This window comes from Bemisia tabaci, chromosome 4, assembly GCF_918797505.1.
Source record: "Bemisia tabaci chromosome 4, PGI_BMITA_v3".
Lineage (NCBI taxonomy): Eukaryota > Metazoa > Arthropoda > Insecta > Hemiptera > Aleyrodidae > Bemisia > Bemisia tabaci.
The window spans coordinates 11,836,138-11,968,788 of NC_092796.1; the positions used below are offsets into that span (position 1 = coordinate 11,836,138).

The 132,651-nt window shown below is 40.4% G+C and overlaps 4 protein-coding genes across 11 annotated transcripts; all 4 read left to right on the forward strand.

Moving 5' to 3' along the window:
- Positions 1-4,427: 4,427 nt before the first annotated feature.
- LOC109033513 (maltase 2) lies at positions 4,428-26,869 on the forward strand. Of its 2 annotated transcripts, XM_019046173.2 has the most exons (10): positions 4,428-4,726; positions 6,836-7,033; positions 8,041-8,198; positions 10,524-10,661; positions 11,448-11,650; positions 12,587-12,785; positions 13,477-13,711; positions 17,877-18,084; positions 18,480-18,635; positions 26,516-26,869. In XM_019046173.2, the coding sequence occupies exons 1-10, from the start codon at positions 4,447-4,449 to the stop codon at positions 26,709-26,711; spliced, it is 1,971 nt and encodes a 656-aa protein (XP_018901718.2). In that variant the 5' UTR covers positions 4,428-4,446; the 3' UTR covers positions 26,712-26,869. The 2 variants fall into 2 exon arrangements, 1 of the variants encoding a protein (XP_018901718.2); XR_011899692.1 differs by lacking the exons at positions 4,428-4,726; positions 6,836-7,033; positions 8,041-8,198; ... (4 more) ...; positions 17,877-18,084; positions 18,480-18,635 and adding an exon at positions 22,018-25,154 and having other exon boundaries at positions 26,516-26,655.
- Positions 26,870-27,007: 138 nt separating this feature from the next.
- On the forward strand, positions 27,008-46,122 carry LOC109033421 (UDP-glucosyltransferase 2). Of its 4 annotated transcripts, none has more exons than XR_011899693.1 (8): positions 27,008-28,866; positions 30,099-30,358; positions 30,806-31,057; positions 33,524-33,861; positions 35,804-36,026; positions 37,280-37,499; positions 40,097-41,058; positions 42,604-46,122. XR_011899693.1 is itself a non-coding variant. In XM_072299337.1 (8 exons), exons 2-8 carry the CDS (start codon positions 30,100-30,102, stop codon positions 42,671-42,673), a joined length of 1,446 nt encoding a protein of 481 aa, XP_072155438.1. In that variant the 5' UTR covers positions 27,008-28,866; position 30,099; the 3' UTR covers positions 42,674-46,122. The 4 variants fall into 4 exon arrangements, 3 of the variants coding, with proteins under 3 accessions (XP_072155438.1, XP_072155439.1, XP_018901567.2); XM_072299337.1 differs by having other exon boundaries at positions 40,097-40,180; XM_072299338.1 differs by lacking the exon at positions 40,097-41,058.
- A 179-nt stretch (positions 46,123-46,301) lies between these two features.
- On the forward strand, positions 46,302-59,308 carry LOC109033534 (short-chain dehydrogenase/reductase family 16C member 6). Of its 4 annotated transcripts, none has more exons than XM_019046200.2 (7): positions 46,302-46,446; positions 49,345-49,509; positions 50,724-51,059; positions 53,625-53,754; positions 54,702-54,822; positions 57,094-57,213; positions 58,083-59,308. In XM_019046200.2, the coding sequence occupies exons 2-7, from the start codon at positions 49,375-49,377 to the stop codon at positions 58,153-58,155; spliced, it is 915 nt and encodes a 304-aa protein (XP_018901745.1). In that variant the 5' UTR covers positions 46,302-46,446; positions 49,345-49,374; the 3' UTR covers positions 58,156-59,308. The 4 variants fall into 4 exon arrangements, with proteins under 4 accessions (XP_018901745.1, XP_018901746.1, XP_018901747.1 ...); XM_019046201.2 differs by lacking the exon at positions 46,302-46,446 and adding an exon at positions 48,860-49,005; XM_019046202.2 differs by lacking the exon at positions 46,302-46,446 and adding an exon at positions 48,967-49,103.
- Positions 59,309-77,777: 18,469 nt separating this feature from the next.
- On the forward strand, positions 77,778-102,499 carry LOC140224427 (E3 SUMO-protein ligase ZBED1-like). The gene is made up of 8 exons (XM_072299335.1): positions 77,778-80,071; positions 91,043-91,288; positions 92,596-93,053; positions 94,369-94,739; positions 95,719-95,781; positions 96,827-97,013; positions 98,512-98,622; positions 100,993-102,499. Exons 1-8 carry the CDS (start codon positions 79,806-79,808, stop codon positions 101,331-101,333), a joined length of 2,043 nt encoding a protein of 680 aa, XP_072155436.1. The 5' UTR covers positions 77,778-79,805; the 3' UTR covers positions 101,334-102,499.
- The last annotated feature ends 30,152 nt before the right edge of the window (positions 102,500-132,651 follow it).

Consider the following 132,651-nt stretch of genomic DNA (forward strand, 5'->3'; position numbering starts at 1 on the left):
CAATGCGAGAAGTATTCATGCAGTCTTCCAGGCGCTAATATGGGCTGGGTGCCGACCGCACTGTTCAGCGCAGTCTTGCAGGCGCTAATATGAGTTTGACGCCGGCCGCACCGATTATTCTAACTCGCGTTAGAATAATCGCGGCATTGAATAAGTGCTGAAAGTCCTATGCTGCGTTTCGACGCCGTATGTGCATTCCAACGTTGCCTCGTTACTCCCAAATAAATATTTTTTCCGAGAAAAGTTAGGAAAGTTCCTTTCAACCCACGGCTATTATTCAATCTTTTCACTTCATTTATCATCAGAAGGTAAGACATCGACGACTTGTCAAAAATCTAACCTAAACTAGCGGTAAAATAAAAATGCGTTTATTTCCCAACTGTTTCCTGTTTTGCCAAACCTCTACATTAAATTAACTTCATTTTACATTCGCGCTTTTCTGTAATCGATGTTAAGGTTTCTATTCGCGCAATCCTTTTGCTTTTTTCATGGAATCTTCATATATTTTCTATGACCTTTTGCGCAATCCTGGATTACTGGCCGATAGCCGTAGTCTGACACGGTTATCATAACGAAAATGACAATTAGGGGTCGATTCGAATCATTATCAAAATGCACGCGTTTATTGCCTTTTATCCCTCTTTTTTGAGTTTATAGTATTCAATAAATAATAGTTTTAAGGTCTTAATTTTGATTATTTTTTTTAAAGTTCCATGAATATACAGCAATTTTGAGGGTATACATCCAGCATAGTTATTCATTGTTGCAATTTTTATGACCCTGCGTGGTGCCTAGTACTGTAGATATTTACATTGTTTTGTCTTTTAGATGGGAAATTTTAAGAAAAAAGTGAGAAAAACTTATGTTTTAAAAGGAACAACGACATACATGCATATCTTCCTCGGCTTCAGAGCTATAAAGGATCTTTAAAAGGGGAATTTCTCTATTACGAAGCTCTCATTGTTTTGCAATAATGAGGGTTTCTATAGTTCACCTGCCAAGCCACAGGAATCTGAAACTATTCAGAGTAAAAAAAAGACTATTTTTTACAACCATTATGCTACCATTTTTTTGCTTTATTTACACACTGAAGATTCCATGCAACTATTCCGTGTAATAAAATCTGCTTCTCATTATTTTAATTTTTATTTTTATATTTGCTGCATCTCCAAGCATGTTTAAATATTTTCAGGCTCACCAGGCAAAAGTTCCATGGAATCTTCATAGTGTTTATAAAGCAAAAAAAAAAAAAAAAAAAAAAAAAATGGCAGCAAAATGGTTGCAAGAAATCTTCTCTCTGTCATTTTTATTTTATACTTGCTGCTTCTCCAAGCATGTTTAAATAATATTTAGAGAATTATACATATATTTTTAGTAAGCACCGGGATCAATTTGACACCTGTTTGACAGACTAGCTGGACTAAAATTAGCATTACTGCATTATGCGTTGCCTATTCTTCTATCCCATGTATTGGTTCTACCTTTTTCTCTTAAAAAAAAGCTGAGCACCATATTGCCTGGAAATTTTTTTGCAAATTTTCCCTTGAATATATAAAAATATACTCACAAAATGTTAAGGCAGAGTGTTGTTTGGTTTTCTGGAAGAAAAATCAAACACGAGGGGAAATCAAATAACATTATTGATGTATGCTGATTCTTGGTGATGCGTCCAATGTGATGCTGAAGCACACAACTCAATGTACAATAGTCCAGGCGCCTGGTAGCTAAAAATGAGGCTACCTGGAATTTTGGGTACACAGCGATTTTTTTGGCTTACTTTATGTTTTTTGGGTCGCTGAATCCGAATCTGAAGTTTCCGCACGCGTATCTGGTGAGCATTTTCCGCTATTTTGAAAAAATGGCCTAAAAAGGCCTTTTTTTGCGGTTTTTTTGATATAGCGGCTACGGATGAGGAAAAGTCCCGGATTTAGCTAATGTTTTGAATAGCTGACAAAATTTGGAAGAAAATGGTATATGAATATGCTAGGTTTGCTCAAAAATTGAGGAACCTCGGATTTCGGAACTTTAGAACGCTTCGGAACTTGGCTGACCGCGGCGAGCCGGATCGCGCGTTGACGGGTGCGCCGCGAAAACGTGAATAGGCGCGATGTTCACGATGCTGTATCTTCCTCAATTTTTAAGCAAACCTAACATATGTATACACCATTTTCTTCCAAATTATGTCAGCTATTCAAAACATTAGCTAAATCCGGGACTTTTCCTCATCCGTAGCCGCTATATCAAAAAAACCGCAAAAAAAGGCCTTTTTAGGTCATTTTTTCAAAATAGCGGAAAATGCTCACCAGATACGCGTGCGGAAACTTCAGATTCGGATTCAGCGACCTAAAAAACATAAAGTAGGCCAAAAAAATCGCTGTGTACCCAAAATTCCAGGTAGACTTACCAGGCGCCTGGACTACAATCCGTATCGTCATCAGTTTTGTGCATGATTAACTTTTTGCATCTTCGAATTTTGAAGGCGCTTCATTTGCAACTTATCTACATCACACAAGGCAAGGCGAGTGTGAATATGTAATCGATTGAACTGCTATATGTATGCCCCTGGTGACAAATTGCTTTCGTACTGCTGAATAACTTATGCCACTGAACTCATGCCACTGAGTTCGTGTTATACTTCCTTGATGTAACTGTTTCTGTTGAATTGTTGAAATTGTAACTCGGCAATGATGCTAGTAAACTTCTCCAGCTGCACTTGAACTTTTGCCGAAAAATAGGAAGATTTGGTGAGCACCAGTGGCGCGGCATGCATTGCGATACATAGATCGATCTGTCATTCAAACCTGCGGAAAAGGATCGATAAACATGAGGTTCGCAACGAGCACCTCAGTAATCGATTCTTTCAGATGGCTCGAGGTTCATATGAAGAAATATTGATAATCTATCATTCACGCCTCGCCACTGGTGAGCACATGCGACATCAAACATGTGTCATGTTCAATACGCACAGGTGTGTTGCGGCGCTGAACACCGGCACAACGCACGGATCATTACGCAAAGCAGCACGCTTCGCTACGTTGTTGATCTAGGTCAGGTCGCAATGAAGAGATCCTCCTAACTTTTTGGTAAAAAGTAGGGACAGAGACATACAATAGAGATCCTCCATTGGTAAAGTGACGCAATAAAGGAATAAGCTCTTACTTTCGAGACTCCAACAATAATCTATATCATATTCAATTGTTTACCTTCTTCGCAGCAAAGAACTGCTGTTTCTAGCTCATCTGTAAAAGCACTATTTGCAAGGGGAAACATGCTGAAACCAGTAACATTATTCGGTAGTGGCAAGGGGGGCAAATGTCCCCTCCCTGCGTTGGCATAGAAAAACGAAAACAAATTGATCAAATTACTGAAAACTTGGTTTTTTTCTATACTTATGTATCACGTTAGGGGTAATATTAGGTCACCCCCCTCCTCGACAGGTTTTGGTGAAATGGCGTTACAGAGTACATGTTTGTTCGAAAATGACAAAAAGCAGTAGTTCCTTGTTTCAAACTATAGTCTATTGGTGACAGTCTGTGCGTTGATTTTGGCAAGATTTGACAGACAGCCTAACTGAATTTTACGGTGCTAGATATGGTAATTTATTACAGAAAAATGAAGGGGCAAAACGCTTGAAAACTCTCTGATGATTCTATCAATGGCGTAAAGAATATATCCTTCTCAAGACAGAATATTCGCCGATTTTTTTTTTTTTTTTTTTTTTTTTTCTTTTTTTTCACGAGAGTAACAGATAGATAGAAATAATACAACGCGTGATATTGTTAGTCTGATTCTGCTTAGTACTGTCCGTTTGATGATTTACACGTCCAGTATAATGATTGATGACTGGGCTGATCCATATTCGTGAGATCACGTAAAGGCGATCACTTACAGGCGATGCTAGACTTTCAAACCTTTGGTTGCCGACAAAATCAATACAGATTAACAGGAACCAAACACAGAGCACGCCAGAACGGCCACTTTCCGCCGTTAAACCTTTTTCTTTGATCACGATCCGGTATTTCGTCCTGCTCAGTTAAACAGTTAGAGCTCAACATTTAAGAACTCAAATGTCGCATGAAGACAGGTTTGCGTTGCGTCAGACTTTCATTTCTGAGAGAGTAAGTTCAGGTTTTAAAGTAAATGTCTTTTTGGAATAATAATCTGGGAGCTAGAACTGCGGAAAAAGTCTGGAACTGGAAAAGAGTCCCCGGGAACGCGGAACGTTTGATAAAAAGTATGCGTACAGAATATTGAGGAGTGAATTTAGTTCATATTGTCAGCGTGATTGGCTGTGCCCCTTCCGCGCACCAAAGTTATTACTTTTCGCTATGATGGGGCTTGATTTTCAGAATTGTTTTTTGTCGCAAGCACGATTCAAATTTTTCTGCGAACCCGCGCGGTCGCCTTTTATAAAATGCGGAGCTGCGATGAGTCTCGTTCAATCACATGTCGGGCCACGGGCGCGGGATCTGGCGCAGATCCGTTCGTAGCTTTTGCGCGGACGCGGAAAGTTATGTTGGTGACATGAAGCTTTTGACAGGGATCACGAAAAGTTCTCTCATCACCGTGGGACTTCTTGCGGTCATCGCGGTGGGACTTCCCGGGTGCGATGGATACGGCATCCGAGACAAGGAAGACCCCAAGTGGTGGCAAAACATGGTCATGTACCAGATCTACCCGCAGTCCTTCTACGACACTGATGGAGACGGATTTGGCGACCTAGAAGGTAAGGAGTCGCTTATAAAATACGTCACGGTAAAACTTTTAAGTTTTGAATCCCGCACTACCCCCATGGCGCGATTCTACACTATCCCTTGAAAATACATAACGCCGACCCCCCCCCCCCCCCAAAGAAATCTCTGACAAAATGCAGTTTTCCCTTTCTTTTTTCCATCGTGTTCCTTCGTCACAACGAAAGTTTCGACAGGAAAACATATAGTAGACATTAATTCTTTACTAAACGAGGAACCAACGAAAATCAATGCTTTCTTAAAATAGATGAATTGGATTGCATTTTGCAAAAAGGAACGAGGAGCAATGCAATGTTGGTAAGATTGTACAACTTCATCCATTGCAATATAACTATTTAAATCCTGAAAAAATATGAAATTTACATGATAATTTTTGTCATAAATTCACAGTTTTTAGCGATTAAAATAGAAACTGTTATACGAGGGTCATCCAAAAAGTAAGTTCACCCCTTTCATATCTCCGAAACTAAAAGGGATAAATCAAATCGGTAAAAAATCACTTCTTACTTATATCCTCAGCTCTCCATAGGTACCAAGATTTTTAAATTTGGACCACTGGTTGCCGAGTTATTCGATTTTTACGTGAACAACTCCCGGCCAGTTCCGTCCACCAAACGATGCGCTGCGATTCGGCCGTCATGCTACCTGAATTGACTGTGTTCCCCACACATCTACGTAGGAATAACCAACTCAAATATTCTAAGATTGGCTTTAAAACAATCTTACCTTATTTTTCGACGTAATTTCCGTTCCTATACATGCATTTTTCATAGCGTTTCTAAAGCCTCTTAATGCCGTTCTCAAAGAACACTTTTGGTTGACTCTTGAACCAGCCATTGACTGCTTCCATCACCTGCTGATCGTTCTCGAAGCGCTGGTCACCTAGGTGCTTCTTGAGTTGCGGAAAAATATGATAGTCACTCGGGAAAAGGGCTGGAGAGTATGGAGGATGAGGTGACACCTTCCACGCAAATTTGTCCAACAAATTTTGGGTCTCTTCCGCCGTGTGAGGTCTGGCATTATCGTGAAGGACTAGGGGACCACGAGACAAGAGACCCGGTCGCTTGTTTCTTATTGCCAATCGCAACGAATTCAATATTCCACAATACCGTGGTGCATTGATTGTACACCCTTTCTCCAAATAATGGACGAGAAGTACTCTTTGAGAGTCCCAGAAGACAAAAGCGACGCGACAGCGCGCGGTGCATCTCATATCAGCGCGTCGTTTGGTGGACGCGCGGAACTGGCCGGGAGTTGTTCACGTAAAAATCGAATATCTCGGCAACCAGTGGTCCAAATTTAAAAATCTTGGTACCTATGGAGAGCTGAGGATATAAGTAAGAATTTATTTTTTACCGATTTGATTTATCCCTTTTAGTTTTGGAGATATGAAAGGGGTGAACTTACTTTTTGGATGACCCTCGTAGATCATCGGGTTTTTCTTCGCCCAGACAAAGGAAGCTGCACAATCTTAGCAACATTGCAATGCTCTTGGTTCCTTTTTTCAAAATGCAATCCAATTTTGCCGCAAAGAAGGAATTCTGCTGAAAAATTTCCAAAATGAAGAATGTCCATACACTCGCAATAAAAAAGAAAAAAAGTATGATTTTATCTCAGCTCTACTTCGCCTATCCCTCTGCACGGAAAATAGAATGGTCGTACACAAGGTAACGTACGTACCTCGTTTTTCGCTATACATGTCGGAATATACAATCCGGTTCATCCAGAAACAGTTCAAGTTTTGTCATGACTTTTGCATTTTTGAGGATGGAGCACTAGTCACCACAGGATTACATTTTACAGTATAAGGATCCACTATTTCTGGCCCATTTTAGAAACAACATACATGCCATTGGTTACCCTATGTAGATATGTGCTTCCATGGTAGAGCCAGAGATAGTGGTTCCTTATTGCAAAATGTAATCGATTTAATAGTGAGCAAATAATGTCAGGCAGTTTCGTACCCGCTACCTGTCTATTATTTTTGTGTCTTTTTCTTTCGAATTAAGTCAGTGTCTAAATTCCTCTAGTAACTATTAGAATGCAACTTGAATCTAACACTGTGAACAATATCTCATTCGCAGGAATCAAAGTAAAAATTCCCTATCTTTGTGAGCTGAACGTGACAGCCATTTGGATAAACTCATTCTACGAGTCACCAATGAAAGACCACGGTTACGATGTCTCTGATTTCAAGAAAATTCACCGCAAGTTCGGTACCATGAGCGACTTTAAAGCTCTTATGACGAAACTTGACACGAATCCTTGCGGTGATAAAAAAGGTATTGTCATACTTTGCACATAAATCTATCGGCATGATCTGTTTGCATTTTTCTTTTTTGGATACATTTCCTTACTAATTTTAACTTGATTATTTGCAAGAATTCAATGATCCTTGTGCTTAAAAACCAAGTTTAATTGAAGAGAAGCAAGCATATCAAGATCTGAGACCGAGAGATCTATACTGAATGCCACTGGATAGCTTGAGATCATTGGCTAGTGCTTGATTCATCCATGAGACTCAATTTTAGATACATAGTCCAGTAAGGGAAATATCATAAAAAATCGAATCCCAACTCTTAATTTTTTACCGGATAAAATATGCAGCTATTGAAGCGCAATCCTTCCTAAGCTCATCTCACTTTCACCTGAAGTTTCCAAAATATTTTTCTGATCAACTTTGTCCGGGTGCATTCCGTATCAAATGAAAGGAAAATATGAAAAGTTCTATTTTCAAGGCTCTATCAAATCTGAAACATGAAAATAAATAAAACGAAAACTGAGATTTGCAACATTGCAATTGTAGATATATCTTTGTTGACAGTGGCCATGGATTTAATATGTAGGCAACCTCTAGAAATTTTGGCCAAATTGCGAAGGAAATTATTAATGACATGGAGAATTCGATTCCTTTTCAACCCTTTTCATTCAGGTTTTAATTAATCAAATTAAACTTTGCAAAGTTGCCATGAAAGTAAATGAATCCTTAGGGGCTCTAATCTCTTCATTTCGTCTTCAGAATCTTAAGGGAGAAATTTTAGGCCCTCTTCGACTCGATGACTGTATTAAAACTAGCAGTCCTCGAATGCCACTCTGTAATCTGTTAAAGCACAGAAAGCCCAATAGCGCAAATAATTTTTCTTACCGTAAGGACGACTCAATTATTTTATTACAAATCAAAAACTCTATAAGTTACCCTTGTTTTTTATTTATTTAATCCTTGGGTTTTAAAAAAGATGTATGTAAATCCTCTTAATTTGTGTCATACCCTATACCTCACGGTTTTCAGAGATGAGAGTGATCATGGATTTCGTGCCCAACCATACAAGCAAAAAACACGAGTGGTTCCAGAAGTCAATCGATCGGGTGCCTGGATACAACGATTACTACGTATGGATGGATCCTAAAGGATGGGAGAATGGAAAACCAATCCCTCCCAACAACTGGGTAAGCGTTTACCGTTCCAAATACAGACTGAATTATTACAAATGTACGTATTTTCGGGAAAAATTGTGTTTTTTTTGTCTATTAGTCACGCTGTTATTCAGTCAGCCCGTCAAAGCTGTCAAGCTGTCAAGCTGTAGTGTCATCCTCTTATGAAAAGCTCCCATCAAAAGAGCAAATTCGTGGATATATACCCGCCACCGCGCTGGGAAGTATTTTTCAATAATGGGGGCGTTAGCGTTACTCATGCATCGACTATCCTTATCAAATAATAATCTAAAGCAGCCACATTACTCGCTAATCTACGCTCTGGTTGATTTGATTTTTGAATTATGCAACTATTCGGCCTCTGAAGCAAGGCTAGGAGGTATCTTTATACAATGAAGGCGTTTCTTATGCGTCGACCCAATTCATCAAAGAATCATCTTAAGCAGCCGCAATATTCCCTAATCTACATTCTGCTGCACCGTTGATTTGATTTTTAATGATGTAACAATTCGGCCTCTGAGGCCAGGCTTAGAAGAATCTTTTAACAATGAAGGCGTTTCTCATGCGTCAATACACTTCATCAAAGAATTATCTGAAGCAGCCGCATTACTCGCTAATCTACGCGCTGGATGATTTGATTTTTAAATGATGCAACTATTCGCTTTCTGAGGCCAGGCTGGGAAGTATCTTTTAACAATGAAGGCGTTTCTCATGCGTCGACCCACTTCATCAAAGAATCATCTGGAGCAGCCGCATTACTCGCTAATCTACGCGCTGGTTGATTTGATTTTTAAATGATGCAACTATTCGGCCTCTGAAGCAAGGCTAGGAAGTATCTTTTTACAATGAAGGCGTTTCTTATGCGTCGACACACTTCATCAAACACTTATCTGAAGCAACTTCATTACTCGCCAATCTACGTGCTACTACACAATTTTTGAATGATGCGACTATTAAACTTCTGAGGCCGCACGCTGGGCGGTATATTCTCAAAATGAAGATCAAAGAATCGTCTGTAGCAGCCGCATTACTCGCTAATCTTTGCTGCCACAATTTATTGAGTGGTTAATGGAATGATGCAATTATTCCGCCTTTGAGATCGCGCCAATAAGTATCTTAGCACGATTAAATCGTTTCTTATTTGTCGTCACTTTCCATCGATGAATGATGCCAAGCAAACGTATTATTCACCAGTTTCCGCCGCTACACTCTGTTGATTGGGGTTCGAAATGATACATCTATTTGGCCATTGAGGCCATGCCGTGCCGCGTGCCGTCCACATAGGAAGAGGCGCCAACAACGGCTCTTCCTTTTCAAAGGAAGACGCGAGACGCCACGCCAATGAGAATAGCTTTCTCATTGAATATTTAGCTTCAAAGGATGATTTCCTTTCCAAAGAGGCGCCTGTTCATCTTCATTCTTACACGGAAAGAAAAACACGCTTATTCGACGGTTACCACGGTAATAATGTCACACGGGATTCCACGGTGGTGGAACCGTGAATTTTGGTAATATTATTGATGAGCACAGTAGCATAACCATGCTCATGATAGTATGTCTGTGCCCACAGTAATATTACGGTGAACACGGTCATATCACCGTGCTCATCGTTACAAAAATCAAAATCCACGGTTTTACAACCGTGGAATCCCGTGTGACATTACCACCGTTGTAACGGTAGAATGACTGTGTTTTTTTCGCGGTGTATTTTTCCAACCCTTATCTCCTCTCTTGTTTCTCTTCTTCCCTTCTTTTTCTTCCTATACTGTTTTCTCCTCCCTCTTTTCAATTTTCCTTGTTCTCTTTCTTCCTTTCTCGCTTTCTTCCTCTTTCTTATTTCCTCCCCCCCTTTTTTTAATTTTGGTACCTTTGGCAATACGGCTCTTGGTTCCGTCGCTTTCATCGCTGCATCCTCGCTATGACACTGATAACACTCTCACATTGCACATTTGCACTACATTTTGCAAAAAGGAACCACTATTTTTAGCCCGTTCATAGCAGTATCTATCTGTATCAAAAACACATACGCTGTTTTTAAAATGAGCCAGAAATTGTAGTTCCTTATTGCAAAATCTGGTCTATTTGTGTAATCGAAAACAGTGACCTTTTCCATCACTGCATGACTTATAATCATTTTTGTGGCTGAATCAGAGCTCCTTTCCTGCATACAATATTGTGCTCCTCTAATTTTGTGTTATTTTCTAGTTTCTTTTTTCAAACCAAAAACTTATGGAGAGAAATTTTCTCGTGCCTATGAATTGTATAAATTACATATAATTTATTTAAGCACATATTTTTTTTAAATCAATAATTTCTTCCATTCCTACATTTATTTGTCAGGCATCGGTCTACAGTCCCAGAGACAAAGGGTCCGCATGGGAGTGGAATGAGGGGCGACGACAATTTTACCTACACACTTTCACGAAGGCTCAGCCGGACCTAAACCTTCGTTTTTCTGAAGTCAGAGATGCGTTAAAGGTTCGTTGGAATTTAATATTGATTATAGTAACAACTGCCGTTATCATACAAAGGCCTAGACATTTAAAAAATACATGATAAAGGAATTAGTAAGAAAGGAGGTTTTTGATAATCGTGCGATCACGGATATTTGACTTGTAAGAAAAGGTGGAGTTAAAAAAAAAAGAAAAAAATTTGCAAGACACAAAGTTCAAAGAAAGAAAAAAAACCAGTTCGATGTCTAAAATGTCAATTTTTAATTTTCATTGCTGAATCTTTTCTAATACTCTAAAGAGCTTTTCGTCAAAATTTCAACTCTTAATTTGCATTATTAATGGCGTCCAAGTATATTCACCATCAAATTTGAGAAAATACATACTTAGGTGCATTACTCTTTTTAGTGGCCCATTAGGTCTCGATACACGATCAAATTCCGAACCAATTTTGATCAGAGTAGACCAGTTGATGATTGATGGTCACCATTTAACAGTCCTGATTTCAATTGATCAACATTGAACTGCGTCGTCAAATTTTTATGAGAATGGAGTGCCACCATTCATCATTTTTTGCCACACGAAACATTTCTGCCAGGTTTTCATTTGAAAATTAGGCGAAGTAAAGATTTTAAAACTGATGACTTTCCACACTTTGATGGTAATTGGTTCGCCGGGAATTCGATCATGTATCGAAGCCTATTGATCGTTACGATAAGGTATGAAGCAATGTGACCTCAGGCTCTCAATTAGTCTTGTCAAAATCACCAATTCCGATCTCCATTAGTTTGCGACGTGTTTCGGATATTTGCAGGATATCATGAAGTTTTGGTTGGATATGGGAGTAGACGGCTTCCGAATGGGCGCCGTGGCGCACCTCATCGAGGATCCACAATTCCGGGACGAAAACCCTTGGTGGGATCACAGACACACGCAAAACCTACCACAGAACTACGCAGTGATCAAGGAGTTCCGACGATTCTTCGATGAATACGACAAAGTAAACCACCGAGTCACGTAAGTACTCATGACATGCACCATTTAATCAACGTGTAATCAAAATAAGTTGGACGCACTGATTTAGCAAGTTTATCATCAACAGGAACAGAAATCCACTAGATGTTAAGTTCCCTGAGGATCATACATTGTATAATCAGGACTCCTAAGATCACTTGTGTATGTCGCAGAAAAACTTTTAGAGGTTTTAGAAACTTACAGAAACTTGTAGAAAATGCCGAAAAGCTTCGACCAAAAAACTAAATCAATAAAACCATTTTATAAAAGTAAGCTCTTGCACATTTTTTTTTTAGCAATTTGGCTACATTTCTACCTAGCAAGAAACTTTTCCCTCCGTAAAAACATGGTAGTAACAGACTTACTCAGGAAGGCGTGTAAAGGGATCCTCAGTTGGATTTAGATCGGACAAGCAACTAACTCTATGACAAAGCGTGGATTATCACAAAAACTGAAGGCGCTCCAAGCCTAGATCGATGTGCTTGAATGGCATTACCCATCAAAATTTCATTTTACCGATGCGCATTATTGCGGTTTATTGAAAAAACACGTGAACCAATTGCAGATTGCCGGCGATTGCTAATTGCCTACGACATATCCACGGTATAAGAGTGTGAAATCACATTATCTCGTTTGCGGTGTCTGAAAATCTCCGCCTCTATGTTATTTTTTTAAAGGAGAAAAAATTGACTTCATTCCTTGAAGTTTTTGCAGAATTGTTTTCGTACAGAGAAGGAAAATCACGGCAGTTTTAAAGAATTACCGTTGAGTAGTTTGCCTTTTAAAACATTAAGTATGACAGGAAATCTGCGACGTCGCAAACCGAGTTATGTGATTGACGGCTTACACAGTCGATATACCAATCTCTTCCTGGAGCAACCTTGACACCGTGTCATTATTATACTGTTTTATATTTTTCTTTTGATACTTTATCGACAGATTCATGGCGGTGGATGCATACGCATCGCAAAGAGACGCCAGACGGTACTACGGCACATTTAAAGCACCTGGTGCCCACTATCCACTCAACTATCTTCTCCTCACAGATTTCAACGCAGACACGGACGCTGTCAGACTGAAAAGCTCCATTGACGATTACTTACGTCACCTCAACGATTTCCAGCTTCCCAACTGGTTGGTGAGGGCTCCGATTTTTCTTACTCTCGTTGAAAACAATATACCAATGACTGAAGTCAAAAACATCCCCAGCTCTTTTTGGACCCCGTTTGGCAGAAAAGAACCAAGCCACATCAGCTATTGCCAAGGTTAACTGAGCAGTTTAATTTTTTCAAGAGAATATGCAGAAAATTCACTGAAAGAACAAAAAACCGCACAACCGTTTTCATGTAAAAAAGTCACCTAATTGCCCGATTGCATTTGACAGTAGCTGATGTGGCTGGGTTTACTTCTGCTTAACGTGGTCTGATAGATGTGACTTCGCCGATTTCTGATCATAATTACATATATTTCTTATTTATAAAAAAATTCTTCATTTGTCCGAAAATGTATTCTAAAAATTTCAAGGAGGAATTTCGGTCAGTTTCCTTTTAAAAAATAAAACATAAGAGGAAATGTTTTAATGTTGTCCACGGAGATGTGCATTTTCTGACTTTGGCCATCAATACGACCGCCTATGGAAGAAAGAACTTTACAAAGAGGAAAGAGTTGGTGACCTACACCAGCAGTATGGCTGATTTCATCCCACTTAATCCAGTCGATGCAGCCCACCAAAATTGTTTGTTCTGTTCACCAACTATGTTTGGCACTACTTTAATCACATTTTAACACGCATCGTTTGCTTTATGGATCGGTGACCATTTTTTTTTCAGTCAGGAAACCACGACTGGTCACGAATCCCATCCAGGCTGGAGGCCTCCACTTCAGTGGATTTGGTCAACATGTTGAACTTGCTTCTGCCTGGCTCAAGCTGCGTGTACATGGGAGACGAGATAGGCATGGACAGCTATTGGAACATCGACAAGGACAAGCGCCGATCCGAGCATGTCGACGACTATCGTATGCCCAGCAGAACACCCTTCCACTGGAACAAAAGTCAAAACGCAGGTTTGCTACTGCTTAAACCAAAAGTATGACGGAGGAAGACAAAACACTGGGAAAAAAACACATTGGATCTAGAGTCCAGACTCTTGAAAACATTGACAAGAAAAAATACTTTTAAATCAATCGAATTTTTGCTTAAATCAATACAAAATCCGCTCTAATTAAGAGGCTTTGGTTCTTGATTTAAGCTAGATTCTGATTGAATCAAGAGTACTTTTTCTGGTCGATATTTTTAAGAGTCTGGACTCTAGGTCCAATGTGCTTTTTTCCAGTGAAGGAGAAATAAAATATAAAGAGAGATCCAAAAGTCCAGTACCTCCAGCACCAGCATCAACCCTCTTGTCACACATGAACAAATTGAGATAGAGACTTGAATTTGTGTGATGCTCTCTAGGACGAAGGAAACGACTTTTAGGACCCCCAAAGCTCAATGGGGATTCCTCTGCAAAGGGACAAGATCTATAAGGGTAATAGGGATGGTGCGAGACTTTTTGATCACCCTGTGCATCACATATAGATATATTTATAGATACAAATTTTTATAGAGTAGCCCGAGACAATGGTAACTGTAGAAAAACAAAGGGGGAAAAACGGGAAACAAGGCTGACTCACACACTTAAAAAAAAAAAAAAAAAAAAAAAAAAAAAAAAAAAAAAAAACCGAGGCGTTTCGACTCAAAACTGAGTCATTTCAGTCAAAAAAATTACAATAAAAATTTAAAAAAACGATGAAAAACATGAGCACGGCGTGGTGGTGGTTCTCAAATCCCGGCCACCACCATGTAGGGCTCAGGTTTTTCATCGTTTTTTTTGGTTTTTTTTGGTTTTTTTTTTGTTGGCGCGTATACGTAGTATACCGCCTTTGCGATCGTTTCGAACCCTGCTCGATACAATAACCGAGTCCCTTAGTTCCTTACCGAAAAGTGACTACCGCGAACTTCTGAGATTTTCCAAAGCGTGTAAAAAGTTTATTTATCCATCAATAATTATGATTTAAAGTTGTTTCTCATTCTGGGGCTCATTAGTTTATGTGCAGTGAATACCAAGAGTCTACGTTACTTGGTTTTTTCAAAAAAAGCCTAAGAATGCGACGCGCTGATTTAAATTATGCATATATAAGCAGAATCAAGCGAATTGATTCGAGGATGGCTGAGCAGGTCGGCACTCTCGAAATGAGAATTTAACTCCTCCGTTTTGTTCAAAACGTTGCTTTGACAGATCTATAACCTCGATTATACTTTTCAAAAGTTGGTACCCGTGCTCTGATAGTGCTGTTCATCTGACAACATTGTCAGTGTCAGCTGATAAAATGTATATTTTCACAGTGCAATCTGTGTAAGTGCAATCTGTGATGAGCCTCGAGACTCATTAGACCATTAGCTAAACGTGGCTCATACAGGAATCCACTTACCCCTCTCTTTCCCACGCTCCTGCTCACTGCGTCGGCGTCTCGACGAACAATAGCTAATGACGGTTGCCAAGCGATGCCGGGATCCTCAGCCCCTCGCCCAATTACTTACGCTTCATTAACCATTTCACCGTCACGCTAGGATTCGTCCAATTTTCAAAAAAAATTGTTTCGCGAGTTTTTAGCAATTTTTTCCTTACTCTCCGTTAAAACACGAATTAAAAGAGGTCTCATTCATAAAAATCGGCCAAATAGAAGAGAAGTTACAGTATTCGAAATCCGAAGAAATCAACAAAACTTCTCCAAACAAAAAATAAAATGAAGGGGAGGGGGGGAATGTATAAATTACAATTTCATATGATTGACCTCAGAATGTGACAAGCAATTCAATTATAAAAAGGAGAAAAAATTGAGTGAAATTACAAAAAATTAGCCTCTTGCAAGGGGCTTCCTTGTATGAGTTTTGACCTGAAGACAAGTAAATCCCGTTATATTATTAAAACGAAATTGACTCCATAGTTTAATGCCTTAGTTTCTTGAATACGATTATTTTAAGCACTCGATTTATATCAGCAATTTTACCCATGAGGTGATTTCCTGAGAGCTGATAATATCACGAATTTCTCATAGAGCCCTTCAAAAATGGCTTGCTTTTTGGGCAGCCGATTCGGCCATCAAACCGAGGTTTAAATGGAAGCTGATAATAACACAAAGCTCTGAGAACAATTTTAAGATGAGAATAGGAACGGTTTGTAAATAACGAGGAGAGGCGGGCATTCTGTTCAGCATATCGATACATAAGTATTTTCACACGTAGAATTCAATTTTCACGTCAGGGAGTCGACATATTTTGATTTTTTCGATTTTATACGGGAAATTTATGGTTTTTCGGGATTGAAATTACTTACAATTGTTTCATGAAAAATGAATGCACCCAAAATGACTATAGCATTTTGACTTTCACATACCTACGTGCACTCACTAAATTGATTGGTAAATTCAAAGAGTGGGTACATCGACCTGGTATATCAAGTTTCTGCGATTTTTTACGGCAAATCGGTAGATTTTCGGGATGTTGGATTGCTTACTTTCAATTCATGAATGAATAAAGCATGGACATGGTTGAGCTTCTTTGCATGAAAAGACGTTTAAAATAACAAAATCAAGACATATTTAATACAATTGCATTTATATCGAGTCAATTTCTTTTCAATAATATAACGGGATTTATAATACCGGTGATTTGGGTATTTTAGCCCCAAAATACCTTTAAATCGACTTTATCTTCTAGGAATTCGACAGAATTTTTCCTTTCTTCGCTTAAATTTTTCCGTACCACTTTTCTTCAAGAATCTGATAAGATTTTGCTTGAGGCGGATCAAAAAACTTAAATTTGTTCGAATAGCTTTCTAGATTCACAATACACGGTCTCGTCAAGGTGCGTCGTTGACCTTGCAGTGTTGGATCGTGAATTCTCTTGTTGTGCTGCTTGCCTTTTTTGAAATCTCTGTAAATGAAAACTAAAGGGGTTGATATGTGCGAGTTAATGACGCGCCTTATCAACACATTGTGTTGGAGTTCACTGCTTGTTTTTTTTTTGTTTTTTTGTTTTTTTTTTTTTAAATTTTCATTGTAACATTTCCGACTGAAAATGATTGAGTTATGTGTCGGAACGTCTCGGTCTTTTGAAATTGTGTATTTTAGCCTTGTTTCCCGTTTTTCCCTCGTTTTTCTACTGATATTTTTATAACCGTCCATTCCTTTAAGGGATTAATGTTTCCGATGCAAACTTTTGCCAGAGCAAAAAAAGAGTTGTGCATGAAGAAAAATGACTGAAAAATCACGATTGACGTATTACCCTGGTAATAATGAGCGTCAGGCTGAGGATAGCTGCTTAATGAATCATTTTGACGTCAGCTTGAAACCGCCTGACGTCAGTCCGAAGTTAGCTAAAGTCAGTCAGGTAGGAGGTGTTTCATAAAGCACCCTAAACTTAGCCGGATCTGATGCAGTGGCGTGACGTGAATTGCGATACATCAATTGTTATGCCGTTTAAACCTATGGTAAAGAATCGATTATAAAGGTGTTTGCTGCGAAAACCATTTTTATCGATCCTTTTCCATAGGTTTAGCTGACAGATCAATCGATATATTGCAAAGCACGCCACGCCACTGATCTGATCCGGATTAGTCCGGTCTAAACCGGCACATTTTCATTAGAGGAAAGTCTTGAGTTTACTCCTAACTTCACAATTCACGCAATAAATTGGCTCAGTTTTGACTTCCCTACTACAAACATAATTTCTTTAAACTGATAGAGCCTTCACGCGAAACTAAATGGCCGCCGTCATGTGACACATGTCCTCAAATAAAAACATGCAGGCAGTAAAAAAGTTGAAAATACATCTGCTGAGGCATTCGTGTATTAAGAAAATGTCTATTTAACTAATGAAAACTTGGATATTGAAGATGATTTGACAGCATCAACGAATTTTACTGTGACGTCACCAAAAGGTGCTCTGATGGCACAATGGTCGCTATTACAATTGAAATATGATGGCGTTAACGCCATCATATTTTGCCTGGTGATGTCATCACCAGTTACCCCGATGACAGAATGAGCATGTGTCAATATTGTTAACAGAAGTTTGAACGTTACCAAAATTAGTTAGTCGCGTAAAAATGTTGATTTCTTTTTGAACATTTTTGATAGATATATCGTATCTGATTTTGGTTAATGAGTTATTTTATGTTGAGTACAGGTTTTACAACGAACAAAAAACCGTGGCTTCCTGTTAATCCCGAGTTTTACAGGTTGAATGTAGAGGTAGAACGCAACCCACCTTGCGAGGAATGTTCTACCCATTTGAGAAATTTCAAGGAACTAGTCCAGCTTAAAAAGAAAGATGCTTTTGTTTATGGACCTTTACATACCTACGCTCTCACCGATTTTGTTTTCTGTTTTACCAGGTGAGCAGGTAGTCAATAGTCCTATACAATTCGTGATCAAAAATGGCGATCGATTGTTTCCGGTAATTGTTATTGTCTTCCAAGATTTTTGAATGGGCATCCTGAATGCCTTCAGCGTCTGTTTGAAACTTGATCCAATATTTGAAATTCCTAAAAAGTCACACAAGAGGGAGTTCATACAAAGCATTTTTGGAAGAAAAATAATCATGATTTTCTCGATAGATCCAAATCTAAAAGTAATTCGACCGATTTTTCTTAATTGGGCAGAAGTATCTTTATTCCCTGATGAAAAAACCAATAAATTCATACTTTGTGCCTAGAAGATATGGCTTCCATTTATGACTGCATGCTAGTCAACTTTCAAGCTAAATTGCTTTCTCGATTCTTCGTTTCAGGGAAAACTCCAAAAAGATATATGTCACATTGATGAACTTGGATAAAGAGTGGAGCGAATCTTTTGACATCATGGATGCAATTCCAGAATTGACACATGCCATCAGCGACAACGTTGAAGTTTGGACCCCGAACTTGAACGAATGCAAAAAGAACACGTATGTATCAGTCTAAATATTCCCCAATTATAAGATACACATCGACGGGTTTTATCAAAGAACCGAAGCATACTTAAGATCGTCAGCAGCAACGGTTGCAGTCAGAAGTCCCCAAAAATCTATTTTTGCGACACGGAAACTGTTCCCGCCACAGCGGATCCACCAGGTATTTGGAAACTCGGAAGTTTCCCCCGCAATACGCACACGGACAACACGCTTTGCACCGCGGCGTATTGTCTCTCTCCGCGGCGTTTGTTCCTAGCGAACTTCGCCCGACCGCCGCCTGAGGGCGCTCCGCGCACCACGCTTTCTCGCGATCAGCTGACTGTACCGGTCTCTCTGTCCTCTATGTAGGTCACTAGTGCTTCTGTGCTTGTCTGGTTTGTCACGTCCTGCTTGTACGTCGAAGCTGCTTGGAGTTTAGCTGTTCCGCATCCTGAGGATTTCTTTATTAGCATTCTGATTCTTTCGCTTTCTTATTAGCACTTTCTTCCTTTATTAGCTGTACTGCACGGTAAGCCGCATTTTTCTTTTGTCACTACCGCCTCCTTTGCCACCACATGTGGAGACCTCGGCCTTGGAGCCCACCGCTGTTCATCACCGCCGCACCGCCGCATGGCCTCATCTTCCCAAACAAAAAGGGTTTTGGGAAGATGATCGGCTGAGCGCCATCACGTTTAGGTTCGGGGGGATTCAGTTTTCGGAGAGAGAGGTGACCGCCTATATACAGTCCACTCATATTTTTTAGCTCAGCCCTGACGCTACATTTTGGTCCCTCGGGCCTTTGATTGAGACAGCATTTTGATCATCGGCATTAATTTTAAGGCAGCATTCCTTTTCCATTGAGCATGTTAAGCCATCATTTTGAGTTCCATCGTGTCTGAGTTTCACCTCTTAGAAGGCTGCACCTTCTTCGAGGCCACGTTCCCCCGCAGCTCAGCACGGCCTCAGATGACCTCAGTCGTACATGTGTGAGGTTAAAGTTGATTTTATTACCTAGGATATTACTAGTCTTCTTCAAGATTAACGAGTTCACCCGCATTCTAGTAAAAATCAGCTCACCGCAACCGCAAACCGCATTTTTAGTTCTCTCAATTTGGCTCAATGTATAACCTCACTGTCTCTGCACATGGCTGTGAGCAGCTTGTGAGAATTTTTTTGTCATTGTGGGTGCTTGTAGCTCTCTCACCCTCTACTTTCTCACCTGCTTATGCAGCGCTAGGATAATTTTCATCATTCATTGCAGTGAGGTCAGTTATTTTATGCTCCGTTCTCGCCTCGCCTCCTCTCCGAACGTTCCTCTCCGAACCTAAATATCTCCGCATATCATCGTAACTTACCAGTTATCATTTTGTAGTGAGTGCTATCATTAGTATACTTGCTTATCCTGTGTGCTTGTTTTGCATTTTGGGTGTGCTTAAGCTTAGTATTTTCAACTTGGGCATCCCTTATCAGTGCACATAGTATTTCATTGTTTTTCTCTGCATGGACAAACATTCCATAGGGTTACACCGCACGCATTAGTTCCTCAGCTCGCCGCAGTGTTTTTGAAGTGCGCCACTGTCTCTTGTTTGGTTTTCTATGCACTTTTTCCTCAAGCTATTAGTATTTTAGCAATCTTAGTGTACATTTTCTTAGCTCAAGCGCTCCGTTATCTCAATTTCATTTGGTTTGTCGCACCTGATCAGAACCATGGCAACGTTAGATTTGGAGCTAGAACAAAGGTTGCAAGCAAATATTGCTGAAGGGCAATGTGTTTTACGCACGCTAACTTCTTTGCATGAAGAGGCATTTGCGCTCTCTGTAAAAACTGTCCAAGGTTTCCAGGGACAGATTAATAGGTTAGCAGCTATAGAAGCTGAGGCTACTATTGTCAGAAAGCAAGCAGTAGCAGTTAATGTGGCTATTCCTGATGAGTGCGAATCAAAGCGCATTAATATTACTAAATTTACTGATGATGTTGATACTTTCTTACGAGCGATAAATCACAAGTTTTATTCATTGCTCGCACAAGTGCGCACACCTGGGGCGGCCACACCAGCCCCCCAAATAGCGCAACCGCCTGGCCAGAAAAACCAAGTTAGGTTACCCAAACTTGAACTGCCCAAGTTTTCAGGTACTCTCACTGAATGGTCATCTTTTTATAGTATGTTTAAAGTGTCAGTTCATGAAAATGCTTCTCTAACCCCAATTGAGAAGTTCACTTATTTGCTTTCCTCTTTATCTGGTGAAGCGCTCTCGCTTGTAAAAACGCTTGATCCTACTGCTGAAAATTATGGTGTTGCTTGGGACCTTTTGGAGAGCCGCTATAAGTCGGAAAAACGACATATCTATCATCATTTCGGTGGATTACTAGACTTACCGGAGATAAAGAATAGCGCTCAGATACCGCACTTACTCACAAAAGTGCAGGAACATAAAAACGCGCTCACCTCGTTAAAAATTGAGGACGCAACGTATGGTCCTTTGTTAGTTACTGTACTCACGCGAAAATTATCGCCCTTCTGGCAGCGCAAATTAGATGAGTCCCGTGCGGATCCTCGCGCGTATCCAACGTTAGAGGAGTTCATTGACTTTTTGAAAGATGAGTGTTCTCAAGCTCTAGACAACCCTGTAAGTCCTAAGCCTCAGTCTAGTCAAAGCGGCTCTCAGAAGTCCCCCAAGGTTTTGTTAGCTAAAAACGACCAAACCCAGTCTCCTGCTAATGGTAAACAACGTAAGCGTTCGCATGGTAGTGGTACTAATTCTGCTCGGCAATCGCATGCTTTTGATTCTTCCCGTGTAAATACTTCTCCTGCTGCTTCGCCTTCGTCGGCCCCGCACATCTCAGCTAACGCATCGACCACTACGGACTCCTACGCTGGAAAACATCTCTGTGGATGGTGCGAACGAGGTCATCAAGCGTTCCGCTGCCCTCAAATATTGAACATGTCGCCTTCAGAACGGATGAACGCAGCACGCAAGAATCAACTATGTTTCAACTGCCTCGGAAATCACGACGTTGGAAAATGTGAATCGCGCCACAACTGTTTCCGTTGCGGAAAACGGCACCACACCATCTTATGCGAGAAGCAGGACCCCCAAGGACAGGCTGACCAGACCAAGGACACCAAGAAGGTTTTCATCGCACGAATTCCAGAGCAGACGGTAGTTCTACCGACCGCCCGAGTACTCCTATCCGCTAACGGACACGTCATCATTGCCAGGGCGCTGTTGGACTCTTGCGCAGACGTGTCCATCGTCACTACTCGTTGCGCTCAGCTGCTTCATCTCAAGCTCGCTCGCCATGCCGCCCCTGTTGCCGGATTGGACGACACCGGCATTCAGGTCAGGGGTTCCGTGGAGGTGGACGTCAGCACTCTGGACAAGCAACTCGTCGCCTGCGACCACAGGATGCTCGTGTCGACAAAGATTACTGGTCACACCCCCTCAGTCGCGCTTTCCAGGACCATCCGTGCTCGTTGCCGCAGCTTGCCGCTCGCCGACCCGACTTTGACTGGCCTGGTCCCGTGGATATGCTGATAGGAGCTGATCTCCTGCCACTGGCGCTGACTGGCGACTCCATCAAGCTGGGTTCCCCGGCCCCCGTCGCCTGGGGTACTCTCTTTGGTTACGTCGTCCTTGGACCCGCACCCCGCCGCACCGCTTCGGAGGATACCGCCGTGAGTCGCAAGGTGCTGCTCACTCGGGAACCGCCGAATATCTCGAAGCTGTTCGAAGATTTTTGCGCCATTGAAGACGTCGCTCCCGCAGCAAGGCAGGACCCGACCGACGAATACGTGGAAAACTTCTACACCGCTACGACTACACAAGGAGCAGACGGACGATACTGCGTCCGACTTCCGTTCAAGCCAGAACACCCGCCGCTGGGAACGTCACTCGCACGAGCTGAAGTTCGTTTTCGAGCCCTGGAACGCCGCTTCGAGAAGGAGCCGGAGTTTCACGCGGCCTACAAGAAGTTTATGCAAGAGTACGAGAACAACGGATTCATGTCTCCTGCCGCCATACCGTCCGCAACCGCACCGCACTACTTCATTCCGCATCACGCAGTTGTGAAGGAGTCTAGCAGCACGACCAAGCTACGCGTCGTTTTTGACGCCTCCGCACCGACCTCCACCAAGGTCTCGTTGAATCAAGTCCTGCTTCCTGGTCCCAAGTTACAGACGGACATACGCGACTTGATCATCAACTTCCGCAAGCATCCAATCACCCTGACCGCAGACATTCAGCAGATGTACTTATACATCAACATTCATCCGAGCGACGCCAAGTTCCAGATGATCCTCTGGCGCCCGGACAAAACCGCGCCTGTTCGAGCCTACACGCTGAACACCGTAACCTTCGGCGTCAACTGTAGCCCGTTTTTGGCCATCCGCACCACGCAACAAACCGCGACCGATTACGATCCCGCCTCTAGAGGAATCCCACCCTCTGAGCTTCCCGCGCACCCGCTCTGGTGGGAAGGCCCACCATGGCTGACCCTCCCAGAGAGCGAGTGGCCACCGCACCCGGATCTTATCCCAGAAAAGGATTTACCCGGGGTCTTACCCGCAGCCACAGTCCTGCTAGCGACCGTGGCTCCACAGAACTTAGGCATCCCGCTATTTTCTACGTGGACTAAAACTGTGCGCGTCATGGCGTACGTTTTCCGCTTCTTTTCCGCGACACGTCTCCGAACGCGTCCCACGGGGATTTTACAGCCAGCAGAACTTGCAGGCGCAGAATCCTGGATCCTTAAAGCCACCCAAGAAGTTTACTTTGCCGAGGACTTCAAATTGTTGGGCGCTGACAAACCCGCTACGCAACGTCTTCGTCAACTCCACCCGTTCATCGACTCTCGTGGTCTGCTTCGAGTGGGGGGACGACTTCGCCACTCAGCCCTGAGTGACGACGCCAGAATGCCCATAGTCATTCCTGGAGAAGCGCACATCGCCCGCCTCATCGTGACGTTTTATCACAGGGAAAACCTGCACGCCGGACCGCAACTCCTTCAATCTTTGATTTGCAGGAAATTCTGGATCCTCAACGCCCGCAGACTCTGTCGCCAAGTCGTGCATCAGTGTCTACCCTGTTTCAAGGCCAGACCTCGACAAGTCAACCCGTTGATGGGGGATTTGCCTCCAGAACGCGTGCTCCCAAACCCGCCATTCCTGAAGACTGGCATGGATTATGCTGGGCCATTCAAAGTGAAGATCCATCAGCTCCGCTCTGCGCGCGTTGTAAATGTCTATCTATGCATCTTCGTCTGTTTGTGTGTGAAGGCTGTTCACATTGAAGTCGTCCACGATCTCACGACGGTTGCGTTCCTCGCAGCGCTTAGCCGCTTCATCGCCCGACGTGGATGTCCGAGTGACCTTTTCAGCGATTGTGGAACTCAATTCGTAGGAGCCAAGAACGCCTTGTACCGCCTCATGCATCCGAAGAACCCGCAGCTGCTACAGTACGCGTATGACGCAGGTATAAACTTTCATTTCAATCCGCCCGCCGCGCCCCATCAAGGAGGCATATGGGAAAGCGCTGTCAAGAGCGCGAAGTTTCACCTAGCTCGCGCCGCGCAGTCCACCACGCTAGTCTTGGAGGAATTCCAAACGCTGAGTCAACGCATCGAAGCCATGCTCAACTCACGTCCGCTTACCCCGCTATCCTCGGACCCGTTGGATTTAGCTGCCCTTACGCCAGGGCACTTCCTGATCGGAAGACCGCTCGCCGCACCGCCAGAGACCGCTATGAAGACAAGGATCTCACTTATCTGCACCGTTGGAACCTCACGCAGGCCCTCGCCCAGCAGATATGGAGACGCTGGAGCACCGAGTACCTGTGTTCTCTGCAACCGCGGAAGAAGTGGACCGACGTAACCCTTCCTTGGAAGTCGGATCCTTGGTCTTAATCCATGATCCACACGCGCCGCCATTAGCCTGGCGACTGGGTCGGGTCTCCGCAGTATTCCCAGGTGCCGACAACCATGTCCGTGTGGCTGAGGTCACCACCGCCACCGGGGAGTACAAACGACCGGTACACAAGCTGTACCCGTTGCCGGTCGCTATGTAAGGTTTTTAACATAGTTTCTACCGCCGCTCCTTGAGCGCTTTTCCGCAGCTTTTCAAGCTCCCGCTACGTACTTGCACCTTTTTCCGCCCGGGGAGTATGTTCCCGCCACAGCGGATCCACCAGGTATTTGGAAACTCGGAAGTTTCCCCCGCAATACGCACACGGACAACACGCTTTGCACCGCGGCGTATTGTCTCTCTCCGCGGCGTTTGTTCCTAGCGAACTTCGCCCGACCGCCGCCTGAGGGCGCTCCGCGCACCACGCTTTCTCGCGATCAGCTGACTGTACCGGTCTCTCTGTCCTCTATGTAGGTCACTAGTGCTTCTGTGCTTGTCTGGTTTGTCACGTCCTGCTTGTACGTCGAAGCTGCTTGGAGTTTAGCTGTTCCGCATCCTGAGGATTTCTTTATTAGCATTCTGATTCTTTCGCTTTCTTATTAGCACTTTCTTCCTTTATTAGCTGTACTGCACGGTAAGCCGCATTTTTCTTTTGTCACTACCGCCTCCTTTGCCACCACATGTGGAGACCTCGGCCTTGGAGCCCACCGCTGTTCATCACCGCCGCACCGCCGCATGGCCTCATCTTCCCAAACAAAAAGGGTTTTGGGAAGATGATCGGCTGAGCGCCATCACGTTTAGGTTCGGGGGGATTCAGTTTTCGGAGAGAGAGGTGACCGCCTATATACAGTCCACTCATATTTTTTAGCTCAGCCCTGACGCTACAGAAACCTTATATGATGATTTGATACTTTATTTTGATTGAGTTTTTTTTTTTTTTTTTTTTTTTTTTTTTTAAGGGAGCCATATTTTGTTTTCATGTATATGCAAGGGAAACTATTGAACAGAGGAATACAAAACCGTGGAGAAGTACCAACGCATTGTTGGATGGAGTCAAAAAACCAGGACAAATCTCTATGGAGAGTCTTGGGGAAAGGCTGAAAGGGAATTCTTTCGGCTCGCTAATATATTTACGGTGAAATTACTAAACGGTGGACTTCAATTGCGGTGTCTGAAGATTTTTGCCCATAATAATTTATTCAAGAGCATTTTAGCGCATATCTCAGAGAATGTTGTTCAAAGAACAAAGTAAAATCGAAAAAAAATCTGTGCAAAACCGAAAGTACGACTTTCTTCAAAAGCGTACAATTTCCGAGTAGATTTGCAAGATCGCAAGTCGAGGTACATGGTTTAACACATTCATCCTCGATTTTTTCAGTTGGGAATACATGTAACCAAAAAAATATTAATTTCTAATTGTGAAAAATACGTAAATCAATTGCGACGTTTAAAAATCACCAATTACGTGTGAGGCACACTATAATAGCTACCACTAGACAAGGTATGAATCAAAGCACTACGAAATATGAGCCCTCTTCAAAACAAGTTGCATTTTAAATGACGTTATTTGTATAATTCTAAAAAATTCAATGGGAGTTGTTGATTGTTTTTTTTTTTTTAAAGAAAATAAAACACGAGCAGAACCTTAAAACGTTGGAATCTAAGATGCGCGTTTTTCGACTTTGGCCATCGATATTGATCATTGCATCATGTCGTTCATAAAATCATATATTGCGTTAGATACGCACCGTCAGAATTTTACATAGCATTGGCTGCTGAATGTACTTGGTAGTACAAGATTAGAGAAATATTTGAAACCCGAGTTTCAAAATCTTAGAGAAATTAACAACTACTGTCAAAATGAAAATTTTTAGGATCAGAAAAAAAACCATAGGTAATTTTCTGAATGCGCGGTATATATTTGATTATGAGTTAACCTCGCTTTTATTGTAAAAGATCCTCTATCACTTTGTGTTTTATTGTTGCTTTTTTTAGGACCGTGTCTTTGTGTTTCGATCGACTGCGATCAAACAACTGGAGTATGCCTCCGAAGTCTGGCCTCGTTCTCTCCTATATTAAAAACGATCCACCAGAAAACTCGAAAGAAGATGATGACGACGAATTACAAACATATGAAGACGATGATTACGAAATTCTAAAGAGTTATGAATATGAAACGGATGAGAACTGAATGGCAAACACAAATTCACCTGCAGGAGGCGTAGAAATCAACTTCAAGGAAAAACCTGTTAGATATCAACGTTTTCCGTTGATTTTTCTACTCGAATAGACGCTTCATGTTGATTCATCACTATTTTTTCCAATAAATGATCTAAATAATGAAACAAATCATTTAATTTCATCTCAAGCTTCCAAAACATTTCGCAGTAGCCACAAATGGATCATGCCTTTTTCAAGATTTAAAACTTAATTTCCACGGAGAGACTGAACACTTTGTTTATAAATATAGAACATGTTTTTAACTACAACATCGGCGATGAGAAAATGCGTAACTGCGCACACGCTATAGGGTGTAATTTCAGCGGACATCGTCATCTTCCGCCAACAAGCGGAAGCTATACCGTAGAAGGCGCTCCAAGCAACTATTCCGCCATGGAAGTATTGCACTGTATCGGATGAAAATGAAGGCGCGCTGCCGTATGTAAATTGACTGGTATCATCTACCACTGTGTAGAGACCCACTGATCCTACGACATAAGGCCCCTGTTCGATCGACATTTGTGAAACTTGGTGCCAGGAGTTACATTCATACATCAAGTTACTTCTTTGCGAGTTTTCCACTCTGTGTGCATTAACCAATGTGAACACTTTAAAATCTGCCGTGATAATCCCGACATAAGATGAGAACAAAATATTATTTTAATGTTTCATTCAAGTCTATTGGTATGCTTTCGTTAAACGAAGAAAAAGAGATATGAGAAGGAACCGTTGAAGGAGCCAAAGTGGATCCGAATGGAAAGCCTCGAAGTTTGAGGGCCGAGGGTTTAAGAAGCGCAAGAGCAAAGCGACTTACGCGACTGAGTGTTATTACCAGCTCGCTTTTGCGCTTTTAAGTCTATGACGTAAAGATTAGAGATGACTCCCAGAAATATGAGTTTCATCATTTCGAATAGCCTCTTCGGTTCTCTTTGGAAAGAAAAACAGGAGGGAGTCCAAAACATAGGAAATTGGGCACCCGTCACAATTTCAAAACTATTTAAGCAACAGCATAAAAGAAGACAAATTTTGACCTAAATATAAACCAAAAAGTCTAAAAGTTGCTCATCATTTGTCAGAAATTTTGATTTCAGAGGTTTGGGACAGAGCCCTCTTCGAAAAAATGGTTTTTTCGAAAACCTAACTCGAGGTCAATAAATTGAAGCAGAGGCCCGGGCGAAATACTGCTGTGCTAAGGAAAAACGCCGTATGAGCCTTCAGACGTTGCCATATTTTCTTCAGTAAAAAATATAATTTGCTGGGAGAATTTCGAATATTTTGCCTCCAATTTTTCAGACAATTTTGTTCACAATTTAACCTAAAACATCTGAAAATTTCAATGAGAGATATCCATGACTTCCCTCATAAAGTAATATTTTATCGGAGGAAATTTGGCAACAGCAGAATGGTCATACGGTGTTCTTCCTTAGCACGGCAGAGTTGGTAATCTACCCCAAAGAATCCGATCCTGGTGGTCCCGTACTCCTTGGAGCCCCGTTGACAGGGAGCAGCGAGCAGCAAATACAGTAGGCGAGCCGAGCGTCATCCTGTGTGTGCAAAAGTGTTCGACTATGTGTGACTTGTCGTATCGTCTGATTTCGAAGGCACTCCATTCGCAATTAATTTGTATCACAAGGTGAAGTGTAGTTTTGTTCCTGCTCAAGCTGCTAAACAATCTTGGTGATGAACTCGTGCCACTGATATACTGATGAGATTGTAATGGAAAATCTTGCCACTTCTTGCTTTGAGATTGATACTCGTAAATGAATGCTTTTACGTCAGCTGATCCCACTTGATCCTACGCACATTGATACCAAAATGCCCAAATTTCATTTGGTACACAGTCGTGAATGTCTGAAATTCCTTTTTTTCCGTCATTAATTAATATGACTTGAGCGAATTTGAGAGTTGAAGTGAACTTTTTCGTACGTCCATCAACTGGTATAGTTAGAAGTAGATTTTAAGAGGCAAGTTAGCAGGTTATATCGAAATGCGATTGGAGGCGCTCAAATCTAACCTCAGCGAAACATCCTACCCCAATTTCATGGGATTTGGATGTCCTAATGATGTGAGCTTTTCTCGCGAGTACAAGGAGAAAGGTTGACCAATTCATCCATGAAAAAATAAATGTAAGTAGAAAATTCAGATTGAGCTTTCTTGTTTGAATAAAATTACTTGCGCACTTGTGGTTCGATATGGTGTTACATAACCTAATGGCGTTTCACCCGATGATGAGTATCAAATGGACGTATTTCTATCAAACGGAACTATGTGCATTATGACGTGAGCCCTGTTATGCACAAATGCTTATGGGTCTCAGGGATCATGTCTTAATGCACATAGTTCCGTTTGACAGAAATATGTTATAACTCTCTCTGAGCCAATATCCGAATTATGTACAAGTTCTTTGCTGAATATGATAAGATTTATTTATTTATTCGTTGTGGTTTTCATTTATTGAATTCTACTTATTTTAAATTATAAGTATACAAGTTTCTGGCTGCATGCGTAAAAACAAATATAAAGTTATACGTATCGAGCGTATAAAATCAAAAGAAATTTTCGTTTGTTGTCCAGTAACTATACGAAACTGCTATCAAACGTTCATTAGTAATATGCTGCCGTACCTACAAAGTCCGTATGAATATGTGCATGTTGCCAAAATTCTCTTTATGAAATATTATTTTTTTAGAAAAATCAAGTACACATTTTATCTTGAATTATTCATATACTTTAAAGTAGATTGCGAATCATATTTTCTGAAAAATTAGAAAATAAATATTCCCTGGCAATTATTTTGGTTTATCACGGGAAAGTTAATAACGTCAGAAGGCTCAAAGACGTTCTTCCATAACCCCTCCGTGCGCCGCCTATAAATCTCATGGTATGTAAATATACTAGGTTTTTCGAAGTTCGTCAGAAATATTGACTAAAGCCGCACAGAGCACGTATTTGCGATTGCGTCGTTGCAAATCATTATTCAGGCTGTTTCTTCCTTCCTTTATGGAAAACTAATCAAAAAATGTTCTTGTATGTGGATATTCTGTAATTATTCATGAATATTCACATCATAAGCTATGGAGATATGTTGGTTCGTCTATCCCGAAAACAATACATATCTGGTGATTTTGAAAAATTGCAATGGAAATAAATATGTATTTTTCAACTTAAGCTATCATAGTTTTACTACAATTGGACATCATTCGCCCTATGATAATCATAATGAGTATAGCTACTTGCATTCAGACAGGTCAATATTGTTGTATAAATAATACAAAAATGAAGCTGCATGCATATTAATAGTTCAGTTCTTAGCCAATAACTCTGATTTATTCTTCCTCCTTCGTTTTTACTATTCCAGCATGATTAAGAGGCATGTCTTCTTTTGGGCGTGCTTCTGGGCTGCGGTCTTTTTTCAGTTCCCCTGCGATGGCGAGGCCTACAGTTTCCTGTTTGCTCTTCCCATGCCAACCAAAAGCCATTTTACAACCAACGTCGTACTGGCTGAAGAACTTGTCCGCAGGGGTCACAAAGTCACCGTCCTCTCTCCCTATCCAAAAGAGATCCCCATTTTCCAGGAGATCATCATCGATATTAACATATTCAATGATACACCAGAAGGTAGACGATCACTAAATCTGATTAACAGCTTATTACACCAAACTTTCTGTCCTGAATAAGTACATGGATAATTGAATTTGAATTTAGAGCAAATGTGACCATTCAACTTTATATCTACCAAATCTCATGCCAAAATCGGCGATATTTTGGACAAATATTGTAGAAGTAGTACATTCATATAGAAAATTTAATTATTTGCGTAAATTTTGCAACCCTGAAATGGAGTTACATCCTTTCGTCAGGGGAGGGACGAATTGTTGGATGAAAAAAGGTGTGTAAGGAAGTCCGAAATCTTATAGCAGTCAGGACAAAGGCAAATGAAAAAAAAAATTGAATAATAACTTTGTATGAGTTATGATTAGAATATATCTAGTATTAATAAGTAACTACTAACTGAAATATAAGATTGTTAAGCCTCTAACGTATTTATTTCGATGATTGTCTCAGAACGGAACCTGGCAGATCATGGTGGCATGAATGCGTTTCAATACTCCTACCGCAGATGGAATAATATGCTTGAAAAATTGGACAGAGCCTTAGCCACAAGAGAAGTACAAGAGTTGATGATGTCAGATTCACATTATGACGTTGTCTTAGCTGATTTGAGCTTCTTTCAGACTTGTCTCCTAGCTTTGGGGAGCAGATTTAACGCATCTGTAATAGATCTTAGTGCGACAGCGCCTTCTACATTCACTGCAAGTAATTGAACGTTTTTTAAAGATTTAAATAAAAATTCATTAGTAATCCCTTATTTAGTAGCAGTACCTTTCTGTTTGTAAGCACTTTATTATACATCCTCAGCTGGCAAGAAATGTAACGTTCAGATTGTGAAAGTATAAAATCACATTATAATCCGGCAATATTTTGTCCAAAACAGAGCAGATTATTCTTTTAAAAATAGCTTTTCATGGAAAAAATTGATTGAACAAATTTGAAAACACCAAAACACCTGTTTGGTTTGCAACTTTCTGGCCTTGATTACCCCAAAAGTTCAAAAGAAGTATTTCTCTTGTGTTTTGAGATCAGTTACTTACCTTTAAGTAACAGGATGGTAGAAAATTGCTTTGTGTACGAGGAAATCAATACCAAAATTCCAGAATCATATCAATACCGTCTAGAATTTGGACTCACTGACGGGTGTGATCTATTACTGATGAGGTCTTATATCGTTGAAATTGGTAGATTAAGTGATAGACAAAAAGACAATAGAGGTATGGAGGGATCCTCTTGGTGAAATCGGGTGGTTGCAATGGACAAAGGAAGAGGGTAATAGACTACGTATCGAAAACCCATGCACGGGAGACCCGACAATTATAGTCCATCATTTTCTCCCTTAGTCAACAGGAACCATCCATTTCAACCAAAAGAATAGCTTAATACTCCCTATGTCTTCTTTGTCTATTGCTTTGTCTAGCGATTTCAAAAATCAGCCCGCAACTTAGTATTCCAATGCATACTTGAGCAGAACACTCTGCATGCCCCTCGAAGTCTTGCACTGAAATGCATCAGAGATCATAATAACATTTGGAATTTTTGGCCATGATTCCCCGCAGATAAACAGTACTCGGCCAATTTTTTTGCTTTTTCCTTATTTTAACTTAGAATTTCTATTTATTTTGGTCCTCTTTCCCTTAGACAGTCAGAAAATTAAATGACGTTCCGCAAAGCAAATCCCGGAGAGTATGACGCGCCACTCTCGGAGGTTTAGTCATGTGGCAGTCAGGGGACCTAGTTTTTTATATTTGAGTACCTTTATAGGGAGAGTTGGGACAACACGGCTCATAAATGTCACAAAAGAGAATAAAGATTACACAAATTGAACGTTTTTTGCAATCTTTGATCAACTCATTCCCAAATTCCTGTCTCCGTTCCCTCATTCATTCCGTTTGTTCCTTGCCGCGCCCCTAATTCTCCGGTCCATTCCAGTTTATAATCTTTGCAATTCGTGAAAATGTAATCTTTATTCCCGTTTGCAACACCGTGGAGGCCTAAAATACGGGACCCAATCAGAATAAATTCGCATTGTCTTTACTCTCAGTATAAAGGGACTCGACGTTTGACGCGATGCGAGAGGTATTCACGCAGACTTGTAGGCGCTGATATGCGCTCGACGCCGACCGCACTGTTTGACGCAATGCGTGAAATATTCCTGCAGTCTTGCAGGCGCTGATATGCGTTTAAAGCCGCTCCTGTCGCACGGTTTTTCGCGCGATTATTTGAACTCGCGGAAGAATAATCGCGGTATCAAATAGAATCTAATCAGAAATGGATTCGTACCGTCTTTAAACTCAGTATATAAGATATAATAGACGCTCCGCAGCCCGTGAAAAGATATACAATAAATCTCAATTTAAAAAGTGGTTAACGAGGCTAAAATTACACGAATAAAACCAGAACGTTTCGGCTGAAAACTCAGCCATTCTTCGTTGTATAAATGAAGAGAAAAATTGTAAACAATCTAAAATAGCACCTGGCTGTACCTTTCAAAGTGAGAAAGCACTGAAAGCCTTTCAAAGCTAGGTAATAACAACATCCAGGTATTATTTTAGATTTTTTACCATTTTTATTTTTATTTATCCAACTGAGGATATCTGAGTATTCAGCCGAAACGTTTTGGTTTCATTCGTGAAATTGTAGCCTTGTTACCCACTTTTGAAATTGAGATTTATCGTATATATTGTCACGGGCTGCGGAGCGTCTACTACATCTCATATGCCGAGTTTAAAGACAGTACGACTCCATTTCTGATTAGATTCTATTTGATACCGCGATTATTCTTCCGCGAGTTCGAATAATCGCGCAAAAAGTAGTGAGACCGGCGCGCGCGGCCTTAAACGCATATCAGCGCCTGCAAGACTGTAGGAATACTGCACGCATTGCGCCAAACAGTGCGGTCGCAATTTTAGCCTTGTTACCCGCTTTTTTGATATGTGTTTAATTGTAAACTCAGTATATCAGTGGCGTGGCGTGCTTTGCGATATATCGATTGATATGCCATTCAAACCTATGAAAAAAGATCGATTTCCAGGGTGTTCGCACCGAACACCTTAGTAATCGATTCTTTACCATATCTTCAAATGGCGAGATATTGATAATCGATCATTCAAGCCACGCTCTGGAGTAGGGACTCTATTTACATCCATGGATCACTGGTATGATTTACAGGCCTGACAGGGAACCCGTTCCCTTTTTCGACGATGATCTCGACGCTGCTACCGTTATCGAGCAAGATGAGCTTCTGGGGCCGGCTCCAGAACACGCTGCTCTGCTCGTGGAATCTCATCGGCGAGTACCTCTACCAGGTCCCGCGGCAGGACGCCCTCATGCGCCGACACCTCTGTCAACCCCCTTGCGAGCACCTGCCCCCGCTCCGCAAGCTCCTCACCAACGTCTCCCTCGTCCTCGTCAACACCCATTTTTCCATGAACCGAGCCCGACCGATGGCACCTAACATGATCGAGGTCGGCGGCTTCCATCTCAAACCCCCCAAACCGCTGCCTACAGTGAGTCTTATAGATTTTTTCTCTGTATTGGAAAAAAAACTCCAGCCCCGGAAGCCGTTGGCGCCGAACGCGCATTGGCGCCTACAAACCTAAGCGGATACTTCAAGCATTGTGCAATGCGTGAAGTATCCACTTAGGTTTGTAGGCGCCAGTGAGCCTCTCGCGCTGACAACACGCCGCTCCGCTCTGTTCGGCTTTAATACTTATACTCGCATGGTCAGCGTTTTTTAACTCATGATTTTAAAATGTTCGCACACTCTGCATTGATTATTCTCATTTAAATTGATGGGGAAAAAATATGTATCAATTTATCAAAGGAGAATAATAATATGATGTGTGTTTTTTAAATAATGGTGGTTCCGTGTCAAATTTAATGATTTCCAAAGCACTTTAATTTTTTCTTTTACATTTTGTGCTTTTATTGTGCTGCAACGAGGTGCACGCGCAACGAAACGCTCAAAATTTGACGTATTTGACTCTAAAGGATCGATGTAAAAATGGGTTAAAACTAAAGATTGCGCGCTTCTTCGTTTTTTCCCCTCTTTTATTCATTTTTGCAGTTTCTGTCGGCACAACTGCGGCTCATTGAGATTAATGTCGCTTGGAAAAGGTTTTACAAATATTTGTCACGTTTTAAAAATATAAATGTTTTCAAAATGTAGTAATAATTTCGTAAAGAAAAAATATAAAAACAGTACCTATACATATACAAGGTATATTGTACATTCAATATTTTAAGGATAGAAATAAAACCAAATATTCACCAACGACAATTTTAAAAGATGATTCAAAAAGAGAAAGTAATGACAAATCATTTAGAAAATGAGCAACCATAACAACACCTCTTTCTCTCTCAATTTCTCATTTCCATATTGTCAATATAATTTTACATACCGACTAAAATATAACGCTTGGACCAAGTCACTGTTGCTTATTTTACGTGTAGGCGTAAACTACTGGACAAGAAGGGTGCGCGGACAAAAAATCGTTGACAAAATGTCCTGAAACCATCTTGCAGGGTACGTAAAAATCCACCCAACTCATGCCCTATCTAATAGTTCATTATGGGATTTAGACATACCATCCGTTCTGGGCCCAAAAAACAATAGTTTCGACCACTGAACTCGGAGCAGTCGAAGCTACATACAGCCCCAGCACCCAGAACTTCCAGTTTTAGAGCCCGGAGCGTACTACCTATCTCATAAGTCCATTATTACAGAGCTCACAGTCTAAGTTTTCTTTTTACTATGACAGAGCTGTGATTATAACACCAATTCGTAACTTTTCGGCCAAAATATCACAAGCACCAAGCGACGTTTAAAAATTTCCGCCGCAATTTTATATTTTTACAAAGAAATTATTCAACAAAACTGTCCGAAAATTTCACTAAATTTTCTTTGCGTTGCCGATTAAAAGGAATTTTCGTGAAAATTTCAAACACATTCAACCAACGATTTCTCAATGAAAAATTAAATGGCGGCGGAAATTTTGAAACGTAGCATGGCGCTTGTGATACTACGGCTGAAAGGTGACGAATTATTAGTACTTTTTGAGCCGCTTCCAAATAAATAAAAACAATTTGGTAGAAATTCAAATGATGCAATTTTTCCGTTTCTCTTGAATCAAATTTTAGCTGAGAAAAAGGCTCACAAAGTTGCTAAAAATCCCACCGAAAGCGGATGAGCAGTCGAGCGTATCTGATGAACGGTGTTTTTGGCCGCCACGCCACTTGAAACCACCCGAACTCTATCGATCCAATCTTGCGGTCGTGATGCTGCTTGCTTGCGCGCGCTGCGAGCCGTTTAGCTGTGATGGACGCAACACTCATCACAATTAAATGTCAGGGCAAAGGACGATATCAATTTGTCTTCCCGCGCCCCTGACTTAGAGCACAATTTTGCTCGCAGACTGGACGACATGAACCGGATTTTTTGGATTTCAGAGCCTACAAAGATTCATGGACGAGGCAAATCATGGAGTTATTTACTTCTATCTAGGCTCAATGGTGGACGATGAAACTTTAGGAGCCAGGAGATTTCAGTCCATTATCACTGCGCTGGGGCGTTTAAAGCAGCGGGTTGTGTTCAACTGGAAAGAATCAACCTCCTTCAAACCGGCTGCAAACGTGCTGGTGCACCCTTGGGCGCCTCAACAGGACATTTTAGGTAATAGCAATTAATCTCAGCCCCCCTCCAAGAAAGAAGAAAAATGAAAAAAAAAACCAGAAAAAAAAAACAGTCAAGCGGAACGTGAAAGAAAAACAAAATTATCGTATCGAGCAACGTCAAGTGATGGTTATATATCAATCGATTAACGGAGATGTTGCATGTGTGAGGGATTTGCGATTTGACAATTGATTCTTATGTAAAAGTTCGGGAAAAACACGATGGTGCCACTGGTTTTCTCTGAAATTAACTCCCAGGCTCAAAAAAGCTCTCAAGTTGAGGCCAAAATGGAGTGGATATCCCACACTATCCTGAGAGTCCACCTCTACATCAAGACAAACTCTCCATGCAAAGATAGGGAGCAAATACATTGACAGGGCTGCCACTTTATTTGGGGACTCTAAAACTGAAAACACGGCATCACTGCTAATGTATTTGCTCCCTACCTTTGCATGGAGAGTTCGTTTTGATGGAGAGGTAGACTCTCAGGATAGCGTGGGATATCCCCTCCATTTTGACCTCAACTTGAGAGCTTTTTTTAAGCTTGGAAGTTGATTTAAGAGAAAACCAGTGGCACCATCTTGTTTCTCGCAAACTTTTACACACGAATCAATAGTCAAATCGCAAATTCCTCACACATGTAACACCTCCATTTTGATCGGATGATTCCTCAGCATCTCTGCTTTTGTGGGAAGCCAAAAAAGCTGATTTCGCATATTTTCCTTTACAATTTGATCATTTGGACGTATTTCTGGCAAACAGAACCACAGACGAGTGGAAAAGATTGGGGATGATCTTCAAAGCTGCATAAGAAACGGTGTCGTTGCCGCTGACGTCACTGGCGCTTTAAAGTTCCCATTTGGATTGCATTTTGTAAAAAGGAACCACTAGCATTGCAATGATGCTAAGATTATGCAACTTCATCTTTTGCGATAAAATTGCGGAAATCGTGAAAAACTATGAAATTTAGATGGTAATTTTTGTTTTAAATTTACAGTTTTTAGCGAGTAAAATAGAAACTATTAACGGATAATCGGATTTTTCCTCCAAGACAAAAGAAGTTGCACAATCTTAGCAACATTGCAATGCTAGTGGTTCCTTTTTGCAAAATGCAATCCATTTACTCTTATGACCCTCGACTAACGAGCATACCCCTCTGGTTCCGTTCTGCAGGAATACGGCCATTTGTTTTAACACCTTTCCGACATGCATGAGAACTATTGAGAATGTGATTCGTTTTCGAACTGATGCAGGGCACCGGAACTGTGTGCTGTTGGTGACACACGGTGGTCAGAGGAGCCTGATTGAGGTGACGTGGGCGGGGGTGCCGGTGCTGTGCATCCCGGTGTTCTCCGAACAGTTCCAGAACGTCCGCTTCTACGAGGAGAGCGGCATCGGCAAGCGCCTCGACCTGGAGCTCCTCACCTGCGACACTCTCGTCAATTCCATCAACACAATCATCGATACGCCGTCGTAAGCCGCCAAGCAATTAAAATACATGAAAAAAAAAAAACAAGGGGGAAAAACGGGAACAAGGCTAAAATACAACACTGAGAGCCAGAAAAGTTTCGATTCAAAACTGCGTCATTATTCAATCGAAAAATAAATTTAACATTAAAAATCATCGATCAGTAAACCTGAGACATACATGTTGGTTGGTGGCCAAGATCAAGATCCGAGAAAAAATTGGTGCGTTTTTTCTCGGATCTTGGCCACCAACTTATAGGTCTCAGGTTTTCCATCGACGATTTTTAATTTCTTTTCTGAAGGGCTGGACACACGTTCAAAGTGGAGCTTCAAAGTGGTAAACGTTTAGCCAAGAGTTGACTGGTGACGTGGCCCTTGATGTGTTCACTTTGTAGCGGTGTTTACACGACTTTGAAGACTTAACCCTAAAATTTCATGTAAACAAACATTAAAAGTAAACAAAGATCGTGCTGAAGCAGTTTGATTTTATTAAAATGGATATAAACCGTGATAATTTTGTTAAAAAAGCTGTAGTGGTTGACAAGTTTCAGAGCCGAAACAGCAGGACCTTTTGCGATGACCTGATTTACTTTGGAAACAGCAGGATTTGTACCTTGTGCGATAACCTGTCCTGGTGATGGATTGGTTGTTGCAGGAGCAAGTGAGGCTGGGTTTTCAACTAGGTTGACAATTTTCAGAGTCGAAACGGCAGGACCTTTTGCGATGACCTGATTAAATTCCATAATTTTTCACTACGCAAACGCACTTAAATTATTATTGTAATAGCCGCGCGCTTGGAGAGGTTAGATGGACGTTGAGATCCCCAGAGCATCGATGACCTTCAAAGGAGAGCGGGCCGCTCTCCTTTGAAGGTCATCAATCAACACTTGACTAAACGTTTACCACTTTGAAGCTCCACTTTGAACGTGTGTCCAGCTTAAGTGACTTAAAATGACTCTTTTGAGTCGAAACGTCTCGGGTTTATAGTGCTATATTTTAGCCTTGTCCCGCTCATTTTTCCTCCTTGTTTTTTTTACTTTCCTTTTTATTCAATCCCTCGGAAAGTACTTACTCATAAGGTGAAAGCTGAAGTTAGCTTTGATGTAGCAGGTCGTTTTGCATACCTTGCAGTTTGAAGGCGCTTTTAGTCCGAAAGAAAATAACAGAGCACGGAATTCCGACCCCTTATCCAAAGAGGCTTATCGTTTTGTATTGAACTTTGTATTGACATTACTTTGTATTCCTCGCTCTTCTTAAAAATTGTGTAAACTTGACCACATAATTCTTAGGGCATGTAACTCTATGGAATTTATTTTTATTTTATAATTTTTAAACGCGAGTCAAATTGGCCCTTAAAATGAAACCCAACCAATAACAAGAGTTTTGGTCACAGAGATATTGAGAGATATTCGATTTTGATACCCAGTAATTTTATGTCCATCAAGAAGAATGTAGCAAACTAAAATACAATTTCATCGGAAAGTATGCGTCTAATTTGACCGACTTTTCTTTCTTTCTTTCGGTTTTTTTTTTTTTTTTTTTTTTTTTTTTTTTTTTGCCAGCTCGGGAAGTTTCCACTAACGAGCATAAAAGAATGCTAATTTCTCATCTCACTAATGAATTGAATACAGTGGCGATTCTTGAGAGTCGGCAATACTGTTTTTCTTCCATTGAAATGCATGTAAGACAATCGATTCTTGGTGAGGCAGCTTGCCTCACCTTAAATCGATATTTTTAATGAATTTAAATGGAGAGAAAACTGTGCTGCCAATTTTCAAAGTCGCAACTGATTGAATGTAGGTATTTTTGTTGTGGAGAGACGGGTGAACCCTTTGACTCCTGACTTTAAAACCACTCTCAGATTTGAGTTGGAAATGTTGGTATGACGCAATAGTATAGTCAACGACGATATTTTTCGTATGCCCGTTGTAGTATTTGGCGTGAAATCGCAAAGGAAAAATTTACACCGAAGAGTTCAATTGTTTACCATGTTTAGTCATCCATTAAAATAATGGATCACTAGACAAGGTACGAATTTCAGCAATCTGATATATGTTTCTTAACAAAAATTTCACGCACAACAAAAATGCGCACAACAAAAATTACCGAAATCAACTCTTTACGAAGATATTTAATGATTCTTGATGCTTGAGTTCAAACCACCTGCTCATTAAAACTCAATGCTCTACTTAATTCACATCGCGCGCTAAACATGATCATGACAGTCTCTGCGATATAAAAATGTGGCAACCTCACTCTTGACGCTTTGGCTCAGCTATAGCAAATCACTTATTTTTTGAACAACACGCGGTGGGAAATGACCATTGCTTGATTGAGAAGCTTGCTGAAACCGTCGTAGTGCGTGATTTGACCCACGTAGAACTTTGAGTTTCTTGTGAGCGGGCACTTCAAATTCCAGCTCGTAATCAATGTGAAATAAAAACGTTAATATCTTCGTTAGGAGTTGGTTTCAGTAATGTTCGTTGTGCGAATCGTGTTTTACGTAAAATTCTGGTTAAGATACTTAAATCAGATTGCTTAAATTCGTACCTTGTCTAGTGGTCCATTATCTTATATTGTAACCTCTTACCCTCCCTTTCCAGTTTTGCAACAAAAGCAAAGGAGCTAGCAAGAAGGGTGCGAGATAGACCGATGCCTCCTTTGGAAACGGCGATATTTTGGATTGAGTACGTGGCCCGTCATGGGGGGGCCCATCACTTGAAACCGAGTTCCGTCTACATGTCTTACCACGAATATCTACTCCTCGACGTCATTTTCTCTGCAATCCTTGTCCCGCTCATCAGCCTCCTTGCTTGGAAATTCACTCATGACAGAAAACTTACCGTCGACTTACCTTTCGTCCAGAAACTAGTTAAAAAAGTTTGGCAAGAGTTCCGAGTGAAACTTCACCTTTAGAGACATCATTGGCAGATCCAGCGAATTGGCAACATTGTCTTTTTTCCATTTAAATCTATGGAAATTTATCGATTCTTGGAGAGGCCAGGTGCTTCGAAAAGAATCGATTATTTAGCATACGTTTAAATGGAGGAAATCCGTTGTTGCCAAATTGCTGGATCTGCCTCTGAGAGACAGGCCTACCTATGGCCGCTGTGATGACGATGTTTTCCATCATGGGACCCGAACTTTGACCTAAGTAACCGAGAATAGAAGTCCTGGGTGATTCTCAGTGAAGTGACCCAAAACTTTTGTTACCTTAACCGAATTTAGGGTTTAATACTGGAAAATTCAGTGACTTAAATTGATTGTGAGAGGTTAGATGTGCAATGCGTCTAGAAGTTCGGTAGTTTTAATCGAAGTTTTTATCTCCGTATATGACAGAAAATAATAAAGAGTCTCACATAAATGCAAAAAGTAGTAACTAACCGTTTGCGTTCAGCATCAGCATACCAAAAACGAATACCCTCTCTTCTTTGAAAAACACATTGAATAGTGACGTAATCCATCGCTTTGGCGATTAGTATGGTGTCTTAGAATTTGATTCCATTTGTAATTTAAGCAAATCGACGGGTAAAGAGTCACAAATGGATGCTACTTTTTCACAAATGTTCGTTGTTTTTTGCAGATTTTCTTCTTCATTTTTCAATTATGTGTTCATTTATTCCACAGTATGCCTGGTGCGATATGTTTTTTTTCACGGTGTACCATGTCCGAATTGGGAATAAACTTTTAAAAAGATCTCTTTTCTAATCTTTCTCATCTATGGATAAATCGTAGCAATAGTTGTAAAATGTGTTTATTTCACAGAGGTTGCCTTAGCAACTTTGGTTATTCACACATCTGCAATTGAAGTATACTCATTTTGTCACAAAATAGGTAAATTGTTACGAAAAAAACAAGTGCTTAAAATTAAAGGATGTAGGAAAAAACAGGCTAAATGAAATCGGCATTATAATGTTTTATAGTGGGGAATAGTCCATCAGCAGAAAAAGGGGGGAGAGGGGTAGATGTCGAGTAAACTTAGTTGAGTTGTTATGAAATTCAGGAAAGGACGTTGAGAACATGAAAGAATCATAGTTGTAAAAATGAATTGTTTTATTTTACATTCATAACAAGTAGACTTAAAATACAACTTAAAAATATACAAACGCGCAAATACATAGGTAACTAAAGTATAATTAACAAAAACATGAACTGCCAGGAGGAAAATTGAAGGAGAAAAGTAGCAGGTTTCATCAAATTGGGCAATAAAAAAAGAAACATCTTGTTGCTTCCAAGTGAAAAAAATCTCGGAGAATATTCGCCGAGCTAATTACTAAAATGACCCTCAATTAGCTTTTTCAACTCAAAAATACCCGGAAAAATTATGTTTTCCTAACAAAAATGGACTTCGTCGGAAAACTGGTGCACAATAAAAAAATCAGGGTCATTTTTGGAATTTACTCCAAAATTACCTGTAACGAGATGTGTGTGAACCATTGTTATCAATACTTTTGATACTATTGCAATTTATATTTTTTCATCCATTTTGATTGTCACTCACCAAATAGTTTTCAGATCAAATCAAAAGTAATATTTCACTGCGGATTCTTTATTTTCACATTTATTTTAAAAAATGCACATTTTGCCTGTGCATGGTTCTAAAATATTTTTTGCAAAGCTTGCAAGGTTATGACGACATTTCCACTTTTTAGAACTCATTTCAAAGGCAAACATGCGTATAGCAAATGTTAAAAATTAGGTACTTGAAAAGGCCAGGACGATTTTATCAGCTGGTTGCTACGGTGAGCTAGGCCGCCATTTTCATTATAGCTAGCATACTTGATGTTTGATTTGGAGACAGTAGTTATTTTTAATGGCAGGTTTGAAAATATGACATTATGTTCAATTTTTTCGAACGGAGAGAAAGATAGAGCTATTTTTATGACTTAAAAAACGTCAATGAACAGATATGACTGGAAAAACTAATCTACATAAGCTGAACGTTGGTCTCAAAAAGGTAACTTCAGGTTCATTGCGGGTAACTATCTCACACATGCAGATGCTCAACTGTGTTCGTAAAACTACGGTCAAGTTTACTTACATGAACTAAGGCTTAAACATTATCGATTTTTTTTGGTTTTTGCTGTTAGGATGACTTTGATTGTTTTAGATCAGCTGAAGAGCCTGACAAGTTTAAGCATCTGGTTGGCGGTGAAGTGGCATTTTCTGAAGGTTTTTAAGCAAACGAACTCAGAGCGTTTTTTTCGGCCCAGTGCTGCTGCAGCTTTGAACTGGTCTCGAGCAGGGTCTGGACCGAATCCGTCCTCGGCGCTGAAAAAGCAGACCACATCGATTAGGATAAAAACTTCTTTCAACGAGTTACTTGAGGAGCATAGCCTGTAGTTATGTACAAAAACTCATTTTTTGCACGCAAGTGCAAGCATCAATGCATTGTTGCCAGAGTGTGCTGAAAAATCAGAATTATCCCCCATTAAATCCCATGTTAAATATGTCACTTTAATGGTATAACCTGGCAACTTTGCATTGATGCCAGGTTGGTTGAATTTGATTATTGTACTGCTCTGGGCTACTAAAGAAGTACACAGTGCCAGAGAAATAACGTCTTATGAATATTCAGATGTTGCCCAATTTTTCCAATAAAATAATTTATTTTTGAGAGCAGTTATGAATTCCAGCCCTCGTTGAAATTTTTTGATACGTAACATAGAATGACGGATGTAATTCTTTGAAAAATATCAGGAACAAATTCGCAAGTTTTCTCGCTAATTCGAATTTCATCAGAGAAAATTTTGCAGTCATTTCATGCTCATACAGCGTTTTAATAGCTAGCGAAGAGAAAGGACAGAAAAAATCGTAAACCGAGCCCCTATTTTCTATGTAGTTTTCCCTCTACAATTAGCTTTTAACTCGGTCTATTAATAATTAATGTAATTATATTTGGTGCTAGTACACGGTGCTGTGGGAGATAAGGCGATTTTCCCTTTCAATTTTCCCCAGAAAAAGATCATTAGAGAGTAAGAGTTGCCGTGCAAGCAAAGGAGGCTAATTTATTTTAAACACCAGAAATTGTAAACCCTTGTCGAATAATGCATTGATGCGTAGTTTCATCTCTATCTCTCTTTATCTTTACCCCCCTCATTATGCGGATTCGGGCTCATGCACCTCTATCCAAGTGCATGTTGTCAACAGCAATGTAAAATTTTGATCTCTTATTCACTATTTTCTTCAAAAATAATATTCAAATAAGTTACAAATCGATGGCCGAAGTGCGAAACCACGTATTTCCGTTTGCGACGTTGTAGACTTCCTGACATACTAGGAAACTGACATACTAGTTTTTTCCTAGGAAAACTAGTCGAATTAATTTCTTGAAAACTTCATTGATTTCTTTTATCTGTCAGGAGAATTTTCTGTATGCATTTCAAGCTATAAAGGTAACTTGATCCTTTTCGAAAAAATAAACTAGGAGCAGAGATTTTGAAACGCTGCAATGAAGATACGTGGTGTCACACTGTAGCTAGCGATAAGGGTATCAGTTATTTGATGCTACTGATGTTGACCGCAATCTGAAGATTTTGTACCAAAGCACCACTATACTATACAAGAGCGTTAAAACAAGTCCATGTTTATTCTGCCGTCCCTGGTAAAAATTGGCGGTAGAATGTGTGTTCCAAAATACTATAGACCTAAAGCCGGCTGTAAGATTTCCAATAGCTTCTGTATAGCCGGCTGTACAATTTCTTATAGCCTTTTATAGCCGATGGCGATCAAGCAACAGCCAGACGATAAAGTTTATGCTAAACGTTACTAAATGATACTAGGACTTAGTTAGTTTTTGGACTACCGCTCTTTTTTTGTGCCGTAGTATCTTGATTTATTTTGCGAGGAAAGCTCCGTACTTTAGAAGAATGCCTGTCATTCTTAATACGTTGGAGCGCCTTCAATTTCGTATGATACTGTGCAATACCCCTGGTGTGAAATAGTTGCTTCAGACGCCGTGGCACGCTGCGGAGCGGCGGGCGGGCAGACTGGCGCCTACAAACCTAACAAGGATACTTCACGCATTGCGCAATGCGTGAAGTATCCCTGTTAGGTTTGTAGGCGCCAGTGCGTCGCCGCGCGCCGCTCCGTTTTGTGTTAGGCTCTAATATTTAATCTCGCGGAGTCAGCGTTTTTCAACTCATGATTTTGAAATGTTTGCACACTCTGTATGGACTATTCTCATTTTAATTGATGAAAAAAATGTTTTAAAGGAAAATATAATGCGTGTTTTGTAAATATTAAGGTAGTTCCGTTATCAAACTTAATGATTACCAAAGCAAATGAATTTCTACACAATTTCTTATAGCCTTTTATAGCAAATGGCGATAAAGTGTAAAGCCTGGCGATAGGAACTATGGCCCGACTGTATACTTTTTTATAGCTTCGTGTAGCCCGGCTATATGATTTGCTCCGCTTTCTACAGCCAGCTATATGATTTTCAATAGCCTTCTTTAGTCGGCTATAAGAACTTCTATGGTATTTTGAAACGTAGCTCCTATCGCCAATTTTTACCAGGGGTGCTAAGGAAAAACGCCGCATAGGCATTTGTATATTGCCATATTTTTTTTTAAAAAAATATTTATTTTTGAAGAAAGTTACGAATATTTTCCTTCGACATTTTCAGACTATTCGGATCAAATCACGAACGAAATTCTCCGCAAAATCGGAAGAAATAAGTTTATAAATATTCCCGAAAATTCGTGATTTATTAAAGGAAATTTTGCAACGCCTAAAGGCTCATACGTTGTTTTTACTTAGCACGGCACAATTGGGTTTCATATCGTACCCAAAAATTTCCGAGCATCTGGTGAGATCTACTTAAAGCCCTCCCTTTGAGATGAGAACAATACTTAAGAGGGGCGAAATAAACGTCTTCTTTCTCAAACTTTGGGCTTTTATCTTGGAGGATGCATTCAACCATGTTGATGACCTCTCAAATATCTAGCCTTAATCCATCGCTTCTGTCATTTTCTTATTTTGCTCTTACATTGCTTAATTTAAATCATTTCTTAGAAGCATTTTTGTTAAATTTTTATTGGTTGTTAGAAACAATTGTTAACTTGTAATACTATCATCTTGTAATCCGACTTGTACTATCCCTTAAAGGTAATATATGGATTGCATTTTGCAAAAAGGAACCACTAGCATTGCAATGATGCTAAGATTGTGCAACTTCATCCTTTGCAATAAAATTGCGGAAATCGTGAAAAACTATGAAATTTAGATGGTAATTTTAGTCTTATATTCACAGTTTTTAGCGAGTAAAATAGAAACTATTAATGGATAATCGAGTTTTTCCTCCAAGACAAAAGAAGTTGCACAATCTTAGCAACATTGCAATGCTAGTGGTTCCTTTTTGCAAAATGCAATCCATATGTGCCAACTGTAAAATAAATAAATAAATAAATTTCAATCCCTGTATAGGAACTCACTGGAATTATAGTAAGTAAAGTATGCTTATGTCAGAACAGTTACACGAACTTTAAGCGTATGATGATCTCCCAAAATACCTAAACCAGATCACTGCTGGATCGCGGCTGTCGGCCCGGAAAAAGGTAAAAAAATCATCGGTGACCGCATTGTTTTGACAGTTTGCCGGAAAACAAAACCGGGTGAGGCACTGGCAAGTGATGACTGGTTAGGCCGCGGAAACTAGTTCTGGGCCCCGGCCTTGGCGCGTGGTAATTATAGTAATATAATAAATAATAAAATCAACTCTGAACTTTGAGAGACAAGTGGACTGGAGGAAGCGCCCGGCGGAACAACAGATGTATCCTTGGCGCCCGGAGCCGGTTCTAGTTTTTTTATGGTATTCGCATGCTTCCCACCTCGAGTCGCGCACTGACCACCGCCGCCGGTCGAGTTGCGCTCTGATCTGATTTTTAATTGAACGTTTACGTTAAGTGTACTTGGGATTCTCTCAGACGGATTATTTTTATAGGATTATAACGTAAGTACCTTTATTTTCACTTTTTCCGAGGATACGAGGGTTAGTATACTTGGTAGATGTCAGTGCTCTTATGAACTTCAGTAACAAAGTCATGAGATCGATTCTTTTTTCATAAAAATGCATTAAATTTGGGTCATCATGGACATTTATAGACTCATTTTGTTTTTTTGTTTTTTGTATTTTTTTTCTATTATTTAGAGAAGTAAGATTATTTTTTTATAAGTATAGGTAATTAAGGTATTGGAAGTTAAGAGCTAAACATATTGTTTTGAGGGATGTATTTTAAGAAGTTTTAAGTCATGGAAATTTGGGGCCTTAAAGACTAAGGGGCCAAGCATCAGAGAACCTTGAAGATGTCTATCGTTTCTTCTTCTTCTTTTTTTTTATTGAAAGCGTAATTCTGAGGCTGTTGATGAGTAAAATGGTTCATATATATCAATTGACATTGTTAATTACACCGACTATCTTTTTTCGATAGTTCCAGTTTGAAATGTAGTTAAACACAACAGTAGGCTTTTTGGATAAGATGATTGCTCCCCCCACCACACTCCAAGGAGGTTGAATTTTTTTTTTTAAATCAGTACTTTTTTTAACTACAGTTTTGAAATGGCATGAACAGAGAATATTTTAAGAGGCACAAATCTAAAATCATCAGCAGCAGTTAAGGACTAGACTGCCGTGCTAAGGAAGAACGCCGTATGAACATTCAAGAGTTGCCAAATTTCCGTCGATAAAATGTTTATTTTTGAAGAAAGATATGGATATTTTTCCTTGAAATTTTCAGGAACTTTAGATGAAATTGCGAATAAAATGATCTGAAAAATTGGAAGAAAAATGTTCACAAGTGTACCAGGAAATTCGTGTTTTATCAATCGAAATTTGGCAACGCCTGAAGCTTCATACGGCGTTTTTCCTTAGCACGGCAGTAGAAGACAAGCGCATCATTTACACAAAAAACTATGCAGGCCGATTTAACTCGGTGTGCTTAAAAAAATATCAAGACTGCTATTGGTGCAGTTGTCCGTCTAGCTTATTATGAGGCTGCTCGGGCTGAAAGCTCTCCAACTTGAAGTTCTGAAAAATTCTCGCTAATAATGAGTCGCGGTTATGGTCATTAACCCGCTCGAGCGCTAATTTTAATGTCAGGAGATCGAACTTGCTCTCTGATATTTTAATACATTCTTTTCATTAATCATTCAAGATAGAATTAAATTACATGGTACTGCACCTTGCACATTTTTATCCACTCACAGATTAGATAATGGTGACCTCTAAAATACTTTCCAGTGCTATCACGACACCTCCTTTGTTTGATGCTCACCCATTACCGTAAATCCATATTATCTTGGGAAATTGTTCACGGAAAATCCTTGAGAGAAAAGGTTCTTCTGCGTGGATATTTTTCAAATCTCTCGAATCTCCCTGATGTCAATACAATTTTGGCCTGGTCGAAAAAAGTATGGATATCTTCCTGAATATAGACGATGGAATATCGGGACTGTGCAAATTTTAGCGGGAGATTACGTTTGAGTTGTTCGATGATGATGCATTGCAAACCTTCGTTGAATCATCTATATCCCATCGATTGGAATTTAGAAGCCTAGAAAAATGGGCAAGAAGCTTATAAACCTTCATATAAGCAAATCAATCTATAATGACTGAATAGGCAAATTATTTTGGCTTCCTATTACCCGGGTAATTTTTTCAAGTCCCAATAAGAACAGTTTCATGCATCGAAATAATGATCGCCTATCAGTATCGAACAACTTTTCTCAAAATATCACCATTTTTAGAGGTCCATGGGATCGCATTGACAGTAATAACACGTAAGTTCATAAGTAATTTTGAAACGAAAACTGTCAACTTTCAATTTAAAAATCATCACTTATTAGGTGGATGAGGAAGGGTCGGTAAAAGAGACCAAATGTGACGGGGGCCCGGGGGGGGGGGGGGACAACAATCGGAAAAAATGTCCAACGTAATTTACACATGCTGAAATTAAGGCCTGAATCAGGTCCTGTAATTTGTGTTGGCTCCAAAATTTGTTCCGCCTACCCAGTGAGTCAAGTTGCGGCTTTAAAGAGCGCAAGTTGAGTGCCACTGCGCTGAGGAAAAACGCCGTATGAGCCCTCAAACGTCGCCAAGTTACTTTTAAAATAACACAAATTTCCTGGTAACTTTAACGTATCAATATTTTTCCTTTCATTTTGTAGGTAGTTTTTTTCGCAATTTAACCTGAAGTTTCTGAAAAGTTCAAGGAATAATATCCGTAACTTTCCTTAAAAATAAATATTTCTTCGAAGAAATTTGGCAGCATTCGAATATTCATACGGCGTTCTTCCCTAGCAAGGCAGATCGGCACGCTTCGGAACTCACCTTTAATAGAGTAGTTGTTGCTACTACGTGCACGTCATGACGTAAGCGAATTTTACTTACGTCACGTAGGGAGCTCATCTCAACTTTTACCTCCTAGTCCAATCGGGAGATTCTTGTAGTATGCGTACCGACACGTTTGTTCCGCTTTTTTATTTCTTACCGGCTTTATATGTTTTTATTTCAGTAGGTTGATTGTTCACGTCAGCTTCCTCCTGTGGTATTTTTTTTATCAGATGGTGGCCTTCCTTCCCATCCTACAATTATCATAGTTTACAAATGCTGTGGGTTCACAATAGTTGCTCAACAATTTTTAAAGATTTTTATTTACTTCAAAGGTCTAATTGTATTTTCAAGTAAGAAAGATTGCCTTCTAAAGTTGAATATTCTCATTTTCGCACTGCAAGGAAGATACGACGGCTTGAAATGCCATTTCTTTTATTAATTTTCATTTTTCGGTTAGAGCTCCCCCCCCCCTCCTTCTAAAAAAACCATGCTAACCCATATTTTTTTCAAATTTCACAGATTTTCCGAATTCATTTGACCTGAGCCACGATGAACTATCCCGTTTTATTTGTCAAATCAATCATTGGATTTTTCTACTCAGTGTATTCCTTCTTGGTGTATATCTTTCAATTACTTGGCTTCCTGCGAGTGCCAAAGAAATCACTGAAAGGTCAGCTTGCTCTGGTAAGTAATTGCAACAAAAACGATCAATTTCTCCGATACAAAATAACTTCATTCAGTTTATGTTCCTTCTGAAGCACATTTGTTTACTTATAACCTCGAGTTAGGTTCAAATCGCCGGCGGGTGTTACATTTGCATTGACTCATTCAGCTAATCAAACTAAACTTCCGATTCGTCAAACTCAGCGTCCGGTTTGTAAGATTGAGCTTTCAAACTTCACCAAACTGAAAAAAAGTTTCTGTCTTATGATTTGAACGCTTGGTATCACGAACCGAAAATTCCCTTTGACATGTTCGATCAAAATGGAGTACTGAATGTTTGGCTTAAACAAACGATAATTATTTCCAAGGTACACGGAATACTGCGGCTTCCGGGTCCCAGAATAGCATCAATGGTCTTTTTGGAGCGAATTTTACTCAGATTTCTGCACATTCTTGCGAAGTTCTGTCCAGTTCTGTCTCATCAATTATCAACATTGATGGACACCGTTGCCAACTGATTCATCATTCGGACCCGTTGGTTTTCGGTAGGTCGAACCTACTTTAGGACCACCTCGCGAAGCGGTATTAAAATCATAAACCAACGTTGGGATTCGTCGGTCACCGAATCGGAAGTTCCGACCTCAAATAAAGCGGTGCGAGGTTTGAGCGCAAAAGTAGTTCCAAACACCTCAAAATAAAATTCGCTTCAGGTAAAACAGCCACCTCCCCTTGCAGGACTGAACACTGATTATGGAGAGGCTGGTAACTACCTAAAACGTGGCACTACCAAGGTAGCACAGTGCAACGAAAATATTGAAATTAACTCGCAATTTGATTTCATAAAATTGTAATTTTTTACCATTACATTGCAAAAATTTTACATCATTTAGTTGATTTATGCCGATTTTAAACGATCAACAAAATGAGTTCTATGTGTCAGAAAGATAGGAAATATGTAAGACAGTGAAACATTGCAACTTATTTCAATAAGTTTCAATGGGCCCCTTCAAATAAGAGCTAGGCAATATACACAACACTCAGTAGAATTGCACTATTTTTACTGTACAATTGCTACTTATTGCAATCTGTGCTACTTGGGTATCAGATCTACCTCTGCAAGCTGGATCACCAAACCGCTATTCCCGTGTAAATTGAATAAATCAACATACCGATTTCAACGATATTCTCAAGGTAAAATTAGATAATTCATGTTATGATCATTCTCGGAATTTCAGGTAACGGGGGCTGGCAGAGGCTTGGGACGGGAGATATCAATTCTACTGGCGAAGAAAGGTTGCACAGTAGCATGCGTGGATATCAACGAGGAGGGCTGCCAGGAGACGGTGTCCATAATCAACCGGGACTTCAAGCTCGAGGCGGCCAAGGCTTACAAGGCCGACGTGGCCAGCCGGGAGGCCTGGACGGAGCTGGCCAAGCAGATCGCCGCCCAGCAGGGTGAAGTCGACATCCTCGTCAACAACGCTGGCATCGTCGCCAGCCACAGCATCCTCGAGGCCTCCGACGATCTCATCGAGAAAATGTTCGACGTCAACCTCAAAAGTCATTTCTGGGTAAGTTCACTCACTACAAATTAACTCAGGTTTGAGAGCAGAGGCGCCTTTTGGCGGCAAATTTGGTCAATTTTAATAGACCAGGGGGCAGACCCTGACCCCCCTAACCGCTTTGCGGTCACAGCCTTGAAGCGTTACGCGTCTCTTATGCACGTGCACCTCTAATACAGTCGTGCTAAGGAAGAACGCCGTATGAACATTCGAGAGTTGCCACATTTCTCCGAATTAAACATGTATTTTTTAGGAAAGTAATGCATACTTTTCTGTGAAATTTTTAGATGTTTTAGATCGAATTGCGAACAAATTATCTGAAAAATTTGACAAAAATATTAACAATTTTTCCAGTGAATTTGGTTTTTATTAAAGGAGATCTGGCAACGTTTAAAGGTTCATACGGCGTTTTTCCGTAGTCCGGCAGTATATCCGCATGAGTTTCAGCAGTATGAAGGATGGAACGTGGGTTGAGAATTGGCGAGGGTAGGGGATTGCCCAAGCGTTTTGCTTTATGCGTTACTTTTCTGTTTTAAAGTTATAGAGCGAAATAATTTTTTTTTTTAAAATCTTAGGTTTAGATGTAGCTATATAGTGCCCCTACCTTGGCGCCTAGAAAATAAGGGGCGACAGTCAAACATTGAGCCTAAAAAAATAATCGCAACTTTGATTTCGTTTCCCTCTCTTTTCCTTTCAACATTATTTGCTGCAATGTCTAAAAATCAACAAAAAATTGAAAAAATTGAGATGTTGCGTAAAATCAGGTTTCTTGGCGAAGTGAATTCGTATCCTCTACGTTTGTGAATATGAAAAACCGTGTCGGATTGTCATCCTTGGATTTTGAAAAATTTGAAAAATCAAAATTGGGGAAATATCACGGGATATACAAAAAATCTCATTCAGAATTTAAAACTGAATTACCTAAAAAAGAAAATTAACTTCCGTCTCTGTATATCACCATGGAACTAAAAGCAGCCAGAGTAGTAAAAGTCTGTATCGTTTTTGAGTGCTCTCGAAGACAAAAAAAATTATGGCTTTGGTCAACTTCCACCGAGGAGGAAACTTCAAAGCCAAGGCAATCAAGAACTCATGAGTTCACGACAGTGTTTTATGCGACTGCATTCTGGACCCAAGAACGAAAAAAATCGGCGACGCGGTTACTTAGACCACTTAAATTAAATTGCTCCTATGAAGGTCCATTGAGCACGATTCAACGTCCACGTGTACGTATTATTGAACGTATTCATGTTAAAAGGAACTATGTAGCATGGAAAGCCTATGATCATAGTTTCTTTTAGCATAAATACGTTCTATTGTCGAATAGCTGGTGGAGTTTGGCGTGCGGTGCATGAGTAATTTTCATCATTGCCATCACTGCGGATTTGAATTCTTTATGCTCAGTTGTGGGTTCTTTACCTATTTTATTACCTTAGACAGTATTCTTCTCTTTGAATGCCTCTAAGAAACGAAATAGTAACAGTTTTTTTACAAGTAGTCAGTTGTGCTAGTCGCAGAATCGCGTTTTGATGGTTAAGCTATAGTAGATCAGCGATAAATAATAATACCCGTCTAAACGCTAAATTTCTAATATCAACGGAGCTATCGCCCTGTAAGAAACGAGATGTATGACGTCATCCGTATGGAGATGGGAAGCACATCCTATGGTCTCTCTACATTGGATTCATTATAATTAGTGATGCACGCATCCGCCTTAATTGCTCGACTTAAAAGCGCTTCGTTAAAATTGGACGTAAGAAACTTGATGTTTCGTTTCAAGAAACGCGAGGTTTTCAATGTGTTATCAATGGTATAACATTTTAAACATGACTTTTGACTTAATTTTTAGGACGAAAAAATCCTTAATGATAGAGCTAGGGAATAACATTTCGAGTATTTCGAAACACATGGGTCATACTCAGAATTCTTTGCGCTAGACGTGAGAATCCATCTTCAACTGCGAAGTTAGGAGAGATTATTGATGATTACCACGAGACATTGACGCGGATCAAACTCAAAGACTACTCATTTTCGGTTGATTATTTACTGTTTTGATAATAAAATTAAAGTTAGAGGCAGCCGAACTTTTTTTCCAATGGAAAGACTGATTATGAAGAATAATAAAAGACAGCAAAGGCGATCTCAAATGAAGTGGGTTATCAGATGTGCCCGTTTCATACATATTATTTTTAGCCGAAATCCAGCAAGGTTTTGACAAACGTTACCAAAGTGACCTTGTGCACACACGTGTTTAACGATCGTGAAAGTCGCAAAGCTTATACTTATCTCGATTGCAACGTTTCGACATCTCCAATGTTTTTCTTTAATTTATTTTAATTTAGAAGGTCAATGAATAATATTGCCAGATAATATCATAGAATATTCTGTACAGGATGAGTAAAGATCCATAAAATCTCCAAAAAAATATGTTCGTTGGTCTTCGTTGTAAAGATTCGCCTGTTCCCATGAGGAGGTGAAAAAGGAAAAAATAAAATACGACAAGAAATTTAAAAATCAAGAAATACCTCGTCGCAAATCGAGATACATATTTTACGACTCTTACTTTTTGATTTGCAGAGTATACGCACTTTCTTGCCAAAAATGCTAAAACGGAATCAAGGACACATCTGCGCTATTTCTTCGATAGCTGCCCACACAAAAGCGGCTAACATGACCACATACGCAGCTACAAAATACGGCGTGACAGGTAATAATTTTTACGACGATTAGTCATAGTTTTAAGAACGATTATAGAGAGGAAAAATAGGAGCAATTTTTTTCCCAACTCATTCGACGGAAGAAATGTCATTACTTTTCTTGACTTTGACAACGAATGCTGAACTTTTCAATGTCCCTTATGATTACACAGGTGTTTGTAAACAGCATAAACTTCGGCAAGGAATCATTTTCAAATTTTAAAAAAATAGTATATGTGACGGTATCTACATACAGTTGAAAATGTGTACCGCCTCAGTTGCATTCGTCGTGTGTAAAAATTAAGTAAGCTTTTAAATCACTTAAATTTCTTCATAGGCACACGTACCAAATTTTGAAGAGTAAAGATGATGATGAGTTTTCAATTAGGTAAACTCAAGTAAACTTAACAAGAAATTGTACCTCAGGTTTTCGGATTTTTTATTTAACAGATATTGCGTTGGTGTAACTTCTAAATTGCAAGTGATAAATATTCATCTACAATTGCTACGTGGATTTGCATAACCGCTAATTTGAAGGGGATTTTTGCTCATGCCAGAAATTATATCTTTACTGAGATTATGTTTCCCACAGCCACAGATACAGTTCCAAAAGTTTGTAAACGGACTCAAACAGAGGAGAAGACGCCATAATTAGTCAGTAAAAATTTCCTCCCAATAATTTTTTATGACCGCACCAACGACTGACCTAATGATGGTCCAGGAAAATTAAAGGGTTATTAAAAAAGAGGAGTGTAGTTGGAGACTGACTTTAGTCAAAACAGAAACACACATGCTCAACTCAACTCTTCAGATTGATTTTTTTCATAGTTTTAATGTTGGGGAGTGAAAATGAGCACTAAGCTGTCATTTATTAAAAAAGTAAGAAGAAAAGAGAAGAAAAAAGGAGGTTTTAACAAAGCTGACTTTTACTATAATCTCCTTTTTTTATCTTTTAAAGGATTGATGGAGAACTTACGAATAGAACTGAAACAAATGCCGAACAACAACGTCAAAACCACAGTCGTCCATCCGTACTTTATTGACTCAAGTCCTATCAATGTCAAGCACTGGGAAGTCAAGTAAGCCTCTCAAATTATCTTTTAAACGAGTACTCAATGACTCATTCATAATGAAAAGGTTCCATTCATAACTATACTAAGGATAAATTTCAGTACCCTCAGCCTATGTTTTTTTCAACAAAATGTTTCGCATAAGTGATGAGCAAGCTACATATCGACGGTGAAAGTCGGCAATCACATAACTCGTTTGCGGTGTTGAAAATCTCCGCCTCTACGTCATTTTTTTAAAGGAGAACAAATTGATATTATTTCTTGAAGTTTTTGCAGAATTTTCTTCGCATTGAGAAGAAAAATCATGACTAGTTTTAAAGAATTGCCGTTGAGTAGTTCTCCATTTAAAAAATAAAGTATGACAAGAAGTCTGCGACGTCGCAAACCGAGTTATGTGATTGCCGACTTTCACCGTCGATATATTAAATGTCCAAGATCAACTCAAAGATACAATATTAGTATTTATAATTGTTATTTAAATCAATAAAATCTAACTGCTTCCTTAAAAAAAAACTCACGCACCATCGATAAGTGACAACATAATTATTCGTATGACCTATATCTATGGTTTGATTTAAAAACATTTATTTATTCTTACTTCACACACAAAACCTTTCAAGGTGTGAGAAAGAAATTAGGCGCTTTGAGAAGAGAACAAAGTACACTCAAATTACTGCTAACCCTGATAAAAATTGGCGATAAGAGCTGCGTTTCAAAATACCATAGGAATTCTTATAGCTGGCTAAAGAAGGTTGGCTACAGAAAATCATATAGCTGGCTGTAGAATGCGGAGAAAATCATACGGCCGGGCTATACGAAGCGATAAAAAAGTATGCAGCCGGGCTATAGTTCTTATCGCCGGGCTTTACACATTATCTCCTGGCTGTTGCTTTTTCGCCATCGATTATAAAAGGCTATTAGAAATTGTACAGAAATTCGTGTGCTTTGGAAATTCTTAAGTTTGTACGGAGCCACCTTAATATTTACGTAACACACATTATATTTTCCTTTAATACATATTTTTTTCATCAATTAAAATGAGAATAATCCACACAGGATGTGCAAACATTTCAAAATCATGAGTTGAATGACGCTGACTCCGCCAAATTAAATATTAGAGCCTAACACAAAGCGGGGCGGCGACGCACTAGCGCCTACAAACCTAACAGGGATACTTCACGCATTGCGCAACGCGTGAAGTATCCCTGTTAGGTTTGTAGGCGCCGATGCGCGTTTTGCGCTGGCTGCCCGCCTCCCGCGCCGCAGCGTGCCACGGCGCGGCGCTTGAAGCAACTATTTCACGCCAGAGGTATTGCACAGTATCATACGAAACTGAAGGCGCTTCAATATATTAGGAATGGCAGGCATGTGCATCCATCAAAAGTACGGAGCATTCCTCGCAAAATAAATCAAGATACTACGGCCCAAAACGATAGCAGTAGTCCAAAAACTCACTAAGTCCTAGCATTCGTAATTAGTAACAATTAGCATACACTTTATCGCCTGGCTGTTGCTTAATCGCCATCGGCTATGAAAGGCTATAAGAGATTGGGCATCCGGCTATAGAAGCTATTGGCATCTTACAGCCGGCTGTAGGTCTATGGTATTTTGGAACACAGATTCTACTGCCAATTTTTACCAGGGAAAGGTTTCCAATCTTATTCAAGAAGACTTTAATATTTTAGCAAGTGGGAAATTGATTCCGTCGAACGCAAATCAACATAATATCTCACTTATAACTGAAATTTGAAGATTGGTCCACGAGTCCATCCTTTACTTGATATTTTGTTGATAGACCGCCTGCTTAAGGTTTTTACAATTTTTCACTCTGTCTGGTGGTTCATTGAGATAAATCACTGTATGTGAACGTGCCCTAACCGAGTACGATAAAACCAAGTGCAAGACTTATTTTTTAAAGAAAAATAGAGATTACATAAAGCAGCTCGCGATGAAACGACTCATATTTTCGCCCCTTGGTGCAACGTGTGACTAATCTTCCATTTGTGGTACCTGTGTTGCATGCACCAAAAATGAAGGCGCAACAGTTTTCATTACGCTCTCACGGTGAGCACATAAAATGCGTGCCCACCTCACACAGTTTTACTTTCTCGTTCCCCTTGTTTATTCATGATCGCTCCTTGTTACAACAACAATTTTCTTTCCGCAGCAGACGTGGAAGTATTCTTGTTGCAACGAATGTTCCCTTGTTACAATGAGTTCCTAACAATGTTCTGTTTTATTTGATTTATTTCATTGTCTTGATATTTTTATTTCTTCTAGAACTGATTTGCCATCAGTGTCATTACAAGACGTGGCGCGCGCAACTGTCAGTGGGATTCAGAAGAACCAACACACCGTTGCATATCCCTTCTATGTTTATGCGCTGTGCCTTGCTGTAAAGTAAGTACCGAGCAACGATCAATTTTAAAACGGAAAAATACCTATATTTTAAATTTTGCATTCCAGGTGTAAGAGGAAGTGCTTGCGAAGCTTTCTACCATGAAGCGTGATATAGACATAACACTGCACAGAGTTCAGTGAACTTTTCAAGAGAAATAGGGCGAAAATTAGCAACTGAAGTCATCTTTTTTAAGTGTTAAAGCCGGTCAATCTTTATTTCGCGAATGAGTCCAAATCTATATTCCTACACGTATATGCAGTGACATACAGACAGATATACTCCCAAATACATACAGTGCCGTCTTTTAGTGGGGGCAGAGGGGCGATTGCCCCCCTTGCCCCTCCTTGCGTTTCAAAAAGCCTTAGGTAAACGAGAAAAATTGATCAAATTGCTGAAAACTTGATTTAGTTCTTTACTTAGGTATCCTGTTCGGGGTCATGTTAGGTCACCTGCCACCCCCCTCCCCCGTTAATGTTTTGTTGAAATGACGTTACTGGTCATAAATAAAATTAATGGGCTCCAAAATATATGAAGGCTGTAAGGTACCTAGAATTCGTCAGCTGACAGTAAGAGATAAAGAGGTAAAATATTTTACTTTAATTTGGAAATAGGAGGGCAGTAGTTGGAAATGGTAAAGACATACAATTTTGGTATTGATGAGATATAGTAAGTAATTTAAATTTTAAACCTCAATTATATAAGAAAATGAGAATTGCTGATTGAAAATTTTACTTCACATGAAAAATAAGTCGCAAAGAAAAATATTTTAAATCCTGGCAACTGATTTTAAAAAGAAATTAACTCATTTCATTAATCTTACAACGATGTCTCGACAATCTAACGATATAACATCTCCTCTTGTTTTCAGGTGTATTCCGCAACCTGCATCAGACTATTGGTACGAATCATTCCAAGTTGAGCTATCCGACAAAAAGGACTAGAAAGACACGGAAATCTCATGAATGAATCAGACCATATGTACTCAATGTGAAATATTTCGAGGACGGCTCGTCTCTCTCAGAACTCTGCAGCAGCTTTTAGATTCAACACTGAAGAATTTCCTAAGAGCAAAAATTCAAGGCTAATAACTTAAAAAGGCTAAACTTTGTGATATTATGAGCCTAACTGTCAGTTCACGAGACCCAGGTTTTCATAATATTCCCTCCATTTGATATCGCAACTCTAGCCTTTTTAAATTTCATTTATTAGCCATGATGTCGCTATATTTTCAAAGGTTTTCATCGTCATACGAGCAAATCACCCCATACGTTTAGTTGCACAGCGTGCATGGACTTGATTAAAATACGGAAGTGCCGAAACAATTACGTTCCTTAAAGGGTATCCGGGGTGTCAATGACCCTTAATAAGTATCTGCCTTAAGTCGCCCACAACTTAAAACCAGTGGCGAGGCATGAATGATCGATTATCGAAGTTTCCCCATTTGAAGCTATGGTAAAGAATCGATTATTCAGGTGTTAGTTGCGAACACCCTGTTCTTCAGTGGAGTGGCGTGCTTTGCGATTTATTGATTGATCTGCCATTTAAACGTATGGAAAAGGATCAATAAAGAGGGTGTTCGCAACGAGCACCCTCATAATCGATTTCCTACCATAGCTTTAAATGGGGAAATATCGATAATCGATCAATCACGCCTCGCCACTGCTATTTATTGATCCTTTCCCATAGGTTTAAATGGCATAAGTTGTGCAAATGGGGGTTTAAGTACTTTATAGTTTCAATCCTTAAACTTTAATGTTGATACACGTGTATTTAAAACTGACTAAAATTTTAATTTAAATAAAACTGTGATCATAATTTTTCACCATGGATCATTACTCCACAATTACCACCTCGATGTAAGTGATTAATGTATTTCAGACTTATTAAAATTTTGCGTGTCTCCCTCTTGGAGCAATCTATCACCGGATAAATGTTATTTTTTTAAGGGAGTGTAAATAGTTCAATAATAAGTTATTGTAGGTAGTCAATGTTCTGCAATGTAAAATGATTGTTTCTGTTACTGCTTATTTAATTTTAAGGTTATATTTGCTCTTATTTAATGATTGAATAAAGTTTAATTTATTTGGTGCGTAACTCATTGTCGGCTTCATTTCTAGATTTCCCTTCAAAATTTTAAATGCGTAGTTATGGAATTGAAATCAATGAAATATAAATTATATAAAAATCATAAAAAACTGATAAAACATGATATTAATGAACAGTATAATGTACTTGAATGTCAAATATACTCATTCAAACTGAAAAATGTGTATATTTTGAATACAAACTTTTATGAAGTAGGACCGTGAGTTGCAGGAGATTACACTGAAGATTTTAGCGTTAGAAAAGAAGTGTTCTTTTTTTGCATTGAATTGTCGCTGGCTCAAAAGTTCATTTAAAAACAAGTACCCGCAGCCCGTCGCACAGTTCAAAAAATGACGAAGAATGGGGAAGAAAATCGAAAAAATATAGTGTGTACGTAATAACGCGGACTAAGCATCCGTCCAAAAAAACAAATGGAGGTGGAAATTCCGAATTATTCGTACTTTCTATTATAAAAAGTTGATATTTTTCCAGTTTTATGTTTACATCCGCTAGCGCCGCTGTAAAAAATATTCTAGTCGACTGTTCGCTTTCACATAGAGAAAAAAGAGGGTTAAAATCCAACTTGGGCATTTCCAATTAGTTGTGGTTGTACCCCAATTAATTAGGCTAATAACCCAACTGTTGGAGTGCTATACCCCCATTTTGAGTTGCGGCACCACCGCAATTGATTGGAAATGCCCATATAATCTAACAAAATGAGGCAGTACCACAATTTTAGGGAATTAGCCCTACCTCTTTTCAGTGAATCAGGAATACTGTACTTAATTATGAATGATCGTGTTAAAGGCGGCAATGCTTACCTGAGAACACTGAGGATTTGTTTTTCGTCAGGCTGCAGGTCTTTAGTTGGTTTAGCTGCAATTTGGCACACCAGCCGACGTGCACAACCCATTGGGTCTTGACTTAGAATTGACTCGAATGTTGGTAGGTGGTCGAAGGAGTCATCAACCATTTGATCCAGCTCCTGAAAAAAAGAAATGCATTCCAATTTGATAATTCCAACATATGTTAAAATGCCTCCTCTGTGGATTATATCCAGATGATATAATTATGGTTAATATCCAGAAGTGATAATTATATATTTAGAAAACGCGACGAGTAACCCCGGAAGATAATGAATCGATAACGTGGAACAAACGAGTAATGATAAAATAATTATTTTGGATGATCGCATAATTTCCCTAAATACTGTCAGGTTTGACAATGCTATTTAACTTGTATCAAAATGTAATTTAAAATAATTATTTCCATTTTTTTAAACCAAAAAATATATAATTTTCCAGTGTAACCGGACACGATTATCTAGTGCTGTAACCATCTCATTGACTTCATTTCACGTTGCCCTGGTAATTTTCAGTTGCACTCTTTTTTTTCTTATTTTTCTTTTTTAAGAATAAAAAAAGTGTACAAACGAAAATTACCGGGGCAAGGTGAAATACAATTAATGTGATCGTGGGTGAAGACCCACACTAAACATAACCAAACACAGTCACGCTGATTTGGTTAAATGCGTCTAAATCACCTACAGATGTTCAATCATAGTGAAAAAGTTTTCGTAATTTGAATGAAAGTAAATAAAAATATAATCAATTAATCAATAAACAAAACTGGAATGAACAAAACATTGAACCATGGAAAGAGGGACGCCCTGGTAAAAATAAGCAGTAGAATCTGTGTTCCAAAATACCATAGACCTACAACCGGCTGTAAGATTTCCAATAGATTCTATAGCCGGCAACACAATTTCTTCTAGCCTTTTATAGCCGATGGCGATTAAGCAACAGCCTGGCGATGAAGTGTACCTATGCTAAACGTTACTAATTACGGATGCTAGGACTTAGTGAGTTTTCGGACTACCGCTCTCTTTTTGGGCCGTAGTATCTTGATTTAATTTGCGAGGAAAGCTCCGTACTTTTGAAGAATGCCTGCCATTCCTAATATGTTGGAGCGCCTTCAATTTCGTAAGATACTGTGCAATACTTCTAGTGTGCAATAGTTGCTTCAAGCGTCGTGATACGCTGCGGCGGGCGGGCAGCCAGCGCGGTACTCGCATTGGCGCCTACAAACCTAACAGGGATACTTCACGCATTGCGCAATGCGTAGGTGCGCCGCCGCTCCGCTTTGTATTAGGCTCTAATATTTAATCTCGTGGAGTCAGCGTTTTTCAACTCATGACTTTGAAATGTTTGCACACTCTGCATGGATTATTCTCATTTTAATTGATGAAAAAAAATATGTAGTAAAGGAAAATATAATGTGCGTTTTGTAAATATTAAGGTGATTCCGTACAAACTTAAGGATTTACAAAGCACACGAATTTCTACACAATTTCTTATAGCCATTCATAGCCGATGGCGAAAAAACAACAGCCAGGCGATATAGTGTAAAGCCCGGCGATAGGAACTATAGCCCAGCTGTATAATTTTTTATCGCTTCGTGTAGCCGGGCCGAAAGATTTTTTCCACTTTCTACAGCCAGCTATATGATTTTCTGTCGCCTTCTTCAGTCGGCTTTAAGAATTCCTGTGCTATTTTGAAACGCAGCTCCCATCGCCAATTTTTACCAGGGCGAGGTTGATGGAAGGAATCAAAATAATAAATGTCACTTACGGTGTATTCCGGAGCGGACCTTTTGAAGAGCCCCAGGACTCTCCCCGGCCTTCCACCTCCTCCACCACCTCCACGGATTTTGTTCCAGTCCTGGGCCAATTTGTGGATGAGGTACAAGCCGATGAGACCCATGGCGGCAAGTAAGGCCAGGCGTATGAAGTGGAGGTGAGCTTTGACTACGCCGGAAAGTATTAAGATCAGGAAGGTTATCACCCCCGACCTCACCCAGAAATTCATCTGCAACACAGAGTAGTCCAAGATTTGTAGTCTATCATGTAGAATGTAGATCAAGCTTGACATGCGAGCAAAAAAATTGGGGAGAAAACTAGAGTACCTATATAGCGAGAGTATGGACAGATCGCTTCATGGAGGGCATAGGGCCCAAAAGTGCAGCCACTCTTCTAACCAACTTCTATAACGCACAAAATTTCACTGCCAGTCTGCAGATTCCACTTCTAACCAAGATGGCTAAGAATGTACATAAATGAGCGTTCTTCCGCAAAAACGAGTAAATTTATGCAAAAACTAAGTCAAATACGTGCTTTATAAACGATGGTTCTTAACAATTGTACTAGTAAAGCGCTCTGGATAATTGAGATTCATAGATTGGCTGCATTTCTGGGCCCTAACTTTATTCGCGGAGACATCGGTGAAGGCCTGATGGATTTTCGGAGATTCACATCTGTCTATACTCTCGCTGTACAGGTACTCTAGAGAAAACAAATGCGAGAAAAAATAGTATCGAAAAAAAAAACAACGATATCAGTATACCGTTATTAGATATTTGTAAAAATAATGGTTTAAATAATGGTTGGAATGGTTTTAGGGTGGAACATCCTACTTTAAATCGACGGATACGGTCAAAAAGTACGTATCTTCGATTGTGACATTTTAAATTCCGTTCAGGTTTTATTATTTTAAAAGAAAACTAACCAACAGTTTTTCTTAATATTTTTTGTGATATTTCTTGACTTATGCAGAAGAATTGAAAGACAATTCCCTGGAGGTATTTTGGTTGGTTGTTTCCTCTTTCAAACATAAAACGTAGTATGATATTTTGTAACATTGCGATGCAGATACGCAACTGTTTGACTTCAACTATCGTACATTCGGAAAACATCCCACATCAGAAAAAAATTTAGGACGATTGGTCTGTTACAGCAAACTTTTGATGGAACAAAAAAAGCGTTTCTAATAGAAAATGGTTTAGAAACCTTGGTAAAGAATCATGAGAGAGATTAAAATTCACTCTAAACTTCACAATCCTTGTTAGAAATTTGCGCATTTTTAAGTTACTTCCTCCTCTTTAGATTTATCGTATATCCTCTCCTCATAAATCTGATGAGGTAAGTATTGGCAGTGGAAGAGAGAGCCGTTTGCCAAGTTTACATAATATCCTTACAAAACTCTAGTCCTTTATGAGGTTCATTGTCACTAGAACATCATTTCATAACTGCGGAACATATTTTAATTCATATCTCATCTGCGGGAGGGCTGCTGTTTTACCACTAATTCCATATTTATACTGTCCGGGCGTACTTGGACGACCGTCTCCTTACTGAGAACCAGAGTCTTTAAAATTCCAGCAGCTTTAGCGTCGCGTTGTGTCATGTCTTGTCTCCATCTTATCCACTTATCATTTCGGTTGGCATATCCTCCTCATTTCAAAATCCACGCCAATTACGATTAGTAAGGATCCGTTATGACGCGGTAATGGTGAGCCGATGCCCCGATAACGATAGAATGTAAGGATTAGGACTTTCGGGAATCTTTCAAAAGTTGCGCAATTCGTTTTTATTTTAACTATCGTTGTTTTTTTCATCAGGGATTGGCAAAACTTTTTCCAAAATGATAAACCGATTACCTTATGATTTTGAAAGGTGTCACTATTACTTCAAATTTTTTTTAATGAATTCAACCCTTGGATTTGCATTTTTGAATATGAAAATACAGAATAAAATATACTTAAAAACGTAAAAACTCGCTGGCGCGTAAATTTTTACGTGAACGAAACGCTTTTCGCCGGTAAATATTTTACGGGCAAATGAGTTTTTAAGTTTTTTAGTTTTTAAGTATTTTTTATTGATCATTTTTTCGTGCGGGTCTCCGAAATTTCATTGATGAGAATACACATGCACTGTGTATGACATACACTTTGTAAAATGGAATAACCGGAAAAATGAAGGTGGGTGAGGTACGCACTATAGTAAATCTCTTGTCAGGCGTTGGTATGATAGAAACCGTAGGTTGTAGGTTAAATTGCTAGGGCTCTCGGCGAAAAAATTCACTGAAAGAATTGAATGCTCAAACTGTGAGCAAACCCCTCACGCAAAGTTACTCGAAAGTTTGAAAAAGCTTTGCTAGAAATTGCATACATTTTTCCGCATTGATCAGCAAAATGTAAATACATCTTGTAGAGAGATGATTAACCGAGTCCTTATTTAGAGAGAAAGCTGAGTTATACATGGTATAGAGCTTGAAAGGTAATTTATTTTATTCTGCCAAAATCTTATTACCCACGAAAACGATTTGGTATCCCGAACATGGACTCATTTCGTTTATGAGATCATTCATTGGATCTCGTGTAAGAGGGGGAAAAAGTCGAATCTCTCTTACTGTTTCAATTAAATAAGTTAGTTCCGCTTTTCGAAACTGAATCAAAATAATCAACCATCATCAATTCTTGGTTTAATGCCCCTGATGAGCGTTTTTTGTTTCATTCACGTGAAAGTGATTTTATTTTACTTTGAACGTAAATGTCAAGAGCCGCTGCCTTGTCTTCTGTGAATACCTTTTCCCACACTCAACATGTTGGGTTCACAATCCGTTAAATAAGTGCTGTCTTAATTTTACATGCTTTGTTGTAAGATATATCAGCAGTGATTCGATTTACGAGGTCTGCTCGCAAGAAACCGACTTGAACCACACTGAAAATTGCACCGCTTGGGTAGAGTGCAGAACGGAATGCTCGGGTCAGAACCGGTACGAATTTAAGGCCGTCATTAGGTCGTAAAATCACGTAAGCGGCGCTGCAGCCGAAAAACAACCGCAGTGTGTGAATCCGGGATCTCTCTCTCCGGAGAGCCAAAAATTATACCTCCTCGTTATTTACTTTATCAGGGCACTCGCTGCAACTTGGCTGGTCCGGTCGAGTTACATCATTGCTGATGAAATGAATTCAGGATGACAAGAACGATCGTTCTTACTCACATTGAAATGACTTTTTTCCTCCAAGAGGTTCGGATAGTGACTGTGTCCGTTAGAAATATAATATTTCGCCGAGTGAAAAAACTGCGTTTTTTCTTTTGTTTCCTCTTTCTGTGCAATGTTGTCATCGGTCGAATATACTCATAGGTGAATGAGAAAAAAATATAAATGCAAGTGGTTGATTCGGCTTCTTCGCACCGTAATTTATTCTCATACAGAAAGAAAATACTGCATACCTAATCTTAGCTTTTATATAAAACTTGCCAATACATAATTTCGTAAAAACAATACGTAAGAAATTTCAAGTTTTTCATAAAAATGCGCTTTCTGAACTGAAAATTTCAAATCGCGTTGAGGCAAAGTCTAAGTTTGCGGGCAGCTAAAATTCATTATAAAGTTAATTGAAGGCGTGAAGTTGCAACAAAATCTGGCATTTTTGGCAATTTGAAAACTTTCCTGGTAAAAATTGGCAGTAGAATCTGTGTTCCAAAATACCAAAGACCTACGGCCGGCTGTAAGATTTCCAATAGCTTCTATACAGCCGGCTACACAATTTCTTATAGCCTTTTATAGCCGATGGCGATCAAGTAATAGCCAGGCGATAAAAAGTATGCTAAATGTTACTAATTACGAATGCTAGGACTTAGTGAGTTTTTGGACTACTGCTATCGTTTTGGGCCGTAGTATCTTGATTTATTTTGCGAGGAATGCTCCGTACTTTTGAAGAATGCCTGCCATTCCTAATATATTGAAGCGCCTTCAGTTTTGTATGATACTGTGCAATACCTCTGGCGTGAAATAGTTGCTTCAAGCGCCGCGCCGTGGCACGCTGCGGCGCGGGAGGCGGGCAGCCAGCGCAAAACGCGCATCGGCGCCTACAAACCTAACAGGGATACTTCACGCGTTGCGCAATGCGTGAAGTATCCCTGTTAGGTTTGTAGGCGCCAGTACGTCGCCGCTCCGCTTTGTAGTCCGAGAGCCAGACGACTTTGAGTGACAAACTCGGGATACATGTTTTGACCCCCTAAATCGATAGCCTTGCATGCACTGAAACGGAAAATTTTTGTCTGCCGCCCTCTAGCCTGTGCCATCACCCTCATCTAGGCCCTCAAAGTGGTCCAAAAAACACCATCTGGTGACAAACTCCTGACGCTCGGCAGACAAGTCTATTATTAAAGATCATACCCAGGGTGACTAGAAAAACTTTGTCTGCCGCCTTCTAGCCTGTGCCATCACCCTCATCTAGGCCCTCAAAGTGGTCCAAAAAACACCATCTGGTGACAAACTCCTGACGCTCAGCAGACAAGTCTATTATTAAAGATCATACCCAGGGTGACTAGAAAAACTTTGTCTGCCGCCTTCTAGCCTGTGCCATCACCCTCATCTAGGCCCTCAAAGTGGTCCAAAAAACACCATCTGGTGACAAACTCCTGACGCCTAGTGTGGTTGCAGATGTACTCCTGTGAGCAGCTTGTGTAATAAAGTTTGAATGATACATCATTCTCTTCGTTTTTTTCGTGTAGAATCCGATTTTCGATGTTGTCAAGTCCAAAAATGATGCTGGTGCCCCCAATTCAAGATGGCGCCCAAAATGGCCGCCCCGGGGGTCAAAATTCCAAAATTTGAGAATATTGTCGAGTTTGGTATCCATTTATATGTAATTTTGGTCGTAGAATTCATATCTGGTGTCAAAAAATAATTTCAACCCCTTAGGGTCCGTCAAATCCAAGATGGCGGCCAAAATTTCAACTTTAATGATAATTACCCAAGATGCACCTTTCACTGTCGAATGACGTGTCTTCATTTATGTTAATTAGGTCAGAAAACCTACAAGGGAGGTCTACAATGCCACTGCACCCTATGGAGGGCCAGGGTTCACCCCCTCCTACCCCCAATATGGCCGCCGCGGAGGGCATAAATAGTGACATTCTCTCAGAACGTCATAGTAGGTGTCCATTCCTATGTAATTTGAGGCGTTAAATTCCAAATTTCAAGTCATAAATCGCAAATGTGAGACTTGCAATGGCTTATACCCTATATGGGGCCAGGGGAACCCCCTCAACCCCCTCTTCTTTCTAATATGGCTGCCATGGGGGGCATAAGTAGTGAAATTCTCTCAGGACGTCATGTGAGGTGTCGATTCTTATGTAAGTAGAGGCTTATATTCCGAATTCCAAGTTGAAAATCGCAAATTAGAGGTCTGGAATGCCATTTCACCCTACGCGGGGCCAGGAGCAACCCCGTACCCTCTTCAAAACGGCCGCCGGGGGGACATAGTTGCAGTGAAATTCTCTCAAAGCGGCATGTGAGGTGTCGATTCTAATGTAAATAGAGGTGTAGATTCGGAATTCCAAGTCGGAAATCGCAAATTAGAGGTCTGGAATGCCATTACCCCTACGGGGGGCCAGGAGCAACCCCGTACCCTCTTCAAAACGGCCGCCGGGGGGACATAGTTGCAGTGAAATTCTCTCAAAGCGGCATGTGAGGTGTCGATTCTCATGTAAGTTGAGGCCATTTCACCCTACGCGGGGCCAGGAGCAGCCCCGTACCCTCTTCAAAACGGCCGCCGGGGGGACATAGTTGCAGTGAAATTCTCTCAAAGCGGCATGTGAGGTGTCGATTCTCATGTAAGTTGAGGCGTAGATTCCGAATTTTAAGTCAGAAATCGTCAATATCTCAAAGTGACAAAAACACTTAAGCATGGCAATCGCTCTGGCCTTCATCTTTGAAGAAAGAATGCATCTTGGGTGGGGTTCAGTTATGTCGAAAGAGCTGGAAATGAATCGGATAATTTAATGGTGATTGACATATTTCACCGGTGTTCTTTTTCAAATGTACGCAGAGGATTCATATTGGTTTCTGGTTCTTTCATTATTAGATAACTGGATAATAGATGGTTCTTTTTGCAATCGATTTTCTTCTAGCAGGAGCGTGCGTTTTGTTGCAGATAACGCAGGAAACTGCAGGTGTCGCTTCTACTAGGAGACGAAACCCTGCGCTACAAAAAGCACTCAATCATCCAGTTGTTTTAATTGCAATTAAACTGAGTGCGTTCATAAACAATAACATAGGAACTCTGAATGCAGATACATATACTTCGTCGGCAAAAAAATTATATTTTTTGGGGAATTTTTAAAAATGAAAAAAACAGACGCCCATCTGAGTCCTTTGCGTACATAGAAAAAGAATACGCGTGAAATTTGTCAATTACCATTAAAATCACCAATTCATTTCCAGCTCTTTCGACAAAAATGAACCCAAGCAGCATTTTTAGTCCAAAATGTAGGCCAAAGCGGTTGCCATATATAAGTATTTTCGTCACTATGGGATATTTACATGTTTTGACTTGTGATTCGAAATCCACGCCTCAGATTAAAAACAAATCGACACCTACTATGCCGCTTTGAGAGAATTTCACTGTTCCTATGTGGGCGAATATTGGAATAGCGGACATTTCAGGGTGAAAAAAGTCGATAAATCAAGTTCATAATTTCCCTTGGAAGTTATGTGTTTTCTTAATTCTGGACGATTTCTGGGATCTGAAAACGTATATGGTCCCAATGTTATGAATCGACACCTCACATGACGTCCTGAGAGAATTTCACTATTTATGCCATATTAGAAAGAAGAGGGGGTTGAGGGGGTTCCCCTGGCCCCATATAGGGTATAAGCCATTGCAAGTCTCACATTTGCGATTTATGACTTGAAATTTGGAATTTACGCCTCAAATTACATAGGAATGGACACCTACTATGACGTTCTGAGAGAATGTCACTATTTATGCCCTCCGCGGCGGCCATATTGGGGGTAGGAGGGGGTGAACCCTGGCCCTCCATAGGGTGCAGTGGCATTGTAGACCTCCCTTGTAGGTTTTCTGACCTAATTAACATAAATGAAGACACGTCATTCGACAGTGAAAGGTGCATCTTGGGTAATTATCATTAAAGTTGAAATTTTGGCCGCCATCTTGGATTTGACGGACCCTAAGGGGTTGAAATTATTTTTTGACACCAGATATGAATTCTACGACCAAAATTACATATAAATGGATACCAAACTCGACAATATTCTCAAATTTTGGAATTTTGACCCCCGGGGCGGCCATTTTGGGCGCCATCTTGAATTGGGGGCACCAGCATCATTTTTGGACTTGACAACATCGAAAATCGGATTCTACACGAAAAAACGAAGAGAATGATGTATCATTCAAACTTTATTACACAAGCTGCTCACAGGAGTACATCTGCAACCACACTAGGCGTCAGGAGTTTGTCACCAGATGGTGTTTTTTGGACCACTTTGAGGGCCTAGATGAGGGTGATGGCACAGGCTAGAAGTAGGGGTGTTCAAACGAATAATTGTCGGAAGTCTACCGATAGAGACCGCTAACGGTAGGAGCGGTAGTCCCGACAGTGACGGTGTTACCGGTAAGGACATTCTTATCGGTACCTTATCGGTACCTTATCGGTGGCTGATCGGTACCTTATCGGTGGCTTATCGGTACCTTATCGGTACCTTATCGGTGGCTGATCGGTACCTTATCGGTGGCTTATCGGTACCTTATCGGTGGCTTATCGGTAGCTTAACGGTGGCTTATCGGTAGCTTAACGGTACCTTCTCGGTACCTTATCGGTAGCTTAACGGTACCTTATCGGTAGCTTAACGGTACCTTATCGGTAGCTTAACGGTACCTTATCGGTAGCTTAACGGTACCTTATCGGTACCTTATCGGTGCCTTATCGGTACCTTATCGGTGGCTTATCGGTACCTTATCGGTGGCTTAACGGTACCTTATCGGTACCTTATCGGTGGCTTATCGGTACCTTATCGGTGGCTTATCGGTACCTTATCGGTGGCTTAACGGTACCTTATCGGTAGCTTAACGGTAGCTTAACGGTAGCTTAACGGTAGCTTAACGGTAGCTTAACGGTAGCTTAACGGTAGCTTAACGGTAGCTTAACGGTAGCTTAACGGTAGCTTAACGATAGCTTAACGGTACCTCAACGGTAGCTCAACGGCAGCTCAACGGCAGCTCAACGACAGCCTAACGGTAGCTTATAGGTACCTTAACGGTATCTCGGTGTATGTTTTGCGCATTGTATATTTCACATGTCCCGTTTCTTGCAAAATGTCTTCAACATACCTAGAACTCTTCCAAGAGCTCCATAGAAATAAAAAATTGGTTGTGGGTTGAAAAAGAAGAAATACAAGAAACTTCAAGAGACATTGGTCCTTCTCAGAGGTTCTTTCAGAACTTGCATGAAAAATAAATTTCCTCCTATTTTAATAATTTTTCGATAAAAATGTTTCAAACGTCACTCCAAACCTCGAGGAACAAAACGCAATGATGGAAGATAATATACAGGTTTTTTTTTTTTTTTTTTTTTTTTTTTTTTTTTTTTTTTTTTTTTTTTAACGGACATTTAATTTTTTATATCTTGTGGTACCTATAGTATACCTATAATCATTTTCTAGGATGACTCGATAAAAAGAAGCTACAGTATATACATCTGTTTTTTTTTTTTTAATTTCTTGAATTTAAGAAAAGCAATTTGGATAGCAAATTTCTCTACCAAATTGAAATTTTATTACATTAAAGTTGGAGACTTGCATCAGGTACCTTCATTTCGTCCGTTATCCGAAGATGAATTTGACTATATTTTGTAATAAGGTATCACTATTTCTGGCTCATTTTAAAAGCAAAATGTATGCCATTGGTTTCCTTACCTATACAGAATGGTGCTTTTATTGAAGAGCCAGAGATAATATATCCTTGTTGCAAAATTTAATCCAATTGTGATTTTGCCTTTGCTCCGTTAAGCATCGAAACAGACAGCCTTGGAAGAAAATGGCCGATATCAAGACAGGATTCAAAAAAACGGCGAATAGAACGCTTTGAGCGTATACATTGTTGCTTGCCGATTTAAAAACCAAAGACATAAAAACGGAGCGCTGGAAGAAAATAGAGTCCCTTCATACCCAGAGTTAAGACAACTCACTTTTGGTTGGGCTGAAAGTGGCCTAAAAAAAATCCAATTCTGATTGGTTCTCGCTCATGGAGGCCGAAACGAGTGCACCAAGATGGCGATACCTCGAATGTGAACAAGAATAATGAAAATATTACCTAATTGTGGTTCATCAAGAGTAAATTGTTATTTCCATCGGTCCAAAATGAAAATAGATTAAGAAATTATTTACAAACCAATCCCATTTTTTTTAATTGATCAATTTGTTGATGTTGTTGTTTTTGTGTGACAGACATCGCAGGATTCCTGATCCTTATCCCTCAATATCGTTCGTTTGGGTGCACTCGTTTCGGCCTCCATGGCCAGCCAAGGCCGGCTGCCAGTCAGCTGATAATCGAGTTGTCTTAACTCTGGGTATAAAGGGACTCTAGAAGAAAAAAATGATGCAAATTCATGCAAACTCTCCGATTGGCTAGATGATTGGCGGCGAAATCGGTACAAGTTTGAAATTCAAATATAAGGCGGGAACTGAATAAAATTGCGTAAACAAAGTATTCTAGGATCATTTTTTATCAAATTCACTTACTCACGTATATTTGCTTAACTTTCGGTTATTTTTGGTCCGTCATCGACTGATTAATATCATTTGGGAGTAACAGTCTAAGTAGGACTGTAACGTCCTGTTTGAACCGGCAGGACCACCATGAGCAGAAGAAAAACTAACTCTATCTGAGATCCTTGTTAGTTACCGAGCCAAAATAGGTGTATTATACCGAGTCACCGCCCCAACATTATTTCTTTGTTCCTTTTTGTGACTTAAAACGAGTATAGAACAGGAAATGTGTGAAAATCAAGAGTGCAAGTTCAAATCAAATTTCCGTTTGCCGCCATGGATTTCCGCGTTAATTTACTCACTCGCACAAACGCAGAGGGCCAGGGCTGTATCACTTCTCCCCCGTGTCAGTAGGTAGATACGAGTGCTCCGTCTTGATGTCTTTAATAAAAACTGATAATGTACTAGGGGCATGAATGAAGTCAAAATTATTGAAATTAATACGTAAGAACTAACATTCGGTTTCAACTTTAAAAGGAAATTACAAAAAGAAAGAACCCCTCCCCCCCTCCAAAACAAGAGAATTACGTTTCAAATTGTAGATTACTCTTTTCTTTTTTATCACGCGAGCATTCACTGGCCCCTTACCTCCGCCCTGAACGAGACATACTTTATCGGTGGCCTATATACTGTAATTCAAAGGCGCTTCGATCAAGTTTGGATGACCCCTTCCTGCCCCTCCTTTTAACCTCCTTCAGGGATTTTAATGATGGTACTGCATACATTGTGTTCAAGGCATGCTCAACCGCATCTACGCCATACAGTTAGTTTGATTTCTTTAGCACGAAATATCGTCCAAAACTGGAATCTGACTCTTAATTGGACGGATTTATCCGTCAGTAGCCAAGCTACACTTCTCGGTGCCTAATTTCAACTTATTTTTTATTGTTTGGAGGGCTTAACTAGAAAGCTCCTTTAACCTCTCTTTAAATAAACTCCACATTATAAAGAATATTTTCCAAAAATTTCAAGTTTCAGTGTGGCTTTTTCTTAGTTTCCTGTCTGAAAAATAAAATAAAAAGGAAAATTAAGAAACGTCTGATAAAGGAGACTCCAGTTAAATCCGTGGGGTGGGGTTGCTGAATCTATACTCAAAAAACTCTTCGTGCGAACAGTGCGATTCGAATTTCGAACCGGACGGCACAATCCACCTGTCCGCGAATTATTCGTGTTGCCTAATTTCCCCTCGCATGTTATTTCTTACGTGTTTTTGAAAGCGTTAAACGCGATTTTGCACAAATACGAGCGCAGCCTTCATACGACTGTAATGGACAATATTAAACAATTTGAATGAGTTAACATGCGATTTTAACGAAATGCATAGTTAACGAAGAAAAACCGACGAGACTATGTGGCAATATTTGGGGGAGGACGATGAGTACGTGTAGAAAAAATCTATCGTGGGTAAATTAGCGCAGAGAGCACTCATCTCCATTGCCTACAGATTAGGTATTGCGTTTTCCTGGTGACATTCATTTGTTCGAACTGAAGGGTATTATATCTTGAAATTTTCGTGAATTATTCTTCATAATGAAACGCCATAAAATAAGAATATTACACTGAAAAGTTTTCCAAATAACGAAGGGAAACTGAGGGGAATTGTTCCAGTTTTACTTTCAGCTTAGTTTTCTAATGGAGATCTCTCAAAATTCCTTCGTGGGGATCCCTTCCTGGGAGTCTCCAAAAATAGGAATGTAAGGATACCCAAACAAAATTAAAACTTTGGGCTTTGCAACTAGCGAGCCTTCCTCTAGTTTGCGATCCTCCAATTATAGCTCGGGTTAAATCTCATCATTATGATTTTTTTACCGTAAAAATAACAAATGTCTTTTACTGATGTTCTGTGATGTGAAGTGAATTATTTCAATTTCTACGGTGAATTTCTTGATACCTGTATTTAAACACGTGCTTCAAAGAACTGCACAGGATAAAAGGAAAGTGACCGGACGAAGGCAGGCGAGAAATTGTCTCGTTTTTGCAAGGTAAGTTTTACCGGATTTTATACATTTGTAACCTTAAGCTAACATTTTCATACAGTCTTTTTGAAGGTATTAAAAAGCCTGCAATATAATCTTCTTTTGAAGAAGATATACTGAGTGACGGTTCATTGAAGTTTTTTCGTCTTTTCTCGCCTGGCGGTCAGATTTGATTTTTTCTCAGTACATATACATTTTGGATTCAAAGGTAGCTTTCAATGCTCTGCCGCTATGAGCTAAGTAGACGGATTACTTGTATCTCCACGCGTAGTTTAAGAATGAAGGTTAACGTAAGTTAATTAAGGAATGGACCTAGATACGAAGAAGACGTTTGTTTTCACCTTTTTCCCCTACCTCCCTCTCATCACTCTTCGGTACAACCTGGAATTCTACCATTAGGCAGAACCCGAACCCTGCTCGTTCAAAACGGCAACAATGCATTTCACGGATGGCATTCTTATCTTACACCGCACAGCGAGTGTGCGAGTGGCAATAAGATGAGTGCGAGTTTGTACATGAGAAGCCCTTCCCCTTCCTTCGTAAAGAAAATTCGGTGTTTCGCCTCGTGATAGCGATGAGATGCGAGGCGACAAGAGGGCCGCAGCCCAGAGGGGAACAATGAGGAGGAGGATAGAAAGAGATATGAATGATGCGATGATAACGTCGCGTCGCAGAAGTGGAGGAGTGGGAGTGAGGGGAGACGACGATATCAGCTGATTGACACCTGTCCACCTGTTACCGCCAGCGGCCAGCCGGACGCGCGGAGTTCAGAGTTCAGAGTGCATTGACCTGAGAAGCACACGAGGACAAGAGACCCGGACCTTCCCCAAGCTTGCTAAGATTGTCGTTGCTCAGTTGCTGCGGTGGCTACCACGTAACTCCTGATTTGGTAATATTTCAAACCCTCATTGACTTATTCGGCCGTGCTACGGAAAAACGCGTATGAACATTCGAGAGTTGCCAAATTGCCCCGCATGAAACTTGTATTTTTGAGAACGCTTATACGTAATTTCCTTGACATTTTCGGACATTTAAGACGAAATTGCGAACAAAATTGTCTGAAAAAATTGAAGAGAAAGTTGATCGATTTAACCTAATTCGTGAAAATTTGTGATTTATGGAAGGAAATTTGGCAACGCCTGATGGTTCATATACCGTTCTTCCTTAGCAAGATAGAAAAGCTGTGCGATTTTTAAGATGTATACTCGTAATGCTGCACGCGATAATAAGAAAGAATGCAGTTTGAGCATTTAAGCGGCCAAATTTCCCCGGATAAAATAATTATTCCTGAGGAAAATCATCCATATTTCTCCTTGAAATTTTTAGGTATTTCAGATCAGCTTGCAAACAAAATTGTCTTAAAAATTCGGAGGAAAATGATCACAATTTTTCCAGCAGCTTTGCTTTTTACCAAAGCACATTATGAGGAGCTTTCCGGAAAAGGGCACACACCGAAAAAACGCGTTGTGACAAAAACGCATTTGAAGTTTTCATTCTTACTTTCTGGCCACTGATGATGACATACATCAGAACTGGGGCACTCATATCAACGTTCACATACCCTAGAATGAATAACGACCATTCATAAAATTTACACCTCTTTCAGTGTTATGGGAGGAATTTTTTAAAATTTTCCGTTATGTGCCCTTTTTCCGGAAATGGACCGGTGGTCATAGGTTTCGGCTTTTGAAGCTGAAATTTCGAGACTTTAGCGAGTTTCTAAGCAAAAATGATTAATTCCGTTAGATTGATAAATAATAATTTCGATCGCGAACGCGTGCGTGGATCATCTTCGATCATTATTAATGAAAAGGACAGCGAAACACGCGAAAAAATCGAAAAATTTAAACTCACAAGAGACCATTAAAAATTGAATTATTAAAAATGGAATTATTAATAATTACGAAAATTCACGTGTGACGGTGCAACGCGGAGACAATCCCTGGAACCCGATGCTTTTGCGTTGATTAACAGAATCAGTGCGATGCATCTGTAGTGAGGGATCCTTATCAGTACCTATCACTTGCCTGCCTGCCTGCCTGCCTGCGCGCTATCTTCTCAACGTCGCGGCGACCGTACCCAGAGGCAAATAGATGAAATACGCCTCTGACCCCTGACTTAGCCTCACAAAACTTGGTCTCTTATTGTTAGCTCCAAAAATTGATTAATTAAGCTGAAACTCGGGAAATTGGTACATTAGACATTAGGATGCAAGGAATCCATTTCTGCCGGAAAAAGGGCACATACGCGTATGTGCCCGTTTTCTGGAATGCTCCTCATTTGGCTTAAGTCTGAAAGCTATTTTTGAAACCGAAAAATTTCATTACTGAAATTAATCGGATTCATTTCCTGTGTAGGTGCGCCCCCCCCCCCCCCCCAATTTTCGGCTAAACTCAGTAGTGTACTTGCTGCGGCGAGAAGAGAATTACTCACGCCTAGTTATACTTTTCTCGTAACAGGAAAAGTTTCTTTGATACGATAAAAATGTGGCTTTTTGCACAAATAATAATTCGTGTAACTAATCACTCAAATTATTCGTCCACACCCAACTTCGATTTAAACTCCGCCCAGCAGCCGGATTGTTGAACCTTTAACTGGCTATGTCGGCACGATAAGACAAGACATAGCCCTATCTGCGCCGTGTAATATATCGATTTTCGATTCTTGTCGTGCCGACATAAATTTCAACAATCAGGCTGCAGGAGGTTTTTTTTTTGTCACTTTTGGCGGGCAGACATCATTTATATTATCATCATTAATATAAACTTCGAAGGATTCAGACTTTCAGCGATTCTATTTTTTTCTATTTCACTCGAGAGGTTGCCAGATTGTGCGATAAATGTGAATATTTTACATGGATTTGAATTGGAAAAAGTGCTAAAAAAGCAACTTATCTGGCAACAATAGAGTCCGGGAGGGACGAGAGGCTGCCTTCCTGGGAAAACCCGTGATTTAGCCGGAAATGTCATTAAAAGAATTGATTCCGTTTGAAGCATCAATTGTATACTAGGGAAATTTAGCTATTTTAGAATTTAGCTATTTTAAAATAATAATTGTGATAGGACAAAGATGCTACAGAAAAGGGAAAAGGAAAAGGAAAGGAAATGAAATGAGGATATGATTACTAATATGCAATCAGAGAGAATAAAACAAAAAAATAGTATATTTTCTTCGGAAAATACACTAAAAACATCAGAGAAAGAGCCTCGCCAAAAAGTGGTGTTTTTTAGCCCCTTTTTGTATACCCGAGTTGATCGACCGGTCGGTGCTCAAATGAAAGCCTATGGTAAGGCAAACTTCCATGCAAAGTTTCACCTTGAAATGACCCCTCGTTTAGGCTGTACAGCGTTGCCAATTTTCCATTTTCATTTGGTAAAATCAAGGAATTCTGGACTATTAGTCCGGTGCATAAGTAGACTAGGACACCCGTGTTCGTCAACTAGACACGGCTAAAATGAAAGCTCAGGGTAAGGCAGACTTCCATGCAAAGTATCAACTTGAAGTGACTCCTCGTTTAGGCTGTACAGCGTTGCCAATTTTCCATATTTATGCGCTATACTCAAGGAATCCTGGATGATCATGGTTCAACTGACTAGTATACCCGAGTTGGTCAACGAGACAAGGCTCAAACGAAAACTTATGGTAAGGCAAACTTCCTGGAAAAGTTTCAATTTGAAGTGAAACCTCGTTTAGGCTGCACAGCGTTGCCAATTTCCCATTTTTATGTGCCAAAATCAAGGAATTCGGGACTAATAGTCTAGTGAATCATAATTGAACAGACTAGTGCATCGGTCCAAGAGCTGAATACTACCCTGAGATCGAATAGAATTGCAACTGAAGGCCATCGTGAACTTTTCGAGGCAGTGTTGCCAATTTACTATTAATTTTTTTAACAGAAAATTAGGCTTCTGTCGAGATTTTTGGCGGAAAACGTACCTTCACGGGCTATAACTTTGATGAGTACGGGCTGAACATTACGACTCGATAGTAAATGAACGCTACAGACGGAGAAACCAACGCATACGGAACGCAACATTGCGTTCGGAATTCAGTTTTCTGCGTCTGTAGCGTTCATTTACTATCGAGTCGTAATGTTCAGCCCGTACTCATCAAAGTTATAGCCCGTGAAGGTACGTTTTCCGCCAAAAATCTCGACAGAAGCCTAATTTTCTGTTAAAAAAATTAATAGTAAATTGGCAACACTGCCTCGAAAAGTTCACGATGGCCTTCAGTTGCAATTCTATTCGATCTCAGGGTAGTATTCAGCTCTTGGACCGATGCACTAGTCTGTTCAATTATGATTCACTAGACTATTAGTCCCGAATTCCTTGATTTTGGCACATAAAAATGGGAAATTGGCAACGCTGTGCAGCCTAAACGAGGTTTCACTTCAAGTTGAAACTTTTCCAGGAAGTTTGCCTTACCATAAGCTTTCGTTTGAGCCTTGTCTCGTTGACCAACTCGGGTGTACTAGTCAGTTGAACCATGATCATCCAGGATTCCTTAAGTATAGCGCATAAAAATGGAAAATTGGCGACGCTGTACAGCCTAAACGAGGTTTCACTTCAAGTTGAAACTTTTCCTGGAAGTTTGCCTTACCATAAGCTTTCGTTTGAGCATTGTCCCGTTGACCAACTCGGGTGTACTAGTCTGTTGAACCATGATGATCCAGTATTCCTTGAGTACAGCGCATAAAAATGGAAAATTGGCAACGCTGTACAGCCTAAACGAGGAGTCACTTCAAAATATGATGCGGGACGTACACAAAATAAATGTAAATTTTCGTATCGTTTATTGAATTAAATTTCAAAAATCGGCCCCCTGAGGAGCACAAGAAGACGCCATACTACTATGATTAGGAGTGCATTTCACACTTTGCCAATGCGCTCATCGTCATTTTAAAGGCATTTACTGATTGAAAAACGTCTTACTTATGCGGTAGGAAAAGTTTGCGACAGACCTATTGTAGCATCATTGGCGGAACAAGGGTTGTTTTGTGGAGGGGGGCACATAGGTACCTCATTGCTGCGGGTCTACGAGCACTAAAAGATACACCACCAAGGGGAATCAACGCCACTCCTTCAGTAGTAAAGGGGTGTCCGGGGTGCATTTCCCGGAAAATTTTGGGAAACTCAATCGTTTTTAGGAGTTATTTTATAATCGTTACTTTAGGAGTAATTTCGAACCGTTCACTCTGAAAATCGATTGAATGACCTTGTTCAGTAGTTTTTTTAAATTTGCATATTTGAGAAGTAGAATTACACACGGTTCACAGGAACTTTTCCCGATTCTTTTGAACAATTTTAACCCACGAATAAAAAGTCGAAATTGCGTCTTTTGACCTTGCGTTATAACCTACATCTCCGAGAAAGCAAAGCTAGCATCCGAAGAGATCCACCTAGCGGCCGTCACACTTTAGACCACTTGTTCCTTGTGGCGCAATTTATGGTACGTGCTTGATGACTGAAATTAAAAAAACATATCAGAATATTTCAATTTTTGATAAACATGTCAGGTATTTTATTAACGTCCAAGAAGTCATGATATTCATGAAAATTGAAACATTCCGATGTGTTTAGTTACTTTTTGTCGTCAACGATGGACCATCAATCACACCGGAGGAAACGTGCGGTTGAAAGTGTGGCCGCCGCTCAGCAGATCTTCTTGGCCGCCATCTTTGCATCCTCGGTGTTAATGAAATCTCAAAATACGTAATTTTGCACTTTTCCTTCAGGCGTTAATATGGCTCAAAAGAATCTCAGAACAATTCTTGCTAGCCATATACTCTGTTCTTTTCAAAAATGCAGTAATAAAAAAAAAAAAAAAACTCAAAACAGGGTAATTTCTATGTCAAATATGAAAGATACGTCACGCACTTCCCTAGTCAAATCCTTAACATGTCCTGGGCGGAGATGTAAGGCTTGGGGGGGGGGGGTGGGCTCTCTTGCCCCCCTCGTCCGAGCATGCACAGAATACGGTGTCTATTGTGAATGATAATATATTTACAGACGCCACGTTTTATTTGTGATCCATATACCTTTTTCTTCATTATTGGAAATTTTATTTAGGTAATTTAAGATTAATAGACAGTTTTCCAAATTTTAGATTTTGAGAATGGAGGAAAGCGAGAAATCGCGCCGGAATAGGCCGAGGAAAAAGAGATCCCTTTTATGGCAGTGTTTTGAGAAGGACGAAGATGGCCAAAAGGCCATCTGCAATATTTGCAAAGAAATAGTGCAGGCACGCAGCAGCACTTCCAGTTTGTGGGCGCATATGAAAGCGGCCCACCCTGTGGAGGAGTACAATCTTCGGTCAGTGGCCCCTGGCTGCTCTCAACGCCAAGAAGAGGACGAGATTGAACCTCTACCAACGGAGCCCGAGTAAGTCAAATTTAATTTTAAGATTTAGGTGGTGCGTGGAAGAAGGCCTTTATAGTCCGATAATGACCTTCTTAAACGTCAGTCGCAAATTTCCAATTTGTTTTTCATTTAAAATAATTAATTGTCTCCCAAAAATTATTCTACTCGTCATTTCATTTGATTGCACGATTATAATTCGCGAATGAAGAGGCTTGTTTCAGACATGAGAGGATTTTTTTATAAAATCCCGTGTCTCGAATATGTTTATCAAATTTGGTGCCAACATTCCTTTGGACATGCGAGAGATGAGGTCAGCCAAAGAAGAAGGGCTTTCTTTCACCTACTTCCTGAACCTGAGTAATTCCATCATTTATGTATAAATTGAATTTCGTTAATACCACATTCAGTCAGTATCGCATGAAATGAGCACTAAACGATTTTTTTTTTTTTTTTTTTTTTTTTTTTTTTTTTTTTTTTTTTAAAAACGGCGGATACAACTATTCGGTCTCCGCTCAACGGGTAAACGGGTATCCATGGTTCATACGCACGGAAGTGAAGGCATTTTGTCTCTTCCGACACTAATCGCTTCACCCGCGGAGGCGGGTTGAACTGAACGTCGAGGATCCAAAATGACTGAAAGCCAACAATTCTTCGTCTGTACGATGTAGATACCTCTCAGGCGAGGTGGTTGCTCTACAAAATAATCATGCCCAGCACATCGTTATGACAGGCAAAGCTGACACACAGAAGCTACTGTCATCATACATCCATGTGTGCGACAATGGATGTCTTAGTATTTAGTAGTATAAACGAAGAATTGAATGGGGTCTGTAATTTTAAATTCTCGCAGTACAATCCGCTGCCGCACCGCGGATGAAATGGTTAGTGGTGGATACCGGGTGAAGCATAACGCCTTGCCTTCCGTGCTTATGCAACAAGGACATCCGTGGAGCTTAAATAGTTGCATCCAGGCGTTGTAATAAAATTTGCTTGGTGTTCGTTGCTTTGCCCTCACATCTGAACTTAATTCTAACGCCTATTCTCTGAACTATTTACTGATATTTATCGTACCATTGCCAATTATTAGATGATGATTTAATTCTTGTAGAAGAAGTAAAAATTAGTCCTTCTAGACTGTGAGCTGCGGAACTACATTTCTTGCCTTAGGAGCACTTAAAGGAGTTTCAAGCGCGTACCGTAATAAATTTGTTCACACGAATGCGTTGAGAAGAAGAACAGTCAGAAATATACTAAAACGTATAGTCAGTTCAGAACACGGTGAGGTAGGTAAGAGCCAAAGCTTGAGGAAAAAATTTCCTTACGTCAAATCTATCTTCGCGCTCTTGAATATTACCCATAAAGTTCTACGGATAATTTTCCACCTGTGAAAGTTCTTCTTTAAAATCAAAGAAATTTCGTCTCCCTTAGTTAACCTTAGTTATTATTTTTGCTGCGGTAATAAAGAGGGAGGATCTTTTGGAAAGAATATAAGGCGATAAAATTTACGTCGGTCGAGCTTCCAAAAAACCCCTATTCAGACAACAGCATCGATCCCCCACAATTCTCGTCACGCCACGCCACTGCTTGGAATGTGACCTCACTTTTGATGGGACTTTTCGTTAAGATATGGGGTACACAAAGAGACCTCACTTCTTGGACCGGAAATCGCCTCATCTACGGCTCATGATTATGGCCCCTACAAATCTTTTAATACTTCTGAAGGCTTTTGCGCGTCTTATGGGGTCCTCATAGGAGCCGAGTGTTTTTTCAACCCGTTATACCTCGAAAACTTTACGACCAACTTCCATTTTTTTCGTCTTGTGTTAAACCTATGATCGTCGATTAGAAGTTCCGTTCATAGCTTAGGCCGTCTGATGAAGAAAATGCATTGCTATTTGAAAGAATTTGAAAAGAACCCCGCACAGAACATGGGGTCAGCGGCTCTCTATGGAAGTCGATGAAACTTTTATAGATTGATACAAAATTTAAGGGATAGCCAACAAATTAGCTCATTTTTGCGAGTAGAAGCTGAGATATTCGCAATTGAATCCGGACTATTTTCTATCATGCCGCAGCATGGCGGAAGAATTCTGAGTCCCCTCTCCTCTCGTTGCTCGGCGTTCTAGATCAGACCCCACGTCACTCACGTGAAGATAGGTGTTTACGCGCTCGGCCGGTGCGAATGCCGTAACCCCTCCCTCTCCCCGCATTTGTCAATTCTGTTTCAGCAACTACATTTCAGATTAAACCGGCCGGCGGCGCGACGCACGGAGGGCCAGCAGCCAAGTTTAGCCGGTCAAAAGTCCTCAGAGGCGCCTGAACTTACTAATATGAGAGAATGTATGTTTTAAGGGGTAATTTAGGTCGCTGAATCCATATTTTGGGTTTCTTTTAAGAAATTTTGAAGTTTTTGATGAGAATTGTTAAAAAAAAATTGCTTTATCAACGGGTAATTAATAGCAATTTTTCACTCAAATCTTCAGAGGTACCCGAGATTGTTTTGTGAGAAGAAATTGGTTTCTGAGGGTTATTTTAGTGAGTAAATTACAGTTTTGCTTTCTTTGTTCAACATTTTTCAGTTTAAAATTTAAAAAATTTGAAAAATGATGATTTATCTCTGGGTAATATATGAGAATATATGTCGCGTATTTTTCAGCAGAATTAGCATTGCATCTCATCTCGCCCAACGAAAATATTCATAGCCCAGAAAACTGCAAGCGAACCAAAGAAATTCTCAAATTTCTGAGTATGCTTTTACTTAAAATTGACAATTTGAACCCTACAGACATGTCCAGAAAATTCAGGAGTCGTCTGCATGTCGCGTATTTTTCAGCGTAATTATAGTATTGAATCTCATCTCGCCCAACGAAAATACTCATTGCTCCGAAAATTGCGAAAAATTGCGAGTAGACCAAAGAAATTCTAAAATTTCGGAGTGTGTTCTTACACAAAATTGACCATTTGAACCCTCCAGACATGTCCAGAAAATTCAGGAGTCGTCTGCTTGTCGCGTATTTTTTGGCGGAACCAATGAAAATATTTTTTTGAAGAATGCACTTCTTTTGCCAGAAATTAGAAGATAGAGAGGCAAAGCCGGAATAAAACCTTGAATTAGAAAATTTTATTCAGAATCAGTCATAATTTAACCCCAGAAGTCGGGCAGCAATTGTATGGACATCTATAATAACAATATAAGTAGATTAGCGTAGGATAGCGCCATTATACGACATGCTTGCAATTTGGCAACACTGTCTTTCATCCATATGAACACATCTACGATAGAATCGATATATATCGAAAATCCTAACCTAGAATCGATTTTCGTTAGTGTATTTACAATGAGAAAGAGCATTGATGCCAACATGCAAGAATCACCAATGCCTGGCACGTGAGTGATCTAATATAAGAAATTAGCATAAAATCCTCGATCTTGCGTCACAAAAAAATTCATAACTCACGGTAAGGCAAGAAAAGGCAAATGAACCAATGAAAATTTAGATGTTTAGGATGTACTGAACCACATGGTAGCGGTCCGTAACCTTACAGATCTTTACAGAAAATTGCAGACCACTTTAAACCTAAAAATTAGGGCATTTTCGTGCCCAGTTTTTAATTTTGTGTACCAGACTATACAATGCACAAAATTGATAAAAATACCTTAAAGTAAAATGAAAACATGTTAATCTAACTTGGTAAAACACTGGTTATGTTGGGAAACACTCGAAGGTTTGTGGAACATAACCTTTTGGATGAGCGTTGAACCAAGCCAGCATATAGGATAAATAAACACACCACGCGCGCTCGGGAAAATCTTGGCATCGCAGTCTTATTAGTGATAAGACCCCCAAACCCAGTGATGTACAGATACTCCATGATATACCTCATCGCTCAGTGGTGTCTATTTCCGAATTTTTTGGACAAGCCAAAATGGACTTTTGTCCAGCTAAATTCGATTCCTGGCCCTCTGTGCGACGCCGGCACGGGAAGGGATCGGTCTGCTGCATCTGCTATGATAATGATGAAAGGCAGCGCTCCTCATGTTATTCATAATCTCTCTCGGCCGTGTCCGTGCCATTCTTGTGTTTTTACTTCCCCATTCCCTCTTTTGCGATCTTTCAACATACATTTTCATTTAATTGATTTTGTTTTACCCTCTTTATTTTTTCTTTGAGTTATTATGTAAAAAAAAAAATTTCACGAGTTTTAAACCAAGTATGGCTGCCCGAGATGGCAACTCTCTCATAAGCGTTATTTTTCCGACATTGGTAGCTGGAATGTTCAATTTAAGGTATAAGTACTTCTTGAAGGCTACAGGATGGACCTCTGAAGCTGTCCCACTTCAGAGCACTAGAAGCATATACTTTTGTAAGGCTTTTGTGACGTATAGAATAATGATTTGAAGGAATCTGTTGGGGGGGGGGGGGGGGGCGACTAATTCAGTTCAGTGCTCAAAGTCGGGACAACGTCAGAGGCTCAGCAACTTTTCGTGATTGTCAGAATAAAATAATATGAAAAATAATCCACAAAGACCTTTTGCGAGAATATTTACCAATAACTGCATACGTTCCAACGCATTTAAAAGAAAAACGGAAAAAATCAATATTTTTAAAGGAGTATACTCTCACCATCTTTCATATCTTTAAAAAAGTGCTCCGATTCCCCAGTCCCCAGAAAAATCTTCCCCTCTCAAATGGTCGTTGAGGTGTTACACAATCAATTTTCGGCGAATTCCCCCCCCCCCTCTATCGTGAGCCTCCCGAAAGTAAACCTTTCAAAAAACTAGAATAACTTAAGGCTGAGTTAACCCCATTTTACCCAAAATTTATGAAGCAAATGTCAGAAAGTTCATCTTCAGATGAAGCCTGACAGTATCAGCGCAGTTAAAAGCATCAACAATTCATCACAAAGAAGGAATTTAATGGAGACACTCAACCCAAAACTGCTGCTGTTACCTTTCTATGGGTCTCTACGTAAATAATGTATTTCTTCTTCACACTTTTATATTTCCGAGAATGAGTTTATTAATCACGATAATCATTATTCACATTTTTTTTTCTATTAATCTATCAATTTTGTAACCTAAGTGTTCTCCTCCCCCTCCCCCCCCCCCCCCCCCCACTCTCGCCTCCATTGAATTATTCGAGCTGTATAGATGTAGTGAGATCCTTTTAGGAAGTTCATTTTCCGAAAAAACCTCAAATATTCTTCTTTTTTACTGAAAACTTCCTAATAAAATTCCGGATCTTCGTTCAAAGTATATTGGTCTGTCCTTATCAGAGTGTCCTCTTGAGTTCTCTCCCAGTTTGAATGAGGTATTCGTGTCAGTTCCGGTAAAAGAAGTAAATGGTTTCATTACGGGGCCACGATAGAAGTTCAACCATAGAGGGTCCACTGCGTATCAGCTGAGAAAATGGAATTCAGAAAATTCTAAATGATGCAGGTGAAGCGGTGCGGCGAACGCACGGGGATTCAAAGAGGGTACACGTGAGAGGTGCGAGAAGCACAGAAATCCATATAGCACAGCCCGAATGGAGCGTCCTAATGAAAGGAGTGAGTGTAAACAATGCGACATCGTAGTTACCTGGTGGGGAGAGGGGGTTTCCTCGCCGAAGTGCTCAAGCAAGGTAAAAGGGCGACGCGACCAGGGACAAGAGACCCTCAACTAGTATCTTGGCCATGGTGGAAGCTTTTGCATTCGGGACTTCAGCATTCTACTGTTGACTTACCTACATGGTTGATGTTCAACAACGTGCTGGCAGTTTCGTTTTGCAAACAAGCCGAAAATGGCCGACGTTTGGGAAAGTTGTTTGGCTCATCACGTCATCCGAAGCTCATCATCGACCATGTAGGTAAGTCAACAGCCGAAACTAGGGTGATGACTGTTGCTCCCTAATAATTGTCCATAAGAAATTGTTGAAACCCCGAAAGTCAAAGCTTCCACCTGTCGCTAGGAGGCCAGTGGAGGGTCTCTTGTCTCTGGACGCGACGGCGACGCGGAGCGCCCATTTACCTCCGCCGCACAGAAAACAGTCCGGGTTCAATCGCGAATATCTCGGCTTCTTCTCGCAAAAGTGAGCTAATTTTTTGGCTTTCCCTTAATTGGACGTATTCCTACCAAACAGACCTATGTGGAGGTGAGAAATATGGGGTGTGCTCGTCGAAGCTGCATAAGAAGCAATGTAAAAGTGTGCGTGATTCCTTTTGAAGAATTGGAAAAGCGGGATATTACATTCTATCAAACAGACCTATGTGCCGACTGAATGCGGGATTCATGAGCCGCGAGGATGGGACTAGAGCGTTGTGGGCAGGGCTCATGAGTTAAAGCAGCCCACGAGCGACAACGGCGACGGTTTCTTCGCCGCTGACGTCACTGGCGCTTCATTATTCTTATTCACTCTTATGGCCAGAGAACTAACGAGCACACACCATATTTCTTACTTGCACATAGGTCTGTTTGATAGAAATACGTCTAATTATGAACTTTATATCAATCTATTAAAGTTTCATCGACTTTCATAGTGAAGCCGCTGACCCCATGCTATGTGCAGGGTTCTTTAAAACTTTATGACCTGTTTTAATCGATAAGACTGGTGGTCGTGCGAGAATTTCAAGTTTTACCTCAATCAGTGGTGATGGAAAATTGCTTTCACGTTTAATTTGGTACCATAGCCGTTTTTGAGCCGTATACTAAAACGAGTCAATCATTTCGAAAACGTCAAAAATACCTCAATCCGGCCGTTTCTTCAATGGTGAAATTTATTAGACACCCTGTAATGACACTGGAAGTTCGAAAATCGCTGAAAAGCGAGTCCAAACCACCAGTGTGGAAGGACAAATGTCAAAAGATCCATAGATGTTTCATTGTTTGTCGCACGGTGTCTTCAGATACCTACACAAAAATCGTGAAAAATACCTTCATTTTGACAGGTCTTTCGCTATCAAAATTTAATGGACGCCCTATAATGAAAGTGGAGGTCAAAAACTTTGCTGAAGGTTTTTGTGTAGGTATCTGAAGACACCGTGCGACAAACAATGAAACATCTATGGATCTTTTTGACATTTGTCCTTCCATACTGGTGGTATGGACTTGCTTTTCAGCGATTTTCGAACTTCCAGTGTCATTACAGGGTGTCTAATAAATTTCACCACTGAAGGAACGGCCGAATTGAGGTATTTTTGACGTTTTCGAAGTGATTGCGTATACCGCACAACGAGGAATGTAAGACATAGGAACCAAGGAGATCTTACCTACTCACGAGTAAACTCATGCCGCAATCACACGCTGAACTTGGCAGCTGAGTATGGAAGTCAACAGTGATCCCTCATCAACAGCTGAAATTCTGCGAATTCGAGTTACTTTCATCCAAATGTGTATCAAATCTATTCGAATAGTTCAGACAAATCCGACATTATTCGATAGTCGCTGAGAATCGCTACTGAATTTTGCGCGACGCGCACAAAATTCAGGCATCGGGCCGATGACTTACACATTCACGCTACATTCAGCTCCCATATTCAGCGTGTGATTGCGGCTTAAGTCTGCTCTCCTCGGTCCCAGTCGTGGAGGGTATTCCATCCCCCCTAGGGTGCGCCTCATTTTCGTCATGTCGGAAAATCGACGAGGTCTGGGTTTGCATCGGTGCTATATATGAAAATAAAAGGCTGTATTAAATTTGAGCCAATTTGAAGCTTCTTTATCTGATGCTCAAAGGGATCAAAACTACGGGGCAAAATTACAGTGGTTTAAGTAGACGGAAAAACGCCTGAACTGCGAAAATGCGCTTTTTGGATCTAAAATGCGCATAAATGAAGAAAACCTGACCAGCTCTGAGAGAGGTATCTAGGGGCGCATTCGAAACGAGAAAATGACACGTTTGACCCATGAGTGGGGACAGGGGGTCACGGCGTAGCCGGTTTTGACTGTTTTGAGGCGCCGCGCCAGCAGCTAAGTGATCGCTTTTAAGACTTTCTGATCGAACTCATTAAAATAAGTGTTTCGAAGTTAAAGAGGCAAATGTATCGCACAATTTGATGAGAAATAATGTATATTAGTTGTTTTAGCCCTTGAGAAGTATACTTGGCCCTTTACAATGTTGCCTTCCAGGCTATTTCTCGAGCCTGCCACAAAATTGGTGTATATTTTTTATCTTGCACTCGTATCTCTATCGAATGATCCCCCCACTCATACCCATGGGTCAAAAGTGTGATTTTCTCGTTTCGAATGGGCTTCTAGATGCCTCTCTAAGAGCTGGTCAGATTTTCCTTCATTTAAGCGCATTTTAGATCCAAAAAACGCATTTTCGCACTTCAAACTTTTTTCCGCCCATTTAAACCACTGTAATTTTGCCCCGTAGTTTTAATCCCTTTGAGCATCAGCTAAAAAAGCTTCAAATTGGCTCAAATTTAATACAGCCTTTTATTTTCATAGATAGCACCGATTGCCACCCGGACCTCATCGATTTTCCGGCATGACTAAAATAATCCGCACCCTAATGCCCCCCCCCCTCCCCGTCAACTCTTCCAGGCGAGTCCCTGTTGAGGGCAAGGCTCTTCCTTCAGAAAAGTGGCACAAGTAAGTTTATGAAGGTGTCGGAAAAATTCCTCATTGACTACAATTGAGAGGCTAGGGGGACAAGGTGCATAAGCATAATTGCAGCTCTTTAAAAATATAAGATATCAACTGTTTGAAGTAGTCTTAAAATACATCATGTAAAACATTTATTATTACAATTACATTTTTCAACATCGTGAGGTGAGTGGAAACTTTGTGTTTGCCATAACACTTCATATATTTTTGAAACTTTGAACACGCACATCTTAAGGTGATTCGTCAAGCTCAAGTGACGTGGTCGAACTGACATTTGATATATCGCATCTTTTAGGTCAAAAATCTAGGCAGATTTTGAATTTTCAGCCGAAAAAAAGGACGATAGCCCCTGCGCATGAGCTTAAAGAATCATTCGAAACCCAAAAATCGTAAAAATTCAGAGAAATGGAAGCAGAATAGTGTTTGGAAAAAAACCTCGCATTCGACACAGAAATCGATAGCTGTTTCGAATGCGAGGTTTTTTTCCAAACACTATTCTGCTTTCATTTCTCTAAACTTTTACGATTTTTGGGTTTAGAATGATTCTTTAGGCTCATGCGCAGGGGCTATCCTCCTTTTTTTGCTGAAAATTCAAAATCTGCCGAGATTTTTGACCGAAAAGATGCGATATATCGCATGCCAGTTCGACCACTTCTTTTGAGCTTGACGAATCACCTTAAAGCAAGAAAAGCTGCACTTGTGCGTCTTTCCCTGCAAGCCCCTCGATTCTACATCCGGTTTAAAAAATCCGACGTCGGCATTTGCCTTCACTACTGACGACATCCGATAAAATGAGCCCGAATGGGCCTGTTGTAAACTGTGGCTAAAACAAAAATAAGAGTTGTTACTCATAGAGAGTGTATGAAAAACTAGGGGGCCCTGCCCCCTGACCGCTACGCGGCCCAACCCCCGGGAGGGCGCCTCGCGCCCTCAGGCCCGCTTCGCGGGCCCTATACGCATATGTATAGGCAAAAATGTTCTTCCATTTTAATACACCAGTTTGTGTTCGAGCTGCATCGATTTCAAAATTTTTGACGTAACACTCAGATTTGTAAATAATGAGGAATAGCTGGATGTACATATGAGTTAAACCTTATACCTTGGACCTTGAACCTTGAACCCTCAGCGATGCACCGTTCCTCAACTCTTCGAATGAGGAGCCCTTCACGAGCTTTTCTATTGTTTTATTGTTTATTCGAGTCACTCAGGTAGAATCCCACACCTTGACGTTTCTTGGACCTAAGTGAAATGAGCTTTAAAAGCTCTACAACATTAAAAGTTCGGGGTTTCATAATTTTTGGCACATCTACATCTACTACAGATAACATACCTACATGTAAAGATCATCCTTATCGGTCTGGCAGTTCGTCAGAAATAGTGCTTCCAAGATTTTTCTTGGAGCTGTATAATATAGATGACGATGAGGGCATCGGCAAAGTCCGAAATGCACTCTTATCTTCACCATATGCGTAATAAATTTGCGTTTTTATTAGATTCCCGCTTCAAAAGTTCAAAAACGATACTACAGCACAGTTCGTTAGTGGAGCCGTTCCATTCAATCCCTGCGCAACTAGCGCAAGTTGAGAAGAGCACGAGGTCAATCAAGGCAGATATCTAACAACGCGAGAAAATGTGAATGTAAACAAGCCGATTGTTATCAGGTGGTTAGAATCAGTGGCGTGGCGTGAAGGATCGATTATCGATATATCGCCATTTGAAGCTATGGTAAAAAATCGATTACTAAGGTGTTCGCTGCGAACGCTCTGATAATCCATCTTTTTTCATAGGTTTGAATGACGAATCAATCGATATATCACAAAGCACGCCACGCCACTGGTTAGAATCATCGTCCCGTCGAATGTATTTTGGCGGATTGGCGTCGGCTATGTTAAATATTGCGAAGTGTCCTTGTGAGCAGGGGTTGGATGGAATGACTCTTTTAACGAAATGTTCACCTGTGGTGCCGTGGTATCGTTTTCGAAGCGGGAAGCTCGAAAAAACGCAAATCTTACGCAACTTGTGAAGAAAGGAGTGCATTTCAGACATTGCCGATGCGCTAATCGTTATTTTCGAGACACTCACTATGAGTAACAACTCCTGGCAAACGTTTCCAAGAGTCCCATTCCGATGAGGGAAACCATATTTTTACTTCATTGCATCAATACCACATTTGAAGAAATACTACTGCACTGTCGCCACTGTTTTATCCGACGTTACATTGATTCAAATTGACCTTCCTTCCAACGTGCCATTATCACCAAAACTCCTTGGAGGAACGAGTTTGAGAATTCTACGAGCAACGCGCAGTTGCAATAAGCTACTTAACCGGGAGCTTCAGTCGTATTCTTATGAATTGCAGTTGCTGTTATTAAAAAGGTCGTTTCTGTTCTCTTTATTTCCCAAAGGATTCTAATCACTGCTCCCACGAAACCGTCAGTCCCTCTAATTGATCTGCGGACGCAAGAGAGGCTGACTAAGCACGTGACCCGTTATATCGTGACCTCCGGGCTGCCTTACAGCACCGTAGAAAACGACAATTTCCAAATCATGCTGAAGGGCTTCCGGCCAAACTACCAGCCGCCAGGGCGCCATGCCTTAACCAACACACATGCCCCTAAGATACTGGAGGAAACAAAAGGGGTGATAAAAAAGTAAGTAATAGCACGTTTTGCATCCTAATTTACAGGAATTCTTACTCCCTGGATCTTGGACCCTTTGAAACAGTTAAAACCGAAAGCGTCTAAGCGTCTGATGCCGCAATCACACGCTGAACTTGGCAGCTGAGTATGGAAGTCAACAGTGATCCCTCATCAACAGCTGAAATTCTGCGAATTCGAGTTACTTTCATCCAAATGTGTATCAAATCTATTCGAATAGTTCAGACAAATCCGACATTATTCGATAGTCGCTGAGAATCGCTACTGAATTTTGCGCGACGCGCACAAAATTCAGGCATCGGGCCGATGACTTACACATTCACGCTACATTCAGCTCCCATATTCAGCGTGTGATTGCGGCTTAAGTCTGCTCTCCTCGGTCCCAGTCGTGGAGGGTATTCCATCCCCCCCTAGGGTGCGCCTCATTTTCGTCATGTCGGAAAATCGACGAGGTCTGGGTTTGCATCGGTGCTATATATGAAAATAAAAGGCTGTATTAAATTTGAGCCAATTTGAAGCTTTTTTATCTGATGCTCAAAGGGATCAAAACTACGGGGCAAAATTACAGTGGTTTAAGTAGACGGAAAAACGCCTGAACTGCGAAAATGCGCTTTTTGGATCTGAAATGCGTACTTTAATTGAAGCTCTGGATTTTGTCTTGGACAGTGAAGTGAAGAATAAAAAGGGTGAAAATTTTACGCACGTTTTTAAGAATGAGAAGTTAATAATAATTACGAGCAGTAGTAATTCAAAATTTGTATGTGAATTTTGTGAAACTATTTTAGGAGATGGTACTTTCACCTTCGCAGCTTAATTTTTTCATCAGATGTACACCATCCATGGTTATAGCAAATACTTTTATTTTCCTCCAATATTTTGTTTTTTACCAGGGAAAAGTGCCCGGTGCTATACTTCAAGGATCATCAACATCTGAGCGATTATACTTATCGCGATAAAATCGCAATTTTTTCGGGCGATAAAATCGCGAAAAGATGAGGATAATCGGTCAGATGTTGGTGATCCTAGCGATTTTATCGTCGATAAAATCATAAAAAAAATGCGATTTCATTTCGAAATAACGCTTTTTTTCCGTTGGAAAATGCTACTTGGGTATTAGGGAGTCTCTACTCCTCGTTGATAAACCTCCTCCCCCCCCCCCCTCCCCCGAGAGCCGGCAACCATATTAAGTCCTGGACGGTTTTTTCGGGCCACTCGGGCACTACCTTTAGTTCTTAGGCTTGTACGGAAGGGAACCGAGAATGGAAGCTTTGATCATGTACTTTTCCTTTCCATCTTTGCAGCTTGCTGAAACAGGGGACGAGCTACAACATCACTGCGGATGGATGGACAGCGACTGAGGCGATGCCAAAAAAAGAATTTGTTACGGTAACCATACATTTTTTAACGAAGAACTTCCAATTCATCTCTGCCTGCCTTGATTGCGGAGAGTTCGTGGCAGATTCCCATACGGCTGAGAATATCGCTGACTTCATCACCGAGGTATTAGATCAATGGCAGATCCCTCTAAATGCCATATCAGCAGGCTCTTCAGACAACGGGAGCAACGTGGCAAAAGCCATGGAATTACTGCATATAAATTTCATCCCATGTTTCGGGCATACCTCAAATGTTGGGGTAAATAAATTCTTCGCCCACCCGATTATAAAGGAAATCCTGACGAAATGCCTCCGACTTCGCTTTTTCGTGTCGACCTCGACGAAAGCCGAGCTTGCTTTGGCCTCCTCCTTGAAAGAAGCAGGTAAATAATTTTGCGCGAATTATTCTGTTTTTACTCTAGCAACTGGAATACGATGCATAGTTCATTATCATGTTTTCCTCCTCTGTTGAACCGAATTTCATCACATGGATCACGTCATTTTTTTTTTATAAATGATGCGCCAGCGATTTTCATGTGTTTGCGCAAGGCGGTACAATCCCTCCTTATCGATGAAGACTCGACACAGTATAAATGTTTTAATTCGTCCTAAATAATAACGATGAGTGAATAAAAAACGTCAAAACGATCAACTGTAGAAAACCAAGAAACATACGTTGATCAATCTCCTCACTGCGTGTCCACACTGATAAAATATTCGTCCTCTTGGGTTAGTTTCGGTTAATACAGGAAGTAAAACACAAGCCAGCACACATTTCGTGTTGATTTTGGTTGAGTTTTGCGGTGAGTTTAGCGCAGAAAACAATGGAGGGCCTCGAAAAATTCGTTCCTCCGATTGCGACGTTGGTATTTACCACTAGTTTTTTAATACATTCCTTCAAGAAAACCAGCTGGCATTTCTGCTGAAATTTCCCACCGAATGCTAGAGTTACTTTGTGTTTTACTTCCCGTATTTACCAAACTTGTGTGTTAAAATTTCTCTTCGTGAGATTTCCCTTCAATTGCTGTGATGGCAATATGAGGGTCCTCAGGGCCTATATTTTGCTGAAAGCAAAAATAGTTATTCGCAGTATCTTTTTCAATTTTGCTCTGTTTCGGTGAGAAACACGCGTTGATTACTCGCCTGAATGCGTGTCTATTATCCTGTCGAGTTTTCAATGAATGCTGGAGTGGCAAAACAGTAATACATATACTGGCGTTTACTAAGTATGTGACCTTAAATCGTCCCTCAGAAGCAATTTAAATTTTATATATGAATAGGTTACCTTTTCAGACTGAAACATTCAACAACATACCTGAGGCCTTTCCTTCTTTTAGCAACCAGTAAATAAGAATTCCCATCTTTCAATTGCCTTCTTGGAAAAACTTTCCAACTACTCTTATGAGAGTTGCACGAGAATTGTTCATCCTTAGTTTCTTGAGCGATGAATCGTACTACAGGAAATAAAATTATTGTGTTTCCTTCTTTTCTCGGAGGATGGTGGAATGTCGTTCGAGGTGGCAATGGAAAAATGTAATTTTTACAGTGGTGGTTCGTTAAAAAGGAAAAAACAATGCCTTCTCGCAGAGCTACAAATATCAGATTTTCAGCCGTAGGTGTATTTGAAAACTTTCAGTTTAGTTTCATCCAGTGTTTCCCACCGATGATTCATTCGATTTTTTCCTCATGTGGTTTCAGGTATGGCAATGCTTACGCTGCCCAGCGTTTGCGATACGCGCTGGTGGAGTAAGACTAGACTTCTTCGTGGTGTCGTAAAGCAGCACGAACATATCGTGAAGGTGGTCCATGGCCACGACAAAGGGGCTAAATACTTGAACGACCTCCTGACCCCTAAAGAAATTATCGTTTCCGAGTGTGTCCTGAAGATGTTACAGCCCCTGGAAGAGATCAGTGAGCATTTGGCAGGGCAAAACTATGTTACGGCCAGTGCCATACTCAGTCTCCTCCCAAGGATCCGCAAGCTTCTCCAGAAAATAGAGATAAACGAGCCAAATAACGAGTCGTCAATGGTCGCGCAGGAGCAGGTCGTGGAGGTGGAAGAACCCATGGTGAGTAGTTAATATCCGCTCTCATCAATATATGTATAAAGAGCCAAACTGAGGTTTAAGTGATAGGAGATAGGCTAATGAAATGGGAGCAAACTTGGGAGGCAGTTGGCAAGATAGCACACACGATTGTAGGTTTTTATTCTGAACTAGGGGACTATGTCCCCTGGCCGCTACGCGGCCCAACACACAAAAGAACCAAAACGGTCCAGGTTCGGAACCAGGTCCACAAAAGAACGACCAAAAAAATGAAACTATTTTCATACCTGACCAGTGTTCGAAACTCACGGTTAAGTTTTAGGAGCCATGTGACGCATCAAGCCCGATTTTTAGGCGCCATTGAAGATTTTTTAGGGGCCAAATTTACTTTTTGCCTACATATTACGGCGCATTTAGTGAAAAGTTAGATGCAAGATGTTTGCAACAAAAGTAGTAAGTAGCTGTAACTTTGGGAAGACAAAATCACTAAGAATGAAATCGTGAAGAATAGAAAAAGCTTTCATTTGCACTGCTAAAAATTCCGAGTTTTTTTTAATTCAAATAGATTTGTGTTTCTTTTTTTATGTGACTTCCTATGATAATCCAGATTTTCAGGGGGCAATTTTTAGGGGCCACGTTGGCGCATAGCCTTCATTTTTTAGGCGCATAAGGCGCGTTGGCGCCTGTGAGTTTCAAACACTGTACCCGACTCTCATTTGTCCAATCTCCCTCTGGCCGGGAGCGATTGAAGCAATAAAAAACGAATGAAAAAATCGGCATTTATTTCAAACTTCACGCCAAGACAGAAACGAAACGGAACTAAGTGTTTCGTCGCTATTGGATGGTCTGTAGCAAAGGAGCATACCTTCAATTCACTTATTCTACTAACAGACCTAGATTCAACATTTCCCGCTAAGTTTAATTTTCCGCTAAATTTGAAATTCCCGCCATTTCTCCGAACATAACATCCCTGTTTCATTCCAATATTCTCTGTTTCTTTCAGGAAACAAATCCATCAGCTGTTGACGAGTATGAAGAATCGCCAGAGATAACAACGGAAAAACCAGTAAGTAACTGGAAGTATTCATTATTTGCACGGAATTGGCACAGGCTAACCAATATTTAAATGAACCTAAAGAACCTCATTCAAATTCAGTCTCGCTTTTTCCTTCTGCATGTCCGAAAGACGCGGAACGTCAATCGTAATCTTCGTGTTTCCAGTGACCTCCTCAAAGGAACGCCCTTTACCTTTGACTCGATTCTTCTCGCAAGAAAATATTTTGATATCGACATTGAGATAAGTTGCAAAAGTTAGAATGGAGCATCCCTCTAGTAGTCACGTCCGAATAACTCAAAACGAGAGTGAGATATCGAGTTCGCTTTCAAGTCAATGTATGCAATTTAAGCGGCTCACAAGTTGAAAATGCTGTATCAGGCATTTTAGTTTAGCTTCATGTCCGAAGGACGAGTGAATTTCGTGGTAATTTTTGTGTCCTCGATGAAAATTTCAGCGAAACATCCAGTAACATTTCCTTGCATCTCCCCCTGGGAAAATATGTTGATATGGACGTTGGACATCAGTTCCAGAAGCGAAAATATAGCCACGCTCTTACGCTAAAAGGAGCTTCACTGAAAACGGGAATAGGGGATCAAGTTCGCCTTCAAGTTAACGGATCAGGGCTTCAAGGGCCCTATGAAACCCTGGAGAAGGGAGGGAATTTGAAAATAACCCATAAATTCCGGAAAAGTCGGGAAATTTTACTCCAAGTCAGGGAAATTCTCAGGGCTACAGCTCAGCTGAACAGCTGAAACCTCCATAGCGCGCCGTTACCGCGCGACAGCGTTGCAGAGTTATGTATCGTAAATTTTTGGCCGCAAGGTGAGTGCCGTGAGTACAGAATCCGCAATGGAGAATTTGCACACAAAAATTGTATTGCTTCATCGGAGAGTGCTTAGTGAGCTGATTTTGCAGTATTTTTTATAATTTCATCGTTCATCGTTATCCAAACTAAAGAATGGAAAATCTGAGAAAATGCGCCGCGCCGCGCCGCAAATTATTGAAGTGATGAATGATTCATGTACCTAATCTGACGTTTTTCACGTTTTTTCAGTTCAGCATTAAGGAACACCTGATTGAGTGTATAATGTCGGCTTTGGAGGCCCGGTACGATCCGCCGGCCGATATGAAAAAGAAAAAAGATGGCAGCCTCACTGTCGCCGAGAAAAGAGGCCTAAAAACGCGAAACTTCTTGGCGAAGTGTGCTTTCATGGATCCGCGGTTCCGCGGCAGACTTCGTGGTAAGTCAATTCAGACAATATCAATATGAGGACGCAACACACGTCATATAACTTGTATTGCTGATTTTTAATACCTGCGGGCCGCACTCAGAGTTTATATTATTGGAAATGGATCGTGACGTCGCAAGTCACATGACAAAGTTACGAAGAAGGAAAAATCTACATTAATCTTAACGACATAATTATTACATACTAACAGAGGGAATTCACACAATATACTCATTCATAGGTACAGTCTGTGGGGGCCAAAGGCTGAGAGGTTCGGAGACGGGCCCATCTATAAAATCTGGGCACGAATTTGAAATTGCATCATTTTTATGGATACCAGCTTTCTCCAAAAATTAATTAATGACACTTCCAGCCCCTCAGAAGCATGACACTCACACTTTTACTGTTAATTAATAGATGAAAGTCTGTTACCTGAAACTTCTGATAACTAAGATGGCATTGTTAATTGATTGCTTTGCTTGGTTGAATTAAAAAGCAATGAAAACGACAAGTTTCAGGAGAATGGTTGATTTGCCCCTACCTTACGTCTAGCATCAGTAGCTGAAGTCTGGCAGTGCTAAGTTCCGTTACGAGCCTTAAATGTCCCCAATCACGCCTGATTTGTATTTGAAAAAACAATATAACTTGATCTTGAAAGAATCCCTTGGAAATGTCTTGCGGCGACCCTTTAATAATTTAAGAACAATCAAGAAGAATTTCAAGAATAGTAGTGCATTTTCATGATCTAAATCGAGCGGACACTTGAAACGCGTGAATTCGTGTGAAAATGTGTAAATGAAATCCGCATCTATTGAATATTTAGCGCTTCGCCAATTCCATTGTACTTTTCTGCTTTAAGCTCTGTAAGGATTGCTCTTCGAAAGGAATGTAGGAATGGGCTGTAGCACTATCATACGACACTTGTTTTTTCAAACTTTAAGGTGATTCGATAGACGCCATATTTGGTGTCAGAACGACATGCAATATATTGCACCAATTGGTTCCATTTTTTCAGCTGCAGATAATTTTTCTCGAATTTTGAGATCCCAATTCAGTTGTCAGGAGAGTAATGAAGAATTCACTTATCAATTTTGACGAACAAATTCAACGTAATAAATGCGTGATTTTTTTAGAGGAAAAATATCCCATTCGATACTGATGTCGAAACTACAATCGAATGGGATACTTTTCCACTAAAAAAATCACGCCTTAATAACGTTGAATTTTTTTGGTCAGAATTGGTAAGTGGATTCTTTCGTTTCCTGACAGTAAAATTCCGATCTGAAAATTCGAGAAAAATGACTAGGAGCTGAAAAAATGGTACCAATCGATGCGATATATCGCATGCCGTTCTGACCCAAGATATGGCGTCCATCGAAGCACCCTAATTATATTTCGCGTCGTTCGGTTCTTGGAACAGCGATCGATTCAAATAAGAAAAAAATGACATAGGTTATTATATTGTTCTTACATAAAACATTATTACAATGCTCATTCTATTTTTCCGCAGAGGATTTATTGGAAGACGCCCGATATGCGATTTTGGGCGAAATGCTAATGTTGGAAAACTCAGCGACGCCGGAAGAAGGAATAGAACCAAAAAGGAAGAAAAATAAGAAAGGTACGTCGTTTTCGGAGTTCATTGAATTACTATTTTTGCACTTCTTGAGGTGCCGACTGTCAGACTTACAGAAAAATCAACGAAAATCTATCGGGAGTAGGCGTCAATCCTACTATCATACGTCAAAATCGACCTCTTTCCCACATTGACTATCCCTCGTCCATATTGTTTTAATTATTCTCATGAAAGGGGCTCGTTTCATTTCGCACCCCGAGTCCGCCGGTGGAAGAATCCACTTGGATGATCACACCATTCTTGTCCGCAATTGAGGTAACTTTGTAAATATGTTAAGGTATTACCAACACAACATTTTTAGCATTTTCAGCGTCGTCCATTGAAGTGTCGTCGCTATTCTGACGTAAGGGCGTATCTCGTTTTCCACATGAGGCCCGTTTTACATGTATACTCATTCTTTTCAGAGTCCACACCGATATCGAGATACGCCCTTACGTTAGAGGAGCGACGGTATATGTAAAAAGCATAACCACGGTAAAACTCCCAAACAACGTATCTCGTTCGCGGCGTTTTAAAATTGCCGCTCCTATTGCATTCTTCTTGAAGGAAATCATATCATTTTCTCTCCTTGAATTATTTGTAGAATTTTCTCTTCAGAGAGGAGAAGAACAATTGAAGTCTGTGAGAATTGACGTTGAGTAGTTTTCAATTTATAAAATGAAATACACCAGGAAATCTGCAACATTGTAAGCCGCGATACGTGGTTTGGAAGTTTCACCGTCGATAAGTGGACACAAGTGTCAAAGGGTGTAGATATATTAGATGTATGAATCCCGTGTTTACTGCATAGATGTAAAGAATAACGGAAAAGGAAGGGGGAGGATATAGGTCTGCACTCAAATATATCTCAGTGGGAAGGAGGAAGTCAGCGTTGTGTGAATACCTATTGAATTCTTACGGCAAAATATTTCCAGGGGGGAATGGGGGGGGGGGGATCAGGTTCGTAGGAATTAAATTGCACACAATATCTTGGACATACGTCTCCTTACTTGAATCCTGTAATTTTGAAATATTCCGCTCCTGATTTCCAGCAAGCGCAAGCGTTATCTATCTCCGTTACTCAGGAAACCGTAAACAGCATGAGCCCCACTTCAAAATCCACCGGTGTGACGTATAATTTATAATTGCACCCTTACAATCCACCTCTACAGGGAATGTAACGAATTCTGTATTGCAGCACATTGTCACATTCTCCTATTTCATGCTTTTCCCATCTAAGGAGCTCTGCTTCATTTCCATAATTTAGTGTTTAATGACATTTGAATTTTTCACAGGGAAGTGGCAATCGCCGGCGAAGTGGGATCTATTTCTGTTAAGGCCCATATACACACGGCGATTAATCGCTGCGAGTGAAAGACGAAAGCCAATGGAGAGCCTTGATTTCGATCCATTGACGTCAATATATCGAAATCAAGGCTCTCCGTTGGCTTTCGTCTTTCACTCGCGGCGATTAATCGCCGTGTGTATCATCTAGGCCTTTAAAAGAAAAAAAAAACCTAAAATTCAAAACCACGGGAAAAAGATAAAAGGTGCTGATTGTTATGCTTGAAATTCAAGCAGAAGTCTTTTCCCTCTTCAATGTATGGTAAACACCGGGTTGATCATTGAAATTGATAGACAAAGCGATAGACAAAGAAAACTTAGGGAGTATGGAGGGAGCCTATTGGTTAAAATGGATGGTTGCGCTGGACAAAGGAAGTAAGTAATAGACTAACTAACAGCAACCAAGAAGAGCCCGTACACTTACTCAATCGTTTTCCCTTTGATCTGTAAGAACAACCCGTTTCAACTAATAGGATCGCTCCATACTTCCCACGTCCTCTTTGTCTATCGTTTTTTCTATCAAGCTCAATAATCATACGAAACTAGCATACTCCCGAGTGAGCGTAGTGACATCAGTGACCGTAGCCGGGCTTCTTTCGGATAGGCAACTAAACCAACTGCTCGTCAAGGTGGAGAGTATCACCGGGATTTGAAGGCGCGCCATGGCGAGGTGGTGCTTTTCATGTTGTATATCAATGAATTATTTACTACGATGCACATTATTGCGAGGTGACGAGTTGAAATACATGCCCATCGCGAATTGCCGGAAATTGCTGTCTACTATACATTGAATACATTGATTGATGACCTTCATGCATATAGCATAGAACATGGGAGACTTAAAATGCAAATGACTATCACGTATCTATTCACGAACGCGACAAGCGAGAAGTGGCATGCTTCCATGGTCCATAAAAGCGTCAATTTAGAAGGGCGATTCTCCAAAAAATTAAACGTTAACTTGTTGATTTTATATGAATATCCGTAAACGCGATCTAATTGTTACAGTTTGTATTCATTCTTTTGTTTCAGGCTTCTCAAAGATTTTCGGGTCGGATGATGAGGAGGAGGAGGAGATGCCATCATCAGAGGAGCTGGCTCGAGCAGAGCTTCATCGCTACGAAAGCATGCAAAAACTTCATACCGATGAGGATGTGTTGAAATTTTGGGCGGAGAAAAGAACTACTCTCCCAAGACTGGCAAAACTTGCTGAAAAATATCTGGCCGCTCAGGCGACTAGCGTGTCCTCTGAAAGGGTATTCAGCTGCGGCGGTAACATCCTCTCGGAGGATCGCTCCGTCCTGACCGGCTCACATGCCCGTGACTTAATATTTCTTGCCATCAACAAGAGATTCGTTCCGGTCCCACAATAAGTTAGAAATAACGGTCAATTTATCTTCTTTTTTCGTATCTGTCTTTATTAATGTCGTTTTCATACGCAAAAGTATGTTAATTCTTTAGTGTTGTTATTTGTGTTTTTTTACCTTTATTCCGGCTGTGATATTTATTTTCCTTTTTTATTTTTTTGTTCTTACTTTAATTTTGGCATCTTTGCTTCTTCATGTTTTATTTTGTTGCCTCACTTTAATTCCCCCCCCCCCCCCCCTCTTTCTCATTGGTATAAGGAATACCCTGCTAAGATATTCTTCATACCTTTGACTATGGGGAAAAAATGAAACTGAAAGAAACAAATAAAACAGGAAAAGGTGGAGATGGCAAAATTAAAGTAAAAAATCCTTATCTTGTTAGTATAAGGTATTACTTTATATCAATCAGATAAAGAGTTTCTTTAGTTTCTTGTTTGTTATTATAAAGTGCATTTTTGGTTTCATACGTGGTTTATTATTTTTCATTAATTGTCTTAAAAGTAGGGAAGTCTTTTAGGGTGGAAACTGGACTGCACCTAATTTTTTCTTCTTCTAATCCAGGAAAGTCTGTAAATATACCGTAGAGATACAGTCAACTACCTCAGTCTGAGCAGTGAGGTTCTCTGAAAGTAGGCTAGAAAACCACTCCTTCCTCATAAGCGTACCTGGTAATTGGTCAGGGGCCTTGAATTGCATGTAAAGTGCAGTAAATTTTTAAAAATTTTCCGGGGGAGGCATCCAGCAGGCCCCCGGACGACGTATCTCGACTTGCCACGTTGCAGGCTTCCTACCATACTTTATTTCCTAAGTGAAAAACAACTCAACGTCAATTTTTGAAATTTTCCTTGATTATTCCTCCCTATGCAAAAAAAACCTGTATGAAAACTCCAGCAATTACATCAGTTAGTTCTTCAAGAAAATCAAATAGGAGCGGAGATTTTCACATACCTACCGCAAACGATTAGCGTGGTCCGGTAGTTTCACCGTTAAAATGTTCCGGTCCATCCGCGAGTCCTAGTTTAGTTGCCGAAATGAAGCCACAGAAGATTCGTCATTTTTTGTGAAAACTGTAGGTCGTCTAGGCAACACAAGTTCTCATTTCCAAAAACGTTACTCCTTCTTCTTCTTCTCTTTTCTAATGACTAGGGCATAGCCCTGTTTGTCAGGCCATCAAGTAACGAGCACAAGAAACCATATATAAAACTATAACTAAGTATAAAATAATAATAAAAACTTTACAGGTTCCGTTAAAAATTATATTGAGTTGTTTCGCTTTAATTAACATTGTACTATGAACACAAATAAACGACCGTGGTGATAGATGATAGGGAGGGCTTCTACGTCGTACGCAGAAAGAACGCCGCGTCATCATATATCACGATATTTAATTTAATTTAATACAAATTCCCTGTAAAACTTGTGAATATTCTCCATCCAATTTTCCAAAGTGTTTTATCCGCAATTTCTTCCAAAAGATTTAGAAATTGTTATGGTAAAATATATACAACTTTTCTGATTAATACATACTTCATCGAGAGAAATTTGGCAATTTTCCAATGCTCACGTGGCGTCTCCTCCCTCTCCCTCCCCCTTGCGTGACACTTCTCTATCTCCAGTGGGTAACTGAGTCCTCCCTAAAATTTCAATGAGTTTCCTTTAAAGGGACGACATTATTACTTCTGGAGAATATAAAAGTTTCACGTATGTACAGGGTCCATCATGAGAGACTGCTACGCCTCTAGGTGAAAGATGACGTCGCTCACAATTTTTGTGGATAAATTCAAGCTAGAGCCAGGGGCAGACTGGCCCAGGGGCCAAGGGGTCGATTTGCCCCTAAACTTACGAGGCCCCTCATGCCTCTGTCTTAGAAATTCCACTGTGATAACTTTAAGCCCATTTTAATTACTCGGAGCAATTTATAAAGTTTAACCTATCCTCAAGATTGTAGAAATTCTGCAGGTGCCTATGATAGAGCTGACCTCTTGATGAGCCCCTTCTGATAATTTTATAAAGGCCCTGTTGCTATAAAATAAGGCTTTGATTCGTCATCTAGAGCTTTGTTCCTCTACAAGAAAAACTATACAAAGAACTGGCATGATAATTTGTATCGATCGGTGTCACTTTGAATGAGTCAAGAGATTCCTTCGATGGTCTGAATCTAGACAAGGAGAGGTGGTATAAGGCCGGGGGGGGGGGGAGGGGCTCTCCCCCGAAATCTACTCGGAGCCTCCCAAGAAATGTGAGCAGTTGAGCTAAATAAGTTTGTGACATATTTTTTTAACTTTAATTCTGTCAATTTTTTGTCGAGATCAGCTCAAAATTACTCTTCAGACGACGCAATTGTTCAAAATCTCCCGCGGGAGAGAGGGGGGAGGGAGCTTCCGTGCATGCTTCGGGACTAAAGCAATCCCGTGAGGCTCCTTGGGGAAGTGAGGAAAACTAAGGAATCTTTATTGACGGGGTGCTTTTTATTGTCCCATAAAGTTCTCTTGTAGAAGTACAGGTAGGAGGTAGGTCCCCCCCCCCCCCCGCCGAAACCAAAAGTTCCTATTTTTGCGCCCATTAGGTCGCATATAAGTTCCGAGACCTCCTAATTTTGCATAACGGGTGACGCTTAGTTCCAGCATTCCACCGGGTCGATTTTCATGATTTTTGCGGTTATCGACAGGCAATTGTCTCTAGATGAGTTTGCTTTATTCAGATTTTCAAAATATGACCCAGCTTCTTTTATTAGCCCGTTCTAATCAGATTTTGGAAATGGAACCCAGGTTTTTTTAAAATCAAGTTATAAAATTGAGTGAATTTACGGAATGCTCCGGGACTGCTACCGCTATGCGCGAGAGGATGCGCAGTGGTCGAGGAGGAAGCCTGCGCATCAGCTCTATACTTATCTACACAGGATTCACGCCGATTATCACCATACGAGCGGTGGCCGAGTCATCTAAGACGTCGCACAGTGGAGTATTATACCCGAAAAGCTGGCGAAAAGTCAAAAAAAAAAATTTAGTAAAAGTTTGGTAAAACAGGTAAATAATGATTCTCTGATATCTACTGCATGACATTGTGACAACAGAATCCGCTTAATATTACTGGATGGTCGAGGAAAAAAGGGTAAACCCAGCGGTTTCGCGCGCATCTTAGCTCTAGTTCAGTATTGTTTACGTTCAGCTTTTCAATCAAAGTGTGTATGCAGTGACAGGTACAAGCTACATTTGCAGGCTTATTGGCAGCCATTATTCATGGTCAGCAGTCTCTTTTTACACGTATATTACTATAATTAGAAATTTGATTGTGTGGCATGTATATGCTGTTGCCAAATCGTTCAGTAAAATGCGCATTTTCCATGAAGATGCTTAAATAAGATAGTTTCTGAATATGTGCCGGGCTGTGTCGGGCTGAAAATGAAGGATTTTCGTAAACTAGAACCCAACCGCAAGATTTTCCCGCAAAAATTTTTTACCCATATTCACCCTTTGAATTTCTGCGAATTTTTGAAATTGAGCTTTGTTTTCAAGCAAAAATCACGTACTTCCGAATTTTGGATCCTACATATTTTTCAGGTCAATAATGTGAGCCTCAGCATTAAAAGGAAGTCTCATGACACTCCTGGAGTTCTTTGTGTGTGATTCACACAGATTTGATATGCGACGTTGCAAAATTTACGTCAATTTTTATAGAGTGTGCCACTGTATTACGCTGGAAAATTCGTAAACGAAGTAGTTTCTGAATAAGTGCCGGGCTGTGTCGGGCTAAAAATGAAGGATTTTCGTAAACTAAAACCCAACCGCAAGATTTTCACGCAAAAATTTTTAATCCATATTCACCCTTTGAATTTCTGCGAATTTTTGAAATTGAGCTTTGTTTTCAAGCAATAATCACGTACTTCCGAATTTTGGATCCTATATATTTCTCAGGTCAATAATGTGAGCCTCAGCATTAAATGGAAGTCTTATGATACTTCTGGATGTCTTTGTATGTGATTCACACAGATTTGATTTGCGACGTTGCCAATTCTACATAACTTTTTAGAGTGTGCCACTGTACTACATTGAAAAATTTGTCCGTAATTTAGGCTCTTTTCAGACTAAATATGGATCCTTCCTTACACTATGAACCCTTCAGAAACCCTTCCCCACTCCAGAAGTGTCATAAGACTTCCATTTAATGCTGAGGCTCACATTATTGACCTGAAAAACATATAGGATCCAAAATTCGGAAGTACGTGATTTTTGCTTGAAAACAAAGCTCAATTTCAAAAATTCGCAGAAATTCAAAGGGTGAATTTGGGTAAAAAATTGTTGCTGGAGACTCTTGCGGTTGGGCTTTAGTTTACGAAAATCCTTCATTTTTAGCCCGACACAGCCCGGCACATATTCAGAAACTACTTCGTTTACGAATTTTCCAGCGTAATACAGTGGCACACTCTATAAAAATTGACGTAAATTTGGCAACGTCGCATATCAAATCTGTGTGAATCACACACAAAGAACTCCAGGAGTGTCATGAGACTTCCATTTAATGCTGAGGCTCACATTATTGACCTGAAAAACATATAGGATCCAAAATTCGGAAGTACGTGATTTTTGCTTGAAAACAAAGCTCAATTTCAAAAATTCGCAGAAATTCAAAGGGTGAATATGGATTAAAAATTTTTGCGGGAAAATCTTGCGGTTGGGTTTTAGTTTACGAAAATCCTTCATTTTTAGCCCGACACAGCCCGGCACTTATTCAGAAACTACTTCGTTTACGAATTTTCCAGCGTAATACAGTGGCACACTCTATAAAAATTGACGTAAATTTTGCAACGTCGCATATCAAATCTGTGTGAATCACACACAAAGAACTCCAGGAGTGTCATGAGACTTCCATTTAATTCTGAGGCTCACATTATTGACCTGAAAAACATGTAGGATCCAAAATTCGGAAGTACGTGATTTTTGCTTGAAAACAAAGCTCAATTTCAAAAATTCGCAGAAATTCAAAGGGTGAATATGGGTAAAAAATTTTTGCGGGAAAATCTTGCGGTTGGGTTCTAGTTTACGAAAATCCTTCATTTTCAGCCCGACACAGCCCGGCACATATTCAGAAACTATCTTATTTAAGCATCTTCATGGAAAATGCGCATTTTACTGAACGATTTGGCAACAGCATATACATGCCACACAATCAAATTTCTAGTTATAGTAATATACGTGTAAAAAGGGACTACTTACCATGAATAATGGCTGCCAATAAGCCTGCAGATGTAGCTTGTACCTGTCACTGCATACACACTTTGATTGAAAAGCTGAACGTATACAATACTGAACTAGAGCTAAGATGCGCGCGAAACCGCTGGGTTTACCCTTTTTTCCTCGACCATCCAGTAATATTAAGCGGATTCTGTTGTCACAATGTCATGCAGTAGATATCAGAGAATCATTATTTACCTGTTTTACCAAACTTTTACCAAATTTTTTTTTTGGACTTTTCGCCAGCTTTTCGGGTATAATACTCCACTGTGCGTCGGATGCGTCCACTTAGATCACGATGTGGGTTCGGTTCGGTCCCCGACTCCTGATTATCTTAATTATTACCTGATTATCATTGTTCGTTGTTTCACTGCAATATTTCATCAAGCAGTCATTCCAAAACGCGTCCTTTTGACTTCAAAAAAATAAAAATTTCCTTTCTTCATTAAAACCAAAAATTATTTCATTCTGAAAGTAAAGTATACCTTATATCGTAATGTTTTACGGGAAAAATAAGACTAACAGTGATAGGAGGTAAAAATAGGGCCGCGGAGCGCCTTCAGGGGATTGGGCCGCGTAGCGGCCAGGGGGCATAGCCCCCTAGTTTCTTATAGAAGCCGCCAGTGTGACGTCAGATTCGCTGCAGCCAGGTCAGGGCCGGGCGGGGGAGTGGATTTCAAGTAGATGCACAGACATTTGCAATTTAGAAGACATTTGCAAAATAGAAGACATTTTGCAAGAAACAGGACATGTGAAATATACAATGCGCAAAACATACACCGAGATACCGTTAAGGTACCTGTAAGCTACCGTTAGGCTGCCGTTGAGCTGCCGTTGAGCTGCCGTTGAGCTACCGTTGAGGTACCGTTAAGCTACCGTTAAGCTACCGTTAAGCTACCGTTAAGCTACCGTTAAGCTACCGTTAAGCTACCGTTAAGCTACCGTTAAGCTACCGTTAAGCCACCGATAAGGTACCGTTAAGCCACCGATAAGGTACCGATAAGCCACCGATAAGGTACCGATAAGCCACCGATAAGGTACCGATAAGCCACCGATAAGGTACCGATAAGCCACCGATAAGGTACCGTTAAGCTACCGATAAGGTACCGTTAAGCTACCGATAAGGTACCGATAAGGTACCGATATGGTACCGTTAAGGTACCGTTAAGCTACCGTTAAGCTACCGATAAGGTACCGACAAGGTACCGACAAGGTACCGATAAGGTACCGTTAAGCTACCGATAAGGTACCGATAAGCTACCGATAAGCTACCGATAAGGTACCGTTGAGGTACCGTTAAGCTACCGTTAAGCTACCGATAAGCTACCGATAAGCTACCGATAAGCTACCGATAAGCTACCGTTAAGCTACCGTTAAGCTACCGATAGTGAGTGCGCTATCGGTATTACCCGCCTTATCGTTACTATTTCTTGCCGGAACTTTATCGATATCTTACCGACAACCGATTGAACACCCCTAGCTAGAAGGCGGCAGACAAAGTTTTTCTAGTCACCCTGGGTATGATCTTTAATAATAGACTTGTCTGCTGAGCGTCAGGAGTTTGTCACCAGATGGTGTTTTTTGGACCACTTTGAGGGCCTAGATGAGGGTGATGGCACAGGCTAGAAGGCGGCAGACAAAGTTTTTCTAGTCACCCTGGGTATGATCTTTAATAATAGACTTGTCTGCCGAGCGTCAGGAGTTTGTCACCAGATGGTGTTTTTTGGACCACTTTGAGGGCCTAGATGAGGGTGATGGCACAGGCTAGAGGGCGGCAGACAAAAATTTTCCGTTTCAGTGCATGCAAGGCTATCGATTTAGGGGGTCAAAACATGTATCCCGAGTTTGTCACTCAAAGTCGTCTGGCTTTCTGACTATTGTGTTAGGCTCTAGTATTTAATCTGGCGGAGTCAGCGTTTCTCAACGCATGATTTTGAAATGTTTGCACATCCTGTATGGATTATTCTCGTTTTAATTGATGAAAAAAATATGTATTAAAGGAAAATATAACGTGTGTTTTGTAAATATTAAGGTGGTTCCATATCAAACTGAATGATTTCCAAAGCACGCGAATTTCTACAGAATTTTTTATAATCGATGGCGAAAAAGCAACAGCCAGGCGATAAAGTGTAAAGCCCGGCTATAGGATCTTTAGCCCGGCTGCATAATTTTTTATAGCTTCGTATATATCCCGGCCGTACGATTTTCTTCGCATTCTACAGCCAGCTGTATGATTTTCTGTAGCCTTCTTTAGCCGGCTATAAGAATTCCTATGGTATTTTGAAACGCAGCTCTTATCGCCAATTTTTACCAGGGTTCTCCGATCCAAACTTCAAATTTACGTTGTTTGAACTGTAAAATTTAGAAAAGTCATAACCTGGCTCTACTTTGACACCCCCCCCCCCCCCCCAAAAAAAAATATTCGTTAAACGCCCCTCAATACTCTGGTATCAATTTAACTTTATAAGGACTGACATCTCTCTCTGGAGACAAGTGAATGTAGACTCTTTTAAAAAGGCGACGACGTAGAGCTGCGTCTTTTTTGCTCAGCTCCATTCAAAAAAATATTTTTGTTTCAGCTGGCTACTTGCCATAGATGGGCATCATCCGTTATTACCATTGGATGCTAGTCGCCCTTATGGCGTGAGACGCACCATTTGGCAATGAGGTGGTCCGCGGTTACTCGCGGTCGGTGTTATTAAATGATAGAATGATCGGCGCGACGGCTACGCAGCGTCGGACAAACAAGCCGAACAAGCCTGCCCCCTTAACCGAAAACCACTCAACTCCACTCGAAAACCCGCGGAGTTTCGCGGTTTTTGCTTAGCGCGGTAGGAGTGGAGTCTGCCATGCCGTTGTGAATGGAACTGCGCGCCCGTGCGGCTGGGTGCCGACTCATTCGAATCGGACATAAACTGACCATTACGCGATTGCCGAATCGGGGTTTATTCTAGAATTCTCGAGGCGTCCCGCAGGAGGAAATGACGGCACGTTTATGACACACGGCATCCGAGTGAGAAGCGGGCACGCGTTAAATGGCACTTGCGCACTCTCCCGGATTCCGCCCTTAGACACCCACCAGCCTCAATTAGAGGCTCCATTATTAATATTTGCGCATGCGTTCCTTTCAAAGCGTAGAGGGGCTGGAATTTGAGAGTTGGGATGTACGCCCTCTGGCCGTCATGCGGCACAACCCCCCTTGGATGCTTCGCGCCCTTTAAAGCGTCGATTTTTCGGTCATGTTTCAAGAACTTTAAAAGGGCCGGCTCATCTAGAGGACAGTCGCATAGATCATACAAATCGGCTAAATGGATTTCTACAGCAAATTTCTTCAAAGGATGAAAACTTACATAGCCTATAGGAGGAAAACTACACAATTTTATCTCATAATATTAAAAAACTTTAAAATATTTCAAAAATTACACTAGAGAGCGGGCTCGTCAAGAGGTTATTGTCTGCGTTGTGGCTCTGAGAAAACAGTTAATCCATTTCCTATTTCTTGAAAATCTGGGAAAACGATGTGAATAATCAATTCCATTCCGTGCCCTAAATAATTTCTGTGTGCTCTCACTGAAACACTTTGATTTCAACAGTAGATAACATGAAATGACTGAGTACAAGAATAGGTCATTTAAAATCATGGGTTGTCTGCCCTTTAAGGCCCTGATTTATTTACGGAAGTATCGGTATGAAAGTCTGATGGATTTCTGCGGGACTTACAGACATTCGGTCATACGCCCCGAATTAAAGTGAGCACATATTCCCCGTGGTTTAGGCCAGTATTTGAGAGAAATGCACCTCGGTAGAATTTTGCATGTAACATATCCAGGTCCGGTCTTCATCTGCATCGGGATATACAAAGTAAAACTCCCAAATCACGTATCTCGCTCGCGGTGTTTAAAAATCTACGCTTCTATTTTATTCTTTTAGAAGAGTACAAATCAACATCATCACTTGATGTTTTTTCAGAATTTGCCTCGCACAGAGATGTAAATCATGGAGGTTTTCAAGAATTTAAGTTGAGTAGTTCTCCATTTGAAAAATAAAGTATGACAGAAAGTTTGCAACGTCGCGAACCGAAATACTTGGTTTGGGAGTTTCACCGTTGATATGTACTTATGAATTTCATTAATTTGCCATTGTTGGCCTATCACTGATACAAAATCAATTAGAATGGGACACTTGAAGACATATCTTGCAGTAGATGAAAATGCTCTGCACCGAAGACTTTCTTGAAGAGGTTCGAAATTGCGCACGCACATTCCCGGAAATGCAGTTTTCTATCTTATTGACTCAAACATTTTAGGTCGATTTAAAACGCAATTGGTGAGATCCAATGAGGCATACCTTGAAATTAATGATTATAATATAAAAATAACACTTTTCACTCTTTTTGCAGCAACAGACCAATTTTCCAGGTAATGCAACCTATCAAGGATAACTTTTGTTATGTGCTAAGGTGACATGACTTTAAATGTATAAATCTCTCCTATTTCCTTGCATGACTTGAAAGCTAAAAAAGTCCCATTCTAGTCACGGAGGCGGCGTGGCGCGCCAAAATTCGGAGACTTAAACGCGAGGTAAGAAAAGTTAACCCCACGCTCAGAATGCGCGTAGTTTGCGTTCCATGACTACTGTCTAAGAGAAAAATGGTTTTAATATAATAGGTAGACCGGACTAAATCATCAAGTTTGGAGACTTGAACGCGGGGTGAGGAAAATCAACCACACGCCCTCATTTTGCGTATGGTTCGCGTTGCGTGCCTTTTACCCGAGAGAAAAAGAGTTTAAATTAAATCTGTTTTATGACCGTAATGATAGTTTTTTTTTTTTTTTTAAGTTGTTTTGTTTTTTTTTGTTCTTTTTTTTTTGTCCAGTGTTACTTTATTAAGGAAGCTGTATTGAGATACATTAGCGCACACTAACTCAGGTTGATTTACTTTCGTCCCCTCCGTATGGCAGAAGAAGTAAATTTACGCTTTGACGAATTAAAATAATTGGGAGGTTTGTTTCTCCTTCGACTTAACCTTAACCAAAAATAACATAATTTTTGCATTCTTATTGTGATGTAAATAATTTTTACCACCACTCGAAAAATTGTTTCTGGCAGAGAAAGGTTACTTTCGCACCCACGGCACCTTGTTTGTTTTGTTCAGCCTCGTGATAGCACGTGTTTCTTATCCACAACCACTTGTCAAGTGTTGGTTCGAGTAAATATACGATCCGCGAGCTTTTGATATTAAGGTAAAACAACTTCGAAACCTGATACGAACGGATGAGAGCTCACAATCAGTCCAGCTATATCGCACCGAAGAAAGTGTGCGTGTTCTTTTTGAAGAGATATCCACGGTTCAAGTTTCGTCATCCGTGTGCCGAGCTGCGCCGGACGGTCAGGTCATGTTCCGTCATACTTCCTCTTACGGAGACAATGTCTGTGCTCATGCAAAGTCGCAAAAATGACAGCCCCAGGGAACGGATGGGATGGGAACCAAGACTGCTCTTGTCCGTCAAATGTTGGCGAGAACGAAGAGTAAGGCATGAATATTGCTTCCGAGCGTATCAGATCGATTTAAGTTGTGCTATCATTAGAATCTCTACACCCTGCTTCGCATGTTGCGCGATGCTTCGGGTGCTCAAACCTGCAGTTACGCTAATGTTTTTGCAAGATAATGAAATGCGTTTAATGTAATTGCTTGATTTCTCTGGCATTTGAAGATAGGAAATTCAAAGCCTTGCAAGCGCCGTTTGGTGTTTCTAAGATCGTGCAACCGTTCCTATCTTTTAACGGAACTTCAAAGACATAGAATTACAATTTTCTTTATAAAAATAAAACCAAAATGTGGATCGGCTCACGTTTTTATTTTTCGATCGCATCGACACCGTTTTTTAAGAATTTTTGGATCGAATCGGTGTTGATCGATTCACGTTATTAATTTCCGATCGGTTCATGTCGATGAAATCCATACCCTCCGCTTCGTAGAATCTATACGCAACGCTTCGAAAGGGTTCATTGATCAAATGAACTTCAATTTGGAATTAGGAATCAAAATTTCTGGCTTCCTTGTGCACACACGTGTTTTTACAGGTGAGCCAGAAATTGTATTTCCGAGTCGCAAAATGTAGCCCAAATGATCACGCCATTTCGCTATGCAACAAAGGAGCCTAAACTTTAAAGTCGTTTCACTTGTATGCTTCTATTGAAAATTAATTAGAAAAATATGTACTGGAAGAGAAGAAAATTAGTTGGATTTTGTGCCATGTTTTATCATTTTAAATGACAATATTTCGAACAAAATATACACTCAGTGCGGCCGGCAAAGGGCTGGCGCGCACGGCACGGAACGCATCGTAGCGCCTTACAAGACCGCAGGATACTGCATGTATTGCGCGTACCGCACAGTGCGCGCGACGCCTAATATAGCGCCTTACAAGTCTGCAGGATACTTCATGCGCTGCGTGACCGGTCCACCGCGTTACCGCAATAGACCCGTCTGTTGGCGATTTTCGGGGCCGCTTGATGGAAAATGAAAATAAACGAAAACGGTCCATTGAGTTAAGTTAGTCTGGGTGGCGACTTTTTGCCAATTTTCGTAAATGGACTCCGCATATCCAGTTGCTATTTGGCTCTCGAATTGGCTGAGTCAAACTTTTGTGATGGAACTGTCATGAAATATTCAAGAAAAGACAATTTTGAGATTAAGTGACGCACCACTTGAGAAACTTGACACCTTTAACAAAACCCCTAATGATAATTCTATAATTGAAAAGATTGTTTTCAAAAATTACTAATCGTGCAAGGCTTAAGTTTTTGCCCATTTATTTTATTTTGTAAAAGAGACCCGACGAATATATTAATTTGATGATTTTAAACTTTTTCATTGCAATAAAATATGAAATTATAGGACGTCCCGATCAAAGTGACTTATTTTCTTTAGTAACATTGACATATAAAAAGAAAACTTGAAACGTAGAAATAGAGTTAAGCAGTTTTTAAAGCAATTTATTCAATTCGTGTAGATATCGCTGATAATGGACCAGTGGCGTGGCGTGACTATATCCGGTAGGCGTTCGGTAGGAGTGTTAACTTTAGGGGGGGGGGTCAGAAAGGTTCACTCCCCTTCCTTAAAGGGGGGTTCGGGGGGCCTCCCCCGGAAATTTTTTAAAAAATGAAGCCGCAAGAACACGATTTTAACCCTTTCTGGTGAAAATTGTGCCGGTAAATTGTCATTGAAATTTTGTTCTTTTTACCGATCGGTTTCCTGTAATTTATTTTGTTAAATGATAACGTATTTTCGCAACACGCACCTGCAGAGAGAGGTGGGAGAGGGAGACTGGAAAAGTGGGAGATGCGGCCCGCAGGCGCAATGGGGGAAGCGGAGGGCGAATCGCGGCATAGAGGAAATTCGGCGGTTCGCAAACCCCTGCGGACCACTGCTATAGGAAACAGCTGGACTGATGAGCGGCTCTCCTCTCTCGTTCTTTTCCCGCGGCGGTGCCTCTCCTCTCTCGTGTACCCTTTGCCCCTTCATCATTGCACCCAGGTTCTCTCTCCTCACCGTACGCAGATCATCCAGGTTCGGTAGCTGGTGCGGACCACGCGTCAAAGGGTTTTCTCTCTCCGCCGCTGTCGGAAGCCAAGCGCCCGATACTTATTTGCGATCTACTATTCTGTATTCCTCGATTTATTATATATTGCTTCCCACATTCTTAGCCATAATTTATTAATTGTTTCAAAATATTTTAGGGTGTTCGGCGAACACTGCGAACCTATGGACGCCACGCCACTGTAATGGACCACTAGACAAGGTACGAATTTAAGCATTCTTATACATGTTTCATAACCAGAATTTCACTTAGAGCACGATTCGCACAACGAAAACTAATGAAACAAACTCCAAACGAAAATATTATCATTTTTATTTCACATTGGTTACGAGGAATTTGAACTGCCCGCTCACAAGAAACTCAAAGCTCTACGTGAGTCAAATCGCGCACTCTACGACGGTTTCAGCAAGCTTCTCAATCGAGTAATTTTCATTTCCCACCACGTGTTTTTCAAACTATAAGTGATTTGCTGTAGCTGAGCCAAAGCGTCAAGATCGAGGTTTCCAGATTTTTATATCGCAGAGACTGTCGTGATAACGTTTAGCGCACGATGTGAGTCACGCAGAGCATTGAGTTTTGATGAGCGGGTGGTTTGAATTCACGCATCAAGGATCATTAAATATCTTTGGAAGGAGTTGATTTCGGTAATTTTCGTTGTCCGCGTCGTATTCTACGTGAAATTTTAGTTAAGATACATGTATCAGAATGCTAAAATTCGCACCTTGTCTAGTGGTCCATTATTGCCGAGTTAATGATCAATATGACCACACATGGTCCCAAAATCAAGTGGCATTAAAGGTAGACATTCGATGCTTTTTGCTTGCCTTTTACATATCTTAATCATTGCGGTAACATCCTATCAGCGATAGCGTTTGACGACGCACCTTATCCTTATCAAATTTCTAAACAATGCAACTTGGCAAGGGAAAACAAAACGCCTTCAATTATTTTCTATGCAACCCGGACATCCACAAAGCACGAATACTGGTATCAAAGCGGTCGAAAAACAAATGCACTGCATCTGAACCTGGTAACGAAGATACCTTCGCGTCGGCACTCTGTTTTGCATCTGTTTTTAGTAGATAAAAAGAGACGAAAAAAAGTTTGTACTCCTTTTGTATTGCTACACCTGCATACAATTCAGCAAAGGAATTTGAAGGATAACTGTTATAATTTCTCTGAGTTTGAGGCAAATAATAGAATAATAATAAAAATAAAAAAAAGTCCTGTGAACGTATATCGTGGTGATTTGTCCACTATAATATGGTTATGAAATCTTATTTAAATTTTAAAGTGGCTCATATCGTTTCTTCTTGATGGGCTGATTCAAAGAAAATTTACTAGTGAAAATACATGATGTTGTTTTCTAATGCATGTACTCGCTTAAAGACAGGTAGATCTACAGGTAGATCTACAGGTAGACAAGTAGTTCTACTTTAGCACTTCTCATGAAACACTAGAATACTGATTCAAATATTCTTCTTCGAGAAGACCAAACAAATTTACCATGATTTTCCTTTAAAATATTGCGCTTGGAGGGAGGAGGGAGGCATTCAACAGATTCTCCATACATTTTAAAGGACCACCCATAGAGTAGTCAATGTACTAATTTAAGGTCTCGCTTAAGACAAAGCAATCATCCAAAAGAGTCTCCAAGGGACGGCAAATAAGTGGCAACTTCTTAATAGAAACAACGCATGATTACAACGGTAAATTTTCACTTCAAGACGTATTGACATTGTTGGTGCGTCGTTGAGTTCAAGGCCCTTCAGAATAATTTAATTATTTCTGGCATTAAAATAATGTGTTGCTTCAGTTCTGCAAAGAAAATTAATTTCCTTACATTTGGATGATCTTGGGAGGAGAGAAAATTGAAAACCGAAGACTCCAAAGAAGTAACTGAAGGCAAATTGATCAATGATCGTCAGCACAGGCGGCGCGGCGCCGAACCGACAAGAAAAAATCATCAAATTCGGAGACTTAAACGCGAGGTAAGAAAAGTTAACCTCACGCCCAGAATGCGCGTAGTGTGCGTACCGTGACTACTGTCTAAGAGAAAAATGGTTTTAATATAATAGGTAGACCGGACTAAATCATCAAGTTTGGAGACTTGAACGCGGGGTAAGGAAAATCAACCACGAGCCCTCATTTTGCGCACAGCGTATCAGCCTCAAACCACGCAATTCAAGCAGCAAATTTCAAACCACCCTTTAACTTCTGTATAGGGTCTAACAATTTGGGACGTCTTTGTGCCAAAATTGTTGTTAAAGCACCTCTTTAAACGGTGATATCTCTATCTGAATTTTGAGATCTCACAAGACATACACGTCTGATTCCGCAGAGGGTCATGACAGGGTACTAATGTGGATCTTTGCATGATTAAAATGGCTAAATAGATAAAATCAGAGACGCAGAATGAAAATTTAGGGAAATTTCACTTAATATTTCATTTTTCCGAGAAAATACACGAAACTTCATGAAATTTCATGTCATAAATACTCATGAAATTTCGAATCTTTCACCGAAAAAAAACTTGAAGTTGATTTAACATTCTGGATGTAGAAAACGTGTGCGAGAACTTATAAAATTCTGCATTACCCACCACATCAGTTAGTTTTACATCCTGGCAATGCTAAAGTAACTACTATAGTTGGTAATTCAGAATTTTATAAGTTTTCGCACACTTTTTTTACACCCAGAATGTTAAAGCAACTTCACTTTTTTTTCGGTGATTGAATAAAGCCAACATTTGATTTACTTACGGTGGCGGAGTTGAATGATGAGAGTCGTCGAGATTATAACTCCAAAATTCGGGTATCACTTGACACTCTGGACACACAGATCACTACGAGGGAAAACGCGAACGGGGAAGAAGAAGAGGATCACAGACACGGCCGGAGGGGAAATTAGCGCGCGACGACAAGTACAGCGCTTAGAAAAAATGACGAGGGCGAGGCGGTTGAAGTCGGATCACAGGGACGAGCGCATAGGACGAGGCGGTCGGCGTGGAAACGGTTCGGCGCGGAAACGAGAATCCGAAGGATCAGCGATCAGACTGATCCGGCGGGGACGGTCTCGTCTAGACCTCAACGGGGGCAGACCCCCCCGACCCCCTCGCGCCCCGTTTCAGGCCGCCTGTGGAGAGATTCTTGGTTCCCTTCCATTTCCGCGATGGCTTTTTTCAGGGCTTGCACTTTCTTCACAAAAGCCCCGGATCGGCGAGGCGCCGCGCCGCGCTAAGGCGACACACGGCGCGAGCATATGCGCCAGGTTGCCGAATCGCCGGATTATTGTGCTGATATAGGTGATGTGAGTGGGGTTTTTTGATTTGGTGTTAGTGAGATTATGCAACTTGGTGGTCATTGCTTTTCTGGGCAAAATCCAAGTGATGGAAGTATTGTCTTCCAAAGTATTTTCGTAATTTTGCGGGGTATTTTTCGTTTTTATTTTGGTTTTTTTTTCATACACTTGTCCTCAACTCGATTAAAATTTTATCAAATCAAGTACGTCTTGGTTGAAGGAGACTAATTCATTGGTTCGTGGGTTCATTTTATAGAGCAGTAACAATACCCTGCTAAAATGGAAAACAAAGAGAATGTAAAAGCAGCCCGTAACGGAGACGACAATCGAAAACACAGGAAAATGCAGAAACAAGGCTAAAATACAAAATACAAAGGCAGGACGTTTCGGTACCTTACGACACCATTATCAACTGCTGAAATAGGATTAAAAATAAGAAATAAATTAAAATAAAAACCAGCAAACGGCGTTACATGGCGAAATTGGTATTGAAATGAGACCGCCAAAAAAAAAAAAAAAAAGAGTGAAACATGGTACCTTATATGTTAACTCCAACAAGGTAATTAACATGGCATCAACATGGAACAATTTTGAGACTAATATGCGATACTAATATACCATGTTGATATTATGTTGGCGGCAATACTACAACGTTTCACTTATGAAAATGGTGCCATCATGATTTGAGTATACGGTATCAACATGATCCTTTTAACGGGATAAACACAAGTCAATTATAGTTTTAAAAAAAGAATAACATTTGTGATAGTACAGGAAAATATCCGTGTCGCTAGAAGCGTAAAGGCCGGAGGTGCGTAGCATCAAAAACAATGTCCATGTATTAAGGCCTTTACCTTCTGGCATTATTTTAAATAAGTACACTAACCTACATTTGGGCCACATTTTGCAATAAGGAACCACTATTTTTGGCTCATTTTAGAAACAATAGATATGCCATTACTTTCCGCATGCAGAAAGGTGCATTTACACAAGAGCCAGGGATAGCGGTCCCTTATTGCAAAATGTAATCCATTTTTTCTTCATGCTTGTTTTGAGAAACCTCCGGTGTTTTCTGGAAGCTTCTAGACTTTAAACTCTCAGAGCGTCTTAGCTAGACTTTTTGCATGCGTAAGAACAGTCATAACTATGTCAGCACCGAAGACAATCAATTGCCAACAAAGTTAATCTTCTTTCTGTCCATGTTTCATCTTCAACAACTTTCTTTTTTATGTTTTTCCCGCAACATCCAAGATACAGGCAAAAACAAATAAAAAAACAGGAAATTTGGGTGAAAAAGTGGCAACACTGGAGGAGGAAGCCCGATTGAGTTGCGCAACGGCCACTTTGTTGGTTGTAAAAATTCACTGGATTACGTGGCGCCCAAACGCACTGCCCACCCGGGCCCGGGCCCGGGCCCGATCTTATCGGCTTCCAAACTCAGAGCATTCGTTCGTCTAGACCTCGTTGCCGTGCTTTTGGCAATATCAGAGTAAAAATCCACAAAGGGCACGACTTAGGAATGGATTCGCGCGCAATTTAAGTGTGTTTAAATGTGAGTGTCCCTTTATTTTTGGAATTTTGAGAAAAGTTAAGTTCCCCAGGTCTCAAAACGTGCTATAAGACGTAAAAATTTGGAATATTTTTGGGGAAAAATTTTAAAATTTTCTTAGAGGCCTCTCAAACGCGCATAAATAGGAATTATTTATTTTTATTATTTAATTAATTATTTATCAATTTATTCTGTTATCACTGCAGTCTCATTTACCAATTTCACTACGTAACGCCGTTTGCTAGTTTTTATTTTAATTTCTTATTTTTTATTTTTAATTTTTAGCAGTTGATAATGGTGCCGCCGCGTAAGGTACCGAAACGTCCTACCTTTATATTTTGTTTTAGCCTTTTTTCCGCTTTTTCCTGTGTTTTCGATCGTCATAAATAGGAATTGGTATATTGGCAAAGATTGTATCGTTTCTCTGTGGAAATCATCAAGTTGCGGTCCTTCTTAGGGCAAAAATTTCGTTCGTTTTTTCGTCTGTGAGGACACTTGTTCCGAGAACATTGCATAGACTGACACCTCTGTTGGCAGTCTCAGGAGCGATTCTCGCAAAAAAATCTCTCAAAATATAATGTAAAAGATGACGGAGGTGTTATACAATATTTTACAACTCCTTACATTTTTTGAAGCCACCAAGTAGAGCTCTAGAGAGCCACGATTTCTTCCGGCACCGCTCAAGCTGCGGGTGGCTTGGGATAATTCGGCGTTATACAATATTTTACAACTCCTTACATTTTTTGAAGCCACCAAGTAGAGCTCTAGAGAGCCATGATTTCTTCCGGCACCACCGCTCAAGCTGCGGGTGGCTTGGGATAATTCGGCGACGTGGGGAGAATATTTTGAATTCTGGAGGGGAAATCCCGAAAAAAACACATAATTGTATTCAAGAACGAAACACAAAGTTTTCTGCATTTGATATGCTCATCTCAATGCCGATTAAACCCACTCTACATCAAAAAATGTTAGTAAAAAAAAAAAAAATTCGAAGCTGTGAAAAATTTGAGTATTCACAGAAGGTGAATGAAAAAAAACTTTAATAGGAAGGTATGAAACACCCCTAAGAATTATTTCACTCAAAGGATACAATCATTTTTACATTATACCTATCAAATCATCTACCATAAAAAATTTACTTATTTCTCTCATACAGAAAGATCACTCCTCTGAGAAACTGTATCTCATACATCACAAGATTAAATTTTAAAAAAAAAAAAAAAAAAAAAAAATTACCTGCAATCTTAAAAATTACATCCTTTATCACGCGATGATATTGACAGTCATGCCACTGAAGTAAACCCCGAAAATCATGAACAATAATGTCCAAAATTTACCGACAACTTGACAACGCCGCCGCTTATTAAGTCATCGATGCCTGGCCAATCAATAAATCGTTTGATACCCGGGCAGTTGTGACCTTTTTCTCTCGGATGATCCAAAAGATTTTGCGGCTCATCTTCGACGAAAAAGGCAGGAGTCTAATGATGTAGCCGATGAGTGTGATTGTGACACCATTCTTTCACACCTTCCGGGGAGGCGCTCTGTGTGCATCGAGTCTGAGTGGGTCAATCCGCGGATCATTGTGCGCGGCAATCAACTCTATTTGATTCTCGAACAATGAGAACAGTCGAGCATTTTCTTCTCTAAAACTCCACTGACTCGAACATGAAGGAAATGAGCCATTACATTTAGGCCAAGTGGTCATACGAGTCTTACATAAACCAGCAAGTAGCTGCTCTGAAGCTGCCGATTGGACTAGTTTGTCTTCATTGGGAGATTCTTTGATCTCTTTTCTTCTTATTTGCTTCTTTCTTTTTTACAAAACTAGGTGCCCTTTTTTTTGAATTGCCCATTTTTCTGTCAAATGGAACCATAGACTTACGGGCGCCAACGCGCCAAATGCGCCTAAAAAATCGGCCATGGCGCCCAAAAATTGAGGGCTCTGCGCTAACGTGGCCCTTAAAAATTGCCTCCTAAAAATCCGATTTCTCACTTTAGGTGTTATTCGAAATTTTGACGCTGGGCACCGGATTGAACTCGCGAAAAGCGAGCAGTTGCGCCATGTTGAGCACGCAATTTTGCCGCTGCGGAGCGATGCTTTTGTCTTTCCCAAGTTACAGCTACGCACTAGTTCTGTTACGAAAACACCTTGCGTGTAACTTCTCACTAAATGCGCCGTAATATATGGGCAAAAAGTCAAAAGCCCCTAAAAAATCTTAAGTGGCGCCTAAAAATCGGGCTTAATGCGCCGTGTATGGCTCCTAAAACTCAAAGGTGAGTTTCGAACACTGTACTCTCATGAGGTGAGAACAGGGCACTTGATCAATTTCTGCGCAGCATCTTTTCCTCGTTGACCAGAGAGACATAGCTGTGGCTGCATGTTCACCGCGAGCTTCCGAGAACAGAACACAGACCCTGTGATTCAACGCCAGATTGCGGGGCTCCTGGTCGATTATTATCGTGACTGAATAGGGTTCACGCGGTCAAGATTATGGGCTCAGCTCGTTACCGAGCCATCACTAGAAAGGGGTATTTATTCTGAACTTGAACTACTTACGGCAGTTCCATAGACCACTTTTGTGGAGAATGCCATGACGAATGACAATGATATGGTGATTTTATCATGTCTTTTACTCGTCCGCAATTCCGCATAGTCATGACATCACGCGCGCTGCCCTACGCATTTCGAAATGGCGTCCGCCAATCAGAGCTTAGCGCGATTCGCGAGTCAAGGGCTGAAATCAAGACTGGAGTAGAACAGTTGGATGGGGTAAAACGCTTGACACGCAACTATTTCGACTTCCAAATAGGTAAAATTGCATATCCACGAAATGAAGGAGAATGTGAACTTTGTTTGGCTGACTCAGAGACTTTAACGCAGCGGTAGAAAAGTTGTACGGCGAAAACACGTGATACAACATTTTTGACTTCCATGAAGATGAAACTGCATAGCCACAGAATGAAGGAGAACGTTGACTCTTTTAAACCGACTCAGAGACTTTAACGCAGCGGTAGAAAAGTTTGATGAAGCAAAACACGCAATACAACTATTTTGACTTCCAAGAAGATTGAACTGCGAATCCACAAACTGAAGGAAAACATGGTGTTTCACATCATCTTAACTATTTCCTTTGTCAAACCCAACTTTTAGCTCGTTTAAGTGACCCTTCGGTTCGCACAACCGAATCTACAGGTTTCAAAGAGCTGATGAGAGAAGTTAATTTACACCAATCAAAAATAATAAGTTTTATTCCAAAAAGTAAATACTCAACCCACTGATATTTACGAGAAATTATGACAAGGATGTTGATATTTTGTAAAAATTAGAGCAAACGCACTGATTTTTTCAAAGCTAGTGTATAAGCGTTGATATTTTGAGAAAATTTCTGAGCAATTGTTAAATTTTCTATGAATGTACTGCTTGAATGTTCAATTTTTGAAAAAATTAATACAAAAACGACTAATTTTTTAGGAATTTACTGAGAAAACGATTCATTATTAGAAAGTTACTATAAAAGCACAATTTTTTGGTGAATTTTCGCTGTAACTTTACACCGAATGCGCAATTTCATTGTGCGTAGACTAAGTCCCTGGTTTCTCGAAACTACGTAGGCCGAAAAATGTTCTGCTTTCCTGCACCTGGGAGGAACCCAATGGAGCATCTTCTTCGGCGTCATCGCGTCATCCTGTCAACATGACCGCACCGGAGCCAGACAAGCTACGTTTGGTCTTTTGTTTTTTAATAAATTCATGTCAATACATTTTTATTAAAATCAATTATTGAACGAGTCTACTAATTGATTTGTGTTCTCATCTTTCGACGGATTCATGTCGATCGAAAAGATGCCCCCTTGACTAATCTCGAAAGAGGACGAACGAACGAAGAAGACGCGATCCCTGGCGAAAAGACTTCCGCGTGTGACAGTGTCCCACCACCACGGATTCGGTCGCTCCACTAAAGAACGTATCCCAATTTTCACAAGAGCCCTGCTCTCCGTTTCACTCTACGCTTTTTGGGACTCACGCAGACGTATAGATACGTCCTTACGTGAGAGGATCGACGATTTCTGGGAGGAGGATGCGCGGAAACGCTCGGCTGGCGGAAGGCGGAGGACTCGGCTGTCGTGGGGTCATCACGCGAGGGCGGGCGGCCCGACGGCGGCTGACCCCGCTTGACCCGAGAAATGCACCCGACGCTCCTCGCCGAGACCCGCGTAACATCATCAAGGAGCCCGAGTGGATCGGTGGTTTTTGGCTCAGCGACGCGGCGCACAAATGAAATGCCACCGATGGTACCCGGGCTCCATGGCATATGCCGTTATCATGCCGGATGTTCGTGTCTGGTTCCTCTGTTCTCGGCGCTTGCCGAATCCTCGTATTGTGACGTCACTTGTACTTCGGCCCGCGAATTTTAGGCTTCATGAAAGGCTCTTGAGTGCTCCAGGAGCTAATTTGGAATTAGCCTATGTTCTGAGTCTTCCTTATCAGTGCGGCGTGGCGTGCTTTGCCATCTATCGATATTTGCCCATTTGAAGCTGTGGTAAATAATCGATTATTAAGATGTTGGCTGCGAACGCCCTGTTTATCGATACTTTTACATAGTTGACACTTACTTTTCTTTTTCGCCCGATGAATTTAAACATATTAAACATTTAAATATTAACCCGATAAATTCATCGGGCGAAAAAGAAAAGTAAGTGTCAATCACGTAGTTCCCGATTAAGAAACAAAGGATTAGTAACTTTTACATAGGTTTAAAAGCCAATCAGTCGATATATCGCAAAGCACGCCACGCGACTGATCCGTACGGTCCGTGGTTCCGTTTCCGTTCCCGTTCATGAAATACGTAACGCTCTTGGGGGGGGGGGGGGGGGGTTGGATCAAGTGCGTTACAGAGGAAAGAGGAGAGTTCAAATTTGCGTTACGCAATGCTAAATCGGCCGATTTTGTAAACTTTTAATATTAAAAGGTTGGTAAGTTTTCATCTTTGATTCATCACTTACCATCTCAATTTGAGGAGGTTTCGTGATATTTTTAAGGCGATTGAGTCCTATGTTACGATACGTCATCAAAGGGGTAGGGTGGAGGAGAGGGGGTTGAAGAATCCGACCGTCAGCGTAACGTTATCTAAGGACGTATCTTGTTTCAAATGTGTGGACTAAATTACAAATATAACATCACTTATTTGAGAATTTTGTGGACGGTTGTATTTTGTTTTTTTTTTTTTTTGCCGAGGCAATTCCATTACTTTTCATGGAATTTTCAGGGGCTAAGTAAATGACCCGGAACGAATAATCGGGAAAGTTCGACAAGGCAAACTCTGAGATTTGGCTCATAACAATCTCGTTCATCAAAATTAGTTTTTTACCACTCTTAGGCACTTTGTGGCATATTGAAACTGTCATGAAAAGTTCCAAAAATTTAATGAATTTTCATCGGAAAATTGTATGAAAATTAGCGTCTCTGGCCACGGTTTTATAGTATCAAGCTAACAATAAGTAAGAATCACGTTAACTCTGAGTATAGATACGATTTTAGTACGGAACGGTGCCGAGCATTGAAGACAAGCAAAGAGACGTCACACGTCGCGTGGGCGGTAAGAGGACTCTCGCTGCCGTGCTAAGGAAACGTATGAACCTTCAGACGTTGCCAAATTTCCTTTTATAAAACGCGAATTTTCCGGTAAACTTATGAGTATTTTTCCTCCATTTTTTCAGAGGATTTCGCTCTCAATTCCATCGAAAAATCCTGAAAATTTCAAGGGGAAATATTCATAACTTTCCTCAAAAATAAACATTTTTTCGAAGTAAATTTGGCAACTCTCGAATGTTCATACGGCGTTCTTCCTTAGCACGGCACTCTTGGACCAATTCACACGGGTGGAAACAGTGGGCGGCATGGGTCGCACAGCCATTTTCGGTGACAGCATTATTAGCTTTATAACCCATAAAAACTTTTATTGACTCTTCAAACAAATTCGCGATGCACCTTTCCGTGTGTCTGAATGAAGCAACCGCCTCCCCTCCCCCACACACCCCCCCTCTACCCCACTTCCGACCAACTGGTCAGACCGGTGGATGCGGAATGCGTACCGACTGTTCCGTCCGGTTCTTTTTAAGGCCGATTATTTAATAACAGCTTGCCGCCTCGCTCAAAATTCGTACACGCAGCGAGTTGCGAGTAACTCGTGCGTCTACCGTTCGCGCTGACGTCACGCCCAGCGCTCCAATTTGGCCGAAAGTCAGGTAACAATTGGCGTGCTCGTAAAAGTCGCTCCCATTCCGATGCAGATGAGGTGTTTTTGCTATCATAACACCGTTGAAAGGTCTCGGTGCCTTTTCGCTACTTTCTCTTTACTGCGAATCCCCCGTGACGAAACTGAGGGTCGTGGAATAATCTGCCGTGCTAAGGAAAAACGTCGTATGAGCCTCCCGACGTTGCCATATCTCCTTCAATGAAAAACGAATTTATTGGGAAAATTGTGAATATTTTTCTTCAAATTTTTCAGACAATTTTGTTCAGTGTTGAATCTAAAATAACTGCAAATTTCAAGGGAAAATAAACAAAACTTTCTTTAAAAATTAATGTTTTATCCGGTGAAATTTGGCATTGCTCGAATGCTCATACGGCGTTTTTCTTAAGCACGCCACTAATGCTCTTCTCGACTCTATCAGTTATTTACTGTCAAGGAAAGGAGGAACAACAAGTCGCCACACTCATTCATTATTACTCTCACGGTGACGTCATGCATGACGTCACATTAAAAAGCTTCGATAAATATGAAACGCCAAACTTTTTCGTCGTAAGAGTTGAAATTGAGCTTAATTAACCAAAGTTACTGTAAGCCATAGCGAGGCTTGTATTTTTTAACCGAACACTTCGATTACCTTGGCTGAGAACTTCGGTCAACTTTTGGTCCTATGTGAATCAACGAGATAAATCTATGATGAGAGCAAATATTTTCTACGCATGCATTAACGGAAATATTGCATTCCGTGAAACATAATGCATAATGGCTATTCAAAATGGTTTGCGGAATAAAGCCGGAAAGAACCAAGTCACCTCATTGTCAAACCATGCCAAATTTCATCGAACAACTTTTTACAGAAAAACGAATGTACAGGTTTTTTCCAAAATTTCCGGGCATTTACATGGCATTACAAAATACCGGTCATGGAGTAAATCCTCTGAAATTGTCAAAAGAATCCACACCACCGCGTCCTCCCGAAAGAAAATAAAATTAAGTAAAAATATTCCGATGAAATTTGGCAATGTTGTGACTTGGTACCTTTCCTACTTGACACGGTCCAATAGAGTCATACTTTGGTAAAACAGGAGGGAAGAACTCCTTCCAAAGAAGCACGATTTTGCAATCAGTGTGGTAGGAGAAAGGTAGCTCAAGCTTCGACGATACGCAGAAGTCTGTGCCAATTTTTTCGACATTTTTCGGCAGTTTCGTGGTTGTTTTGCTTATGTTGTAGTTTTAAAAACGATTTACATTTTTCTTTTCTTTTTTTTTTGTGAAAGGAGAGGTGGGTACTGAGCAAAGGGTAACGCACTGTACACTGAGAAAAAACTATGGTTTATAAACCTATTAGAGGTAAATTTGGAACACCTATAATAGTCGTAAATAAACTAATGATTCTCGGTCTGTGAACCATACTAAGGTCTCTGTACCTAATTAAGGTACCCCGTACCATAACTAAGGTATATGTGCTATTATTATATGTAGAGGTACTACTATTAGTGGTGTTCCATATTTACCTCTAATAGGTTTATAAGCCATAGTTTTTTCTCAGTGTAAGGCTACTTGAGCTACCCTAGGAGGGTTCGGACCTGCTTGACGAGAGCGCGAGATAAGGATGTATTAGGGGTCTAAATTTCTAATTTCAGTGGGATGCACTTCATAAATTCGATGTTTTCATGGTAAAGAGGATTATTTCCAAAGTACGAGAGCAAAAGGAGCCTCGAAGAATGAAAATTCTATGTACATAATTCCCTTTGATTCAATTGACATGTAGTTGCTTTTGGCTGTTAATACGTAAATAAACCCATCAACCATAGTTATGTCAAACTGCTCCTTGGTATCATCTATCGCTAGACACAGTGTGCATCGTTTCCAAAGCTCTATACAATACAATCTTTTTTCTGGCAATAGATAAGGAACTAAAATGACACAACTCAATTAGTGATTCATGGTCATGCAGGAAATGCTAATGCTATTATTTTCACTAGAAAAAAATAGAGGTTCTATCTTTCCCTCTCAACAATATACTCCCATACTTTCGCTATGACAGTGATTTTCTTTACCTAACATAACCTAAATAGGCAACATAGCTGCAGACAGTTTTTGCAAAACGGCAGTAGCACGTTCAATGCTAAATCATTTGACTCGTTCCGCAAAAACTATGGGCGCAGCGCAGACGCACACTTAATTGTTAATGTCCATAATCATCTCCGCCACTTCGAGTGGCAATATACGACTTTGCGCACTGTTGCCATTTTGGATATGCCTCCTTATCTTCTCATGATTTATCTTGGGTTATTGACCGGTAATTGAAACGTCAGTAGAGACGATACAAATCTGTATTTAAAGCCTATCCATAAATCAAGTTTTGTACTATAATAGAAACTTTTGACCAATAGTAATGGCCTTCTACGGGATCATAATCAAAGGATTCCTTCGTCGGAATTTCATTAGAGATGGACCCAGCAATTTCACAACACCGAATTTCCTCTATTCAAACCTATGCTAGATAATCAATTCTTGTCGGAGCACCTGGCCCCTCTAATAATCGATACATTTCCATAGGTTTAAATAGAGGGAATCCTATGCTGCCAAATTGCTGGATCCACCAATGTTTATGCAGAACTCGTTTAAAACGATACACTTTTCTGAGTGAGAAGCTAGCGGCCGTGGCCTTAGTTGACCTAAAAATCTGTCGTTTTTAATTTTCCGTTTGGGAGAGAAACGAAAATCGACGGATAAAGAGATGTTTGAGAGCAAAATTTATACGTGTGATGTGTCCGTCATATTTTACGAAAAAATTGTATGAGGTAAACTTTGTTGCGATGCCGGATAATTTCCCCAGCTCAGTGGTCCAGTATTGAAACTCTCAATACGAGTCTTAAGTTTTATTCTCACATCATCGGAACTTTCTCCGACCATTGGTGCGGCACTGATTTGTGAAACAAAAAACGAATGTCAAATCAAGCAAGAGCTAATTTGATAAGCAAAAAATGCTGATACCTATTACGTTTGATTCGATCATTCCGGTTGATTCAGAGATTTTTAAAACTTTGAAAATTTTACACGTGCCTCGGGTAGCCTCTAAAAATTGTCTTTAATATGGAAGCTAAAACTTCACGGGTGTTACTACCTTCAAAATGGAAGCAAATAGATATGCGTCCATACGGTCTCTTTCAACTCCTTGTGATAAGGATTGAGGAATGTAAATTAATAAAAGAAATAAAAGAAAAAATCTCAGAAGTGAAAATAGAGTTTCCATATTTTTATAGCTTATTTTCTTCACAATTCCTTTCTTCTCTTTGGTAAGAGCGCAAACTCACTGAAGAAAAAAGCTAACTCCACTACTTATCATTTAATTGAATTGGACAACATAATAAGGGCTTATCGCGCTGGAACAGCTAGCTCTAGGCAGAAAATAATAAATTTAACTGTAAATTTGGATTTTTTTCGATTCGTTGATCAACTCGAATTTGAAAGTTCATTAATCAGTCTTCATTGCCTAAAACGGAATTTTTTTCTCTTATTTTTATTTGACTACGTTTTATAAGCACCCCCGCTTCGACTCGACCTAGACGCCGTAAAAATACGCGACGAACTACGATTACATGATAAGAGTAGAGAAACTGGTCTGATGGTCTAGCCCCAAACGCCGCGGGATGACAAGAGTGAAGTCGCGTGCGGTGGCACACAGTGAGTAAAAAGATTTTGTCATCAAATAAACTTAACCGAATATGAAAGAGGGAGCCTCCGCAAAAAAATTCGAGTACATTTGCGGTCACAGGACTGGTCATTTATAAAGGAAATACGGTCAAAGGTACACCAAGTCAGTTTTTCAAAATTTCATAAAATTGCAAAAAAAAACGGTTTTTTTTTTGGCCAATAAATTTTTTGGACAACCCGTAGGGAGAAGATTACCTGGACGACCGCCATAGAGATTGGCATAAAGCTGGCTCTCTCCTCCTGAGGATGACTGACGATCCTATGCTGTTTTTATCGATTTGACGAATCCTTTATCTCTAGCGATTTTTAGATTTTGAATACTAATGTACAGTTTCTTGTGCTCGATACTTGATGACCTGAAAAACAGGGCCATGCCCTAGTCGTTAGAGGAAGAGGAGGAAGGAGAATTTTTTGGAGAAAAAAATCCATATTTCTTTATGCTTTCTCGATGATGGACTAACTTTAAAGACATTAAAAAATCTATGGTTTCAATATTTTATGAGGCTTTATCATGAAGCAGACTCGGTCAGATTCGGATCTAGCACTTTGGCAACACCGGGTTTTCTCCATTTAAAACTATGTTAAGTAATCGATTCTTGTCGGAGCACCTGGCCCCTCCAAGAATCGATACATTTCCATAGGTTTATAGGTAGGAAACCCGGTATTGCCCAATTGCTGGATCCGCCTCTGAACTCGGTGACGATAACTGATGACTGATGACAGCTTCAACCACTACAAGGAAAAATTACCGTAATGTTGAGCAGGATTTTCTTGAAAATCCATCCTCAGTTCTATTGTAAGTCGTACTGGCACCATATAGGTATACTTGTATCAGATCCTATATTCAGTGATTCTTTTCCAGGTATAAAAATATTCATGAAACCGAAATAGTATGTCTATGTGCGTGAACCGTATGCTTATGTTCTGTTAATCATTAAAAAATAATGAAAAAAGGACCATTTGTTTTATTTATTTTTTATTAATTTTTGAGCGTCCGAGAGATTAATCGAACAAAAACTTTCTAGATAGACCCCTCATTTTATGTTGCCAATCGAGACTTCACTTAGACTTAAAACGAATTGAAAAGAAACATGCAGTTCACAAAATGTTCATAAATTCTTAAAATCCGGAGTTTTAGTGAAATGTGGAGACTCCGTCTGCTATTTTAAGCCAATTGTACGATTTGCTTTTATGATTCTTATCCGTTGAGTTTTTCTTCGCAAGCCACTGTGCGACGACAAGAATACGAACACGAACAGGAAGATAGACGGAACTGCAGTAGCGCCATTAACAAAATTCTAGAAGAAGAGAGAAAAAAAAGTTGATTTCAATTAATTCATGAGATAGCGGACAACTTATTTTTGGCCGTGTTGTGATCCCGCTGCGTATGCTCGAAGTTGAGCAGCACCACGCCAGCGCCTAGCGGTGTAAACAAAGTTGGCACAATGTTGCCTGTCAAGTTGCTGTAATATTGAACAGGTGTTCCAGGAGCAAAACAGGCATCTGAACTAATGACGAGATCGAAATGGAGGAGCATGATCGGTTGAACAGAGCTCTTGCAAGAGTTAATGCGCACTGTTAAAATTTTGGCTGTGAAATCCGGAGCCTTTGAATGTACAGTTATGAATAAAAATAAGTAAAAACTGTTCTGGGTAATATTCACTATTTGCAACCCTGCCATGGTAGATTTTACTCGCCTATTTTACTTTGCCAGCACTTTTTTATGACTGTATATAACTACGGGTAAACCCCCTGGCCGTTACGGAGCCCAACCCCCGGGAAGCGCGGTCGCCTCCCCCCTCCCCCACCCCCGCCGAAGACCGCTTCGCAGGCCCCCGTGAGTTTATCTAAAAAGAGCGGGCTCATCTAGAAACTATCTACTATCGACAGCCAGAAAAATCATGAATGTCGACTGGATATATCTACAGAGCGGTGACTGTGACAAGAAATGAACATTTAGGTACACTGTTTAAATGGGATAATTCACAACAATATTACATAATATTTAAAAACTTGAGTCATATTTACAAAATTTGAATAGAGGGGGCTCCTCGGGTCATAGAGGATCAGCAATATTCGAATATTCAATGTTCATCCCGTAATCTTCTTTACCCTCTTCTTTCACCAAATTTTATTGAATATTTGTTTTTTACTTGTTCATTTAGCTGGGTCCCTCTTTTATTTTTGGGTCATTGCAATTGTTGGTGAACTTGAGTGAGTTACTCTCATTAATTTGGTAATAGCTATAACATTAATTTAATTATGTGCGAAGCTTAGTCAAATTTCAATTGATGAGTCAAATTATGTGGTCGAGGTATTTTGAATTAAGGTTATTTGTTTTTGTATTAATTCACTGTAATTTGTATACATTTGCTAAAGATTTTCAAATTCAAGCGCTAATTTAATTACCATCAATTTTCAATAATGTTCAAAAAGTTCTGCTACCAGGGGAAGGAAGTCGGCAGCAGTGTGAAAGGAGTTCAGGGCTAGGTTAAGGTGCAACGAAGGAGCAATCTGGTTTGAAGAAGACTGCGGTGGTGTTGAGCAAAAAGAGCGTAACTCCAATAAGAATTCGCACGATTATCCGCGATTTTTTCGGCCGCGTGGTAGGAGGTTGGGCCGGACCGGACGGCACGAGCTAAGCGCCGCGCCGCGCCACGATGATAGCTGCCATGGCTGGGCGAAAGTGAATCTCTGGACAAACCTGATATCGATACCAGGTGAGACACCAAGAGCATCGCGACGCGACCAGACGCCTCGCGCAGCGGCCGGCGTAGCGTGCTTTGCGATGTATCGATTGATCTGCCATTTAAACCTATGGGAAAGGATCGATAAACATCAGGGTGTTTGCAACGAACACGATAATAATCGATTCTTTACCATAGCTTCAATCGGGGAAAAATCGATAATCCATCGACGAAGCCTCGCCATAATGGTCTCGAGCCTCGTCGCGCGGTGCTTTCTGACGCTTTCGTCGAATAAAGGTGGGCCAACAGAGGATTAAGCTTGGCTCTGATCGATAATGTAATGTTAGTAGAGTAATGGCAAGATTGTTAGAGGGCTCTAGTGGTGCAACTAGAAAAAAAGTTGAAAATTCATAAAGTGAACATGTATCCTTTTTTTTAATGTAACGGAAGGGGTTTATGATGTTAAAACTGAGCATTTTCATAAAAGATCGATTCATTTAAATGCTTTTTTATGTATTACAATAACTACAGGGTTCGTATCATAACCTTTAACTGATTTTTCTTTAAACCCTATTAATTTAAACTTTTTTCTACATAATCTATACACGTTTCTCTCAGTTTCAACATTTTTTTCTCTTTTTTTTTACCAACAATGAGCCAGTTGCTAAGTCTGACGTTATTTTCTTTCATTTTCCCTTTAGAAAAATACAAATGAATAACATGAAATGAAGAGAGTATATTTTTTATGTACGGAAGGGCAACTATTAATAATTGTATGTAGGATTCCTAATTTTTAATAAAAAATACCCTTTTTTTAATATTTCTGTAGAGGTATACAAATTGACTTCGCCATCTGTATTTTTCTTCATGTGTCGCCGCTCAGACAAGGAAATTGGTCTTAACAGAGTATCAACACTCTCAAAGCAACATCAATACGTGCACGATGCATATTACGGGGCAAAGAAGGCAAAACGCCTTCA

Coding starts and splice junctions, on each gene's coding strand:
- LOC140224427 (XM_072299335.1), top strand. CDS start 79,806: ATGGAGGAAAGCGAGAAATCGCGCCGGAATAGGCCGAGGAAAAAGAGA. Junction 95,782..96,826: donor AGATAACAACGGAAAAACCA/GTAAGTAACTGG, acceptor ACGTTTTTTCAG/TTCAGCATTAAGGAACACCT. Junction 97,014..98,511: donor GTTCCGCGGCAGACTTCGTG/GTAAGTCAATTC, acceptor ATTTTTCCGCAG/AGGATTTATTGGAAGACGCC.
- LOC109033534 (XM_019046200.2), top strand. CDS start 49,375: ATGAACTATCCCGTTTTATTTGTCAAATCAATCATTGGATTTTTCTAC. Junction 53,755..54,701: donor TACAAAATACGGCGTGACAG/GTAATAATTTTT, acceptor TATCTTTTAAAG/GATTGATGGAGAACTTACGA. Junction 54,823..57,093: donor GTCAAGCACTGGGAAGTCAA/GTAAGCCTCTCA, acceptor TATTTCTTCTAG/AACTGATTTGCCATCAGTGT.
- LOC109033421 (XM_019046022.2), top strand. CDS start 30,100: ATGATTAAGAGGCATGTCTTCTTTTGGGCGTGCTTCTGGGCTGCGGTC. Junction 31,058..33,523: donor GCCTTCTACATTCACTGCAA/GTAATTGAACGT, acceptor TATGATTTACAG/GCCTGACAGGGAACCCGTTC. Junction 36,027..37,279: donor GCCTCAACAGGACATTTTAG/GTAATAGCAATT, acceptor GAACTGATGCAG/GGCACCGGAACTGTGTGCTG.
- LOC109033513 (XM_019046173.2), top strand. CDS start 4,447: ATGTCGGGCCACGGGCGCGGGATCTGGCGCAGATCCGTTCGTAGCTTT. Junction 4,727..6,835: donor CGGATTTGGCGACCTAGAAG/GTAAGGAGTCGC, acceptor TCTCATTCGCAG/GAATCAAAGTAAAAATTCCC. Junction 10,662..11,447: donor AAGTCAGAGATGCGTTAAAG/GTTCGTTGGAAT, acceptor GGATATTTGCAG/GATATCATGAAGTTTTGGTT.